Raw genomic sequence first — 122,259 nt, 5'->3', positions numbered from 1 at the left:
CTAACAATGTACGTAAATCTTATTTACACAAATAATGGAAGCATCCAATGCTAAATGACCTAATACTGTTACACTATATTTCAGAATAACCGTTAGCTCAGAATAAAACACAGAAATGTAATTTATATAAAACATATAAATGATACAACAATACGAATATAGTTCAGGAATGTACGTAGGTTAACAATTTATTTATGCATTGGTTGTATACATTACTTCAGGTTTTAATTAATAAACGCAGTAACTAATAATTCTCTTTTGATACCGGTTTTGCGATCATGTATGGACTATGTGACAGTTGCAATTGTTGTCTGTTAGCAACGTTCTAATAGTTCATACACATCCACAAGCCTATCCATATTAATTTGTTATAACTACGAATATTTATTTATATTAGTTAAATGCGTTACATAATTAAGTCCAAGTCCATGCTTGAGACCAATTCCGATCCCAATTCCAATAACTATAACATTTAGTACCTTTTTGCACAACATTAACAACTAGTATAGTGTTGTAATTGCATAAATATATCAATGTTGTATTTGGTACAATTTCAAGAGTAAGATAAAATAAGATTTTTTTAATATTTATTTGTTTGGACATTATTTATATTAGGTTTTATTTTGTATTTAACACTCATTAACAAAAACGTTAACAATACATTAAATTGGTATTTCTCGATTTTAAATGCAAAAGATTTAATTAATTTAGTCGCATTCACACAAAACAATATGCCTAAGTAATTTATACAAGTATATATTTTAATCTAGCACTTAAGGATCTTTCGAAACAATTTTAACAAATTACGTTGAAGTAGGTAATGTAAATGTTAGGTAATTAATATACACTCACATAAATTGGAAATGACAGAGCCAATAACAAAATATATTTGGTGAACTAAATATCTCTGAACATACACTAAACTAGGTACAGTCAGCTTCATATAAAACGTAGTGTTAGCATTGTCACAAATGTGACATGGTAATAAGTTCACAAATTTAATAATATGTAAGCTGTTTGATTAATGGTATTCTAATTCTAATTGTCTTAAATGTTTAAGAGTAGCAACACGTACTTAAATTTTCAAAGCCGGTAATTATGGAAATAGCAGATCTTCAATGAAGTCGAATTTCAATATGGATCGAATTAATTTCCAAGTACCGGGAAATGTCAAAATAGACAAATTGTGGTTTGGAATTATTAAAATCGACAACATGGATATTAGCCATTTATGAAGCTGACAGTACTTCAACAAACCAACAGACGTACCACTCGCGTAAGCTATTTGACTCTATCATTCATTATCACAGAATGTATAATTAATAATAGGTATGAAACCAATGACAGTCTTTTAGAATGAGAAATTTAGAGAACATTAAACGAACGAATTTTTTATCATTAATAAGTTAAATATCATTAAATGAGTGACCAATATATTGACATAATAATGATATAATATCGGGAACTCGATAAAAACAAAATGTGGTAATACCCCGTGATTTTTACTAATTATACGTACCTATATATTGAGTTCATAATATTTGATTTAAAATTAATGATAGATACATTATATCCATTTCAATATTACCGTTATGCACTTATTTTAATAAATAGTTTGAGATTAGATTAGATATTAGACCAGTCTAATATTTATTTACATATTTTATTATATAATTGTTGCGTTATAGACGGCGTTCTAATATGTACTATAGTTAAAATATTATGCTTTATGACGTAAATAAATTTCGTTTCTGAAATATTGTCTATAGTGTAACTTGTTATATCTTATATCTTTATGTTGGCATGTACTTACTTAAAAAAACGATATTGTAATGTATAGTTTAGGCATTTTTATGGGAATAGCAAGACCCTTAACGATGTTATTAAAAATTCAGATTCTAAATAATAATATAATAGGTAAAAAATTATGGGTTTGTGATTTTCTATGAGCTATTTGCAAGCGTTATACGAGAGTGTACGAGATAAGTAGTACGGTTCGCAATTGCAACTATGAGCCATAGATAACTGCAAATTATTAATAAATTTCAAACGTATTTAACAACATTACATAATTAAGGCCATGTAAGTTTGTAATTTTTTGTAATTAAATAATACCTATATTGTGTAGATAGATAACTACGGTACTATTCTATGCTATTATAGTCAACATTAAGTCACGTAAAATGTAACAAAATAAGTAGGCATGTTCACGGCCAAATATTAGTAAATGATTTCATAATACTTAAACTGTAAATCTAAGGCTAGGTCAATGTGATGCAGAAGAGAGAAAAATGTAAGGAAATGGGAGAGAACCTTTTCCCAGCAGTGCGACGACATAAGTTAACTGGAACTGTAAAAAGTTTTGATAAGTTAAGTACTACCGAATGTTTAATCTTTGGAGACATAAGTTAATTACGATAGATACGTACTGAGTAAAGATTGTTGATGTAAAATGGACCTTACGGTATCATTTATGAACTCCAAAATACAATAAGCAATTTTTAAGTAAGTACATTCACACGTATATACCTAAAATAGTGGAGCATCACATACGAATACAATTAAAATAAGTATTATATCACGTCGTTCTCCTATTATTCAGAAATGCGATGTACAATGTTTCTAAATAATAGTTTGTCACAGTGACGTTACTAACAACGAGTATTGACATATAATTGTACATGACTGTACCTTCTAATTTAAAAGATACACAGCCCGCTCTTTTCTATAAATACGAGATACATATTAGTTTTAGTAACATAAATGATCGTAATAGCGTGGAATAAATATAATTATACAAATATTTTTCGCAGAAGAAAAGTTTGAAAAACTCAAATAATAATCTATGAGAATTCCTACAGCACAATACTATACAACCGATAGTAATACTTAAATATAATAATAAATAAATAACCCTAGACAATTAACACAGCGTCATCTAGTCCCACAGTAAGCAGACCTTGTGTTATGGGGTACTAGACAACTGATATAAATACTTAGATTTTTTTAAATACATACTCGTACGTAATATACATAGATAACAAGACCAGACCAATACAAAGAATCATATTCATGAATACAAATGTTTGTATAGTGATAGTAGAGACATCTAATAGATTTCGGAGATATTCAGTTTTATATTTATTTAATTACGTGGGCTGTATATCTTTTCCATTAAACTTCACGCATTGTAAATAGGCTAAAACTATAGTACGATAGATAGACAGATACAATTTGGCACAACTTAAACATTATAATATCAGCTACAATTGATCCATTTTGTGCTCCCAACATCACAATATGTAGGTACTGCAATGAACTTACATAACTATATTTTTTACGTTGTCTCTTTAGAATAAAATTTTGTATTATAATAAATACATCTAATCTCTTTTATACATACATAATTGGAAATTCCATGAAGTAGATTATAGTCTTGGGAACTGATTGTGTCATAGTTTATTTAGTTATTATTTCTTTAGTGATACATCTACAATTGTGTTGGTTCTTTCCAATTTTTTAATTCGGCCGCAACTGGGCTTTACGACTTTGCCGGACAAACACAGCGGCTAGTGCACACTTGCCGTAAATTACAAATATGCAGAGCTCCAAGCCGTCGTAATTTCGATTCCCGTTGAAATGGGACAAGAGTATTATGTAAAAAATATGTTGTAAAGGAAAATATTAACCCAAAAGGAAATGATAGTATTCATGACAGTAGACTCAAATTTCTTCAAGATATATGGTATTTTTTATTACCTATAGATATTACTGATAGGCCAGTGCAGCGCAGTCTTGCGTGGCGTATTTCGTGACTAGCTCAGTTTAGTTTGCGACTCTCTTGCAAACTAGTTTGTTCAGTTAGTTAGCTTCTCTATTATTTACTCAATCTCTAGAGATGTGTTTTAGCCCTCAAGTATGTGGTAGTATCTTGTTACTTATACATATGTACTTTTGTAGCAAGACTTCTATCTTAATATTTTGTTGTAACAACTTTACATTACCTGTAATTCACAATAAAGATATTTGAATTAGAATTATAATTATAATTTAATAGTATTTTAATTAGAGAACTAAAAAGATCGAGAACTTAGTCTTAGAGGGCGTTTTTCCGAACTCGATCGTTCACGAACAACAAGATGAGTGCCGTGGAAGAGAGCATAATAATAGATAAACATTATGAACAGTTACAAATCCACAACAGGAACATTGTACTTACAAGTATTTCATAACAACACCAACGATTTGTAATGCATTCCTAAGCATTAACTTATGCGCAAGGGTACCAACTGTTCGATAAACCTCGTAGAGAACAAATACGAAATTTTTTTTAACCTACGAAAATCGATCAAAGTACTATTATGTACTAGTTTAGGGAGACAAATTGCGCTACTGTATGAAATTTTTAAGATTTTATTTATTTCTTCGTAAGGGGCTAGGTATTTTAAGGTTGGCAACCCTGGGTATGTGTTTCTGGTAGTGTTGATTTTCTTTAATTGTAATAGCTTTCTTTATGGCAATAACCTTTCTAAAAAATGTCTACATCATAATATAAGGTAAAAATTGTACTAATAAAAGTTTAAATATAAATAAATAGACTATATGTATTGTTCTATTTAGATTTCATTCTACAATTTGTAAACGAATTAAATTTCTAATAATGATAATAATAGATAACACATATATTACTCTGTAAACTCCGTTTCCATTTTCTATTTAATAAAATGATAAGTAACAATCTTGAATAAAAACATACATAGTCCTAATACATATATTTGCGCTTCGCTTTAGTTAATATCAGAAAAAAATATAGTTGTCAGAGACTATAACAACAGTTTCATAGAATACACTTAGGGATATTTATTTTATTTATCAAAATAATATGTTTTCGGCTTAAATGACTAAGCTCGTAAGTTGTACATAGTTATTACATAGATATAGATATATTATTTAAATTTTCAGTATTGATGTTATATCCACAAAAATACAATTTTGTACGAATAAACAGAAAAAGAGTGCTGTTGTTTATAACATTCTTTTTTTCCCCACATTCGTCCATCTCCTTTTTAATGATGGAACAGGCAAATATCCTTAGACCGTACAGCTTTTATTGTAACATTCATGAAGCACTAATATCATTTTTTAGTTCTGTTTATCCTTTAAAGGATAGGCAAAGGGAACTGCGCCCATACAGCCATTGAATATGCTTAATATTATTTTAGTTTGAGTGCCGTCACGTAAAAACAAAATGACGACTAAATGAAACATCTATAGGTATTATATATCTATGTATAGTGTTATCTGTGCTTAGGTACATACATTGTGGTCCTGTTATTGTTGGGTCGTTGAATTTCAGGGTTTTTTTCAGTTACAAACACCCAAGAACAAGATAATGTTAAGAATTTATCTAAATACACTCACTTGCTCCAACGTTTATACTTCATTAGCTTATATATTTATTTATTAATCTTTAAACTACCTAATGAACTAGTATCGCATTACCAGCAGTCGATGGCCTTGCCTTTAGGTAATATAATTTTAAAGACCAAATTATTTAACATACTCATTATATTCAATTAAGAAAGCAACTTGAGTACTCTATGATTGAAGATACTCTATGTCTCTGCCAGCCATCTGAACACATTTTCTGTTCAACAGAAGTATTATAACATTTCTAAATATTCTTTCTAAATATACTAACCAGTTCGAATTTTAAATGTTTCGTTATTATTAATGAGAATACCTACTTTCTTAATATATACTCTTCACATCTGTGTTAAATTTTATAGCCGTCACAGATAACGAAGAAAATCGTACATTAAAGTACAGTTAGCAGATCTTAATTTAAATTCGAAGCAAGTTTCAATCGTAACCATATTTTACCTTTTCATCCTTATTGCCAATTTAAATAGCAATTTTGAATTATAAGTATTTGAGCCTCAAGTACGAAACGCGCCAAAATTAATTGGCTTAATTTCCCTCGTATATTTTTCTTTTTCAATTTCTCAATAAAGCACAGAACAAGTAACTATACTATTCGTATAAAGAAACGCACCTAGTACTTACATAACAATTTGAAAATAGAACGATTAGAAATAAATTATATTTTTATAACGTAACACGAAACATCTTTGAATTTTAATCTTTTTTTAGTCTATGCTACATGAATACTAAACGGGGTTACTTATATTCATAATAGTTTCATTGTGGCTGTTGCATCTGTGTCTTTCGACATTGGCAGAGCCATTTTATAATGCGCGCGTTTCTCTCCACCACACTAGGGGGCTCTGTGTTTCTGTAAATTTGTTTCTGTACGGCTGGCCCTTGTACCTGAAAAAAAAAATAGAATCATAAATATACGCCAAAGGTCATGTACAGGTTTAGCACACTGCCTTACTTGCGTTGGTCGCAACTCGATTCTCGCACGGCACAAACATTTGTATTCATGAATAAGATTATTTGCATTGACCTTTTCAGTGTATATTGTATGTATTTAGAAAACAGTATTCAGGTATATTTATGAGCTGTTAAGTAAGTAATATCCTAAGAGTTTAATATTTATTTTCCTGAAGGTCAATAGTACATCGAGCACAGATATAGTTATAGGCTACCCTTTATAAAAAAAAAGCAGACGAATTCGCGTATAAGAGCTGGTATGTTATATTTAGCGCATGGTTTTAAAGTTTGTATATTACTACTACATATATTTTAAATTATAGTTTGTTAGTTATTCTGATATATGAGCTATATTACTGTAATGTTCCATCAAAATGCATTCAGTAGTTTTTGCGTGAAAGATTAAAAAACATCCATCTATCCAGACTCACAAACTTCGCATATAATAGTAATAAGATATGTAATTGTTTTGTTTGTGTATTATTAACCTAACTTGTACTAATCGGCTAGACTGATTTGAATGAAATGTTGTGTGCATATTTCAATGTGTCTCTGAATAATTTGAGAAAAAAATTGTCTCAGACTTAATACTGAAAGTACTTAGGTAAAATAATTTGGTCCATCCATCCATCTATCCAGACTCACAAACTTTCACATTTATAATATTAGTAAAATATTACCGTGTAATATGTTACTAATATTAAGTAAGTAAAGTCCTCGAGTGGCGACCACGGACCGGAAGACGCAGCGTGGGAAAGCCTCCAGCAAGGTGGACCGACGATCAGGTCAAGATCGCTGGATGCGAACAGCACAGGACCGATCGTCGTGGAGATCTTTGGGGGAGGCCTATGTCCAGCAGTGGACGTCTTCCGGGCTGCGATGATGATGATGATGATGATTACCGTGTAATCCGCCGCTGCGGCCAACTGATTAGAGTCCACTGTGGACGCTGACGAGAAGAACACTGGACTCTCCGAGGCTGCGTCCCTCATGAGTGCGTCGTATTGTCTCGCGTCGAGTCCAAGACGTTCGAAGAAATGCTGCAGTCGCGTAGACTCCTCTGACGGACTGTCAGGAGAGTCCTCGCCTTCGCATGGAGCTGAAGCTGGACTACGACCGTCCGTTCTCCTGTATCTATAAGAGTTTGCCAACGTATTTCGCGTTATTTACGGTTTCTAATATCACAAATATTCTAAAACAATTTATTATAAGAAGCTATGGAGAGTCATGTACATATTGAATTTCATAGAGATAAGACGGTAGGGAAACAATTATAAATAAAATATTTGATGTTCATAAGCGGCTAAAATGGCCAACATTAATAAATGATTTTTGAATTTGAAATCTTCCATAGGTACTGAAAAAAAAATTTTGGGGGATAACAAGAACATTTTGATATCACTCTGATTACTCTCTGGGCCTCAGTGGTCTAGTGAATAACACATTGCTTTACTTCCGATGGTCGCGGGTTCGATTCATCGCACGGTACAAACATTTGTATGTTGTTGCATGAGTATATGCAATTATTTTGTATGTATACTAGCCTACTTATAGATATATATATTCTATCAGTAGTCTAGTACGCATAACACAAGCTCTGCTTTGCTTGGGAATAGATGGTGTTGTGTGTATTTTGCAGAGATATTAATATTATTACTACATGGGATGACATGAAACAAACCGTGTAGTTGTTCTATAGAAAAAACTACGAAAACAGGATAAAATTGGTGCAGATACCATATGCTGGACTGGGCAGACCCTTTCAAACTATTAAACTCTATTTTACAAAATTTGCAAGTTATTTTGTATTACCTACCCGCTTCGCACGGGTGTACATGTATTATACATATAAACATTCCTCTTAAATCACTCTCACTCACATCTATTGCTAAAACTGCATTAAAATCCGTTGCGTACTTTAAAAGATCTAAGCGAACCGGGAGCTGAAACGAATTCTTTTTATACTATGTAATAATATCTATAAAAATGTTGGGGCACTTGATACGACGACACGACGAACTAATTAACAATATTATTGAATGAAAAATAGATGGAAAGAGAGGAAGGGGAAGACCGAGACACAGCTACATCAAGCAAGTTAAAGAAAAAGTTGGAGTTGTGTCTTATCAACAGCTAAAAGGACTGATAGAAGATCGTGGAAGGTGGCGGGAGCTCCACCGACAAGAGCACAGCTCTTAAATTATGAATGAATGAATGAATATGAAGATTAAGTGTGATATGTAGCTGTATTATCGTACAAGCATATTGAAAAATGTATCAACAACAAAAATAAATAATAAAAAACATGTTGAAGAAGAAAGTATAATAAAACTCACCTATCAGAGATATCGGATTTAGAACGCAGTATGGGCCTGGGTCGTCGTTGTTTATAACGCAGGCAACGTTGCCTTTTGAACGTTCCCAGTGGTGACGTCACCTCTTCCGGTGGACATATTATCTGTATAAAATAAATATATAAATATTTTAAATATAATCATATTAGCTGACTAGGTTTAAATTATAGCCTATGTTATTCTGATGTATATCACAATACATCTTGGTAGTAAACCTTCGTCTTAAGACAAAGAGGACAAATCGGAAGCAAATGAAAGCTTTTTTTCTAATCATTTTATAAATCACAGAGTAATGAAGTAGCAATTGATAATAATAATAATAATAATAATAATAAAACTCTTTATTGTGCATAAAAGAAACAAATAATTACAAAAAGGAAATAAAAAAAAAGAAGGATATGCAAACAAAAGGCGGCCTTATCGCTTAAAGCAATCTCTTACAGACAACCTGGGAGATTGGGACCTGATTGATTTTGAAAGAAATAAACATGGTTTCCTTTTCATTTAAAACAATAAAATAAATTATAGATAAATTAAGGACCTCCTTTCTTGAAGTCGGCTAAAATGATTTTTGGAGGAAGGCAATGGGGCTGAGGCCTACCTGTGTAGTGTTGACGTATTCCTGGGTATCGTCTCCGCGCGGCCGCATGCGTACTTCCTGGTACTGCGGCTGCTTACTTATCAACTCCGTACTGGGCTCGTGGTATCTGTGATATAAATATATACCGTCTAAATATATCAAATAGAAATTATTTTGGAAATTTTAACCCTAATTTTAAATGATCTAAAGTTCTAAATGGAATGTAGTCAAACTTTTTAAAATCATTTCAGATAGTGGATATCAGATCGGTTGTACATTTGTTAAATTTTCAGTAGAGATGATGACAGCATATATAATAAACATGGTACTTTTTCCATTGGGCACTCTAGTCAAGAACCATGCTATATATATATCTATGTATAAGACATCCAGATTTAGTCCTTTTGATTCTTGCTAATAAAATAGACCTCTGTCTATTATATTATTGGGGCTCCATTATTTTAGTGTATCGAACCTTTTTCGAGAAGTCTTATTCTTAAAATTTAAGTATGTAGGTTCTTCTCTCATTATATCATCATCTGCTTATTTCTTATCCCATTTATTTGGGCTCGGCGTAATGTTTTTCTCTTCAATTCATAATAATAATAACGAGATGACTGCAAACAGGGATTCCAGTCGTCTTGTTATTTACTCCCTTTCTTACCATAGATTGATGGACTGTATGAAATATGATATATCTATCTTTCAACTCATTTTAGGTTTTCCTCTGGCTTTTCATATTACTACCCTTCCTTAAAATATTATGTTCATTCTCATTATATCGTCTCTCATACATATGTAACTTTTGTATATGTACTTTATTTATATATATACATATACTGTAAGGATCTAGTATAAATGACTTTGTTCTAATTTTCAAGATAATTATAATTTAGTTGACTATTTAATTGAACTGTAATTTTAATTGACTTATGTTTCATTACGGGAATCGGATTTTTAACGGGTTATTCAAGATTCGCAAATAAGCATCTCTTGTTTCAAGACTCAGTTGCTATAATCATAAAATATTGTAACTATATACGTCTTCAACATACCTGTTGTAATCTCTAGAGCTGTACTCCTTTCTGCCGACTGTGAGGCATTTCAAAGGTGCCTTGTATGTGCACTCGTAGTCTCCATAGTCGTACATAGGCGGCTCGTCCTGGAACTGAGGCGGCGGTGCGCTCGCCTTTGGAAAAACGCTCATATTTATATGTGTATAAGCCATATATTCGTGATACTCGTGAACGGCTGCTACATGAGGGGACTGGTCTGTTCGGGTTACGGCCACTGATTAGACTATTTCCTTTTGACAAAATTGCAATAGCATATCCTGGTGGTCACTCTATTCACCCTAATTTATAGTTCAAAAAGATTTGCTAAACTAACTCGAGAAGCATTGACTGATTTGAGAAATTCTTTCAGTTTGAAAGGTACATCATTCCATACTGATAGGCTTTACGTTATTAAAAAATTACGAAGTTATGAGCACTCGGGCAAAAGCCGAACCGGAAACGCAAAGCAAGATTGCAAAGCTTTGATGGTAGAAATAGGTGAGATTGTTGAACATGGTTGATATTTCTATTAAGTAAAAGCCTAAAATAATTGATATTCCTAATAGGTGGAAGCCTAAAATTTTTGATATTCCTGTTAGGTAGAACCCTAAAGTGATTGATATTCCTAAAAAATGGAAGCCTAAAATAATTGATATTGACGTTAGACAGTAGCCAAAAATGACTGATATGTCTGTTGGGTAAAAGCCAAAATGATTGATACTCCTGTTAGATAGAAGCCTAAAACGGGTGATATTGCGTGCGTAGCGGTTTCTATGTTGATTGTCGCATGCCTAATCCTTGTTGTTAATTAAATATAAGTAAATCAATATTTATTTAAAAGAGCAATACACAAGTTCTTGCTTATTCTTCTTGTGATGAATCTGCATTCCGTATAAGCGGTAGAATAAAAAAACTTGACTATTCAAAAGTGCTTATATTAAGTTTAATTGAATAAAGATTATTTCTATTTCTATTCCTAAAAGGTCGAAGCCTAAAATAATTGGTATTCACGTTAGGTAGTAGCCGAAAATGTTTAATATTCCTATTAGGTGGAAACCTAAAATGGTTTATTATTCTATTAGGTAAAGACTTCAAATAGTATAACAACGCACCTGGAAGTGTATGCCGACGGCGGGGTGCGCGGGGTAGGGCGGCGCGAGCGGGGGGGGCGGCGCGCCGTCCTGGAACTGCGGCGGCGCCGACACCACGCACTCCAGCTCCGCGCCGCCCGCCGCCCCCGCCGCCCCACCCGCCCCACCCGCCCCCGCACGCGCCCACTCCCCGCAGTACACGCCGTAGCGGCTGCAACCACAACAGTTTATTTTACTATTGACATGTTGTAATTTAAATATTGTAATGGATGAAAACTGTAGTTGTTACTCGACTTAGATGTTATTATTTTATTTAATTCATGGATTTATATTAATTTGTTTAATCCGCTTATGATACAAAGCAAGGGGCAAATGGAATAGATAAATGAATGAAAGGGTCGTCCTAACAGCGAGATAGGGCCCTACACCGACTACAGGATGGATCAACGTCGCCGGAGTCGCGGTAGAATGCTAAGGCGACCTCGCGACTTCGGCAATGACGCTCGTAGGTACACCATGTGTTTTTTTAGTGGGTAACAATCCCACAAACCCCCTCGTTATGCTATACTATAAATAATATAAGTAACGTAGTGGAGTAACTTGTAACAGTAAAACTCGCTATAAAGTTTAAACTTGTAGCAGCGTGGTGGGCCGGGTGAATGTGATTCATCTGATATGGTTGAGTGCAATGATGGCTCGCGCATCCGTCATACTCGTGAACGGATACTGCTTGTTATGTATAACGGTATAACTAGTTCAGTTCCTCACCTGGGCTGGTCGTGCTGCGTGGAGGAGCCCGAGTCGGTGCGCGGGGCTGCGCGTGCGGGCGGCGCGCTCCGCTGCGTGTAGTGTCGCTGGACCCGCCCGACTGGCCCCTGGACTGCTATATAACTAGTTCAGTTCCTCACCTGGGCTGGTCGTGCTGCGTGGAGGAGCCCGAGTCGGTGCGCGGGGCTGCGCGTGCGGGCGGCGCGCTCCGCTGCGTGTAGTGTCGCTGGACCCGCCCGACTGGCCCCTGGACTGCTATATAACTAGTTCAGTTCCTCACCTGGGCTGGTCGTGCTGCGTGGAGGAGCCCGAGTCGGTGCGCGGGGCTGCGCGTGCGGGCGGCGCGCTCCGCTGCGTGTAGTGTCGCTGGACCCGCCCGACTGGCCCCTGGACTGCTATATAACTAGTTCAGTTCCTCACCTGGGCTGGTCGTGCTGCGTGGAGGAGCCCGAGTCGGTGCGCGGGGCTGCGCGTGCGGGCGGCGCGCTCCGCTGCGTGTAGTGTCGCTGGACCCGCCCGACTGGCCCCTGGACTGCTATATAACTAGTTCAGTTCCTCACCTGGGCTGGTCGTGCTGCGTGGAGGAGCCCGAGTCGGTGCGCGGGGCTGCGCGTGCGGGCGGCGCGCTCCGCTGCGTGTAGTGTCGCTGGACCCGCCCGACTGGCCCCTGGACTGCTATATAACTAGTTCAGTTCCTCACCTGGGCTGGTCGTGCTGCGTGGAGGAGCCCGAGTCGGTGCGCGGGGCTGCGCGTGCGGGCGGCGCGCTCCGCTGCGTGTAGTGTCGCTGGACCCGCCCGACTGGCCCCTGGACTGCTATATAACTAGTTCAGTTCCTCACCTGGGCTGGTCGTGCTGCGTGGAGGAGCCCGAGTCGGTGCGCGGGGCTGCGCGTGCGGGCGGCGCGCTCCGCTGCGTGTAGTGTCGCTGGACCCGCCCGACTGGCCCCTGGACTGCTATATAACTAGTTCAGTTCCTCACCTGGGCTGGTCGTGCTGCGTGGAGGAGCCCGAGTCGGTGCGCGGGGCTGCGCGTGCGGGCGGCGCGCTCCGCTGCGTGTAGTGTCGCTGGACCCGCCCGACTGGCCCCTGGACTGCTATATAACTAGTTCAGTTCCTCACCTGGGCTGGTCGTGCTGCGTGGAGGAGCCCGAGTCGGTGCGCGGGGCTGCGCGTGCGGGCGGCGCGCTCCGCTGCGTGTAGTGTCGCTGGACCCGCCCGACTGGCCCCTGGACTGCTATATAACTAGTTCAGTTCCTCACCTGGGCTGGTCGTGCTGCGTGGAGGAGCCCGAGTCGGTGCGCGGGGCTGCGCGTGCGGGCGGCGCGCTCCGCTGCGTGTAGTGTCGCTGGACCCGCCCGACTGGCCCCTGGACTGCTATATAACTAGTTCAGTTCCTCACCTGGGCTGGTCGTGCTGCGTGGAGGAGCCCGAGTCGGTGCGCGGGGCTGCGCGTGCGGGCGGCGCGCTCCGCTGCGTGTAGTGTCGCTGGACCCGCCCGACTGGCCCCTGGACTGCTATATAACTAGTTCAGTTCCTCACCTGGGCTGGTCGTGCTGCGTGGAGGAGCCCGAGTCGGTGCGCGGGGCTGCGCGTGCGGGCGGCGCGCTCCGCTGCGTGTAGTGTCCGCTGGACCCGCCCGAGTCGCGGGCGAACGACGACCCGCACCGGCTATTATACAACATTAAACATATATACACACATATATTATACTAATATAAATACATATACAAATATACTAGCTGTGCCCGCGACTTTTCCGCAGTCTAAAAATATAGTTTCTCGCTTTAAAAATGAGGATATTCCATACAACCTTACATCTCTCCTTTCAATCTTTTTTAAATCATTAAAAAGTACCCTATATCCTTTCTCAGGGTTAAGAACTCTAGACTATCTGTGTACCAAATTTCATTTAAATGGCTTCAGTACTTTTGGCGTGTATAAGCGCGACAGATAGACAGAGTTACTTTCACATTTATAATATTACTACGGATACACATACACAACTTTTAACATTAAATAAGATATATTGTTTCCGGTGTTACCTGTTATACGAGTGATAATTGTCGTCCCCAGGCGACGGGTGTTCAGAGAAGGCCTCGCACGAGGACAATAAAGAGGAGTGGTTGGACCTGGTGCCCTTGGAGGAGCACGAGGCGGTCCGCTGGTGGCCCGAGTGCCGCCGGCGTCTCGGAGAACGACCCATGGAACCTATCATTTGAATCTCGCCCGTGTTCACGCTACAAGAAGAAAATGCCAACGGGAATACTTTGATAAACTTGTAACAATATAAGTTTGTAGATAAATCTATATATATAGATGGATGGAAAATTAACACAGCGCCATCTAGTCTCAAGGTAAGCAGAGCTTGTGTTATGGATACTATACTTAGATGTTTTTTAAAAATGTGTATTTTTTTATAAAAAAATCTACAATATACATGAAAATAACCTGTACATAAAATACAATCAATCATACTATGTTTCATTAACAATTTGCTAGTGATTTCTTCTTAAAACATATCATTTAAGTTTATTAAGTGAACAATTCAATATTTTAATATTAAAAAATAATATTATTATATATTACACATGGAGGTCATTAGAATTTTAAAAAGGCTAAGGTATATGGTTTATTAGGGTTACTTGAAAATACAATATTATGAGAACATACGGCCAGACTTATGTACTCACTGTTCAGGGTAACATCGCGTCTGTGTGTGTAGATCTGGCAATGACTTGTGACTGTTGATATTGCAGCTATCTTCCTCGCGCACGCTCGGTTGGGAGTGGGAGTTTGATCTGAAACAAAAATACAATTAACATTACTAATTGACGTTCATAAGCGACTAAAATGTTCTAAAATATTTGTCAATATTATATCTACATACTACTATATATATATATATATATATATTATTATATGTACGTACTAACATACATATAAAATAAAATAATAATATTGTCTTTGTGGTCAACACACTTACTACGACAATCTACCACGGTACCACCGGTACACCACTCCCTTGGAGCAGTAGTCCTCCCTCATGAAGGTGGATAGCATGTTGGTGGGGACTCGGGCCTCAAACTATAATTATTACTATACTAGCTGACCTGTGTGACTTCGTCTGCATCACACTTATCATTATATATCGCCCAATTTACATTCTTATATTCTGATGTGTAAGCTACGTTACTGTTAAGTTTCATCAAAATCCATTAAGTAGCTTTTGCGTGAAAGAGTAACAAACCTCCATACTACAAACTTTGGTATTTATAATAAAGACTATATAATAATTTACCTGGTATATCTAGGCGCGGAGTGAGCATACTGCGCTGGCGGGCTGATAGCACCAAGTTGCTCAGCAGGGGAGCCACCACCACTCAACACTGGTTCAGGCAACTCCATGTTTTGGGGACTCGAATGGGAACTCGCTGTATACCAAATAAATTTATATGTTATTTTTTTTACTTACTACTAACTGTAGAAGCAGGTTCCCCGTGTGAAATTATTATTCTGATGTATAATATACATTATTGTAACGTTTCATTAACATTGTTAGTTTTTGTGTAAAAAATTAACAAATATACATCCATTAATCCACGCTCATAAACTTCCGCGTTTATAATACTAGTAAGACTGTTATTATTAGATATTTTACAATATGATTGTATAAATTGTAAAAATAAGCACCAGGTTCTTTTCTTATATAAATGAATTTGCCGACAATCTGTCTATCCAACTGATAATAAGCTATAATGGTCGCATGTATACATGTTCTTCATAAACTTAAACGATTTTTCACAAAATCTACCTCGATATCTGTTCATACTTACGTATAGAATAAGCACTCTTGATAACAACTTCGCTTGGCCTCTGTCGAGGTATGATGAAGGACTCAGGAAAGAAGACCCGAGCGTCTCCGAAGCTTAACGGCCTGTTCATTTTATCTCTATGATCAGGGTCCGACTTATGCGCTTTAGAGCCGGACGTTCCCGAGGATGACGTGCCGGAAAACGTTCCCGAGTATGTTCCAGAGTTGTGTTGCGACCGGTGATGTTCCCGTTCCGGGTAAGAATCTTTAAGGCGTCTCGTGTCAGCATAGATTTTATGGGCTGGAAAAAATGAAGGAAATAATTTTGTAAGCATTTTTTTTAGTATATTATCAGTTTTTTTAGAAATTTTGGATATAGCTTAGTGCAGTGTTGGCAACAATGTTTAGGCGATCCCATTAAGCAGAACATCAAAAACCACAATAAAGTTTTAAAACCTATGGTGATGATGTCAAAACCCACTAAAATAATTTTACATAAAATAACTATTATATTGAGAATTTACTCTAGAATAGAGATATTTAAAGATATTTTAAGAAAGAAAAACATTTATTTATTTGACAGCCTGTGTGGTCTAGTGGCTTAGCACACCGCTTTACTACCCGATGGTCGTGGGTTCGATTCCTCGCACGAACACAAACATTTGTATTCATGAGTATGATTGTTTGTATCGGTCTGGGTGTTTTCTATGTATAATATGTATTTATTTACAAAAAAAATGTATCCATGTATTTATATCAGGTGTCTAGTACCCATAACACAAGCTCTGCTTAGCTTGGGACTAGATGGCGCTATGTCACCTATTATTAACAAGCATACATATAAACCATATATATACACACATATGCATGTATACATACACACAAAAATATACGACAATTTATTATCAAAATTGTTATATATGTTCATAATTTGTTTAACTTATATCAATTTTCGGTTGGGGGCCTGGTGATCTGTATTACAGGTTATGCCTATCTCAGACACCAGCTCCTCACAGCAAATCGATTAAAATAATAAATTTAAGTATTTTACTATAAAAAATACTACATGTATTGTTGCCATCATGTTTGTGAGGAGAAATAAATAAATCATATATTAACATATTGATTGACATATATAAATTTGCATTTTCAAAAAAAAAAAAATGTTTAAGAACACCGTTACTAATATATCCGTACTAAAAAATCCACTAACGACTAGAAACAAATTTTGCCCATCAAAGAGAAAAGGGAGTTGTTATGAAGTCGTGGTATTACGAAAAGCAGGGATGTCTACCGTACCTGCCAGACCTGCCTAAAGCCTAAAGCGATTTTTATTTCTTCGTACGAGCCTAAGTATGGTAGGCAACCCTGATGTAAAGTGATTACTTACAGACATAAGCAGGTGAGTAGACGTTCTCTCTACTATCGGCGTGTTCCAGCAGTCGTCGAAGCGTGTTCTGCAATCCTTCACCAGCGCTCACAGCCCGTCGCGTACTACTTATGCTCCTTGTGGTAGCGTCTGCAAATTAGTACATGTACATACACAAACTATATCTTATCATTACATAGTATAAAATAAAGTCGCTGTCTCTGTCTGTCCGTCCCTATGTATGCTTAAATCATTAAAACTACACAACGGATTTTGAAGCGGTTTTTTTAATAGATAGTGATTCAAGAGGAAGGTTTATATATATAATACATGTACACTCGTACGAAGTCGGGGCGAGTATCTAGTTAATATTATGAATGCGAAAGATTGGAGTATAGATGCATAGACGGATGGATGGAAGTTTGTTACTCTTTCACGCAAAGTTTCATCAAAATCCGTTTTGATGATCCGTTTTCCGTTTCCGTTACAGTAATATAATTTATACATCAAAAAATTTTATGTTATATTTTTTTTTCTTCAGTATACAGGTTCCATTGAGAAGAACTGGCAAGAAACTCAACTGAATTTCTTATATTTTAATAGCCAGTTTATTTATATTGTGTACGTATGTAGGTGTTTATGTCTAATATTAAATGAAAATACCGTGCAGGAACAACTATTGCTATGCACATTTGTCATTCAAGTAATCGTTTAATGAGTAATAGGTTTGGCTCAATAAATATAATTTAACCGATGTTTTGAATTTATTTAAAGGTACTTCCAGTAAATCAGTATCTTATTGTAATTTTTTATATCCGATCCCATAAAATTCTTTATTTTAGAACCTTTTTTTTAACAATATTGCCAAACTCACATGGATTACAGCAAGCATCATTGTTGAGAGTCCCCGAGCTGACCAGATGACAGCCGCCCGCGGCTATAGCCTGACCCAGTCCACTGCTCATCTGAAGACAAATCAAATATAATACATTATTGTTTATTATTTTTTATAGATCAAATGTAATATTTGACAGCCTTATTAGTTCAAATTAGTGCCAATTTACCTATAGTTTGTATTCATACACTTCTACAAAGATATAAGTGAATATGTTACAATTTAAAAGAGCAACACGAAAGTCTTTCTCGTTCTTCTTGTGACGGGACAGCTTTCCGAATGAGCGGTAGATAAAAAAAAACTTAACTATGAGTATTTAAAAATGCTTAAATTTAAATTTATTTGAATAAATTATTATTTATTCTACTGTAGCGGTTTGCCACTCGGTTTTACGCCCGATAGTAGCGACTTCGATTCTTGCATTCCAATATTTGTACGTGTGAAATATAGTACTTGTTTTCTATACCTACCCTCAAAGGCAATTCTTGCTTCCGATCCAACACAGTTTCAGACTTAACGTAAAAGGCTTTGGTCTCTGCTAGCAGCTCCACGGCGGACTTTCGTTTCTGCTGATGTTGAGGTGGAAGCGAGCGAGGTGCAGACATGCCGTCCTTCTTGCGAGGTAGCTTGAAGCTTGCGAACAGTGAATCGGCCAGGCGCCGTCTGCAATGATTAACATTTTTAACAGACTTCAAAGAAGGAGGAGGTTCTCGATTGGACTGTATTTCTTTTGTGTTTGATACTTCTGAACTTTCGACTGGGTGAATCCACACACACGCAAACACATAGTTTGGGTGTGTGTGTGCACACACTCGCGCATTAAATACATATTGATATATATTTTTAGCTATTATTATTGCAATTCCCTTTTGTCATATATTCTTCGACCTTTGACCAACCATACGTGTATGTAACAGTTACCTGGGTGGTGATTCAAAAGATCTGGAGAACGAAGCAGACGCGGCCGCCCCTTCAAATTTCTTGCGGACCTCTTCGACCTTCGACCAACCAGACTCGACGTTGAGCCGGCGGTTCAGCGGCAAGGTTTGTGACGCATGCTTGGCGAGTTCCTCCCTCGTCTTCTTCACTGACACTTCAGGGATGACGTCTCGGTGACGCACACCCCGGGCCTCGTGGCATCGTTCGATGAATTGTTGGCGCCGGAGCGATAGGGTTGCAGATGTTTGTCGACAATCGTCCTCGTCCAGGCACCTAGAATTTTAGTAATTGGAATTGCAAATAAGCTAACGTTCCACCTGCTTGTAAGCGGTAACCACGTAGACATCAAATGATCACAATCATGAGTTGCCATTCCGTCGTTGGAGGACTAAGATATCATGCCGTTTATCTTGTAATTTAATTGCCTAATCTCACCCTAAAATCGAAACAAAACCAAAAGCAATCATCTTGGCGGCTGACATATGAGACTAAAGTACATAGGTACAGACGATCTTTCATAAAGTCTACCTTGGCGATTATAGAAGTTGACGTCTATACATACTATCATGTTAAGTCTGTTTGATTGAATCGAAAAATTCGACTTGAATAATTCTTTTTAAGAAGACACCTTAATCCTCAGAATCCTAATCATAATCTTTATATTTTTAAAGCTGACGTGCATGCCTAATATAACCTGCTAATATACAGTAGGTTAATCGTCAGGTTGCTAGAATACAACTAACGTTTCAATGGACTTCGTTTGACGCATTGGATGGATACGTAAACCGGTAAGACTATTTGGAGATGGGTGACATAATCGGGCAACCGACTGTATATCAGCAGCCTAACTTGTGTCTTGTAAACAAATAAACTTACCTAGCGGGCTGCGCGAGGTGCGATCGACACGGTTGATAACAGGAGAGCGCTGCCATATCGGCGGTGCCGGGGGCTGGAGTCGTCGCCGACCCCGCTCATCATTCGATCACCACCAGCGCCGCTACACACTCCGGTTAGGCCATCCGAAACCAATCTGTAATAAGGAATATAATATTAATACAATATTAAAAAACAATTCCCAAATATAGCACTAGTTTAGTTTAGCTAAGTTTATTTTAAGCCCAAAGGCCTTAAATCCAGTGCCCCAGGGGTTGTTGCCTCTGAGTTGATGCTGAGGCAAAGGAGCTAGCTCTGAGGCCCCAACCTGTGCTCTGAGTACCCCAAGTAATGTGGATTAATGAACACATTGCTAGCAATGTACTATATAAGGTTGACCTCCACGTGGTTCCCTTGGAAACCATCATTATAAGTTCACGATGGGCTAAATGCCGTGAGAACCTCATGCTTATCTTATCGTCTTTCACTGGTGCCCCGCCAGCGTAAACCATTAGCGCAGGCGGGAGCACCATTCCATTATCACGAATTAAAAAAACTGCCTTAGGATGTCCAGCAGTAGACTGCAGTAGGTTAATAATCATGATGAATATAATTAAAGGGTATATGATGATGCTTGCTGCATTCATTCTTATTTAAACCACATTGTTCACCTTCCAGCAATTATTTCCGATACGATATTGAAACCTTCAAGAAAAGAGCTAACAACCATGTGGTATTTGAAAATAGTGAGAGTAGAGTTTTTTGAGTTTTTTTGGGCTTTTTTTGAATAGTCATAACAATTTGTTTTTTAACTACCACTCGTTCGGAAAGCTGTCTCAAAAGAATGTGTTGCTCTTTTAAATAATCCTTGTAAGTTTACATTTACAAGTCGATGTAAATATAATCATGCAATAAGATTAAATCAGTCGTAGTGATAAGAGCAGACCAGTCCCTACAAGCAGCACTCGTTCACGAGTATGATGATGTGTGTAATAAGACCTACATTATGAAGATACAAATTTTGACACCGACTTGTTTCTCATCCGGTGCCTGGCAGTTATACAATATCAACATGCTTCCGTACACTTTCGCTCAGTGTTGTAATGTTTACAAAAAAATATTATGAGTCTTGAAGTTTATGGCAAAACAATGAGTAGATCATAGATAATTATGTTTATGGGAACCTACATATACACTATTTACTTTTTCTTACATGAATAGAATGGTAAAGAAGGTTCTGATAAACCAGAACTCAAGTGCAAACACAAAGATTTAAGAAGATAAAAAATAATAATCTAATATTACCCACTGGGGGAAAGGGGATTGTTAGTAATGTGGACTGATGATCTTATTGCTAGCAATATACCATGTCAGGTTGACCTCCACGCAGTTCCCCCTGGAAACCATCGTGATAAATTCTTGTCATAATGTGCTAACTGACCTGACCGAATGTTCATCTTATCATCCTTTGATACATAGAAAACATCCAGACAGTCACAAACAATCATACTTATGAATACAAATGTTTGCACCGTGCGAGGAATCGAACCTGCGACCATTTGAAGTAAAGCGACGTGCTAAACCGTTAAACCACCGAAACCGTCATATAATGTGGTATACTCGCATATCTACACCTTGGTTATGAGGCCGTTTCACTCTGGTATATAGAGAAGTTGGTAGATACGCATAAAATTCACTAATTAAGTACGCACTAATTATATTCATTATTATTTTATGACTGGCAAACAAGCTAACGACCCACATGTGGCAACCATCGTCCATAAATATGAACAGTTCCATTTTTTAATTTGCCGATTTAGTTTAAATGTAATTGGAACCTATGTATTACAATAATAATGTTTAATTAGGGAAAGAGGAGGGGATTGTGGACTAATTGCATATAATGTACCAAGTCATGTTCTAAATCTTCCTGAAAAAAAGATTCAAATGTCTAATAAAACACTTTCTCTGTAAAAATGCTTATTGTAAAATTGAAGGGTTTGTAAATTATAATAATGTTTTTGTAGAAAAATATTTAAATCGACAGCGCTGACAATATTATCTGATTGCACTAAGAATGAATGCGTAGCGATTTCTATGTTGATTATGGCATTCCTCTTACTTGTTATTGTGTAATTACAATTACAATATATTAAAAATTACATTTATACAAAAGACCAACAAACAAGATTCTTGCTCATGCCTCTTGCGATGAATCTGCGTTCCGAATGAGTGGTAGAATAAATAAATAAATATGACTATGCAAAAGTTTATTTGAATAAAAATTATTTCTATTTCTATTGTGGACTGCATTAAAGTCACATAATTGCATACAATCAGATATCAAGTCAGGTTATAAAGAAAAACGCTAGGAGCACTTTCATTTTCCCGCGTCTAGACTTTCTAGACTTCTCTATGCACATACACTAACAGTAACAAGGCTATGATTGCACACATCGTACGTGTATTCGGTTATCTTAAACTAGACAAATCAAAATTAACAAATATGTTGAAATTTCGTCCTTGATCGTTATTATAAATAAATAACCCTGGATAATTAACACAGCGCCATCTAGTCCCACGGTAAGCAGAGCTTGTGTTATGGGTACCTACTTGATAACTGACATAAATACTTAGTTTTTTTTTTATAAATACATACATCATATACAACCTAAAACAATTTTTATTCATGATTGCTTGTGTGCTATGTGTATTATGTATGTATTTACAAAAAAGAAACTTAAATATTGAATCAGTTGCTTAGTACTCAAGCTCTGCTTAACTTGAGACTAGATGGCGCTGTGTGAATTGTCGCGAAATATTATCATTATTTACTCAATTTAATAACCACTTATTACATTACAATTTCAATTACAATTCACACAATAATAGCTCATTCATCATACGTAGAATGTCATAACATAATAGTTAATTATATCTGATACCCAGTGTAAGCATTAACACTGATAATAGAGTATATACTGTATTAAGTTACGATTGCAAGTTAATGGGTATTTGAATTTTGTACAATTGTATTTTTCCAAGCCACGCATTAATGTCAAAAAAGGAATATTAAAATTTTACCAGATATATAGAAAAAAATAATAGCAATCTGCACTCTTTCTCTATTTTTTTTTATTAAAGTGTCACGGCTCTGGATACAAGTCCTTTCTAGCCGAAAATAAAGTTTTACAATATAAACACTAATTTTAACGTTAATTATCAATTCTCTTCAACCTACATGATTAAAGAGAATTGATAGTAATATGGACTGATGACCCCATTGCTAACACTGTACCCTGTCCGGTTGACCTGCCTGCTGTTCCCTCTGGAAACCATCGTGATAAATCGTTGGTGAATTAGTCTGACTTCATGCTCATCCTATCATCCTACCCTGGTGTCCGACCAGCGTAAACCGTTAGCGCAGACGGGTGCACAATTCCATTATCATTACTAAAAAACAAGTGGAAGGGGGTAGGGGGATTATTAGTAACGTGAACAAATAACCATATCATGATCATACATACAAGGCGACGCGACGCCTTGATAAACATTTATTTCATTTTCGGGCACCGCGCCCCGTTCACCTCATGAACGTTATGGATATAAGGGGCCACTTCATTAAAATCGGTTCATTGGTGTGATTTAAATTCAAATAATAAATAAATAACCCTAGACAATTAACAGCGCCATCTAGTCCCACGGTAAGCAGAGCTTGTGTTATGGGCACTAGACAACTGATATAAATACATAGATTTTTTTTGTAAATACATACATAATATGCATATAAAACACCCAGACCGATACAAACAATCATACTCAAGGATACAAATTTTTGTACCTTGCAAGGAATCGAACCTGCGAACGGTGTGCTAACCCGCTAGACAACCGAGGACGTCATAACAATAATCTTTGTATACTATTTACCCCCTTATAACAATAATCTTTGTATCCATTAATCACGTGAGACTTATTTTATGCCAATCAAAAACAATCTGCAACCTTTCTGTTTAGACATTTCTATCATGGTCCTTAATTTCAGAATAAAATAAGATCATGCTTTATACCTTTATTTAAAGACAATATTCTAAAAATTTTAAGATTCTCTGTAGGTACTAAAAATACACGTGATGTGGACGGTCCTTAAATGTCTTCTTTATCTTACTGGACCATTCGTCCGTAGTTTGTACATGACGTGAGTCCATCTTGGTTATCATTTCCATGATTTATTGTACTGAATGATTTATATGCAATTAGTGATAATGTGAATACTACTAATAATTTCCCAACATGCATTATAATATGCATGTTAATTTGTTATCTCTTCGCCAGTAGATAATGTATCGTATTTATAACGTACTAATTCATCATCTGCTTCTTCCTTATTCCATTTATTTGGGGTCGGCGTAATATGTTTTTCGCTTCCATTCCATTATGTTTGCATGTGTTTTAGCACACCGCTTTGCTTCCGATGGTCATGGGTTCGATTCCTCGGTACCGCTAGACCACGGGCGTCCTATCTTAGTGAAAGTGAGTTAGGACCTGACCTGACTGTAGGTTTAAGGGACCCCTTTGCCGACGTATGTCCACACTCCCCTACACCACTCGTGTTTCTCTCCCTGTCCAGATAAATCTGGTAGGAGCCTGCTAGTGCAGCTTTAGATACACGTTCTAGTATGGAACTTACTGCAGTTCTAGACAGGCCGAGATCTTTTAAAAGATTGTAGAGAGATTTTTCTGGTATACCTCTAGCTCCCACTTCGACTGCATTGGAATTTATATTTTTTGCCACAAAATCACATTATGGGATTACCTAGCAATGGTATTTCCGATATGATATTGAAACCTTGAAGGAAAGAGCTTATACCTTATTAAAAGGCCGACAAGGCACTTGCAATTCTCCTGGTGTTGCGTATGCTCATCAGGTAATCACTTACCATCAGGTGAGCAATACAGTTTCCCTGTTCGCAGTCATCGCGTTATTTCCATTCTTACCATTTCATCTTTCACACAGTCCATCCATCTCTTTGTCGGCCTTCCTCTGCCCTTATAACCATCCACATTCATATGTTCTTCCTTTCTTAAAATATTATCCTCATTCCTACGCATTACATGTTCATACCATGATAGTCGTTATAACGTACTAATTAAACATCATTATTTAGGGTGGGAGGGGATTGTTGAATGGTTTAAGAACTCCTTTGCTAGCAATGTACCATGTCAGGTTGACCTCCACGCGGTTCCTCCTGGTAACCATCTAGTATAGAGTATGGTATATATAAGGAATTTAAGTTGATATAAGAACTCTACTTTTCAAAGTCGGTTGGAATACTGCATTATATATATCATTACTGCAGTATACAAATTCAAATTAAAAAATCATTTATCCATGTAGGACATTTTAGTCGCATATGAACGTCAAATTTTTTAGATTATAATTTTTTCCCTACCGTCCAGTTCAGTATACAGATCCAATTGAGAAGAACTGGCAAGAAACTCAATTGAGATTCTTAAATACACATTAAAATTACAGCTTGCTAACATTAACGAGATCTTACGGTAATGCTCGTATATACAAATAAACAAAATTGGAGTGTCTATTTGTAATTTAAAATTAACAGCTTTTCACTAAATGTATAAGTACATACGAAACGTATATAAAAAAAAATATATATTTCTGTCTGTCTCATTGTTCTTGCTAATCTCTAAAACGGCTTGACCGCTTTTGTTGGGGTTATAAGGAGTAACTTAACCTACTTTTTTATTAATTATATTTATTTAAAAATAAAGTTAAATTGTACGCGGACGTAGCCGTAAGTAACAGTTAGTAATAAAATGAAGTAGCCGTGAAATTAATGTAAATAATAATTTGTTTATGAACTTAATAACGTTTCATGTGTAAAATTGTAACATCTTACATTAACAGGAAATAGTTGTTATTTTATAAAATTAACATTAACCACTTATTAAATAGGACGGAAAATATAAACTACTCTGTAAAATTCACTTTTATATCCAATGTCTTGGATTGATTTGTCGGGTTTAAGCATTTTTTCTATATACTAACATACACAAAAATGCATGTTTCTGACATATATTGTTTTTATTAAATTTTGTTTTTTGTCTCAGAACAATTCACACAGCGCCATCTAGACCCAAATTAAGGTAGCTAAAGCTTATGTTATAGATAACTGAAAAAAATATATAGATATTTTTTTTTTGTAAATACCCACATAATATATATAGAAAACACCCAGACCGATACAAACAACCATACTCATGAATAAAAATGTTTGTAACTTGCGAGGAATCGAACCCGCGACCATCAGAAGTAAGGCGTTGTGCTAAACCGCTGGACCACCGAGGCCGTCAATGGAACAGATATTTTAAATTTATTTAAAGGTAATTCCAGTGTATCCTTCGGTATATTGTTGAAAATTTCTATACCTATTATCAAAAACGACCAATTGACTTTTTCTATACGATACTCAGGAACAGCAAGTTATTTTTTAATCTACTATTGATGTTATGAATATGGAGAGTTTCTCTAGAAGACTACGATAGACAAAGATAATCTAAAACAGCAATAGTTCATTAAGATTTTAAACCGCATGTAATGACTAAGAAACAAATCTTCTCCAAATAACAAATTGGACTCGTCAAACTATTTTATAATACAATGAATCCACAGATCAAGACAAGATATTTAGAGGTTTATAAATCTAAAAATAGTGTTTCACTCTCACAAGATCGTAAAAGTCGTGACGGAGTGAGCAATAGAGAGGGAACAACACCAACTAACGGGCAGAGAGCCGATGTTGATAAATGAATGGACATAGATCGATATCAATGGGAAGGCGTGAGTTTGGGTTTGGTGTAAATATTAGGCGGCAGCGGGTTTGAAAGGCTTACGAAAAATCATCAACGAAGTACCGCAACAACAAAGTGAATTTTCGTAAATATTTATAAAAGATTAGGTGTATATTGTAGAACTACTATTTATGTAAATTCACTGCGCAACGTCTGCTCAGTCAATTTTTGTAAACATTTACAAAAGACTAGCTGTGACTAGAGCGGGTACACACCGTCTATTTTAATGAAAATCTGAATAGTAGTGATAAATGTGTATATTTCCCAAAAGGGCTCACAACGAAGAAATAACAACAACATATAAATAAGTCAAAAGTGACATATAAAAAAACAGTTATCAAAAATATAATGTTTATTAAAAGAATGGTAGACAAGATGCCAGCAATACTAGCTATATAATGTGGTATTACTATTTATGAACATTGACTGCTTAACGTCTGCATAGTCATATTTCATAAATATTTATAAAAGATTAGCTGCATATTGTAAAACTATTATTTAAGAAATACTAGCTGTATATTGTGGTACTACTACGCACCTCCTAACTTTTTCCTACCCAATTCGACTATCTAGATCATTTGAGAGGAGCTACGAAGATGCGTCTCTTACCAGTACATTTTTTTTAATTAGTTTCAATATTATAAATAGTAGTTTAACATGCCTAAAATAGCAAATATCCGTTGCTTGAACAACTATTACAGAGTAATAAACTCTATTATTTTTAAACGTATCTGGAAATATAGATCCATTTGTGAACACCGCTATATTCTATGACACAGACCATATAATAATCTAAGTTCCCGTTGTGCCCCACGCGTGGGAGTGGGTCGCGGCTCTACTGATGTACAGACATTGGTTACACATGCCCACAATAATGTGATACTCTGAGTATTATATTTACATTTTGTTAATATATTCCTGTCAGACTCTGTTATTATCTCTTATACAAACTGATAATAAATAAGACAAAGGAAATATTGAAGTAAGTTAAGACAATAAGCAAGTACAAAATATCTTATTAATATTATAAACGCGAAAGTTTGTGAGTATGGATGGATGTTTGTTACTCTTTCAAGCAAAAACTACTGAACGGATTTTGATGAAACTTTACAGTGATATAGCTTATACATCAGAATAAAATATCATTACATAGTATAAAATAAAGTCGCTGTCGCTGTCTGTCCCTACGTATGCTTAAATCTTTTAAACTACGCAACGGATTTTGAAGCAGATTTTTTTACTAGATAGAGTAATCCAAGAGGAAGGTACATGTACACCCGGGCGAAGCAGGGGCGAGTAGCTAGTAGGCTATAAATTTCACGCGTGTGAAACCGCGGGCACAGCTAGTTTGAAATATTTGTAAAGAGTTGATCTCGAACGGTAGCAAATTTTCGGAGAAAATAAAATAGAAAATGAAAATATTTTACCTTCCAAAAATTGTCTCCCTATGTTTACTTGTATAAAAAAACGTGTAAATTTTTGTATGAAGAGATCGAAATTTACTTTCAGAATTTCTCTTCGTTACTTTATTTCTAGGTTAGTAATTTTGTATATTCTCTACTACTCTATATATGTTTTTTATAATACAAAGTATTCAGACTGCATTAAAATATATACCTTAATACCATAACAAAATGGAATCCAAAGCTCAACGGATGTCAGATAAGTATATTATCGCCATTTACTGTATGTGTTAATTAAGTAGCTACCTCATTTCCTCCTAACTATTCTATTTCGAAAGGCATAAAGCTCAGAATCGAATGAAAGTAGCAGATTATACTCAAGAGACCAAGGTATATAATTGATTTTTAAGGGATCCGTTTCAAGGAAGAGAACAATTCTAAATGAAAACTTAACGAGCATCAATAATCATAAATTAAGACTAATTTGGTCACGTTTCGTTCTAAGAGTTCTAACAGTCTTTTTATAGTAGAGTTCATAGTTGTATTCACGTGTTAATGAAGCGTTAGCAAAATATGTCTGAATGCATATACTCAAAAAATTGATAATCATATTAATTTTTCTTTGTACATCATTATCATTACGTAGTATAAAACAAAGGCGCTGTCGCTGTCTGTCCCTATGTGTGCTTAAATCTTTAAAACTACGCAACGGATTTTTAAGCGATTTTTTAATAGATAGAGTGATTCAGGAGGAAGGTTTATATGTATAATACACACAATAATAGTACACCCGTGCAAAGCCGGGGTGGGTAGCTAGTATAATAATAAAATCGTAAAATCGCGATGCAACGAGAACTGTTTGTTTTCCTACTTATGTTTTAAAATGTCAGTAACTGTTTGAAGGATTATGATGTAATTTTTACAAAATATTAGAGATTTTTTTAACCGAAATTAGACTATGTGGTTAATTTATATGCGGTCGACGTGGGAGCTAGAGGTATACCAGTGAAATCTATCTACATATTTCTAAAATATCTTGGCCTGTTTAGCACTATAGTTCACACAATCAGTTGGAGTCCATCGTGACAAATTCACCAATGTCAAATGGTTGAATGGAAGAGACGAAAATATTACGCCGACCCGAAATAAATGGGATAAGGAAGAAGCAGATGATGATGTTTTCCAGGTGGAAAGGCCTGGAGGTCAACATGACAATGTATAATGGGATCAATAGTCCATATTACCACAGATAATATAATATTACATACAGATACCCCATCCCATACAAGAAAATGGTTCCTTCCTAACTCGGGCTATTCTTCGGGCTATTTTATTTCGCCGCCGTAGGCGCTAGATGTCGCTATATCTGAAGCAGTTTGGATTACTAGTGGGTGATTAGTAATAAAGCATGAAAATAGATGGCAGAGAATTCGGTCTACATGACATCTGTTTTGCAAAGATACGTACATAATAGATATATAACTGTATCGAACTCCTGATTGGGTACAATCGAAAATTCAATGTAGGTATAATATTGTTCGCTGACAGTCTATAGACACGGCTAATGTACCTATGTATCTATGTACTATGTTACAGTTACTTTTTTACATGCCTACTTTTTTCTCCCGACGAAGATATGTCGTAACGCGTCTGCACTAAAATCGGGCTATCGGTTAAGGAGCAATAGCTCCTTAACGAATAGCCCGATTTTAATACGGTTTTTTTTATTTAAATTGTTATGTGATAGTGATAGATTTTAGCTATAATCAATTGATGTGCATATGGGTACCTCATATAATTTTCGGTGTATAATTATTTTTCAATATGTAGTTAATTATGGTAAACTGGCAATTTGTAAAACTGAAAACCATCAATCTGTTATATGTAGGTTCTTTCAGGGATACTACATCGGTGCTAATGACATGTAGGTACTTATTTTGATATCTACAAACTACGCCTTTACTGCTAGTTTTTTGGTATTTATGTAAGTTGTTATTCAGTTGAAATTAAGCTGCGAAATTACAGGATATTTGGACATAACATCTATGTTCTCCGGAATGATAACGTATGCGGGATATAGCGGGCACGACATGATGACGTAATGCTGTTTAATAATATATGTGTATGTATGTACGTCGGATAGCGTCGTGGTTGGATGGATCGTCAGCTTATTTACCATTTCAGTTAATAATAGTAGGTAGTAACTTTTGACAATATGGATGAGGGAGGGTAACGGTGATGATGATGAGATCAATAATGACTGTTGACGATAGTGACGATGGTATTTATTTATGACCACCATAAAATTCATCATTGGCAGTATTCTCAACATTATCATCATTGTTCATCATGATGATTGAGATCAAATTAATTAATTGATTAAAAAAGTAGCAAGTATTAGGTAGGTACTAAGTCCTTATATGACTTAAATACAAGGTTCTGGGATGCTGTGATATACTACAGTCTCTAGATTTTGTTTCTTATTAGTATTCCACGACCAAAGTCTATAGACAGAGAAATATAGATTTACACAAAGTTTCTTGATGTAAATGGGAATTATTATACACATTGCATTAAAAAATATATATGATTACCATCTAATACAAAATCATTATGTAGTAAATAATTCCTGATATTTTAAATCGAATGAGGTGAAACTAACATTGCATGAACACAACACTTGAAGATCATAACATTTTTATTTCAGGTAATAAAACACTTTTAAATAATTTATTAATCGCAGAATAAACAATTGTTAATAATTTACAATAATATTTCTTTCACTGCTTGTCTGTTATACCGCTAAAACTTCAAACACTTCTGTTATTTTTATATTATATTCCAAATAAATCAATATCAAGACATAATATTTCATCAAAATCATTTCATAATTAATTCCTGGTACACAAAATATTCCTGGATTTGTTGATGAAGCAATATAATAATAATCATGAGCTTAAATCATAAACTTATTTGCAGTCGGTTACACATAATATAATTACTTGGAATTTTTTCTCATCACTAGTCCGTTGCTTTCTTACTTATTTAATTATATTATTAATTGCATTGTGATTAATAATTTACAGATTTTTCTTCTGCTTTTTTCTCTTATTTTTACTTGCATTATTATTTTATACAGTAAAATGTTCATATATATATATATATATATATATATATATATAAATATCCCCTTGGGCACTTTGTGGCTCAGACGTGCCGTATAGGTAGTTTTTTGTTGATCCTTTTTCACTTGTTGATCCGGAGGCCTTTTGTTGATCTAATGCCAGCTGACGATATATAAATGTTGATCCTTTTTGAGCCACAACTGTCACGACGAGTAATAATAATAATTAAGCGATTTATACACGATTTTATACAAATCCACCTTTTTGGCATTCGACCACTTCTTGATCCAATTCAAACGGGCCAATCAGGGTGCAGCATTTGCCAAGGGCTTCCTCATTGGCACGTTTGGACTACTACATTATGGCTACAGTAACTTAATAATGTCTAGCTAGTATTTCAAGAATAATAGTCTATCTAATCTAAATATTTATAGAAATCAGTCTAGAGGAACGTGACTCCAGATCAAACCTCAATACTTGTTATTTTTTGGACGGGAATTTTTCCTTTAGTAACAACGTTACTGAGCGAATGAAGAGAAGACGTAACGGCGGATCCAGGGGGAGCGTCATGGAGGTCTTGGGAGTCATGGGGGCGTCATGACTCTCCCCCCCCCCCCTTACCCCAGGACTTAGGTAGACCACTAATTGAACTAAAAAATAATGAAACAGCAAATTTTTTTGCACGATCGGAGTGTTGGTGCAGTAGTATTAATTATAATTAAACATTGTTACTTAAAATATAACAGTTAAAGTACTATAACACTAAAAGCAAAATAGGTATTTTCAAAATACTTTTTCAAAATAAATTACCCTTTGAGTTTTTGTCCAAACCTCAGATATTTTATTTATTTTAGGTATATCAATCATTACATAGTATAGTATAGTATAAAACAAAGTCGCTGTCGCATCTAACAAGTACATAAATAAAGAAAGAAGACTTTTTGGCTCTGAATATATTTCAAAAATCAATTACTTGTGTTAATCAATTTATATACTCTTTCTTATTTCATAGTACTTGTTTTGATCCGAGTATATACAGATACCGTAACGGTCTATTAATTATGAATTTATTATACCTAACCTAGATATTCTATTTTGACGAAACTCCGTGTAGTAGTAGTATCCGATAAGGGTATGCGAACCCTAAGTATTATTTCAAAATGACCAGTAACTTAGAATTTTGAATTTTGATTTTAATAAGCCTTTGAATCAACTTACCAAACGGACGCTCAAGGTTCGATTCCCGCCACCGATTTTTTTTGTTATTTTTTTTTTGTCTTTATTCTAATTTTAAATTAACTATTTTAATAATTAAGTGAATTTAATCGAACAAAACGTTGTTAAGTATTCAATTAATTTTAATTTACATTACCTATTGTACTTTCTAAATTGTAAAGCAGCTAACAATTATAGTAAGATCTTATAAATAACTAACACAACAAGTAAAATATTTTAAATGTATTTTCTTTATTATTACAAATATTTTTTATGCATAATATAATAGTTAATATCACTTACAATTAATTTAATACTTAACAACGATTTTATCGATTAAATTCATTTAAATATAACCCATAAATGTATAAATATTATATATAAATAAATACATAATGATCTGATAATCAAATTATAAGTACAGTCTCAAATTGAAAGTAAGAAAAACAGAAAATATAGAGAGAACTATAGGGATATAACAGAAAGATGTGAAAAATGGAGAAGGACAGTAAAAAAGTTACAAATTTAAATAATGTTGCCGCAATTTCTGTTTAAATGAATTTATTACATTATTATATATATTAGGCATACGACTAGCCTTATGACTGTTACTTTTTTTTAATCTATACATCTATACATGTAAATAAAATTGGAGTGTCTGTTTGCAATATTGAAATAACCGTTTTTACTACTTGCATATGAATATAAATACGGTACATACACCAAAATAACATATTTTACAAGTTTTGTCTGTCTGTCTGTCTGTTTGTTCCGGCTAATCTCTGAAATAGCTGGACCGATTTTGACGGGACTTTTTTTGGCAAGTAGCTGATGTAATAAGGATTAACTTACGCTACTGTTATTTTAGAAAAATAAAATAAAATTTCACGCGGACGAAGTCGCTGGGGCCAGCTAGTCTATAGATATACCGAGATTTAATATTTAAGTTGCTATTATGTTGTTGACAAAATTTTACTGTAATGTTACTATTACGTTATCCTACACAATTTGTATTATTTTGGATGAAAAAATAAATAAATAAATAATAATCTATACATATAAATAAAATTGGAGTGTCTGTTTGTAATATTGAAATAACCGTTTTTTACTACATGCATATGAATATATATAAGGTACATATACCAAAATAACAATTTTTATAATTTTTGCCTGTCTGTCTGTCGGTCTGTTTGTTCCGGCTAATCTCTGAAATGGCTGGACCGATTTTGACGGTACTTTTTTTTGGCAGGTAGCTGATTTATAAGGAGTAACTTAGGTTACTTTTATTTTAGAAAAATAAAGTTTAATTCCACGCGGACGAAGTCGCGGGAACAGCTTGTTTTTAATAAAAACGGTTTATTTGATAGAAAAAACATCTTTTTTGTGGTACTTGAGAATGTTGAAGCCTGTTGTTTGTATTATTGAAATAACCGTTTTTTACTACTTGCATATGAATATAAATACGGTACATACACCAAAATAACATATTTTACAATTTTTGTCCGTCTGTCTGTTTGTTCCGGCTAATCTCTGAAATGGCGGGACCGATTGTGACGGGACTTTTTTTGGCAGGTAGCTGATGTAATAAGGAGTAACTTAGGCTACTTTTATTTTAGAAAAATAAAGTTAAAAACCACGTGGACGAAGTCGCGGGAACAGCTACTGTATAATATATTAGAGATACCAACGTGTTTTTTTATTGATGACTAGCTGTACACGGGATTTCGTCCGTGTGGAATTTCACTTTATTTTTATAAAATATAAGAAGTTAAATTCCACGCGGACGAAGTCGCGTGTACAGCTAGTTGTCGGTAGTCTAGCGATTTAGCTAGCACACCGCTTTGATTCCTGCTTGGTGGTCGAGGGTTCGATTCCTCGCACGCTGCAAACATTTGTATTCATGAGTATGATTGTTTGTAACGGTCTGGGTGTTTTCTATGTATAGATAATATATATGTATTTACGACAAAAAATCTTTGTATTTATATCAGTTGTCTAGTACCCATAACATAATCTTCAGCTAGCTTAACTTGGGTCTAGACGAAGCTGTGTGAATTGTCTTGAGATTACTATTATTACTATAATAAATCTTTTCAAATCAGCCGATGTTTATTTTTGCCATAATACGTGCTGTTACCATGTGATAATATTACGTACTTATTACTGTTTTAAATGTGATGCGTTCATTATTTGTATTTCCTTTGAATTAAAGACAAATAATATATATATATACATTTATATAAACTTGCACACTTAGTTGATCCAGCCACGATCCGTAGATATTGCTGATTCCACTGTCTCTCTCTTTCTACCACTATAACGGTAGCGTGGCGGAACGGCAACATGTTGCCGTTCCGCGTTCTACCACTATCTTTGTATTCTAGTATGCGATGTTGCCGTTCCGGCCGAGACCATGCGTTGTTGCCAAATGTATTCGTCGATAGTAGTAGATACTCGATATATATTTTTTCAACAATTTCTTGCAATAGTGAATCCGTATCGGCAAAATTTTTTAAATGCACAAAGATTTTTTGGCTCTGAATATATTTAAAAATCATTTACTTGTGTGTTGATGAATTTATATACTAGTAAATGAAGTACCTAATACTTGTTTTGATTTGAATAGGTAGCGATATTATGAATTTATTATACGTAATCTAAAGATTTTGACGAAATAAAAGTAATTAGTTATCTGTTAACCTTGACTTCATGCTGGCACCAGTATTATCAGATGATGAACATACTCTTCGAAAACTTACAGCAGAAATATCGTGTTTGGACTCATTAGATAGGTCTCGATGAATAGAGTTTAAAAAACTTAAAATAAATGGTAAATTAGAAATAATGTATAAATACCACTTACGTAAAATTCAACCACTTTAAACTTAATAATAATAATAATTAGGAAAAGAGAAAAGCTATACATGCACTGAAAGTAATTGATGCCTTCCACACAATATTTTCAGTATTAAACAACTCTGTTTGTTCAGTAAAAGTGTAAATACACTGGTAACCTTTAATCATATTTTATATGCAAACATTACATATACAAACCCTAAAGTTTTATTTCAGAATAGCCAGCAGTTTTCAAGAAATAAGTCTTTGAAATTGTACGTGTAACTTATATATATACTAGTTTTTTCACCATAACAAACAACACCAATATGGCCTAGTTAGTAGTTTACCTGTGTACCAATTAATAATAATAGTAATCTCAGGACAATTCACACAGCTTCATCTAGACCCAAGTTAAGCTAGCTGAAGATTATGTTATGGGTACCAGACAACTGATATAAATACAAAGATTTTTTTCGTAAATACATATATATTATCTATACATAGAAAACACCCAGACCGTTACAAACAATCCTACTCATGAATACAAATGTTTGCAGCGTGCGAGGAATCGAACCCTCGACCACCAAGCAGGAATCAAAGCAGTGTGCTAGCTAAATCGCTAGACTACCGACAACTAGCTGTACACGCGACTTCGTCCGCGTGGAATTTAAATTCTTATATTTTAGAAAAATAAAGTGAAATTCCACACGGACGAAATCCCGTGTACAGCTAGTCATCAATAAAAAAACACGTTGGTATCTCTAATATATTATACAGTAGCTGTTCCCGCGACTTCGTCCACGTGGTTTTTAACTTTATTTTTCTAAAATAAAAGTAGCCTAAGTTACTCCTTATTACATCAGCTACCTGCCAAAAAAAGTCCCGTCAAAATCGGTCCAGCCATTACAGAGATTAGCTGGAACAAACAGACAGACGGACAAAAATTGTAAAATATGTTATTTTGGTGTATGTACCGTATTTATATTCATATGCAAGTAGTAAAAAACGGTTATTTCAATATTACAAACAACAGGCTTCAACATTCTCAAGTACCACAAAAAAGATGTTTTTTCTATCAAATAAACCGTTTTTATTAAAAACAAGCTGTTCCCGCGACTTCGTCCGCGTGGAATTTAACTTTATTTTTCTAAAATAAAAGTAACCTAAGTTACTCCTTATAAATCAGCTACCTGCCAAAAAAAGTACCGTCAAAATCGGTCCAGCCATTTCAGAGATTAGCCGGAACAAACAGACCGACAGACAGACAGACAAAAATTATAAAAATTGTTATTTTGGTATATGTACCTTATTTATATTCATATGCATGTAGTAAAAAACGGTTATTTCAGTATTACAAACAGACACTCCAATTTTATTTATATGTATAGATGTATAGATTATTATTTATTTATTTATTTATTCATCCAAAATAATACAAATTGTGTAGGATAACGTAATAGTAACATTACAGTAAAATTTTGTCAACAACATAATAGCAACTTAAATATTAAATCTCGGTATATCTATAGACTAGCTGGCCCCAGCGACTTCGTCCGCGTGAAATTTTATTTTATTTTTCTAAAATAACAGTAGCGTAAGTTACTCCTTATTACATCAGCTACTTGCCAAAAAAGTCCCGTCAAAATCGGTCCAGCTATTTCAGAGATTAGCCGGAACAAACAGACGGACAGACAAAACTTGTAAAATATGTTATTTTGGTGTATGTACCGTATTTATATTCATATGCAGGTAGTAAAAAACGGTTATTTCAATATTACAAACAGACACTCCAATTTTATTTACATGTATAGATGTATAGATTAAAAAAAAAGTAACAGCATAAGGCTAGTCGTATGCCTAATATATATAATAATGTAATAAATTCATTTAAACAGAAATTGCGGGAACATTATTTAAATTTGTAACTTTTTTACTGTCCTCCTTTTTTCACATCTTTCTGTTATATCCCTATAGTTCTCTCTATATTTTCTGTTTTTCTTACTTTCAATTTGAGACTGTACTTATAATTTGATTATCGGATCATTATGTATTTATTTATACATTTATGGGTTATATATTTATGTATGTATATTGTTATTTTTTTATAGAAATGTATATTTTGCTTATCTTTATTATCTTTATAAATCTTTTTTGACATTTCTTATTTATATTAGTGCACCGCCAATAATCTTTCGCTGCAGCCATGGTTGGACTCATGGTGGCCTGGTAAATAACGCGGCAAAATATTAAGTCCGCCACATGTACAAATTTTTTTGTGCATTAAAGTTAAAGAAATAAAAAAATACAATACTGTTTAATGAAAATGCGTGTTGTCTAGTGCTTTGAGGTGTATCAAAATAAGGTCAACAAAAAAGTCCGTGGTGGTATATCTCTTAAGGATAACCAACAATAACCATTTTTTATCTTTTACATTTTTACGGGATTTTTTTTTATCGTATGTTTCCCTTAAAATCATGTAAACTATGTTATTATGTCATAATCTAAAGAAATAATAATATTTTATAGTGACATATCCACTATAAAATACCAAAAAGTAGCAATGTAATTCGTTACGCGCGAATCAGGTGTTATAAGGTCAAAGGTCGGTGCACCCCGCGTATTTGATAAATAGTGCTTCTCTGGATGTCTTTAAGAGAAAATGGCAGTATGTACGTGTATATGTCACACAAGTCCTTAAGTGATAAGTTTTTCAAATGTACAATATAGAATAAATATTTTTAAGTACAGTACTTACGTACATTAATATAATACCTACTTTTTACTTGTATCTATTGTTATCAAAATTAAATTATAAGTTCTTAACTTGACCACGACTATGTGACCCTCTCTTGGCGCCAAAACGAGTGAAAAAATGAACAGCATACGACGACGACGCAGTACCTATAGAGTGGAGCAACTGCTTATTCAGTTTTATTCAACTATTTAGTCCCTCCACCGTTACAATGAATGGAGGCGGATATTACAATGTACGTAGCATTGCGAATATAAAATATCTAGATTAGGTATAATAAATTCATAATTCATAGGCCGTTACGGTATCAGAGCCAAAAAGTCTTCTTTCTTTGTTTATGTACTGTTAGATGCGACAGCGACTTTGTTTTTATATTACTATGTAATGATTGATATACCTAAAATAAATAAAATATCTGAGGTTTGGACAAAAATTCAAAAAGTACTTTATTTTGAAAAAGTATTTTGAAAATACCTATTTTGCATTTAGTATTTGAAATACAAAAACAAAACTATTATTGTTTTTAGAGTGACATTTCTATGAATTCACTGTCGATAGCGAGCGGTGGGATGGAAAAAGATAACCGTTTATAAATATATAATAAATAGCCCTGGACAATTAACACAGACTGATACTGAACTGATATAGATATTTTTATTTTGTAAATACATATATAATATACATATAAAACACCCAGACCGATGAAAACAATCGATGACCGATGAGTACAATTGTTTGCACCGTGCGAGAAATCGAACCCGCGACCATCGGATGTAAAGCGGTGTGACCACCGAGGCAGTCGAAATATATAAATAATCTTATGAATTTAATTTATTCTAATTTGTTTGTGAGCGCGGGGTGCGGTGTACGGTGCTCCCCCTTGCCTCCACCGTTGCTGGAGCTTGCATGTATGGAGCATTGCGAATATAAAATATCTAGATTAGTAAATTCATAATTGATAGACCGTTACGGTATCTATATATATTCGGATTAAAATAAGTATCGCAGTAAGGACCAGTATATAAAGTGATCAACATAATTAATTGATTTTTGAAATATATATACAGAGCCAAAAAGTCTTTGTGTATTCAAAAAATATCTAATTTGTTTGTGTGCGCGGGGTGCGGTGTACGGTGCAGGGGGGACCCTGCCTCCACCGTTGCTGGAGCTTGCATGTATGGAGCATTGCGAATATAAAATATCTACATTAGTAAATTAATAAATTCATAATTGATAGACCGTTACGGTATCTATATATATTCGGATGTAAATAAGTATCGCAGTAAGGACGAGTATATAAAGTGATCAACATAATTAATTGATTTTTGGAATATATTCAGAGCCAAAAAGTCTTTGTGTATACCAAAAATTTAGCCGTTCGGAGCCATTCAGTCACGAATTATTAGTAAAAAAAGTGTCGAGTATATCGTACTATCGACGAATATATATGGCCACATCGCAAAATAGAATGCGACGTTGCCATACCGCCTGAGATATACGCGATAGAGGTCAAGTTATTCAGTGCAAAAGGTGGAATCGGCAAGTGTTTAGGTTGTGGCGTGATCAACAAAGTGCCCAAAGAGGTGTTTATATATATATATATATATATATATATATATATATATATATATTTCTTATTCTTTTGAACTCCTGTTCTTTACAGTAAAAATGTTATTTATCTTCATCTGATTTAGAATATCATCTCTTATTTGTTTAAACTTTGTTCAGTATTAAGTTGTTGATGTCAGGAAAATCTGAAAACAATATCATATACCATGTTACATTTTCATGAACTTACATGAATGAATTTACATGAAAGTAACTAAACTGTAACCTTATTAGCACAATAAACATATTATTCATACATCATATTCATTCAGTTCTAATAAAATATAAAAATAATACTACTGTTTAGTTAGTACTTTATTTTGATTAATAATTTTCAGTATTTTCTCAATCAATCAAAAAATATAAAATCAGTGTTAGTTTTTTGAAGTTACATTCATACCAATAATAAAAACATAATAATACCACATTAAAGCGGTCACCAAGTACCTATGTTTATTATATTTTAATATGAAAGATACACACGCATACATATGCAAGTTTTTAACAACTTATAGTTATACCTGGTATGAGATAATCCTCAAAGACACGATAGTTTACTAAATATTTGTAGTAGTCCTTAGACACATTTAAATTATTGAGTTTGACAAAAAAATAAGAAGTTCAATGAACTCTGAACAGGGACAATTCAAAAGTTGAAGTACCTACTTAACTTAAATGATGAAAAAAGAGAAAAAATCCAATGCTAGTGAAAATATGTTTTAAGCATTTGACTTAAAGTCGTTTATCCTATTCTTTTATTCCTATATTTTATATTTTTAACATTTAATTTATGTTGCCAGTACTCGTTGTCATTTCGATATAATAAAAAAATATGGACCAACCTACGATTTTAAATCGATATTTTTATTTGTGATGAAATCTAATAATATAAATTATTAATAACCTACCCTTGAATGGAGATATTAAAAAACTAATTATCATGAATAGTAGGTACTAGGATCAGTAATATATCATAGTATTATGAATGATTATCGTTTCAAAACCTTGTACAATTTAGTAAGGTTGAAAATATCCTTCTACAAAAGCAAAATTCGAGTATTTGTAAAGTTTCTTATGAGTATTTTTAAAAATTCGAGGATCCTCATATTTAGCTATCAATGTCAGTAATTTAGATACCATATAACACTTGTTTATTGAGGTTTCATAAAGGTATAGCTGACCTTATCTGTGTACTCTATACCACATTCAATTCTCATTCATTAAATTACAATAAGTAGGTATTTATTTTTTTTAATAGAAGAACTATGTCACTAATGTCATTAATTGCTATAATTACCAGGGTGACCGCGTGGAGGTTGATATAATAGAGTACACTTGTATCAGATCAATCTAATTAATATTTCCCTCTTCAAGTTTCGAAGTTATGAGCGAACAGATAAATATATAGTACTTGCATACCTGTCAAAATCTCTCTATTTTGCCGTCGTCGAGTAAAAATTATGCATTGCAATTCGTTCCAAATAAGAGTATAATACAAAATGATGAAATTTTACTGTTTGCAAAGACTAATTAAAAGCACCATCGAATAATGCGTTGTAATATCCTGTTATCGATTATTCGAAAAAATCGATAAATCTATGCATTTATTTTTAATATGGCAACACTTTCTAAATAAGTATTACTGGAATAATATGGTTTTCTTGTTTAGCTGTTTTATATTTACTTAAACTTTTTTTATGTTTAATTTATCATAATAATATAGTAAGTACTTATTATTTGAAAATATAAAATAAACATTTAAAATACGGTGATACAAATGAAAACAGCGCCATCTATGAAAGTATTTTGGAAACAATAAGCCCCAATTAGCAATGATTAAATTGTAAACAAATACAGGGCAACAACAAAATGAGTAAATATATGAAAATTACTTTTCAAAACGCATTATTTCATTTTAACATCTATATATGACTTTTTAAAAATAGATTAAACCTTTTTAAAAACATAGTTTTGGGTTTTAAACGATTACAAAACAATGTTGAATTCCATTCGATACCAATGACGCCATCTAAATCCGTTTTTCGAACTAAAAATGGCTACTATGCCATTGATCCCCACTGATATTACTAACAATCTCCTTCCCTTTTGCACTTATATTACTGAGGCCATAATAACGTTTTTTTTAGAATATTAGCCTGTTTAACTGTTATTGATTATATCCCTACAAAGGAAAGAAAGAGACGAAAAAGATTCTACCTGCTCCTTTCGTAGTTGCAGATGGTAAGCATACAATAAAACCTGTTATCTCGTACCAACTACTAACAGATAACAGCTACAAGCAGTTCAATGTAACAGTACAATTACGAAACGCGCGACGATTCGGGCGCATTGCATCTTAGGCCCTTAGGGGTCATTCATAAATTAAGTCACACATTAGTGTGTGACTCAGTGTGACACAGAGTGAGATGGAGAAGGCGAAGTGTGACATGGAGTGGGAGGGAGAAGGCGAAGTATGATATGGAGAGAGATGGACAGTAATTTGAAGATGTTACATTTCAAAAAGTTAATAAATGCTTTAGATGTAAATAAAATTAATTTCAGATCTGTTGATTGTTTGTTAACTTTTTTATATATTTATATATACAAATAATCAAATATAATATATACAAATATAATAATTGTTAATCGAAATGAACAAACAGTGCCGAAACTTAAATTAAAAAAATAATTAAATAATTAATATATAATTAATATTACAAAACTTGTTGACAGGATATAAATGTGTAATCTTAGTCTAAAGTTTGTTGAGTTTGTATTTGTGAGTATGTGTGTGCTATAACTGCTATAGTTGTATGTTCAAATTTAAACTGCAGTTGAAAATGTGAATAACTTTTTTTCTAGATGTTTTGTAAAATGTGTGACAGTAGATGTGGACTGCCACAAATGTGAATTTAATCATTTCTAGATATACTTATTGTAAAATATGTCACGTCACAATAAATAGGGGGACTCATACAAATGAGCCCAGGTGTGACAAAGACGAGCAGGAGAGTAAAAAAATCATGGTAATAGTTTAAAAATATAAACGTGTTGGCAATTAGCTGTAGGTTTATATTGTGTTCATTAAATAAATAAAAAAAATACATTCGTATGCCATAGTTTATGAATGGCCCCTTATAAATCATAGCGTGGTCACGTGATCAACATACATATAAGTATCTTGTGCAGTGATGTTTTTAAACTTCATTGATGTGCTCACAAGTCAATTGGTAGTCGGTTTAGATCAACGAGGTTAAGCAACGTTGAGTGTGGTCATGCCTGTATGGGTAGTATAACTATTTTGGTATGTTACCTTGAGCATTTAACTTGAGCGGTGTGATTAACCTATTGCCGTCATACTTCATGGTCTGGTTTATAAAGTATATTAGCATGAACTGACGAGGTAGAAGACGTAGCTGTCACTGTTACAGCTGTACATTAACAACATTATAGCAAAATAATCTATATCTGTCTCATTTTTCTTCTATTCTGTGCTGGAATAAAAACTCTTTTTTATTTATATAGACAATGCGTTGTCATTTTTGTATATAAATTTAAAGGAAATAATAACCGAGAAATGTATACCCCCTATATAATGAAATAAGTATACAATATCATCAACCAATCCTTTTTCCTTCAAAATTCTGTTCCATTCCTTATTTATATCTCTGTATATATTTCCCTAATCTGATATTGGCAAATGCGAAGGCAAAGCAAATGCAATACTTTAGACAGCAGTTTTAAAATTGCAACCTAAGACACAGAGTTTTCTCTTTTGCAATATTGAAATAACAGTTTTTTACTATATACATATGAATATAAATACGGTACATACACCAAAATAACATTATATTCAATTTTTGTCTGTTTATATCTCTATCTGTTTATTCCGGAAAATCTCTGAAATGACGGGACCGATTTTGATTGGACCTTTATTGGAGGTAGCTATCTAGTATCTACTCTGATATCACAAGTGCATGGCACAATTATGATGTAAAACAATTAAATTAATGACGATATTCAAGTCACAATGGATTTGGCCATTTATGAAAAATAAACAAAATGGCGGGATCCTTGGGCTGCAACTGCAAATCAGTGTTTTGCTCGTTGAGTATTGTTCACTGGGATGCAGTATGATGTATTTCGGTTAGAGGGTGAAATAAGGAAGTGAAATTACAGGGTATGAAGGCGACAAAGAAAATATTACTGCCTGTCTGTTAGTTATTACTAATCTCTGAAACAGCTGGACCGATTTTGATGGTACTTTAACTCGCAGATACCTAATATTATAAGAAGGAACTTTATTTTAAGAAATAATTTTATATTAATAAAAAAGCTAAATACCACACACGAAATCGCAAGCTAGTTGCGAAAAAATTTTAAGGTATTTAAATATTCAACATAGAACAAAAGAAAAGTTTTTATTAACCATCCTCATTGCTGTGTTCAATTCCCAAACGTATAATTCAGATCACAATCTCGTCCTTCCCGTTGGCTATGTCATGCAGCCCTATTTTATCTTGGCACCAGTTGCAAATGGTGATACGATAAGGCACGAACAAATGATACATAAACGTACACACAAATAGCCGGAAATGTTTAACTTTTATAGATACAACCAATCTATACATATAAATAAAATTGGAGTGTCTGTTTGTAATATTGAAATAACCGTTTTTTACTACATGCATATGAATATAAATACATACACCGAAATAACATTTTTTACAATTTTTGTCTGTCTGCCTGTTTGTTCCGGTTAATCTCTGAAATGGCTGGATCTATATTGACGGGAATTTTATTGGCAGGTAGCTGATGTAATAAGGAGTAACTTAGGCTACTTCTAACTTACTAATAAACAACAGATAGAGATGGGGTCCATCTCTCCACTTTATGCTAAGTAGCATATATTACGAAGAAATACTCCAACAGACTATTGCTATTGAGTAAAAACAACATATGCATGACTAGGGCTCTTATTAAATACTGCAAATTGAATAAACATATGGCAAAGTTAGGCCTGTGTACAACAAAAATCTGCAGATTTTGCCAAACTGAAGAAGAAACGCCACTACACATCGTATGTGGTTGTATCTCGCTACTGCATAAACGGAATATCTCTTTTGGAAAATTTATATTCTATCCTGAAGAGATAAAAACCATCGCTCCTAGGAATATCTTTCAATTCTTGTTCTTGACGAGTCTAAGTAGCGAACTCTGAAAAAGGGTGAGCACAATAGATTTATGTAGGTGACAGTGCTACAGGATCAAGCACCTGCCAATAGCCAAAACCTAAATAAAAAACCCTAATAAATGTATATATATATGTATATATTTATATTAAACGTGATAATAAAATGATAAAACTCATGAATAAAATGTTTATACTGTGCGTGGAAATGAACTCACGACAATCGGGTTGTAAGGTGGCGTGTGAAACTGGTAGACCATTGTGGCTGTCAATAAACTAAGACGGTTTCCAGGAGAAGCACGTTTCTTGATACAGGATGGCGTCTTAGTCCAATCGAATGGCAACGCATGAGTGGTATCACGAGTGTCATATGATAATATGATGTACATAGACAACGGTGACCCCTACCATCAGGTACCGAGCTAACTAATAATAATAATAATTATTATTATTTTGAAAACAGGAAAAAAAGTTTATATAATACTAATAAACCTCTCATCCACAGGTATCATACCTAATCACCTACATCATAGTCTTCCCCCCTCCGATCGATCCCCCGTCCAATTCAAACGGGGATCGATATTATGACGACCAGAGCCGAGGTTCGAACTCCTAGCGGTGTCCTCAGACTAAAGTCGTATCCGTCAGGCGGGAGTTAGCCTTCTGCCGCTCCATAAGTCCTTCCGTGGGTTTGGAGTGCCATCTGCACTCGCCTCCTATCGTCTGGTGAAGCTGAATGGCCAGCTGCGGCTAACAGCATTAGAGTAATCCGAAAAAAAAAACATCATACCCTGAAACAATTAAAGCGTAAAAAAACCAGCAAGCTGAGTAAATGAGACAACAGCGAAAATAATCACTGGCCAATTCATTGAACGCAATTTAGGCCCAAATTAACCCAGCTAAAGCTTCTGCTAAGGGTAGTAGATAACTGATACAAACACAGAGATAGATTTTTTCCTAAATATATAAATATTATATATGTATTTACACATTCGACCGACCTAAATTGGTACATCCACTACGCATAAATTTCCTGAAATTCCCACGGAAACTGGAGCTATTTGGAGCGAACTAAGTCGCGGCAGACATGTAGTTTTAGATAACGGCATGCCATAGAGAGTAGGAAATAAATCCTTTAGTTGCATATGTCACTGGCGGGTTAGTTTATTTTGGTCGCGCGCCATCCGACCACTCGGGAATGGTGTCGTGAACAGAAAGCATATTAAACAGAGATTGTATTACGCGATCACAACTGCCATCTGTATATAATTATAGTATTTTACCCGTTTGGAAACATTTTTCATTGCAGATCATCTCCTTTTTGAAGCAGCGTGATGGTATATAGCCCAACCTCCTTCGATATTTAACATACAAAGAATATTCAAAATCGAATCAGTAGTAATTATTCAAAAACCTTCCAAATCACAAACATTTAAACCTCTTCTTAATATAGTATGGATCATTACAAAAAAGACAAGATTATTTATGATCTTTATTCCTAGACATAAATTAACTTTCGTTTGTACATGTACAATATTAACTAACTGACCCGCGCGGCTTTCTTTAAAATATTAGGATATATAAGTATTGTATGTGTTAGTGACAGTTTTGTTTATAACTTTTTACATATCGCATATTATACTACATGAATTAAAAAACTGGAACCATTGAAAAAAATGCTTTAAAGTTATGCTATAAAGTCGAATTTCTAAAATAAGTGCATATTTCGACGTTACCCTCAATAAAAATTGTTAATTCGCAATTTTGTATTTTTGCACTGCCAACAAAATACTCCACGCTCATTTTCGGTTGATTAGTAGATAAAATAATTAGGTATAAAACCGTAGCTATGAAATGTGCTTTATTCATTGTATATTGTCCAAATAAATAAATAATCATTAACTTGCCTCGACCGTTTGTTTATTTGAACATGTCAAATATTTTGACTCTGTTTCAAGAGCTATGACTACAAAGTGACTGATAACATAAATATTTGTAATGTTTTCCATTTCTTGTTATCAATAAATTCAAAATTATTTATTCAAGTTCAAATTAAAAAATCATTTATTTCATGTAGGACATTTTAGCTTAAGAACGTCAAATTTTTATATTATAACTGGCTGTTGGCCGGCCTTGCTGGCCTGGCTGGCCCGGCAAACGCTGTTTCGCCATATAAATTAATAACGCTATAAAAAATAGGCGTTGGTGATAGAAGGGTGAAAATTTAAGATTGTATGTATTTTTTAAAAAATAAAAATAATAATTTGTCGAAAAAATTAAAAAAAATTGTGGTGAGCCCTACTTAGGGGTATAAAAATTAATTATAAACCTATTCTCAGACCTACTGAATATCCATATAGAATTTCATCAAAATCGGTCAAGCCGTTTGGTTTAATACTCCATAAACACGAAACCTGTGACACGAGAATTTTGTATACAGTGGACCCCCGGTAGTCCGAAAATCATTTTGCAGGGCAGTGTCGGACTATCGAATTTGTCGGATTATAGAGTACTGCCTAAGACCCCTTATAGTCCGAATTTTTTTACAAAAGAGTACCTTGTAATCCGACAAATTATAGATCCAATGATGATTCTTTATATTATATACATATACAGTGGGCCCCCGGTTATTCGACAAACGTTTTGCAGGGCAGTGTCGGACCATCGTATCGGATTATAGAGTGCTGCTTAAGGGTCCTCTGCTTATAGTCCGGAATTTTTTACAAAAGAGTACCTTATAATCCGACAAATTACAGATCCAGTGATAAGATTCTATGTTATATATGTATGTATGTATATGCACTCTGAAGTATATTGTCAAAGTAATATTCAATAACAAATAATAGACAATGTCGGATTACAAGGTGGGGCCGGATTACCGCGGGTCCACTGTATTAGATTTTTCCCTACCGTGCAGTTCAGTATACAGATGCATTTCAGAAGAACTGGCAGGAAACTCAATTGAATTTCGTATTTTTTTTTAAACCTTTTATATAGGTGTCTATGTCTAACATTAAATGAAACTCCCGTACATGAACAACTATTGCCATAGTGCATGTCATCTTTTTATCACTATCCCTACCGTCCAGTGGTTCTGGTGAATCAACTGCTTCCGGTTTCTATTCTGTAACGTACCTGTAAAAAAAGAAAATAGTTTAGTCATAAAATACCTTATATCTTTACATTTAAATATTGTAATATACTTATGAAAACCACCGGAGGTTTCCAAAAGTATCGAGTTCTATATCAATCTGATACAATGTGCTAACTGCCCTGACTTCATGCATCATGTCATCCTCCACTGATGCCATGCTAGCATCTTACTAATATTATAAAAGCGAAAGTTTGATAGTATGAAAGGATGTTTGTTACTGTTTCACGCAAAAACTACTTAACGGATTTTGATAAAACTACACTAATATAGCTTAATATATTTTGATAGCTTAAAGATATTTTGTAAATTGGGTAAAATATAATATAAATAAATGTCAAATAAGTGTGATGCAGACGAAGTTGAGCGGGTCAGCAAGTATATAATATATAAATTATGCTTACACATACAGCGACTAAGTAAGCATAATTTCATAATTATCAATTAAAATAAAATAAGCCTGCCTTATGATTGAGCTAAAATAATAGACAAGTTTTAAAAAGCAGGATTATCTTTGTTTAAACGTACAGACAATTTACTAAACAGTTAAGTTAGTAACACATTAAAAAAAAAGAATCGCAGTTAAGTGACAACCACACTGTACTTTTTTATTTAACATGTGGTAAAATATTCCTAAGACCATCACCCCGCCAGAGGGACGGCCAGATGATATGTGGGATTTCAAACTCACTAAAAAATCTGCAAGCGCCTTTGCCAAAATCAGGGGTTCACATAAGCATTTTACTTCGAAACCACAGTGCATTTAGCTTAATTGTAATAATCATAAATATTTTCTTTATCTACTGACAAACTTTCGTTCTACCTGGTGGTAAGCGAACCAACTGAAACAGCTTACAAAGCAAGCTACTTGGCTGCTCAAATAAATGACACAGAGGTATCCACGCAAACGACTGTACAAAGACTTGGTAAAGTTAATAATACACTTTCGTATTCTATCATAATGCAATCATTATCATAAACTAAGACAATAATGTACCACAAACTTCCTTCCTTCCTTATTAATGTTCCATATATCGTCTCAGTTGCTTATTTATGAATTCTTAGGCAGTTGATTTATCCTGCTCGAAGGACCATTTCAGAATAATAATGTCATAAACAACAACAGCAAAGTCTCTAGCACTTGCCATGGTTGAATTTGTATATTCAATAAAATAATGACCCAATAGTGCTTGAAATTTAATTTAATTTAAATAAAGATTTTTCTTTCATATATAGAATATGTGGATTATGACTAAGCTAATCAAATATTCAGTATATTTGATTAGCTTAGTCATAATCCACATATTTTATATTTAACACTTTTGGCATATGTATTTATAAATAACCGATGTGTATTAATATAATTGATACATCATTACAATCTATGAATATCATAGATGAATAACGTTCAAAATATATTTACGATAACTGCTTATAATTAGAAATAGTAAAACTATAATGCGCCCCTTACTAATTTCTCAGTTTGCCTTATGGTTGACTAGTAGAGAACAGTCCTAGGTGTCAAATTCGTCATATGTACCAATTTATGCATATATTGTATTTATGCATTAAATATAAAAAAATTGGCTACCATAGACATTGTGAAAAATGTACATGCCAACAGTACATTTGTCTATGGTACAACAACATTAGAGTAGTGCGAAAAAATGCGACCTAAAAATCTATTTTCTGAAGTCATTTAAAAATTCGTTACGAATAATAATTATAATTTGCTTGAAATTAAAAAAAAAACACTTATCTCTGGTAATGACTCTTTAATAGCTTTTATCATGCCACCATCGTAATTTATTATGATGTTATCACTTTATAGTCCCTTTTTAATGCTTAATGAGTATTAAATTAATTCTTTACAAACTTGATTTGTCGCGTGATTTTTGGATAGAATTGTTTAATCCGGTAATTTATGCCATTCGTGATGTCAGAGGACTAAAGACTAAAAAAGAGAGACTAAAAAAAACGTAAATCTAAACCTACAACATATTACAAGTAGTAGTACATACTAGATATCAGCCCGGCATAAATTCTGAAAATACGTACTTAAACGATTTGTATCAAATTTAAAAACAATGAGCTATATTCGAAATACTGAATCACAACAACGCGGGCTTCTACTGACTTTGTAATACATTTTATACTCATCGATTTTAAATTTGTACCAAACTTAAAAACAATGAGTTACGTTTGAAATACTGAATCACTAGAACGCGGGGCATCCACTGACTTTATAATAGTCATAAGTCCAAATTACATAATATTACAAATGCAATTTTTTTTTATCATCGTCTCATTCTCTCAGCTTTTGCTAGTTTTTTCCAAATTATTATTATTATTATTACACAATTTCGTCATCTTATCAAATCATTTGCGATAATCAGACATACTGTTATATTATTGTCTACAAGCTGTGCCCGTGACTTCGTCCGCATGGAATAGTGCAGTTGACCAAATAAAGAAAAAGTATTTAATATTCTAACCCAATAAAATCCAATGAAATAAGTTTCACACTTCTAGCTTTAAAAATGACAACACTTCTGTACAATGTTTCAGGTCCCCTTTCACGCTTTTTCTTTATTTATATTTAATCACCGGCCCAAAAAATACTTCCATACAACCTGCCATAATACTTCATTTTCATTTACTCAAAGTCATATCCATCAGGCTGGAGTTGCCTTCAGTCAGATCATAAGTCCTTCGCGGGTTTGGTGTGCCATCTGCACTCGCTTCCTATCGTCCCGTGAAGTTGTAAAGGGCAACTGCGTCCAACAGCATTAGAATAGTCCGAAAAGAAAAACGTGGTTAAACACGAGTTTGAGTTCCTGGTGACATTACTATACCTACTCGGACGAAGACACAGGTAGAAGTAAAAAAAAACATAAATAGCGAAGTGCATCGCGCACATAGAAATGTCGTGAGTGTAGTGTGGTTATTTATTCAAGGCACGCTACCGGTTCGTTCACATCGAGACAAACATATGTTCTGGATATGGACCATCGTTTTGTTTAACATCGTGTTTCGATGCTTAAGGCTCAGGATACATTAATACTCGCTTAGCGATGTAGCGTTTTGCATGACACACCTATTATTTTCAAGATTAAAACAGATTAAAATAAGAATTATTTATATTGTTAAGGGAAATAAATAAGTTACCTAGACGAAATGTCGAGAGAGGTAGAAGTCGAGCTTGCTTTATTTATCATAAACACAGGTTACCAATATAAAAAACATGTAAACATGTAAGTTTAAAAATAAAGTAATAATAACATTAATAAAAATGTACCAGTAGAGCTTCGTGGCAGTTCTTCTCAACTGAAAAAATAGTGGAAAGGATAGTGATAAAAAAAATACAACTTGCATTAGAGGAATTGCCTTATATGAATAAAGAGGCTGCTGAACAAATGAACAACAAAATGAATAAACTGATGACAAATGAATATATTTTATTATATAAAGAAAACTTCAATTCATTGTAAAATAATCATCAAAATCAGCTCAGAATGATAAAGATTTAACATATACGAGTTAAATGTTAAGCTATGTTAAAAAAAACGATTCCTTCTAAAGTCAGTTGAAAATTCTCTATAACAAACCAATCCATTAATTGACGGTGTGTAATATAAGCTTTCTTTTTTGTATAACCTTCAACTTTTGTCCTTAACAGCAGCAAACTTTAAAGAAGGACACACAATAGATCTAAGCAGGTCGCAGTGCTACAGGTCTCTTTAACACCGTGTATAGCCCAAACCCCTTAATAAAAAAATGTAATACTAATAAAATAAAAATAATTTTAAATCAATCACGAATAAAATTAATACATAAAGACTACTAAGTAATATTGTGTACTGTAAAATTATCAGTTAAGTCGATACGCATCGCTAATTGTTTTGTAATGTGACCTCAGCCCTAACAGCAGAGAAATGACAACTCCGTGCGTATAATGCTCAATGTTATAATGCTAGCAGACTTGGCCTAATGTAATATTTAATAGGAATGGAATGGGGAGGAAAGAGGATCGTTAGTAATGTGGCCTGATGATCTTATTGCTAGCAATGTACCATGTCAGGTTGACCTCCACTCCTCTGGAAACTCTCGTAATAAATTCTTGGTGAACTTGCCACGATGGGCTAAATGACCTGGCCTCAAGCTCATCTTATCATCCTCCACTGATGCCCCACCAGCGTAAACCGTTAGCGCAGGCGGGTGCACCATTCCATTATCATACATAAAAAAAATTAATGGAATTGTTTGGATAAATTTTGTACTATTTCCCTATTGCACACTACCCGACAGAAACCAAAACACCATCCTAAACATCTGGATGAACGGCGGTCCTCCATCTTGCGTTTTTCTCTAAAATGTTTGCCAGGCACATATCTTATAAAGCAAGTTGCATAAAATCTATTAAACTTATTTTAAAATTTCATTCAAGACGGCCTCTGTGGTGTACAGCTTTAGCACACAGCCTTACTTCTGATGGTCGCTGGTTCGATTCCTCGCACATTAGTATTCCTGAGTTCATACTCAAAATTCAAATTCTATGAATTTATATCAATTGTCGAGTATTAAATTGTTCTGATATATTATTATTATTAATAGAATAGAATAGAAAATCATTTATTCAAATAAACTTACATTGAAGCACTTTTGAATAGTCATTACATTTTTTTAATCTACCGCTCTATTATCTCTATTCTATTCTATTTTAACATATATATTCAATTATTAACTATAGCGTAATGTCGTCTCGTTGTCGTGTATTCGATTTTTATTTTCAATGTCACTGTAATAGAATTTCTTTCAACTTTACTTAGTGTTTTACATATTCCTAACAACAATACAAGTCAAAGTTCGGAATGTCAGTAAGCTAAGCACGTGTTCCACAGTACGGTCGACAATTAAGTTTTTCTATGAATAACGACCAAACTAATATTAAAAATGCGAAAGTGGTTAGTTTAGTAAAATGTTAGTTAAATTGACGACTTCGGTGGTCTAGCGGTCTAGTACACCGCTTTACGACCGATGGTCGCGGGTGCGATTCCTCGAACGGCACAAACAATTGAATTCATGAGTATAATTGTTTGTATCGGTCTGGGTGTTTTCTATGTATAATATGCATTTATAAAAAAAAATATCTATTTATATGTATCAGTTGTCTAGTACCCATAACACAAGCTTTAGCTAGCTTAACTTGGGTCTAGATGGCGCGATAAATAAACTGGCATTTAAACAAAAAGAAATCCAGTTGAAATTGAGTCCAGTTCTTCTCAATTGAATCTGTATACTGAACTGGACGGTATGGAAAAAAATATTAATACACAAAAATTTACTTTCATAAGCGGCTAAAATGTCCTACATGAATAAATGATTTTTGATTGAATGAAATTGCGGCCGTAATATTCTGTCACTACCAGCTGCGTCGTTTAGACCGCCAATATATGCTGCGTAGCCAATGTGCCGTATTGATTGCAGATGCTAATGAGTAGGGTCAACGAACTGAGCCGGTGCTATGTAAATTAGTATGTCTCACTTTATACGGGTAACATAGAGGGTTAATCAGAATTCATGAAACTATCTGATCGTGATCTGATATGACGGCTTCGATAGTGTACCGGTTTGGCACGCCGACTTACTGCCAATGGTCGCGGGTTCGATTCATCGCACTATGCAAACATATGTATTCATGTTTGTATGATTGTTAATAGAAATAATCTGCTCTGGGTGTTTTCTATGCATATTATATATGTATTTATAAAAAATCTATACACCTATATAAAAATTAATTGCTGTTCGTTAGTTTCGCTAAAACTCGAGAACGCCTGAATCGATTTGGCTAATTTTAGTAATTGTAGTTTTGAAATATTCGTGAAAGTCCAGATAAGGTTTATACGGTTATAGAATATGAATAAATTGCATGTAAAATAGTAAAAACAACAAAAAGGGTTGTAAAGGGTTGAAAGGGGAGGAAGATTATATGGAAGCATAGTCATTTTTAAAGCTAGAAACAAATTTTTTAGGCTGTAGGTTGAGTAAAATAAATATGATATTCAAAGCTTATAAAAAACAAATCCTTTAAAAGTGTATAATAAAATAGGGATGAAAGTTTGTGTAGAAATCCATATGTTTTTAAGCTAGAAAGAGACTTTTTCTGTTAGATAAAATATTTTTTATTTATTTGGTCATGGTCACTATTCCATGCGGCCGTAGTCGCGGGCGTAGCTAGTCCTTTATAAGAAGTTCTACAGCGAATGACTCAATGAAGTCATCATTGCCCAATGTTTCGCTCTAAATACTGACGCTCGAACTAAATTATATCATGGTAGTTGTATTAATTAATTGCTTGTTTGTTAATTGCCGTTATGATTTCTGTGGCGAAGTTGAAGGATGTTGCATCATATCTATAAGATGCCCTATCGGACACTGGCCCTATTATAAATAAAGCAATCGGGCCAATATGGAAACAATAAATAAAAGCCGCAGCGTGAGAAGGCCTTAGACAAGGTGGACCGACGATGTGGTCAAGACCGCTGGAAAGCTTTGGTTGCGAGTAGCGCGGGACCTATGGTCGTGGCGATTTTTGAGGAAGGCATTTGTTCAGCAGTGTACGTCTTCCGGGCTGAAATAATGATGATGATGAAATAAAATGTATTCAATGAACATTTATAAATACACTACATGTTTATACATATATGAACCTACCTCTTTAATCATTCTATCTATTTATGCTAGAAGTTGCATTAAAATTCGTTGCGTAGTTTAAAAGATCTAAGCGACCAAACAGCGGAAGCGACTTCATTTTATACTATGTAAAGATGAACGAGAGCAGTAACGACAAACAAAAAACAAGTATAAAAGCAGTAAAATCCAATACATAAAGCTGAAAGAAAGTGACAAGATACTGCAATGGTTAAAATTGGTTGTTGAAGCATCTAGCATTTCATAAATAAGGATTTTTTATGGGTGTTGATGAAATACTGCCCCTCGACGTCTGCGCTAACGAGGGCCTACAAACTGTGGAATATACTAGAATGTAGATAAAGTCAAGTAAGGAAAATCCAACAGGAATTAATCCCGATGTTTCTCAAAGAAATCCCTACAAATTTCAACTTGACCATTGCTGGTATTGTAGCTATTACTTCTCCATTGTTAACTATTCCCTCTTCCTTCTGAAAAAGAGGATTAACCCTCAAAATAAGCACTAATCGAAATCTCTTTGTAAACATTGTGTTTACAAATTTCGTTGTAATGATTTAGCTTCGAATTTATTCTACTTAATATTCAGAGCAGGTCGTCGTGAGTGACTCGAACGCCATTTGCATAAGTACTTTACAATCAATAAATCTGTGTGCAAATAAATTCCATTTATTTTGCATTTAGCAACCTGCTTCGTAATGATACAAGTTACTGAAAAAGAACTTCGTTTTTAGTTATTTTTAAACTTTCGTGTCAAACATGCATTATTTATGTTGCTAACATGAACAATTTAATGGTAAATAAAGGTATTTATATCTGTCGACGTTTCGACTAGGTTGCACTAGTCGTGGTCACGAGCTGACTGGAGTAAAAGCGATGTCAATGTAGATAGGTGTCAGCAGTTTTTTCTACTACCATCACTGGATTGTCCATCGAAATATCGGGACACACAGCACACACAGCATCCGTACACATCTTGACTGTTATTGCTACTGAACTTTGTTTGAATTTATTTATGACTGTATTCCACGCAGATGATAATTTTTAAGCCATCCTTTCTGTTGAAACTTCCGGTTTTTCATATTTAACACTATCTGTATCCATCAGTGCTGCCTGCATGGAATAACAGCCTATGTTGCCGGCTTATAATTTAGTTTTTTTTATTTAATTCGAATTTTAAACAAACTGCTCACCTGCTGGTAAATAGTGTGTGAACTATTGACAACAGCGACGCCTGACCATCTTAATACGTGTGCTCCAAACTACTCTTACTTTTGTCTACCAACAGCACTGCAGAAAGCACAATAGATTTTTAGCCATATTTGAACTGTATTGTCGACAAGGGCATGCAACATCTGGCAATTTAAAAAGAGCGGTAGTATTTGTTTAGTGATTGGACATCACGTTGTCATGTTACGCCCGCAATAGCACTTATGCATAGCTATTCAAAAGAATTAAGATGTCATGCCTATTTTTACAGCATTTACTCTTCAACTGAATAACAGCTTACAAATCTTGGCGGTTGAAATAGATGAGGCAGGGGGAAGGGGATTCTTGGTAATGTGGAATGTGGACTCCATTGTTAGCAATGTACCAGGTTGATCACCACGCGGCTCGCCCTGGAAACCATCCTGCAAAATTGTCATGATTAGACTAACTGATCTGACCTCATGTCCATCTTATCATCCTCCACTGGAGTCCCGCCAGCGTAAACCGTTAGCATGTGGGTGCGCCATTCCATTATCACATATTAAATAATAATAATAAATAATTAAATATGTTTATTACGGCATCAATGGGCCATTTGTTATATTTTAAATTTAATGTTAGTAAAATTCTTGTTTTATTATATTAAAATTAGTAGTAATACATTAACAGTGGTTACAAGTTGTTAGACCTCTGTCTAACAAGTACACTAACAAAATGTTGTGTAATTGGTAGGACAAATTTTTGCATCATTGTTTTCAGAATGCTGTTGCAGCTCCAGCGCTTTTTGATGAATAAAGATGCAGTTATAAAGAATAGGTGAGACAGAGGTACCAAAGCAGACGGCTATTTGCAAAGTCCATCCTGTTAGCTTACTTTAAAATGTATTTATTTATTATTTATTATCTGTATAAACTTTTAAAAACGGTCAAGTATTTAACACTTTATCCACTACAAACATATTAAACCCAAGTTCCGGAGATGAGCTAACGTGATTTATGATAAACCGTATTCTATATGTTTAACTGGGTTACGGTCCATCTGTGTACCAAATGTCATTTAAATGCATTCAGACGGTCAAGCGTGACTGAGTGAAACATTCAAATATCTTTATGAACTTTCTCATTTATATTGTACCATTTATGGATATATTTTATTTAGTATCTACTAGCACGATAGAGGCTTATTTGAACTTTGTCTAGATGTATAGTAGACATATAAGAGTAGGTTACCCCTAGCGATACCATAGACAAAAATATAGATATATGTATATGTAGACTAGCTGACCCGCAAACTTTGTTTTGGCATACAAATTAAAATCGCTATCAATTTGGTTTCGGGTTGGTGACAGAAGGGTGAAAATTTAGGGTATTATGTACTTTTAATGCCACATTATAGTAATATAAAAATAAAAATTTAGTTCAAAAAATAAAAAATAAATGTTAATAAAATTTCATAATAATCGGTCAAGCCGGTCGAGCGTATGGTAACTAACATTGCGATACGAGAATTTTATATATAAGACACAGTAGGAAATAATCATGTCGGTCTTTCCTTAGTAGACAATGATAGCACCATTCAGTGTCGTACCGTCACCATACTCGTATAAGGCGAGTCATTTCCTTTCATAATTTATTTCACCACAATGGCCGTCCACGTCCGTATGGAGTATGGACCATCGGATGTCATTGCCATATATTTTTTTTATTGTCGATATTAGTTTCTTTATTACATTTCTATATAAAAGCGATACGGAGGGGAAGACGATAGCAACGGAGACTCCATTATGAACAATCCCTAAACGATAAAAAAAAATTGTTTAACTTTAAAATAATAAGTACAAAATTTGGAGAGGGTTATTTTTCTTAAATATCAGTATGGATTGATGCACCCACCTGCGCTAACGACATACGCTGCCGGGGCACCACTGGAGGATGATAAGAAGAACATTAGGTTAGGTTAGTGTAATGTAGGGGATGCGCCTTTATAAAGTTGTGAGGGTGGATCGTTTCGCATACGCATGATCGCCCATCTTGTCTGTGAATGAACCCAGTGTAAAACAGTCGTGTTATTACTTATTATATTCCTATAGTACTTAAAGACTTATCACTTAGTTTATCATGACATATTTACTAGGAATTTATCAAGTCAGTTTCCAGGGGAACCGCGTGTCAACCTGACATACACCTGTTACAACCTGTTGTCCTCATTGCTAGCAATGTAGGTAACATTGCTAGCAATGAGGACAACAGTTCACATTACTAAGAATACCCTTCCACCCTGGAGAGGGTAATAGGTAGTAAGGGGGACCATATTAGGTCTCCATGGAAATCATCGTAGTTAATTATGAGTGAATTTGTCAAGATGGCGTAACTTGTTATCATTCTCCACTGGTGCTCCGTCAGCGTATACCATTAGCGCAGGCGGGTGTACCACTCCAATATCATTAATTAATATTAACAAAAACCAAAGTGATTGTAGAGTATATTACATTATGTATTGATTTTTACATTTAACAAAACCGTAAAATCGTTATGAGAAAACTATCAACATCATTAAGATTTCACGCAAAAAATAGAATAACAATTTTACGGAATATTTTAAACTAGGTACACGCCTTTAGAATCACTCTATCTATTAAAAAAACCTCTTCAAAATCCGTAGTTTTAAAGATTTAAGCATACATAGGGACAGACAGCGATCGCGACTTTATTTTATACTATGTAATGATACCGAATACCGTATATGTTAAATGTTAATTATTAAAAGAGTTTCTGAGTTTTGATGTTTGTGGTTATCACACTTCATCCAATAGGAGCGCAGGTGCAATGAATAATGTTGCAAAAACGTAGAAAATATGACGTGACTTATATAGTAGAGATAAATTGACCTTGGAAGGCTACATACGGTGGTATATAGTACATATTAATAAAATTGTCTGTTAGTAATTTAAAATTAACAGCTTTTAACTAAATGTATATGTAAACATATACGGATTTTACATCTAAATTTTTTTTGTCTGTATGTTGTCTATTCTTTCTAATTCCGAAACAGCTTGACCGATTTTGACTAGGCTTTCTTTCGCAGAAACCTAAATTTATAAGGAGTCACTTATATTTATTTTAATAGAAAAAAGTAAATTCCTTGCGGACTAAATCGAGGGTGGTTTACCGTTATTTAATAATAACAGTTCAGGACAATTCACACAGCGCCATCTAGTCCCAAACTAAGCAGAGTTTCCACTATGTGTACTAAATATAGGATATCAGAAATGTAATACATAATAAATATAAGAAACTTCAATACATTTTTAAAATTAAGTACATACTATCATTAGTAAGTACTTATATTATGAACTTATCAGAAAATCCAAGGAAATGAAGTAGGTAGGTGTTTTTTAATGAGATTATTTATTTACGTAGAAATAATCTCATAATTCAACGGAAAGCAAGAAAATCTGAGATCTTAAATGTCACACCGCAGTATGGCTTCCCGTGGTAACACGATAACACGTGGGTCATATCAATTTTCTTAGAATAAAGTTTATCAAAACAGTAATCAAAACTTTTTCCTTGGATGCATAAAAATGCTCGTTGCTTTTACATGTAATTTTAGTTGTTTGCCGCGACTTCACCTGCTTTTTTTTATAAATACAAATAGAAATAAATTTTATTCACATAAACTTAATATTCACTTTTCAATAGTTTTTTTTATTGTACAGTCAATTGAGACAAAGAACGTATGTCGATCTCTCGTGATAAAATTTATGTTCACATCAAATATCATTAGCATCCGTTCGCGGTTAAAGGGTAACAAACAGACAACAAACATTTTTCTTATATATATACATATAGTTTAGATAATAGTCATATATTGTCTACTATATATATCGCTCAAACAAACTCTACAGGTTAACCTTTGAGTAGACAAATTTTTTTTTTTTTACTACATTAATGTAGCTGATCTTTACAGCTTTACCGGATGATAAGAGGCGAGTGCAGATGGCACTCCAAACCCGCGGAAGGATTTATGAAGCGGCTGAACGCCAACTCACGGATATGACTTTAGTCTGAGGGCACCGCTAGGGGTTCGAATCTCGGCTCAGGCTGGGCAATTCGTCATTTGGATCCCCGTTTGAGTTGGATGGGGGAACACGACTTGGTATATGGCGCTTTGTAATAGAATTGTAATATATATGTATTTATATAATATTACCTATTTATATAATATAATAATAATATATAAATAGATAAGATAGGCCTTTGACTCACACAATCGGCGTATTACAAAGTCTACTTAAGTAAAGATTTTTTAAAATCCGTATAGCACCTTATTTTTAGATTAACCATTACTAAAATAAAAATAAATATTTATTAAAATCACTTTAGATAGGCATACTGAATGAATAAGCATATAATACATTTCTACATTTTTTATTTACTACTACTACTCTTACACTTGAGTTTGAATAGTTTTAATCGAAGAATACCGTTTGACCTCTTTTGATAAATAAAAAACAATTTTTTTTTTAAAGAGTAAATTTTTCTAAACCAGAGGCATCAAAAAACTGATTTGTGCGGCCCGCGGAAAGTTTATGATCTACCATAAATACGCAATCTCTTATTATTATTACATTGAACAGTTCTCGTTGAGACTATCAAGCTCTGAACATTATGACCTTGACATGCTAGTAAGCAAAAAGATACCCACGCAATGTAACACCTACGCAAAATATGTGACTAAATTGTCAAATACGCTGTTTTCACTTGCATCGACATATCATATTACCAATAAAGGTATACATACACTCGAACACGCCATCGACTTTTTAACCGTCTCTGAAAAAGTTCAAGATATTCACAGTCTTATGGATGATAACAGTTAACGCTGGCGGGTGCACCATACCCGCCTGCGCTTACAGTTTACGCTGGCGGGGCACCACTGGCAAATCATAAGATGAGCATGAGATCAGGTCAGTTTGCGCATCGTGGTAAATTCATCAGGAATTTTACATGATGGTTTCCATGAGGATGGTTAACACGTGGAAGTCATCCTGACATGATATATTGCTAGCAATGTGGGTATTAGTCCACATTACTAACGATCCCCTTCCCCCAGATATACACAGTCAGATCTTAATTTTATAATTTTAAACTTTCGTGTTTAATATACATTATTTAAATTATTAACCGGGTCTCGACGTTTCGACTAGGTTGCACTAGCCGTGGTCACTAGCTGACTGACCAAGTCAAGAGAGGTAAATACCTTTATTTGCCATAAAATTATTCGTGTTAAGACCCGGTTAATAATTTAAATTAATTTTATAATGTTATATATTAGTCAAATTGCACCGCTGTTGTAATGAATGTAATATATTTGTTGTTATTATTTATATAATATTTGTTGAGTCTGTTGTTGATTATTTAAGAGAAATATACAACTATACTTTCTTTAGTATATCCAGTAAAATACTATTTATATATTAGAGTTAGCTATTTATTTTGGATATCCATCATCCGTATCATCCGATGTCTGTTTGCTTAGATCTTATAAACTACGCAACGGATTTTAATGCAGTTTTTAGATAGCTATCTACTTCCTCTTGAATCACTCTATCTATGGAGATCGATAGATTCAAGAGGAGGGTATATGGTATGTGTATAATATATGTACACCATGCGAAGCCGGAGCGAGTAGCTAGTATAGTATAAAAGTGTTGACACATTATTACTCGTGAGTTCGTGACTCCAAAATAAAACGAAAAACAGTCAACATCATGAACCACATAATTCAATCTCATCAATTAAAAGTACATTTGGAATAGAAAACAACCTGTCTACACCTAGTCGGGTTAGGGTTGCCAACTGTACGAAATTTCCTCGTAATTTACTTATTTTTTGATGATAAGGCCATCATACTAGTAAAATCTTGTACGACGTTTTGACTTATGTAAATTTATGCGATTCCCAAAATTGTAGACTAAAAAAACAAAATTATTTGGACAGACTGTGAAACTAAACGGGACTATTAAGAATAAGCATTGAGAATAATATACTTGTGTTTTTAATGATAATGGATTGTTCACTCGCCTGCTTTAACAGTGTACGATAACCAGCCTGAGGCTGGCAGGAAAAAAGCAAAAGTCAGGGAAGTTATTCCATCGTAGCGAATTCTTAAGGTATTACCTTTCAATGGCATTATCGAGGTTCAGTTCGGTATAGGAAGTGGATGGACTCCACCAGTAGATAAATTCCTTATTAATTCGCCATGATAGAATAACTTACCTGACTTTTGCTTTTTTCCTGCCAGCCTGAGATCGTATATGATATGAAATATGATAGATTCCTAGCAATGGAAACAGTCACGATTACGTACTAACTATCCCTTACTCTTACAGAACAATACATTAATTTAGTACTCTAATAAACATAAACAGATGTGCCAGGTTGAAGTCGATATATTATCTCTTTTGTACGAAACACATTTTTTTAGTTGGCAACCCTCAGTGTTACGTGTTAAAACAAATAGGAATTAAATTATACACTAAAACCGACGGCTATACCAAAACCTAACTAATGGATATCGCGCCATAACGAGGTAGCCCACACACGCCTACAAAAGTACAGTTACCACCAAAAACATGTATAATATGTATGTATCGCTTATTTGGTTAGGTAGATCTGTTACTGAACTCTCTATAGATATAAAATATAAACGATATACTAACTAGCTACTATTTTTTTAATTTTATGCAACTATTAGCACCGATATCCCATTACGGGTCTTCAATGAATCTCACACGAATTTCATGATTCTTGATTCTAAATATTAGTAAAAACGTAAAAATAAATTATATATATATATATTTATATACATTTTATTTGGTGGCTTAGCAGAAGGTGAAGTTACAAAATATCAGCAATAACATTAAGCAAATTTTGTAATACTTACAATATACTAATATTATAATTTCTATAGTCTGTGGTGGTGTTATCTTTACACGACTTACTGAATGGCTGAATTAGACTTAAAAAAAGACCCGAAGTCGCGATTATTTAAAAAAAATAAGACAGAAATTAAAATTTCCATCGAAAACAACTCATATATAAACTGTTTGCGCCACAACTAGTTTAAATGCACATCTCGTGTAATAGACAAGGACAGACATACTCAAAAAAGGAGACGCCCGCGCCATCGCTGGAAGGAAAGATGGCGCTTCTTCTTCGTTTCCCGCTCGTGTCTGAGAAACGCCGCTTACATAATTACGTTTTATAAAATTGAATCACTACGATTTAATAAACTATTGAATTGTCAAGGTGTATATAGATAGTTGCAATATTCAAGGTGTATATACGATCGGTTCAAATCGTCGTCGATCATCGATTCCTGCATATATAACTCCTTACTTTGCCCGTGATCTGTGAATATATCTCTCGGGATTATCCCTAAACCGCTTTAACATAAACTATAATATATATTTAAATTTAGTTATTACGTTTGCATTGTTTGTATCAATCATTGTAACTCATTCATTCCAAATCACTCTTCACTACGCCATCAATCAATTCAATCAACGAAATGATATTTTCAATCTGTGTTACATATTATACGATATATTACAGTTAACTGTACCTGTCTACGGTCTGTTGCAATATTTGATATATAATCCGCAATCAATCCACGCTCGAATTAAATTGCCAATATTCATTCATAAAATTCACGATTGTAATAATATGTACTCAAACTATCCATATGAATATTAAAGATAATAATCCTATTTCAGAACACATCATCATCAGCCCACCGCAGTCCACTGCTGGACATAAGCCTCTCCCAAGGCACGCCACTAATCTTCAAGTTACTTACGTTGTCGTCGCTCCATGGCGTCCTACACTACGTTTGCCAATTCGCGGTACCTAGAACTGGATATAACATCGGTTCTGCGACATTTCAGAACACAGCGTTATGTAAAATATTATGTATATATACAAGTGATATAAAATATTTGTATATATTTCTTAGTAAATACATAGAAAATATCCAGACTGATACAAACAACCATAATCTTGGATACAAATGTTTGCGGAATGCGTAGAATCGAACCGCGACTATCGAAACGATATCTTAAATCGCTAGACCATTGAGACCGTCGCGTCGGCTAAAGTAAGTGAGGCTGAGGTACCCACGCAGACTTTTATTTTTATTACATTTATTTTATTACATTATACTTTGTACAAGGTTTGTAAAAAGTGTAATGTAATAAAAAAAATAGAATTATAAGAACAGAAGTAAGAACATAGTTTTAACAACACTAGTTGAATTAAATTATGAAATAAATGATTATTACAATAAAGTAACACCTCCACACCACCTCAACATTGTTTTGGCGGCGTTTCATAACTTTCTTGTTAACATTAACTAGGTACAGACAATTACCAACCACAATCAATGAACAGTAAAGAACATATTACAATGCCGCATCTAGTCTTAAGCATATCATCATTATTATTACATAGTATAAAACAAAGTAGCTGTCGTTGTCTGTCCGTTCCTATGTATGCTTAAATCTTTAAAACTACGCAACGGATTTTGATGCGGTTTCTTTTAATAGATAGAGTGATTCAAGAGGAAGGGTTATATATATAATACATGTACACCGTGCATGAAGGGCGAGTAGCTAGCTCATATATAAAGTTCTCATGAAGGGATTTTGATGAAATTTTATATGTATATTCGGGTCTGAGAAGCTTTATAACTCATATATAAAGTTCTCATATAAAGACGTCATATATAAAGGTTTCGTGTTTATACTCCTCCGAAACGGCTTGATCGATTTTGTTGAAATTTTATATTCACTACTCGATGGATTTATATTATTTTGTTTAATATAAATCTTATATGTATATTCAGTGGATTCAGAAATTTTATATGTATATTCAGTGGGTCTGAGAATTGGTTTATAACTAATTTTTATACCGACAATAAGAATCTCCGATTTTTACGTGACATGGACGTTTGACACGTCCCAAGAATATTTTTTGAGGTCATGAGCATTTTTTCTTCTATATGTGGACATATCGTCGGCAAATCGAAGATGATTGATGTACTACAATGTTGATGCCCAGCCCGCTCCAGTCCAAAGCTTTTTCCAACGCAGCGGTTTATATGACATCGCCTTGTCTGACACCTCGCTGCAGTTGGATAGGCTTCGAATTCAGGTCGTGGAGGCGAACTGACGTACAAACATTTCAACCCTTCGATATATCGATAGTCAATTTGGCACCGCTGGAGAGACTGTAGCACAGCCCACGTCTCGATCGAATCAAAGGCTTTTTCATAGTCCACAAACGCCAAGCAAAGTGGCAGGTTGTATTCTTCGGTCTTCTGAATTACCTGCCGCAGCGTATGAATGTTGTCTATGGTACTGAAGCCTTTTCGGAACCCGGCTTGTTCGGGAGGCTGGAAGTCGTCAAACCTGCGCGCGAGACGATTCGTGGTGATCTCGAAAACAACTTATAAACATGGCTCAGCAGTGTTACGGGTCTGAAATTCTTCAGAAGGGATTTGTCTCCCTTCTTGAAGAACAGAACCACCACACCCCTTTGCCATGCTTGAGGCGTTTTGCCCTCGATTTCGTAGAACAGGTCTAAACTCCATCATCGCCCGGCGCCTTGTTGTTTTTAAGTTGTTTAAGAGCCATACCAATCTCGTACAGGCTGACGTCCGGGATATCTTCGGTATAGTGTCGGGTTAATTTGGCTCTAGGGTCTTTCGCCGTGTTGTTAACAGGTGCCCGTGTTGTCGTGTATAACTGTCCATAGAACTTCTCAATCAAAAGTTCGGGTTTAGACGAAACGATCTGCCGTCATCCGTCATAGCCAGATAAAGACTTTTGAGCATATACATTTGTGTTAAAGTGGCGTAAGTCACGAGTCAAGGACTTAGAGATCTCTGCTAAGTTGCCGATACTGAGAAGCGTCAGTCGGATCAAACCATTTTGATTTCATCCATCAATTTGAGGTATTATTTTTCGCCTTTCAGAATATCAAGACGGACAGTTACTCGAACCTGTTGATTGAATTCATTGTAAAAAGGAGTTATAATAAAGAATATTTTTTTCATGTTTTTTTTATATGTGGCATTAAAAAATTAATACAACTGTAACTTTTCACTTTTATATCACCAACCCCTAAGTTTTAAAGGCGATTTTAATGTATATGGCAAAACAACATTTTCGGGGTCATCTAGTAGCATATAAATACATATACATTTCGGAATATGATTCTAAAACCTAATCAAATATTTTGATGCATTCAAAAACACTGGTACTTTTCTGCCACTGATTGGGCTACCGTTGTAAATAATTATTAGTCGAAGAAAAATACAGTTAATATACGTACATGGCGAGATGGCAATATGTCATATAATAGCCATTAAATTACCAGATGTATAATGTAAAAATTTATTAAAACGCTTATTCTGTACTAGCGACCTTTCTACAGGTCCACAGCATTACAAATCTTTGAATTTCTTTGCGTGTACTATACTTTAACGCGCATGTATTTTATTCTAAAGTTCCTTTTAAAAATTAGTATAGTTAACAAAAATACTAAAATAGGTCACAGAGTAATGTATCCGAGATACTCCCTCTTCTATCTATAGATTCACCATCCGAATCGCATTTCGTCTTTACGACAAATTGATTCCTCTGTTACATTTTAACTAAATCCGCCATCTTCTCGTTTGCTAGGGTTGGCACGCATTTAATTCAGACAAGATTATTTATTTTGTGTTGTAAGTCAGTCCAGATTAAGATACTAGAGGTATCTTATTGACAATTGGAAAAATCTACAGTAATCCATATCTATACATATTATAAAAATTGTCGTATTTACATCGGCTATTTTATAATATGATTAGTCAACTATGTAACACAATCTAAGACTGCAATAAAAAATATTATATTATAATATATAAAATCATAGTATGTGCAATAAAGCGATGTAAATAATTAAAAAAGTGTTATGCTACACAATTAATTTTTTAATAAATAAATACCATTGTAATCATTGCCATGAGGATGACAACCCTAGCGGTCACTGACCTAACCAACAGAGCACTTAGCTTCTGTAATAACCCGTATGTAATCAATTGTGCTGATTTTGCTCGAAGCATCTCTAAACACACCATCTATATTTGGAATCAGTGCTGATCTGTCTGTTTGTGCATCGCTACATTCTATACAACCAGGCAATGACCTGGGAATTGTAGACTGTTCCTTGGATATATCAGACCAAAGATAATTTGACGATATTAATGAATGAAAAACAACATTTTTTTTAATATCCGTAAAAAAATATCATAAATTACGACTCACTAATAATAATAATAATAAATACGTCTAGTCCCAAACCAAGCAGAGCTTGAATTAGAGATAGTAGGCAACTGATATAAATACATACATACATTTTTAAAATACCCTTTTTTTATTGTTTTTATATACTGGTGGTATATTTATGATGGTGGCAAACAAGCATACGGCCCATCTGATGGTAAATGGTTATCATAGCCTATGGACGCCTGAAACACCAGGGGTGTTACGTGCGCGTTGCCGACTCTTAAGAAACCTTAACCCTTCTTCAAAATCCCCATGCTGTAGTCTCGTGAGAAAACCTCGGCAGGTAGTTCATTCCACAATCTAAGTGTACGCGGGAGGAAGCTCTGAAACCGCACTGTCCGAGACCAATTAGGTTCCAGCGTATAGTCTGCAGTGAAGTGCCACTTAGCTCTATTGAGCACACCCAGATTTTTGGACGCCAACTTTACCTTTTCTTCAAGGTGACTATTTTAGAAGTTTTATTTAGATTAATAATTAAAAAATTTTTTTTTTTATCGATTATCTTAAAAAAAGATAATTTTAATTTACAAACACGACACTTCAGGTCTATTTAATTGTGTAGCTTTAAAGCTTTTTTCTTCTTTCTTCTTCTTTTATAACAATGTTTAACGATTATTTAACGGCTATCATAGGTTTTTGCTGCAAGTCTCAGTCACGTGTCGATGGAACCCGTCCGCTGTGACTGTAGTTTTTTACGCTAAAAACGTTGCATCATGAGATTTTTATTCAAACTGACATCATTCAAGAAGTATCCACTAATATCTATACATATAAATAAAATTGGAGTGTGTGTCTGTAATATTGAAACAACCATTTTTTATTACATACACCAAAATAATATTTACAATTTTTGTCTGTTTGTTCCGGCTAATCTCTGAAATGGCTGGACCGATTTCGACGGAACTTTTATTGACAGGTAGCTGATGTAATAAGGAATAACATAGGATACTTTTAATTTACATTTTTTTTTTTACTTTAGACGAAAACGTTCAATTCCACGCGGACGAAGTCGCAAATACAGCTAGTTATAAATAAAAGCCTGCTAAGTGAGTACGTATATATAATCTGAACACTTAATTTGATTATACTACTAAGTAAATAAAATAAAATGTCGATGTATAATTTATACTTTAATCTATACACATAAATAAAATTGGAGTGTCTGTTTGTAACATTGAAATAACCGTTTTTTACTGCATGCATGTGCATATAAATACGGTATATACATCAAAATAACATTTTTCATCAATATATAAATATCAAAATAAAATATAGCCTATTGGTTATTCTGATGCATAACTATATTATTGTAAAGTTTCATCGAAATCGGTTCAGTAGTTTTTGTGTGAAAGAGTAACAAACATCCATCCATACTCACAAACTTTCGCGTTTATAATATTATTACGATATATATATGATATTCACTATGATATTACGCTTATAACTGGAGTACATTGTACTCTATTGACACATTACCATTACGTTGTACAGACCAATTTAGTATCCTTGAAGTCAATTGATACCGTGACGGTTCAATTGTCTTGTTACAATGACAAACTGTTTGGAATTTTTAAACGGATAGATGCTGGATTTTGGTCAAGGTAATAATAATAATAATAATAATCTCAGGACAATTCACACAGCGCCATCTAGACCCAAGTTAAGCTAGCTAAAGCTTGTGTTATGGGTACTAGATAACTGATACATGTACATAGATATTTTTTTTATAAATACATACATATTATACATAGAAAACACCCAGACCGATACAAACAATCATACTCATGAATACAAATGTTCGTGCCGTGCGAGGAATCGAACCCGCGACCATCGGTCGTAAAGCGGTGTGCTAGACCGCTAGACCACCGAGGTCGTCAAGGTGGACAGACGATTATTATAATTAGAGATGTACTTACCTTACCGCGACCTCATCTGCGTGCAATAGTGACCTTGGATAACATAAAACATTTTATAATCTAACCATGAAAATAACATAAAAAAATTGTTTCATCATTCGAATTTCCATACAAACTTTCAAACCCTTTTATTTTATTTTAAGGGTAAAATTTTTACAAACTTTGAATGTCATATTTAATCAACAGCCTTATAAAACTAGCTTTAAAAATGACGATACTTCCATACAACCTTACATCTCCCCTCTCTACACCTTACAATCCTGTTTCGCATTAAAAAGTCTTTCGTCAGGGTATAGTACAGACTATCTGTGTAGCAAATTGCATTTCAATCTGTTTAGTAGTTTTAGCATCAAAGCGCGACAGATAGTCTTATTATTAATACGTGAAGCAACAACTTTGTACTGCTTTTTATGAAAATCATAAGAACGAAATAATATAAAAATTGGCACAGTTAAAATTTATATAAAAAAAGTGCATCTAGCAGTATCTTATCTGAGATGTTTTTTTTATAATAATAATAACTAGCTGTACTCGCAAACGGGATTTTGCCCTATAAATTAAAATCGCTATTAAAAATTTGGAGTCGATAAAAGGGTAAAAATTTAGGTTTGTATGTATGTATTTTTCAATGCTAAATCATAGAATAATAAAAAAAATACCAAAAAATAATATATATATAATAGAAATAAATATTAGGGGTGGATAACTTTTATCATTTAGAGTTATGAAAAATAGATAGTAGCCGATTTTCAGACCAACTTAATATGCATATTAAACTTCATAAAAGTCGGTCAAGCCGTTTCGAAGGAGTATGGTAACTAACATTGTGACACGAGAATTTTATATTAATCTATCACAGGACACTTTATTTTGCGTCATCTATTCCCCAAGTAAACCATCACCAAGGCACTGGAACAGTTAGCTGTTACACGGCATATGCTGGGTGTCGGCCATGTTGCGAACTAGGTAATTTATATGTATTGTAATTTAATTTTGTGTATAAAATGTTGTTGTAAGTATCATAATAAGTAAATATCATATGTATGTGTGTATATGCATATGCATTTAAGTGTACATAATAATTTAATAAGAATGTTAACAGCGTATAATTTGAGTAATTTATGTCATCGCAAGAACAAAGTGGAAAAAAAATTGTAATGTGTTGAACTTGAAATTTTCTCTTTTTATTATGTTTTCTCTGTTTGTTTTATTTAATTTTTATGTAGTCAATAATTGTGTTTTTATGAAATCAAACTAAAAAATCTTAATAAGTCTGATATGTGAAACTCACTGATCTGTAATAGTTAATAATTATTTGGCAATTCTTTTGTGGACTCCCGCGATACAGGTTTGCCTAGTGCCTAATAAATAAATATAACAAATTATAAATATTTAGCAATTACTTAGATATATTTTATTTTTTTATTATTTATTATTTTAGGCTACTAATGGTCTATATTATAAATACTTTACAGACTTACATACATATGAATAATATTAATAATAGAAACGTAAATAAAAAATTTCTGTGTTACAGTTTCATAACATAAACACCATTACAGTTCCATAAAAAACAGAACTGCAGGTCTTTTTACTTCTCAGACACTATCTGCTTTTAAAAACTCCAATTAAATTTGTGTGAAGCGTCAATTTAGCTGTGATGCAAAAACGAGATGGCTTCCGAGTTTTTTGGCCGGCGCTACGGCCAAATTCCCGCCATAAATAAGAGTTCAATGCACTGTATCGCTTGTAATTGGTACTCTAATCGAATCACGATCTATGTATGTGTATGTAGTAGTAGTAGTATCTAGATGCCGTAACAAGAGTTTTATCAACCGATAAATTGACCAGCTACCTAGGTCTAGCTATTTTACTATTTATATCAGTTGTTTAAGGCCCATAAAAAAAGAAAAAATAGAGAATACCAACCACTACATTTTTGCACACATATATATACCTATACTCGTACATATCGCTGTAATCGAGTCACAACGCGAGTTTCAAGGCGTTTATGGCCCGAGTCGCCACCAACATGCTGTCCACCTTCATGAAGGATGTCTACTGGCCGAAGAGGGTGCTGTATCGGGACTACCGTGGTAAATTGCCGTCATCAGTGCCGTGATTATACAGACAATTTATAACACAACACAATTACTTGACATTTATCTTCATATTTCGACCAATATACATAATCTTCAAAATTATAGCCTGTGTAACCTACTGAAAAGTTACTGAAAATTATCAAAAAATTCATCATCATCCATCCATATTCACAAACTTTCACGTTTATATTAGTAAGCTTATTATTTCATTATGTACAATCGTACAACGGCCCAGATGAGAGGCTGCGGAAAATAGAGACCAATTTACATTACATTATATTTCAAATTCAAAATATCTTTATTCATGTAGGTCTATTACAGACTCTTATGATATAGTGGAACATGTTTATAATAATATACAGTCATTAAAATTCAAATTTGGGAGATTAGAGTGATCACCAGCATATGCTATCGCAAAGAAGGGCCGGGTCGATGTGCTCCCTCAAATATGGTTGAGTACAATGATGGCTGGCTCATACGTCATACTCGTGAACGGGTGCTGCTTGTGGGGACTGGTCTGTTCAGGTTGTGAACACTGATTAAATTTTTTGTTCTTTGCGATAGCATATGCTGGTGGTCACTCTATTCTCCCAAATTTGAATTTTAATAACTGTATTTAACACAAACATGTTCCACTATTATTTGAAAAAAATACGAGCTGAGTTTCTTGTCAGTTCTTCTCATCTCGATATCATTCCGAACTGACGGTAGATTTGACATATCATAAGAGTCTGTAATAGACCTACATGAATAAAGAGATTTTGAATTTGAATTGAATTTGTATTTGAACAAAAAATTTAATCAGTGTTCACAACCTGAACAGACCAGGCCCCACAAGCAGCACCCGTTCACGAGTATGACATTATTTCATATTATATTATTTCATATGTATATTAGTATACAATGTGTATATGAAATCTATAAGGTATAATATGAACCATTAGTAGCCTGCATTAAATAAACAAACAAGTAAACCCTGACGATGCTTCAATCAAGTATTTGCCTATATAAGTGAGCAACCGTTAGTTTCTATGGAGCAATACTATTATACATAACCGACCAGCCTTTATTTATACGCTTTCTCAAACTACTCAAGACGCGAGACGTGGCTAGTGAGTCTATGGCGAGATTAACTCACACGATGAATCACTCACTCAGTCCTTGACTCAGTACAGTATCGAATAGACTTTATATCAATCGTTCTGCTCCGTTAAACAAGCTATATAATCAGAATATCAATATATGACCGTAGATCAAGTGTATATATACTTTAATATGTTTTGCAATTACAGAACTACAGATTAATCTAAGATAAATAATAGTCCATAAAAAAATCAACTAGGTACAGATTTGTTATGGATTAAAATTAAAAAGTGCAGTCGCCTGGGCTAGCTGTTCACGCTGGCGGGGATCCAGTCCCCGCCAGATTATTACTTTAATAGAGTGAGGATAAAGTCAGGTCAGTCAGATCATTGTGGCAAATTCACTCAAAATTTACTACAATAGTGTGGGCTGTTTTCCTCGTGGTTCATTCCTCAAGTCGAAGTTTCAATTGCGAAAGCATTTGAACCAAAAATGCACGGTGCGTTTATTAGCAGCCTCTTCAAAGGCAGCGCTGATATGGCGAGCCGTTTCTGCCGAGTTAATTCCGCGTCGGAATTCGTATTAAAAAAATGACTCGGAATATCAAAAAAACAACTGAAAAACGAAAATTGACAGTTGCACATTTTTTAAAAACAGAATCTCATTACATCCTGTGCAATTTCATACTTGAACCCCTATTACGAACATGAGATCAGGTCAGTTCGCCCATCATGACAAATTCACTAGAAATTTAACATGATGACTTCTAAGGGAGAACCGCGTAGAGGTCGTAGTTACAGAATAATACTGAATATTACACCGACCTAGTAATCAAGCTCTTTGTAAGTTTGGCTACTTGCTCAATATTTTCAGCATCAAATGCAAACATTTGTTAGTCATAAACTAAAGCGGAGGCAGTCACAGGCCGTGACTTGATGCAACCACCTTATTATAAAGTAAGGTGGATATGAGAATTACAAAACTGTGGACTTTCAAGGTCCGCCTTATACCTATAATTATGATTTAAACATAGATAGCTGTTAATTGCTCATTGACGACCGCGGTGGTCTAGCGGTTTAACACAACGCCTTACTTCCGATAGTCGCAGGTACAATTCTTAGCACGGTACAAACATTTGTATTCATGAGTATGATTGTTTGTATCGGTCTGGGTGTTTCTATGTATAACATGTATGTATTTACAAAAAAAATATCTATGTATTTATATCAGTTGTCTAGTACCCATAACACCAGCTCGGCTTAACTTGGGACTTAATGGCGAACCCACGATCATCCGAAGTAAAGCGGCGTGCTAACACCGTTAGACCATCGAGGCCGTCGAGATATAAGTTTTACTTAAGCACTCACAACTACTATATTATTAGAAATTTCTTGGTGTATCTATTTCGTTATGAAGTGAAGTCACCCTCATGTGCGCTATGCTCTGCTGCGTCGCCAGTTAGACGTGTGGTCACACCTGGCAGTTACCACATGCCATAAGCCATCATATAAAACAATACAGCAATTTTGTATGACCATATCAAATTTAAATTGCTTATATGAGCCACTTATTGCCTTCTTTAGTATGTACATAAAAGGCATTCTAGTTTTATTGTGATAAGGTACTTAGTCATATGTAAATATATCGTAGAAACGTAAGCGAGCCGTGTATGAAGATAATTTTTATTTTTAAATAATTTTTGTACGTCAATTATTAATTTTTGTTCACGTAATCAAAAAAAAAATAGATTTTAGAGTGTTAGGTTGTTTGTTTGTGTTTGTACTCAGAATTGATTTAACTAACTGATTTATAAAGCTTCAAGAAATATTTAGAAATTGTTTCATTCCAATAAATTCACAAATAAAAAAATAATGCTTTTTTACATTATTTATTGCATATAATATGCACTAACCTAGAACCTAGAAGAAAGATTTGTTCTTTTACTGTATAATCACAAAAAACCTGATTGATTAAATAGAATCGATTGATAGAAGCGAGCTATTCAGCGAGTAAAATATTTGTATTTTATTTTGTAATATTTATAAGAATGTAGTTAATTTCGCATCCTAATTTGTCGAGAATTGAACCCCTGTTATTTACATGAAGTAAACATAAAAGGCAATCTAGTTTTATTGTGAAAATACGTACATAATTAAGCATAATTTGGCCCATATTGTGTATTGTTCAAAACATGTTTATACCACTTTGGGCTCATCAAAACATAAGTCGTAATGATGTATTCATAAAGATATGTTTTTAGAATAACGGCGGTGTGCGGTTAGAGCATAATTGTGTGTTTTGACCGACCTAAAAAAAATTAAGATTCTCTATTCTTCCGAGTTTTTTTAATATTGTACAAGATTTTATTTAACTTAGTATACTGCTTTAAATTTGATGCGGTCATTATCTATACATAGAATTCAAAATCTCGGAATCTTACCACGTTTTATTTTTATTGAGTTCCTGATATTTTGGCTGTGTTGCAATCGCCATGATCATGGGTAAAGTGAATAATTTTATTAACATTATAAACGCGAAAGTTTGTGAGCGTATGTAGTTGAAAGAGTAACAAACATCCGTATGGATGTTTGTTACTTTCACGCAAAAACTACTGAACGGATTTTAATGAAACTTTACAGTAATATAGCTTTATCTATATAATATATTTTACGCGGGTGAAACCGCGGGCACAGCTATTATAAAATATATAAGTAATTTCCATAACATAAGTTCTAATTAGATCGGGACTAGATGGCGTTGTGTAAATTGTGTTTATTATTATTATTTATATAGTTAAATTCATATCCTAATTTAATCTGGCGAAGTCAAACACGTCTCTTACTTATATGAGCCAAACTATGACCGCTATTGTAATGCTAAGTCAATTCCAAACTCAATCGATCACGTCCGCATATCGATCGCTATAGAAGACATCATGTTTGTTGTAAAACAATTACACTTTCATAGCATAAAAAAACACCAATCAACACGTGGGCAATCATAACCGGGTGTACCGTAACTACTTCAATCTTCGATCTACAATAACACTAGATAACCCGTAAAGGCATGTAAAGGCGCTAGCGGTCGAACGAATAACGCCTCACTTGTTCACTGGGTTCTTATTTTGATGTGGTTCGAGTAATTTCGACATAAATAAAACAGTTGTAGATATATTATATGTGGGGAGCGCCTAGTGTTTAGGCACAATACACTTATTTATTAATTAAATAGAAGGAGGTCAACACATATACATTATAAAAAATGCATGTCTATGCGTATTGTATGCGCTTGCGATAAAACTTTATCAACTTATTTGGCGCACATGCGGAAAGGTTATTGACATATATGTATATATATGTATAATTAATATAAGTCAATAACCTTTACATATATATTTATAATTATTTGCATTACAGATTATATCTATTTCAGACACCAGCTCTCAATAAATGTATGCATTGTATTATAAAAAATACTACATGTATTATTGCCATTCATGTTTGCGAGGAGAAATAAATAAATAAAATTATAATTCATTTGCAATAAGTGGCGCAATAAGAATCGGATAATACCCATATGTTAATAACATTTGTAGGTTAACATATAGTTGTAATTTTCTGTTCATTTGTCTACTTCTTAGTAGGTTTTCAGACAAGTTCTTTGTTCTCTGTTTACAGCTACTAAGATCTTCAGCTAATCAGATCTTCTTGGCTCGAAAACACTCCAAACTGACGATAGATTCTGTAAGTCTGTAATAGATCTACATGAATAAATATATTTTGATTTGATTAAACTGATTCAAGATAACGGATTTTGATTCGACTTTTACTAGTACATAGAAAAATCCTTCCGGAAGTTTTTCATATAAATGTATAATACATACATGTTGTTGTACAACCTCAATCACTTAACTGTATCTAGGTGCTCTACGCCTGTAAGATGTCGAGGTAGGTCTTTACTTATATTAAAGTTACTTCGAAGTTATATCGTAATAAAGTTTCATATCAAATTTTTATTTACTGTGTCGGCTTACACCATGTAAGCCGACTACAAGTTCCTTATGTTTTAGTGGTTGAGACGTTATCTATTTGGCGTTGTTGATCGAAGACTTTGACGCACCATAATTGTCTACGTTACTTTCCACTTTCAGTACATATTGGAGCATAACAATAACTTACACATTGTTCGATACACCGATTACCTATCATTTTAGAGCATGGAAATCTATAATTTAACACATACTCTACTTTGGACATGCAGATTCGAATGAATGAATCTAAATTATACTATTTTCACTCGATATGAAATAAAAGGAGGCTGTTCTCAATTGCATTGTTTTTTTTTTAATAACTCTGTTTGAATTCAATAGCTTTTGTATGTTCGTTCATATTTTTTGTCACAAAAGAATTCATGTTGGAACTTCTACTTTTAAACGTCATAGTTTTATATACATATATGTAAGTAACTATAATATAACGGATTTTTTACAGATTTTATTTATCAATATATGAATACAAAGAAGGAATTTTTTTTTGTATTTCTTACTAAAATTGCGCGGATGGACGAGTATATTGCGCACACTTATAGTTTTTCTAAGAACTGCAATATGCTAATATTTTATTTTAATTATGTATAAATAAACATTACACTCACACTACCTTGTATTTGACACACATTAACAAATATACTTATTCTTTTGTTTATTGTTTTAGTCTGTGGTCAAATTAAGAATAGACTAATATTGTTTCTCTTTAATATTATTTGTTTATAGTCTTACTGAATGTTAAATTATTTCGAAATTCATGTTTTCCATTACCATTTCAATTTACCACTGGGTGACCACTAGTTTCTATAAATTCGTCTTCTTTATACCTTTACATGATACATTAATAAGATCTAAAGCATGTCATTGGACTTTATTTGTTCTTCTTATCAAAATGTCAACTTACGATAAACATATCAAATAAAGAATGTAATGTGCAGTACTTACTGAGCTTTAGTTAAATAATGTTCACATTACCCGTAATGGGGACATTAACAGCACATTAACCACAGATATACATATATATAAATAGATGTACAATCTACAAGTTTTTTTTCGGACTACTCTAATGCTGTTGGCCGCAGCTGGCCTTACAACTTCAGTGGACGATGGCGGGCGAGTGCAGATGGCACTCCAAACCCGCCGAAGGGTTTATGGAGCGGCTGAAGGCCAACTCTAGCGTGCCGGATACGACATTAGTCTGAGGGCACCGCTAGGGGTTCAAACTTCAGCTCAGGCCGTTGTAATTTCGGGGGATTGATCGTAGGAGCCATGCTATATGTATATTGTGTATTTTAATTGTGTATTCTAAATTAGTAATGGTAGTGGATAATCACCTTTCACATGTATGTTGAAAATTAGTTTATAAGGTTGATCGATTTATGGGGTTGGTTGATATGGGGTTGACCGCTACGATTCGAAGGGTGTATACGTGTGTATATTTTTTATTGATTATAATGGTATGGTGGGCCGGCTGCACTAACGGTATACGCTGGCAGGACACCAGTGGAAGATGAATATGAGGTCAGGTCAGTTAGCCCATTATGACAAATTCACTAGGAATTTATTAGAAGGACCTGACTAAAAACCTGACCTGACTGACTGGGGAGTAAAAATCCCCTTTCGTCCCTATTTGTGTGTATTAAAATTTATATTTTTAGTTAAACAGCCGTGCGATTAGGCGGCCCGCTAGTTCTTTATATTTTTCTTAGCTTTTGCCCGCGCTTTCTTAGGGATGGCTACGTCATAGTAGCTTTATGCATGTAAAGTCTCACCCCATCGGTTTGAAAATTACAAATTTTCATCCCCTATTTTATCCCCTTGGGGTTAGAATTAATCAAAATCCTTTCTTAGCGGATGCCTACGTCATAACGTCTACCTGCATGCCAAATTTCAGCCCGATCCGTCCAGTGGTTTGGACTGTGTGTTGACAGATCACTATGTCAGTCACCTTTGAGTTATATATACTTAGATATACGACTTCGCCCTTTCTAAGTTATTAGTTTCATAAACATTGTCGCTGTATTTCCAGCTACGTGTTGTATCCTGCTGTTTATCAATTCGGTTTGTATAATACATTCCCGTATAACCTTATATGGGATTGACTTACTTATAGGTACCTATAGGTCGATTGATCAGGATTTCTGATTTTACATAACCTGTAAGTATTTGGTTATGCAACGGTAAACAGTCGCCTGAACAAGAATCTACCTGGCTGCAGTTATTTACGCAATTCCACTGCTTTTATGCTTTTATTATTGAGATTTACTTAATAATAAAAAAATCTGATTACATCACTTATATTGGACCTCATGTACGAAATATTACAACTATACAATGAATAAATATCAGCTGTTACGGGCTTCATAACTTCTAGTGTAAAAAGTGAGATTTGGCAGGGAAATTTCAGGGTACAGAAGCGTAATATCTTAGTCCTGTGGTAGTTCAACATTCTACATTTATACAATATATTTCTGTTATGACCGTGATCCTCATATATATATATATAAATGCAGAGATAAAATTCTTAGCATTCTATGGATTCACAGTGAGGGTGCCAGGTTCCTCGTGTGGCAGAGAGGGTAACTCCGTGCAGTTGCCGGGACTTGTGACCTGGGTATAGATTTAAGGCGCACTTCTACATGACCGAAGACGACCGACGTACATCAACATTCACAATCATTGTTTGTGTTTCTCTCCCTGTCTAGATAAATCTGATAGGAGCCTACTAGTGCAGCAATACACGTAAGCTGATCAATTGTGTAAAGTAACAGTAAATAATACGAGGGAAATGGGATTGTTAGTAATGTGGACTAATAATCCCACTGGTAATAATGTACCATGTCAGATCGACCTCCACGCTGTTCCCCCTGGAAACCATCGTCATACATTCCCGGTGAATTTGTCACGTTGGGCTAACTGACCTGACCTCATGTTCATCCTATCATCCTCCACTGGTGCCCCGCCAGCGTAAACCGTTAGCGCAGGCGGGTGCACCATTCAATTATCATCCTTTAAAAAAAAATACTCACTCACTCACTGGGCAAAAAACCCTCTCTAATCCCAAGCTAAGCAAAGCTTGTGTTATTGGTACATTATTTTGTAAATACATACATAATATACATAGAAAACACCCAGATCGATACAAACAATCATACTATGAATGCAAATGTTTGTACCGTGCGAGGAACCGAACCCGCGACCATCGGAAGTGCAGTGTGCAAGTGTGGTGTGGTGTCATACTAAGCAAGAAACAAATAATGTTTGATTCACAAGCATTACTGGTTTAAAATATAAATTCAATAGCCAAAAACAGCGCTCCCAACCGCATATTAATTAACATAAATGGATTTAAACTTAAGATACGAAACGACACCGCAGTAACTTTATTAAGTTATTGGTAAAGGAAGAAAATGAATGCTTAGAAATGTTTACAATAGCAACCTAATGGTTCTTACATTAAATGATTAAAAAAACCATGTATTATTCTCTGGCACACACGTGTAATCTATGTATTTCATTGTAATCAATGATACTCATGAAGATAAATGTTTGCATAGTGCAAGGAATCGAACCCACGATCATTGGAAATAAAGCTGTGTGCTAAATCGGTGGTTTAGCCACCGAGCTGTCAATCCAACTACGACCTCAGGCTAAGACAAGCCTCTAAATACTATAGATTAGAGGGCCGCACAAACAAATATTTATATTTCGTATGACAAGTAGGTACTAATTCCCAATAATTCTGCCAAAAAACTTGTTACTATCTATACGAAACAAATAATTAATTCATGCCTTTATAATATAAATACGTGAAGCAAAAACTTTGTACCCCCTTTCACAAAAATTGAGCGCACTGAGGAGTATGAAATTTCTAATATTTTTTAAGTATGCATAAAAATACATTAAATCAATCAAAAGATTAATTACAAAGAAGAAACAAAAGAAGAACAGTCACAGGAACATTTAAAAACATATGGTTATAAAAAAGTCTTAACAAGGAGGTATAATTATCAACAATGGGCGACCATTTTAATAATTACTAGATGGTACGTGGCTCCTCTCGCGTCAATTTCCTTTCTTGTCCAATTTTATCAATATCTAATTCTTCTGTCGATCCTCAATGTTCAGCTGACTACCAGTTAACAACCAGCGTATTAAAAACTATATAATTTAATTGTACAGGTAAATTGCCCATGAGAACACAGCAATCTGTACTCTACAGGAAGTGAAAGTGTATGTACTTAATGTAATTACCAAGGTGCACTTAAACGCAAAATTAATTAAATAAATTATATACAATGACATACAGCTTCATACGTGAAGAAAGAAAAGAAAATATTATAAAGACTTTATTATGTAAACTAACAAATTAGACAAACAATAGGTTTAGTACACCGGTCGATTCCCGCACGATATTAAACATTTGTATTCATGAGTATGATCGTTTGTATCGGTCTGGGTGTTTTCTATGTACCTATATTATGGAGGTTTATGTTTAGAAAAAAAAAATCTGTTGTATAATATCCAGTACGAGCTCTGCCTTATTTGGGACTAGATAACTCTATTACGAAGGGGTAATTATTAGGAAGAATTGTTGTATACTGTACTGGCTGACCGGAAATGTATCTATTATTCTAAATTTGTATTAAAATTCCCCAAATTTACTGGAATTGCCTGGAAACCATCATGATGAATTTTTCACGATAAGCTAACTGGCCTGACCTCATATTCACCTTATCATCTTTCACTGGTGCACCGCCAGCGTAAACCGTTAGTTCAAATTAACGCATTTTCCCCTCTGATCGATCCCCCGTCTAAATCAAACGGGGATCGAAATTATTACGGCCTGAGCCGAGGTTCGAACCCCTACCGGTGCCTTCAGTCTAAAGTCGTATCCGTCAGGCGGGAGATGGCCCTCACCCGCCCCATAAGTCATTCCGCGGGTTTGGAGTGCCATTTGCACTCGCCGCCTATCGTACGGTGAAGCTGTAAAGGCCAGCTGCGGCAAACAGCATTAGAGTCCGAAAAAAAAAAGAAAATAGGTGATGCAATGCAATTTTGTAAAACTCTACCTTGTTTGACACAGTTAGTAGTTAAATTACAGAGGTAAGATATTTTACTTAGACACCACTTACGAAAGATTATCCATTTATTATTAAAATTCATAACATCAAATACACAAGTAAAAACCACTTTACTCAGAGAGATAAAAAATATAATAAGCGACACTTATTGTGGTTAGCTTTCGTTTACATTGGAAAGGGTGAAACAGATGTTTTGAATAGGGGTTCTAAACAATAACGGCGGCGATTCATAGATGCGGCATGGCAGTCCCATTTCTGAATACCTTTATTGTCCATAACAATACAAATGACGGAGAGTCAAGGCAATTGCAGGGTTGCCAATCTTAAAAAATTTCCCTTGTTCAAGAGAGTTCGAAAACTTCGTTAACATGTAGCTTTCAAATGTTTTTGCTAATGGATGAAAATGAATTTGTGTCCCCGCATGCACTTTGATTTATGATGAATGATAAGAGTAACATTATGTCAGTTAGCCCACCTTTATGACTTCATTAGGTTTTAAACACGATGAGTTCCGACGACCTCGGGCGACATGACTTTTACTAGTACTTTTTCATAAATATCCGTAAGTCAAATTCTCAAATTCAAAGATGATATCCTATTATACCTGGTAAATCAGATCAGATAAAAGAGCATCCTCAAACAGGTATCAGTTGTCTTCTAACTGGCAACCCTGGCTGTCTGTCAGACGGATATAGCAGCACTAAAGTCTGACAAAGTTCTACAAGTAGAAGTCTGGTCGAAGTAGAGCGAGGAGAAACTTTAGTAAGACATAAGTACATTAATGTTTGTAGTGGCCAACAATTAGTGTTTTAAAGTGCTTTTCGGTTTTTTTGTAGTTGGTTTCTCCGGCTTAATAGCGGTTAAATGCCCCAGATTGAGGATCAGCATATTGGCATATATATACACAGTATCTAGAACAATCTCTAACGATTTCAATATCAATTTCCACTTTTAAAACCTTTTGCATTTAAAATTTTCATCATTTAGATCTATTTTAGTTAAAAAAATAAAATTTTAAAATCTATGTGACGTGACTGGTGTTGCAAATAATTTGACGGGCCATTTGACTAAAACTGACACCACAGACATCGTAAAATATATTGTAATACCCGTGATATCTCCCATGTCTTATCATTATGAGAACAAAGATGCCATGTCTTCGTACCTTGCATTATTGCATTATCATATTATATATAGTGCTCGCCCGCAATACTAGTATGATCGAAACTTGATCATAATTAATATAAAATACAAGTTTTTAAGATTCTACTATTAAAGACTAAATATACTACTATGTGTGTGCGTGTGTGTATGTCAAATATATGGTAGAGTATGTAATGCTTTTTATCGAAGATTCAAGGTATTTTATAATTGATAATTTAAAAGATATATTAGCATTCTGCATATAAACAATAAGTGTTAGAAATTTCATACTTGTCCATCTGCGCATATTTCGTAAAAAGGAGTTAAAAGTTTTTGCTTCACATAGTAATACATAATATAATGATTATCTTAGCTGATACTCTGTGCTGATACAACATTTTACTTTTGTTTTATTTTAGTTTTCCCTGGACAATTCATACAGCGCCATCTAGTCCCAAGCTAAGCAGAGCTTGTGTTATGGGTACTAGACAACTGATATAAATACTTAGATACATTTTTTTGTAAATACATACATAATATACATAGAAACATACCTAAAAATACAAAACTTTGTACCTTGCGAGGAGTCGAATCCGCGAACATTGGAAGACAGCAGTGTTCTAAAGTTCTAGACCATCGAGACCAACAATATTAATTCTATTTAAAAATAGCACGTATTAAATAGAATTATGGAAGCATTTAAGTTTGTGTGTTAGTTCCCGCAGTTGAAGTAAAAACTCTACAATAACTAGAAATCAGTGTTCCATCGAAGGAAATCTCACGTGAATACAGTTGATATTTTTCTCATAGCCTACTTAGGGTGCAAAATTTACAATACGTCGATCATATTGTTCTTTGAAACGTTTGTAAGTAATGTATGCCATGTCATACATACTTATTAAAGTTCCACTGTATGGCACGCGTCATCTTCAGACTAGTTTTTTTTTATATTTTTTTTTATATCATATATGGATGTAAAGGGAGGGGACGCCCTAAAAAGATGGATGGATTGTGTGAAAGATGATATGAATAAAAGAAGAGTATGTTCAGATATGACGACCGATAGAGAGCAGTGGAAGAGAATGACATACAGCGCCGACCAAATAATGGGATAAAGGCAAGGCAATGATGATATTAATATATTGTCTGTGTAGTCACGGCACTGATGACAACCATCTGCCACGATAGCGCCGCTACACCACCCCCTACGGTCAGTAGTCCTTCTTTATGAAGGTGGGCAGTATATTGGTGCGGACCCGGGCCACAAACGCCTTGAAACTCGCGTTGTAACTCGACTCCAGCTGCGTTACCCTTTATTTTATTACTTATTGTTCTATTACCCACTACGTTGGTCAGATGGTTCGGTGTGGGGTAAATTTACTACATTAGTTACTTTACTATATGTATAGTTGGATAAAGAAAGAAAAAATATATCTCAGGACAATTCACACAGCGCCATCTAGTCTCGAGCTAAACAGAGCTAGTGTTATGGGTATTATAAAACTGATATAAATACATAGATACATTTTTTTTGTAAATACTTATAGATATATAGAAAACACTCAGACCAACACAAACAATCATATTTATGAATACACATATTTGTACCGTGCGAGGAATGGAATCAGTGACTATCGGAAGTAAAGTGGTGTGTTAAACCACTAGACCATCGAGGCCGTCAAATGTATGAAAGTATAATATGATCGACAAATATATTAATTACTTACCTATTTTAAGAAACATAATCCTTCATATATGACGAAATTTGCTCTTTTCAAAGCGTCAATTTATTTGGAATTTAGACTTGAACAGCAATAAAGACAGATAGACCCTCATCTCTCACTAACATGTCGTCCGCCCACGTTATACTAAATACACACATTGTAAATATTTACAGCAACCCATCAACCTCACACATCCATACACTCATACGATTCAAAGTAAAACAAACAAAGTTTTTAAACATCAAGGGTATATTATGAAGCATCTCAAATATTTATGATACGGCAACATAGTTAGCTCAGAGATAAACATAAAATTGTCGTCGTTTGATTTTTTTATATTCACACTAGCGCCCCTCCTACACGGTTGCATTATAAATCATTGAATTTCTCGACTTGTTCTATACTATAACACGCATATATTATATATATAAACCTTCCTCTTGAATCGCTCTATCTACTGCTGTAAACTGCATTAAAATCCGTTGCGTAATTTTAAAGATATAAGCGAACAGACAGCGACTTTGTTTTATACTGTATAAAGATAATTAAGGGCTTTATATTTTTATCTTTCACTTTAAACGTAGATTAGATTCTGAGCTTAGGATACAAAAATCTTAATGTTGCACCTAAGTACTGTTCGTAAAACTTAAATACTGTAATCATTATTTACATATAATTAAACAAACATACGTTATATCACTGTAACATATAATTTCAGACTAAGCTAAGTGACACGTAGATTGTATTTCAATTTATATTACAATATACAACATGCCATTACTCTTGTTATTATAATGCAAATAAATGGAATTCTAACTCTATTTACAATATTGAATAAAGTTTAAATTCCATTAGCATTCAATATCATATGGAGGCCCATATGCTTACAATAAACTGAATCTATCGACATCATTCCCATAGGACGAAGTAGCTCTCTCAAGACTTAGATAACGGGAACAGCCCAACGACGTAGTGTTCTGTGGTTCGAGGTTTTTAATATGAATGTAGCTATCTGTCATATAAATTTGAATATACTATATATACACACACACACAGGTTTCGTCAGCCGTACAGCACAGAAGTATTATAAGACAATTTTGAATTGAATATATGATCATTTGAATACTATATCACTATACTATATGACTGGAAGACAAATTAAAACAATTGAAAAAAGAATAAGACTGGAAGACAAACTGAAAGAAATAAATTGAAACAAAATTAATTTAGGCCTGTTTCAAAGTATATTATCGGAAGCTTAATAAAAAAAATCTGTGTTATAAATTTCTGGATAAAAGTTTGAGTAATATTTGTTTCTTTAGGATAGTTGAGATGTAATAAAAATATAAAATATGTGAGTGTGTAATTACCGAAACCAAAACGGAGCTAACATGCTCATACTGTGATTCTAAATGGCTAAATAAATAGAAAAAATGGGAATTTTATCAGTTCATTTTCTAGTATAATCATCATCTAGTATAATAATTTTTAATAAAGACGTTAACATATATCTAAATATATCGTTCGTTTCCTCAAGAGTAAAGTGAAAAATTGTGCCTAATAACTGGGTCATATGTAAACAGAGGCGCGTGCACGCAAATTCACTACTACACATTAAATTTACGACCGCGATCTGTGCTTCTCCTCCTCCCCCCCCCCACACCTCCAACCTCCTCAACCTTTCTTAGTTGATGGTTAAGAGCGTTCATTACCCAAGTCTCACAACACATGCATTGTGTGTCATTTTACATGAAATCACAGGATAAGAGGTATGGTATTTAGTTCTCTAGAATGGCAACACTTGAGTGGTATCATATGATAAGGAGATGTCGTTAGTAGATATATATATATAGGCGACGTTATCACTAATCAGGGGGAAAGGGATTGTTAGTAATGTGGACTAATAACCCCATTCCTGGCAATGTATCGTGTCAGGTTGACCTTCACGCGGTTCCCTCTGGAAACTATTGTGATAAATTAATGGTGAATTTACCACAATGGGCTACCAGACCAGACCTGATCTTATCACTTACCATCCACTGGTGCCCCGACAACGTAAACCGTTAGAGCAGGCGGGTACACAATTCCATTGTCATCCATAACGCTTACCACTAATCATGAGATGGGACATCAGCTTATCCCAATACAATTACATAAAAAACAACCTGCGGCGTTACTTAGAAAAAGTATCTTTATTTCCCGACTAAGATCATTTTTTTTATACTACGAGTGTGGAGCTTCGACCCTTCTAATTCTGAAGCGTTTATGGCCCGGGTCATCACCAACATGCTGCCTACTTTCATAAAGGCGGACTTTTGGCTGAAGGGGATGATCTATAGACGCTACTGTAACAGATTGTTATTGACAGTTCCGCGACCATACATACAATTTATATTTATACTATTATTTCATATGCATATTAGTCTATAAGGTATTTATAATACGAGTATGAGCCATTAGTAGTCTGAATTAAATAAATAATATCAATTTGTATTCCTACAAATCTAAATTCAAATTTATCTAATCTAGACTCCGGTAAATTTTACTCTGCATCATATAAACGTTACTATACTTAATTTGCGTCTTTTTTAAACGTCGACGTAGCTCCTACATTAACGAACCGATTATGATGTTTTTTTTACGTTAAATAAATAATTAATATTTTTTAATTCGCGGTTATCTAAAATTAGAAATGTTATAATTGTATTATTCAATAGTGGTAAAGACAATAAAGTATCTATATCTAATATATAAGAAAGCAAATTAATATATCGATGTTTCTATAAGCACAATCATCATAAGAAAATAAAAGAGTATCTAACTTATCATTATAGTTTATTTATTCATCAATTTATCCCTTCATTCAAAGCAAAGTCATGACCGTCTCATAAAAAAACATGGATCTCGTATACACGTGCCATAGATATCATCAGAAACATAATTTATAACGACAGTCGTATAAAAAAAGGTGGCGGGTAGCAAGGGGGTGTTGACCAAAACCAGGCCAAGGGCGGTGCCGGTATCTTAAAACTGAGCATCGCATTTCTACGAAGTCATACATTTTTCTCTTACATGTACTTTTTTAGCGTATTATTTATGAAACAATTGAATTTGTATTACAGGATCTTGTCCTAGTACTTCTTAAAACTTGGGATATACATGTTTACAAGGAACATGTATTTCGTTCAAATCAATCAAAATATCTTTATTCATGTAGGTCTATTACAGACTCTTATGATATGTCAAATCTAGCGACAGTTCGGAGTGCTTTCCAGCTAACAATAATAATAATTGACAAGAAGCTCGTATTGTTTTCAAATGAACTTGTACGTGATTACAAAAATACAAATTCATTATTAAATTAAACTAGGGAGAATGTATTGACATTTCAAATAAACTAATGAATTCATACTTAAATAAAATTCAGAAATCTAAACAATAATAAAAAAAATTCTGCGTTCTCTCTACATTAATATTATATGAGTGTAAATGTTTGTGAATTCCATTCGATCGCCATAAATTCACTAAAAATTAACAATAATAATAATATTGGTACAATATATTGTTGATTCTACCCATACTACCCGAGACAATAAGGATAATAGTTATCGTAAGCAGTAGGTTATGACATATTTGTGTTGTAGTTGTATAGATGTTTAATAACGTTTAGGTAATAAATCTTCCAAACCTCTATACACAAATATTCTGTTAATAATATTAAAACATTAAGTAACATTTTATAAAAAAAAAGTCTTGATTTGAAACTGATTTGAAATTTAACAATATTAAAATACTAATCTGATTATTTACTAAGTACAGATATAAAAATCTACGTAAATATGCAAGTGCCTGAAATAACTGTCTACTAGTTGAAACAAAGGCAGGAGCTTTTCCAGGGATCTTTTTGGCAAAATTGGGGCAAGGCCCCGGGACGCCGGGCCAAGGTCACAAATGCGGCATGACGTTGCCTGGAGGGTGGGGATTGCAGAACTCAAAGTTGAATATTACAAAACTTTATTTAACATCTGCTTCCTAGATACTATTTACTTCAATCACGCACGAATACGTAGGAAATATATCATTCCAAAAGTATCCTTAATAACATAATAATAAAGGATATACAGTTTCGGAATTTTCTCTATGTAGCCTAAGTTATGAATAAAGTATCGTTAGCTAGAATATTTGTCGAGTCTGTTAATAGAGACACATTATTATCGTATAATAAAAATATATAAATATAAGTGTAATAATTTACTACAGTATAACGTCCAAATAAAATCCATCTAATAACAAAGAACATCATGTACTGCAAAGCAGTTTGGCGATAATTGTAAAAACAAATTGTATATATGTAATAGTTATAAATAAAGAAAAAAAATGTCAGTTTGCCAAATTTAAAGGGGCAATCAGTTCCATATATTTTTATTTTTAATCTAACAAAAACATCAAGAGTAATTTTGTTTCGTAGACTTACTCGTAGGTGTAGGATAACATTAACGAAACAAAATAATTTCATTAACGACATAAATTGCAATTGTCATTTTGTGTACGTTTATTCATTTCCAAAAAAATGCATAAGTAATTAACAAATCATCAATAACAACCATTAATTCTAGTTTTATAAAGTATAAAAACGAACAAATACATTAAGTAGTTCCAAAATTTCATAATTATGCTATATACTAATATTATTTAGTACACATATTTTTTGTTCTACTTTTGATTAATTAATGATTTAGTTTCAAAACTTCGTACTTTATCGGTCTCTTCTTTGTTTAGAGTGCAGATATAATTAAAGTAATAACCTGTTATAATTAGAATGTACTGGTTACGTTAATAACTGGAACAGTCATCTGTGGTACTAGATTGGGTAACAGTAAAATTCAGCATGCACATTATTATCTCATTACGAAGCCGTTTTTCTACTTAACGTCCGTTCGTTTATTTAGGTGTCATACACGTAATAGTATAAGATACAAAACACTATCAATACTTCGATCTTATTAATATTATAAACGCAAAAGTTTGTTAGTATGGATGGCTGGATGTTTGTTACTCTTTCGCGCATAACTACTGACGAATTTTGATGAAACTTTCCAGTAATATAGTTTATACTCGTACATCAGAATAACACATAAGCTATAAATTGCACGCGGTTGAAACTATGGGCACTGCTAGTTTTATAATAAAGTTGATAAATGATAGAAAATATTAACTGGAGATTAATAAGAATTGTAGTTCTGCAAAAGGTTAAAGATTTTCTCTTTACACACAAACAAATTAGAGACGTTTATTGAAAAAGGACAGAGGAAAATGTTAGGGCACTTGATAGCGCACGTTGAAAGAAAGAAAGAAAGAAAAATATGAACTTGTATAAATGCTGCGACTAAAGAAAAAAATAGAAAAGAAAGACCAAACCGAGGTATAAATACGAAAAAGATTGAGAAAATACTTGGACTTAAGTCATATCAAGTTTTAAAGATAATGACTGAAACGGACAAACTAGACTCCTAAATGATTTTGTATATACTGTAACAATACTTACTGAAACCACAGTTTTAATAAGAAACGTACCGCAGTATTGTAATCAATGTGAAAGCGAGGTTGTCCGTTTGTTTGTTATAATTTCGCATGCACTGTATTTAAGATAGGAGCTGGCGGAAATAAGTAGAAGAATTTACGTAAGTAGGTGAGGTACCTATCTCTACTTACGTAAATATTCTACTTATTATTAAAAACAAATAATTTAGCTACATTTATTATTGCAATTTTTAGTTAGGTACTATGCTAAATGATTTAGGGTTATTATTATTGCGTCACTATTTATATTATTTTATCTAAAGCCCAGGTACCAGGTTCGCAACGGTTTCCACAAAATTTCAAAAATTATTAATTAAGGTACGAACAATTTGGCACAGTTTGCATAACTTAACATGAAAAAAGTAGTTATTGTGACATTAGAGTAATAGTTATACATCGAATTCTAGACTTTTTTATATTATATATTGTCTATAAAACTGTAGTACACCAGTTTGCTCCATTATCAATAATATAGTATGCGATATATATACTCGTAATGTGTATCTGAACGAGGTGCGTGGATGAAATAGTTGAAAAGGCACTAAGATTATGAATAAAATTAATATTTTTATAATAATTAAAATATATAATTATCTAGAGACAAGATATGAAGACAAAAACAAAAGACAATCGTAATATAATAGAGAACAAAAGAGTTCTCTGTTTGAATATTTAATATAAATTACCAAAAAGGTTTTAATAGTTATCTTTGTTGGAGTTTCCAATATATATATATAATATTGTTTTGGATTATAATGGATTTTTTTTTCAAATCGATTCAGTACTTTCGAAGCCTATTCAATGTAATCAAACAATCAAATCTTCCTTCTTTATAATTGTACCTAAGGATAAAGTGACGTTTGGTTTATCAGTATTTAATAAATTCAATGACTAATTAGTGCGTAGAAAATTAAAACATTACGATAACAAAAATAGTGTGTCAATTTACATTTCTGAATGACTCTCAAGTGAGGGAAAACTGATAACAAAGCAAAAATTGCTTCGGGAGACGACGGTGGGTTACCCCCATGCAACGTTGTATTACAAAAAAATAACCAAGCTATGTGGACATGTCATGTATTGCGTTCACCACAACGACCACAGTTGACAATGCCTCTGTTTTTTTGTTAAAAAGTTTATTAACTATATATATTATATATATATTTTTATGTAACTGTAACGGTCATTCATTTTAAACCTAATCAAGAAGTACGAACCGTCGGCTAAACACACGAACTGCACTACAGACCTCACTTTCCTTCCTATCGATCGCCAGTCCAAATCAAACGAGAGTCGAAATTACAACGGTCAGAGCCAAGTTTTTAACACAAAGTGTTGCTCACAGACTAAAGTCCAACCTTCCGCAGGTACGGAGTGTCATCTGCACTCGTCTCCTATCGCAAATATGCTGACGGCCAACCTAATCAAGATGAACAAACCGTCGGCTAAACACGAACTACAACACAGACCTCTCTTTCCTTCCAATCGATACTCAGTTCAAATCAAACGAGCGAACAAGTTTTGAACACATAGTGTTGCTCACAGACTAAAGTCATATCCGTCAGACAGGAGTTAGACTTCAGCTTCTCCATAAGTCTGATTATTATTATCTAACTGCCTTAATTTTTTTTTTCGGGCTACTCTAATGCTGTTGCCCGCAGCTGGCCTTTACAGCTTCACCGGGCGAGTGAGAGATGACACTCCAAACCCGCGGATGGACTTATGGAGCGGCTGAAGGCCAACTCCCGTCTGCCTGTGAAATATAGACGGGACTGTAGTCCTTTCAAAATTGTATGTACTTCCGCGGGTTTGGAGTGTCATCTGCACTCGCTACTTATCGTCCGGTGAAACTATAAAGGTCAGCTGCAGCCAACAGCATTAGAATAGTTAAAAAAAAACTGATTTCACGTCAGCTTGTAACTACCGTGATGACTGTGGTATCATGCTTTGGTTTAGACGAAGGTCTGAAATATTTAGCTACAGTTACCTACTATAATATCGCTATTAGACTACATTATTGTAAGTAATTATTTTTATGTAAATCTACTACGCTTTATATTTACAATATGAAGCATAAGCGTAATTAATTAATGAGAATGGCAAAGAAACTTATATGAATATAAAATAATTTCACCATGACTTGGATCCGGCCGCGCGAAAGTATCGAATGACGGTGTAATGTCGCACTGAACTTGCATAATCTGTTATGATTGTTTGTGTAAGTACTAAGCACAAGTACAAGACCACTTACCATGCGGAGATGACTCGGTGGCAGCCACTTGCATCCACTTCCAGCATCACTAACGGAGCACAATCACTTGCGAAACTATAGATACATCACAATATACATAAACACAAAAAAGCCAACGGTTCACAAACCAGTTTCCCGAGCACCAACACCGGACACTACGGCACTTGTCGCAAAACTATGAAATAGTTGATTTTCTCCACGAAAAATCAAATAAAAAACGCAGTCGTATATTAAATCGATTTTTTTCTTTATTTATTTTCTCAATCAACAGCCGAGTGGGTACTGTCAATAACAATACTTAGAACCACTATTCAATAATAAAAGCCTAAGTTTGTATTAACAAAATGTTCAATTTTATTACTATTTTATAAAATAAAACCTAAATTAAATAATTTTACTGAGTTGTCAATGTTCATTCAGCCACCTCACAGCTGCGGGCTACTACGCGCGCATGCGTGACGGGTGCGTACCGACAACGACACCTGCGCAAGTCAAACTGACATAGTTGGTAGGTTGACGGCACAGAGAGACTGCACTTGACAGACACTTGACAGCAGCAGAATTACCAACAATGAAAATTAAAAACTACTAATGAAAATGTTGCCAGGCTTATATTAAATTTTGTACTTAAAGATACAGGCATAGTTGTATTATTGAAAAAATAGGTATGTTGTTTATTTGTAATATCATCTTTCTTTATATTTTTGGGAGTAGTATGATATTCTACTATTTCACGATTTTAAATTTCCGTAAATGTTAAGTGTTATAATATAACACAAGAATATCAAATAATAATATCGTATTTAAAATAAAACTAACCATCATCATTCATCATTGACGGTCTCAAAGGTCTTGTCACACCGCTTTACTTGCGATTCATTGCATGGTACAAAGATTTTGTATTCATGAATATGATTATTCATGATAGCATAACGCAAGCTCTACTTAACTTGGAACTAGATGGTTTTGTTGAATTAGTGTGAATTATTATTCTTTTTTATTATTATCATGTGTATTTCTTATGTCATTATTGATCCAGGTTTTTCTCATTGCGGACTGTTATTTAAATGAACGATTTTCTTAGTATGTATAAGTAAGCAATTTTCTACTATATCCGAAGTTTCCAGGTTCGAGTAGATATAATTATTATTATAGTAAATCTTATGAAGGCGACATTTTCGTTCGTCTTAAGAGTGAGCATACATTTTGATTCATATTTGTAAGTCTTCCTCTAAAGTTCTATAACTCTATTAATAAAACCTCAAATCTATCGTTTCCTCAGCCAACGCGATGACAATGTCAATCAAGTGTGCAAAATTCGAAAACCGATTTGAATTATAAAAAAAACATCATGGTACCTATCAAAAAAAGAGGAAAATATTTGTAATCGTAGATTTAACCGCCAATGTATTTCAAATTGTCGTCATTTTTATTAAAAGTTTTACCTTTAATTTTTCTCTTGAAATTTAGTGATTTATATATTAGTTCGTATCTTATGATAAAGACAATTGATTATATGGATGCGATGTCACATTGAATGAGCTTCGAAGTGGATCGGTATTCGGCTTCGTGGGCACACATAGCCCTATGTGCGGATATCACATGGGCTACTGAACCCCCCGATGAATTCATTATAGCTAATCAGGTACCAAAAACTATACAATTCATATGAAAAATAGTTTTAATGAATTTTTTGAACTGTCAATTTTGCTTTAAATCAGCTGTAATTCTAATTTGATTACAGATCTTTCTGTTGGTCCCACTTTATTCTATATATCTCACATCTCCCAAAATTCTTAAAGAAGTGGCTTGGTATTTAGCCAGCCAGTTACCACTTACCATTTCTTCTGTCATAGAAGTTAGGTAGATTAATTACGTAAACATTAGGCAATTAATTTAATTAATAATAATTACACGATAAGACTAAAAGGCATGACATCTTAATTTTCAAAATGGCAATACATGAGTTTTATCACATGCGCCATGATAACGTGATGTCCGTAGTACATAAGCCCGTAATGTATAGACACAGATAATATAATATTACATAGTATAAACGACAGTTATGGATGTTCACAATTAGGATGGATGACAATGGAATAGTGCACCCGCCTGCGCTAACGGTTTACGCTGGCGGGGCACCAGTGGAGGATGATAAGATGAGTATGAGGTCAGGTCTGTTAGCCAATCGTGACAAATTCAAGAATTATCACGATAGTTTCCATGGGGAACCGCGTGGAGGTCAACCTGACATGGTACATCGCTAGCAATATGATCATCAATCTATTTATACTCGCCCTAGAGGCTTTAACCCGGAGATTGTTGTCACCGGAGATGATGCCGGGGCAAAGGGGTTCGCCCCGAAGCCCCAACTTTCACCTCCCTAGGGGATGGAGATGACCAGACAGTCAGCGACGGTTATCACTTTAGCATCAAGTGGGCCATCAGCTTGTCTCCCAACACAATTACAAAAAAAAACAAAAGTATATTTTTGCAGCGTCTCTGGACACAACATTGTCGAGTTTCTCAAGTTTTGCAGGAGACATCGCTAGAGTCTCAGAGTGTTCAAGCAAATAATCAAATTGAAATAATAGGTTAGTGTTTCTAGTTTCTGGGTATAATATTTTCACGAATTCCTTAACTAATTTTTATACCCAAGTATTAATACTCCTAATAATAATATTAATTTACCCATTAAAAAGAAAATAAGACATATTATAAATTGGCTATAAGATATACCTACAGATGCCAACATTAACAAATTAACAAGAAATACCAATTAATAAAAAAAACGTATAAAGTTGGCAATAGAATAGAATATTAAAGAGAATTCTTTATTCAATTAAACTTAAATTTAAACACTTTTGGATTATTTCATTTCTCTTTTTTTAATCTACCGCTCATTTGGAATTCTTTCCCATAAGTGCACAAGGGGAAGGATTAAGAATTTGTGTATAGTACTTTTAAATAATTTAGTTGTATCTGTATATTTTTAAGTTTAAATGTGTGAATACAAACTAGCAACTAGCACTAATTTATTTTAGTCAAAATAATAAAAACAACCAGCTGATTGAGTAACTAAATAACAGTAAATCAGTATTTGATTATGTATTGTGGCAATTTTCAGTTAAAATTTTGTATATATTGTACACATAAGTACTAGCGACCTGGCTTTGCACAGATGCGTTACAAATGGTTCGTTCTATACTATAAGACGCGTGTACCTTTTATACATATAAACCTTCCTCTTGAAAACTACATTAAAATCCGTTGCGTCATTTAAAAGATATAGAACAGAAAGGCGGTGTCTTTGTTTTATAGGTACTATGTATAGATAAATAGTATTTGTTTTATTCCAATTGGTTTGCAAACAAAACAGTTACACGGATACGAAATCGCGGCTTCAGGTAATAAATAATTGCAGACAAACGAGCTATTTCAAATCAAAGTCCAGAAAATGGAGGCTGTAGCGGCCGACGGAGCGTGAAGGACGTGATTCCCGAGTCGAGACTAGCGCAGTTTTATGGAAATTTCTATTACGACGAATCCAGGTTATCCATCAAAGATTATTACTAATCCAATAAATCAATATATGATATCAATATATCTTGTAGGAAACGAATATTTTTGGCTTTGGTGGTCGAGCGGTTCAGCACACCGCCGTATGATAGATAGGCACGGGTTTAATTCCTTGCACGATATGAACATTTGTATTCATGAGTCTGATGACACCCAGACCGATACGAACAAAAAGTATTTTCTATAAATATTATAGATGTATTTACAAAAAAAATGTATATACCTAAGCTTACTTACTAGTCGTCTAACAGAAATTATCAGTTGTCTAGTACGTTAGCTTGGGACTAGATGATGCTGTGTCCATTGTTCTGGTTTATTTATACTCTTTAGATTAAAATCATACTAATACAGAATGACTGTCTGTTACCTTCTCGGGACTAATCAACGGTTATTAATCTTAACCAATCTTATTAAAATTAGAAGAAGTCACGGGTAACAGCCAGTTTTAGATAACTTTATTTTTGTTTATATAGGCGATGGTTATGTATTCGTATTTCCCGTTAGATTGGCAGCCATGGTTTGCCATTCCAATGGTATAAAAAAAATGTTTTTTATTTCAGGGAAAAATGTTATATAAACGCGAATGAGAGATCGAGTGGGCGCGGATATAACGGACAAGGCTGCGAAAATTCTGATCTTACAGAATGTTGGATGCTGCCTGAGGTATCCTTCTCCGTTCTTTGTTCTTACATAAACAGGCGTAATGTATATAGTTTTTGTAATGTATGTTGACTGGGATTATTAACTAATTATTATTAAAAATGAAATGAAGTCAGATCAGGTTTGGATACGCGTGTCCACATAACTTATGTTATGTGGACACCCCTGGAAACCTGATCTACCTTCAGTTCATTTTTATCAGTCTATAGCTCCTCGCGTGCTCTGTTTGGAAACTATTGGGAGGAATCCAGGATTAGCTCCTGGTGATTTAGAAATTATTGGGATTAATTCCTGGTAAATAATCCATCTTGATAGGCTAACTGAACCAACATCATGTTCAATCTACCGATCCTGTATCTCCCACTAATACTCCACCAGTGTATACCGTTAATGCAAAAGGGAGCACCATACCATCATCAACCATAAACAAAAATATTTGTAAGTCTCTGTAGTTATATATATATATTTTTCCTACTGTTACACTATGGTCTGTGTAGGTGGAATATTGGTTCCGCAAATTGGTAGACGACTCCTCGGATCGAAGCGTAGTTCCGCGTCGACGAAGACAGTACAGGATGCTGCCAGATGACGATTTGTGCGTATATCTCTATTACATATTGCATTCAGAGATTCATTAGCTGTGCCCGCGCGGACCGAAAAAGACCTTGGATAGAATATTCAATTATTTAGGTTAATTATAAAAAGCCAATTAAAACAGTGACATCATTATAGTTCCATAAATGACGAATTTACATATAAACTATCATCCCCTATTTTAATTTATATCCTAAAGGGTAATTTTTTTACAACCTTTGAATGTCCTATTTATTTATATTTAATCAACAGCCTAAAATATAAGTTTAAAGCTTCTAGCTTTAAAAATTACGATACTTCCTTCAAGTCCGTTTTCGTATTAAAAAGTAGCCTATGTCATAGTTTTACCGTAAGCTCGACAGAAAGACAAAGTTATTTTTCGCATTTATGTATTTATTCTAATAATAATAAATAAAGAAATAAAAATAATCTTTATTCAAATAAACTCATTACAAGCACTTTTGAATAGTCATATTTTGATTCTACCACTCATTCGGAATGCAGATTCATCACAAGAAGAATGAGCAAGAAACTTGTGTGTTGCTCTTTTTAATAGATGTTTTTTTTTTATATAAATAATTACAGTATAACAAGTAAGAGGCATGCTTTATTAATGTAATCAGATAATATTGTCAGTGCTATAGATTTAAAGTTTTTCTATAAAAACATTATTATCGTTAACGAATTCTTTTTTTGCAAAGGAACTGTTTTATTTGACATTTAAATCTTTTTTCTGGCACATTTATAACAGACTCTGGTATTTTATTGTAAAACGTTTAAAACGAATTACTAACTTTAGCCAAACGACATTTAGGTAAAATCAGTTTGTTATTGTTACGTAAGCTTTTATTAGTGCAATCACTAACTCTTTTGAAACTGTCTATATTCCTTCTGGCATAGATGATATTTTCATAAATGTATTGATAAGCAACGGTGAGGATATTTGATTCCTTAAAACACTCTCGCAATGACTCCCTGGAACCCATACCATAAATGGAGCGAATGGCCCTCTTTTGTAAAGTAAATATTGTATTTATATTCTATGTAAGTAACAAAAGGACGCAGACAACTTTGTATAAAGTCTATATCAAATTTGCGTTATATGAGTATAGAATTAAATGGCACCCATTGGCAGCTAGCGAGCGCTTGGGACCGGCCGGGTTGCGAGCTGCGGGCGAAGAGTCGGCTTTAGCTGCCAGAGTGCACAGCGTTCGAGGCCTGTGGGCCCAGCCGGTTCCCGTACGACCCCCACGAGCCCCCAGTCCACCACCTGTGCCCCGAAAGATACGTGCTCGCCGACGTCAACCCAGAAGACTTGCAGCGTTGGCCCCACCCCCACCAGCCTACTGTTTAGAAGTGCCTGCGCAGCTCTTCTGTGATCCCACGTGCAAGGTACTTTTTTATATAATTGAATTTAATATGACGACCGTGGCACTTTTCATGCGTATATATTTCCGAAAACTTCACTGCTGCTTCATTTTTCAAACTGAAGCAAAACTTACAAAGCAAGCTGCTTGGTAGCAAAAGTTGGGACAGATGTATCTAAAGAAGCATTTTTGTACTGTTCTTAAAATTTCATTATAAATTTTAAGCCTTGATGTTTTGTTGGAGGGATAAGTTCAAAAATACATAAATGCTTTAACAATAGACTTCTTCTATAGATAGCAACATTAGGCTACAATAACTGTAGTGGCAATATTCTCTGTAGAATGCGACACTGCCAACAATAATTTTATTCGTGTGTAATCGGTATTCACTGGTATTGAATAATTTGAAAAAGTTCTGCTAATATTGAGAATACCTTTATAGTCTCATTGAACTCCTTATGTAACGATTATTTATATAGTTTCAGTTCGATTCGCCGCGCCCGCCACATTTGAACGTGGTGGAATGTCAGCGTACAATGGGAAGGATATCAGCCAGTGTTCAAGTGGCTATGAGAGCGTCGGCAGCACGATGCCCCCCTTACCGTGGAACTAATGTGAGCAGATACGCGCCCACTGGCCAAAGACCAGCGCGTTGCCCCGACAGGCGATGCGGCATCTGGTGGCCAAAGGACCCATCGCCAAGACTTAATCATACCTTCCAACTCACAAACGAACTATGTAACGAACCCCCAAAAATGACACCAAAAATTGAACAAGAAAGCGTAGAACCTGATGCAGAAGATCAAAGCGTTGAACCTACACCAACAGTTGAAGCTCTAGAAGCAGAGAAGGCAGAACAGAAACCATCAGATGTAACTACTGATGTAAATACTGATAGCCAAGAAGCATCAACAAGTAGTGCAGCTATGGAAACTGGTTTGAGGAAAAAGCGCCTGTACAGCACTGTTCTCAGTATGTGTGCACCAACACCGATTTTAACACCAGTAGGATGCGTCAGGTTAAAACAGAAATTAGTTACGCCAGGCCTAATAAAACTGAACCCTAAGATTGTTCTACCTACAACAAGAATGCGTTCTGTGAATGTAGTTGATAATAAATTTGAAGAGCTAGAAAAAGAGGCTTTAGAGCAATATAAAGCCTCGGACGAGAGTATAGACACCAAATTTCGTGAACTAGAGAAGCAAGCAGTTGAACAATATAGTACCAGCAATAGTAACACCAGTTGTAGTAGTGGCAATTCTGCTGAGAAACGCACGTCGATCTCTCCATCGGTGTCGGACGATCCAAAGATAAAAAGACAAGCGGCAAAATTTCAGAAAGAAAAAGTCGATAGTGTTGTAATTTACTCCCAAAATTTTCCAGATCTCAATACGAAATCACATACCAATGTCAGTTTAAAAAACTTCCACACCCCCCCGAGGGGGGAAAAAAAGGAGCAAACACATAGACCAAAGCGGACATTGAAGAGTGAGCAGAGAGCAGCTTCTGACACTGACTATGAAGCCAAGGAAGTTAAATTGAAAGGCCATAAAGGTCCTTTACGTTGGACCCTTCATGTTGTACCGCCAAAAAAACGGCATTTAACCTCATGTGTGTCGGATTGTTCATCTGATGAAGAAATTGAAGATGGTAGCGGATCCATTAAAGACGCAAGGCCCTGTATAAGACGTCATGTCTCTGGTAAAGTTAAGATGTCTGCTCACGGTGGGGGCGATTTGCATCCAATCATGAGGAAGACATAAACAACAAAAGAACTAATGATATGTTCTGCTTTGCCACTGAAAGTTGTGGATCGAAATTAAGGAATGCGTATAGACAAATCGAACCTGGTGTTGTCAAGTAAATTATTGTAACGTTTATTTTTTGAGCATTTTTTTGCGATCGTCAACTTTTAGTGGTCGAAATTTGTTTTTTTTGATATAATTATTGTGGTGAAAAGACAGTGAGAACGGTGGTGAAGTGAGTGGTGTGACAAGCGGTGTACCGAACTGTGGCTTGTGATAAAGCTGTTTTAGCAATGTGCTCATTTTACTAGTCATAAATGCTTTGTATATAATATATTTGTATTTTTGAACTTATTAATGGAAATATCTATTAAGAAATATTATTTCAGTTAAAAAAAAAGTATATTACAAACATAAATTCTAGCAAAGAAAAAAATAAATTTTATATGATTTTTCTAACTTCAGGCTGTTATTTGTGGCTTCTTTGTAACAGTAGAAATGTTGTTGAAAATTTCTTCATTCCGACAAGATATAACTTTAGCGCATTTACAAAAATTACACTATATTACAATTACAAAAATACAATATATATATATATATATAATACACACAGTAAACAGCTAGGTTAATTAATAGATGATCATGAATGTTTCCATGCTGCGAGAAACAGAATCCGGAACAATATGAAGTAAAGTGTATACAAAGCCACCGAAATCATCAAATACATAAAAAAATTTTTAAATGTAGAATACGCGTTTTGTATATTAATTGAAAAATGTATGCTTTTAGAAAAATTATATCAGCTCGTTTGTTATTCTGAAAATCTATCTAAAAATCGGCATAAATATCTTTATAGTAGTCGAAAAGGTTGAATAAAGGAAAAACCCTTTTAAAATAAAATATGTATCAAGAAAATTACATTTAACATTGAAAACAGTAAATAAAATTCTTATCATTAATATCATTAAATATACAAACTCGGAATGTTCCAAACCCAGCCATATTAATGTGGTAATTTATCTAGAAACTTCTCCAAATCAGAGCCGTCATCATCCAACTCCACTTGTTCCAATGTTATTTTAGGTGATGATGGTGCCCCTGGGAACGAGTGAAATTATTTTATAAGTATTTAAACCCATCGGCTGGCTTATTAATATATTACAACATTGCTAAAAATTCGAAAAAGAAACATAAGCGGTGAAGATGATTGTTGACATATGTCGACAAAGGAGCCCCTTAAACCTACACCCGGGTCACAAGTCCCGGGAAATGCTTGGCACCCTAATGGTGAATCCATGGAATACTAAGAGGTTTGTTACTCTCTCTTCACAATCATACTGGGCTATCTTATCCAAATGTGATTAAAAGTCCAACAATGTTGATGCCCTAGTTTTACAATAATACTAGCTGATCCCGCAAACATTGTTTTACCATATAAAAAATAAGGAATGATCGTAGAAGAAGAAAAATTAAAGAAATATTTTGTCCAGTAAATAAAAAAATATGTTAGAGGTGGACAACTCTTATCAATTAGGGGTATGAAAAATATACAGTAGCTCACACCTACTGAATATGTACATAAAATTTCATAAAAACTTTCAGAGGAGTATAGTAACAAACATGACATGAGAATTTTACATATAAGATTATAATTTAGATGTAATTATAATATTATTGCCTACCTGCTGGTACCACACCACTATTTAAGTATCTGGCCATGTCATTCTGAAATGCCTGGGAACTATTTTCTCTCCGAGTTTGCAATTCGGCCAGTTCTCTACGCTCCTTCTCAAAAGTTTGTTCTGTATTACTTTTAGCTAGTTTACTACGTATATCTTCAAGGGCAGCTGAAAAAGTCATGATTAAATAATATTAATACATTAAATCTGGTAAATATAGAGCTTTGATTCTTGATTATAAGTAGGAAGTTAATAGGTTGCTGCTGTTATTTTAGAATTATAAACATAAAAGTTTGCGAGTATGGATGTATACATGGATGGATAGATGTTTATTACTCTTTCACAGAAAAACTACTCAACATCTATATAATATATAAAGCTTACTTTAATGAAACTACAATAATATAGCTTAATCAGGATTAATAAAGAAAAACAATAATAAATCTTATAATAAAGCAAAACAATAATAACAGTAGTTAATTTTTAATTACAGTGTACTTGCCCATTTTCTTTTCCTGATACAGTGTAAGATGGTAGTGATGGTCTAACTTCCACTTTTCCATAGCTCTCCTTTCAGCAATATCCTCAAATTCCACTAAATCTTCCTCTACAGTTTTCAATAAAGTCTGAACATTCTTCAAACTATCCATACACTGTGCAACAGCGGCTGTTAACGCGGGTATATGCATTAACCCCTGACTCAATGCCTGGGCATTTTGTAACTTAGTTTTTGTACTTTCGTGTAATTCTAGAATTATTCTATCTACTTCATCTGCGGCTTTGGCGTTGTCGTCTGCGTTCTGATGTAGTTCAACCCACTGTTCCTGATATTTTTCAAGCAGCGCACCGCCAGCACCATAGTTCACTTTCGCTTCACTGTTCACTTTTTGTTTATCTCTAAATATATTCTTTACCTTCTGCACCTCCTGTAGAGTTTGTCGTATATTGCTGTTTACACCTAAACCATCTTGTACAACAGATATGAATTCTTTTAGATTTCCTAGCATGATAACAAAAGAAACAAAAAAAGTTGATATAAATATTTTTAATTTAACATAGAACTAAAAACACAGTCCGTAAAAAAATAAAACTAATAAGTACTCTGTGATGTGTAATACAAACTGTCATTAGTTATCAATTCTTACTGATAGATGGCGCCACTTTAATTTACTGAATTATAATTATTTCCTTTAGACGGAGATTATATAGTCCAATATTACCATATAACAACATTATCAACAAAGCTATATGAATTAGTCAATTTAAGTACTTTTAAAATTTTAAATTAATGACATTAAGAAAACAGTGGTACTCAGTAGGAGGCTTTGTTATTTCATCAACTCAATAATGTTACATTATACGATTATAATCATTAAAGCAATATTTGATAATGTAAAAGTTCTTAAAATTGTAAAATAATTTTCTTCATATGAAGTCTTATTGGCAATTAAGTAATCTTTCTGATCTGTGCCAGCCATATCCAATGTCAGTGTAAAATGATGTTCATGTCAATCAAATTTGAATTTGAAATTCTCCGTTTTGTTTGTTTGATTTCGTTTCCTTAGTTTTTGTCTTCTACCTTCTACTGAGTCTTCGTTTCTAATAAAACTATAAAACTAAATGCTAGAATGAATACTGAGATATTAAGCTGTGATGAAGTGCCAATGAAATTTTCAGAATGGTTACTAAATATGGGTTGCCCGCCGAATACTGTGCCATCAGTTGAAAAAGTTGCGGAGTATGTATAAATATCTTACTAATCCTTATAATATTAGATAATATTAAATAATGAATATTACATTATATGTCGTTACATTGTCAGACAGGCATTTGACGGTATTCAATATGTTACCTTAATTTAAATACCCTTAGTAAAGAATTGTTTATTCCATAATTCATATTTGTTTTGTACTGTTCTATATGTAATAATATTATCAATCGTTTTCCCCTTAAGCTGCTTATTTTTGTTTTAATGGATGATATGGTGCTGGAACAGTGCACCCGCCTGCAGTAACAGATTATGCTAGCAAGGAATAATGGAGAATGATGAAATGAATATAAGGTCAGGTCGGCTATCTCGTAGTGACAACTTCACCAGGAATTTATCATGATGGTTTCCAGGGGGTATATTAATCTGACCTAGTGGTTGTTACACAACATTATTATGCCCAATGCCCTTCCACCCCTATTAGTGTACTATTGTAAAGCTTTTGCTAAAACCATTATTACATTTAATTACAGAATGTGCAGGGGCCAGTATTATGTTGTGTGGAGAAGTTTAATGGAGCATGTCCAACCTAAGAATAGCATCAAAGAAAAGAGGTTGCAAGTGTTCTGTAATGATGTAGAGAGGTGGCGCAAGAAGAGTCCTTTTAATGAGGTGATACCTTTTTAAACATAATTATAAAACTTCAACAACAATAAAGAATTTTGAATTTTCGAATTTAGAATAATTAGAATGTTAACTTGCTGTCCCTACTGAATAGTAAACCATTTTGTCTGAGTTAATTTATAATAATTGTTATATTTATTAAGTGGTCCTGTTTTTTTTTTATTGATGATAATGGAATGGTGCACTCACCTTTGCTTTAAGCTAGGTTTAAGCTGCTGGGGCAGTGGAGGATGATAAGATGAGCATGAGTTCAGGTCAGTTAGCCCATTGGGACATCATCAAGAATTTATTATGGTTTCCAGGGGAACTGCGTGGAGGTCAATCTGATGTGGTAGCAATAAGGTCATATGTCCACATTAGTAACAATCCCCTTTTCCCCATAAGAGGTCCTTTCATAGATATCCTAGTCCATCCCTGACCATCATTTATAATAATATGGTCTCTTAAATAATATCATTATGGTAAATATCATATTTATTTAATAGTACATGACTGACATAATTTTAAAACTGTTTATATTACAGTATGACACAAGTGTGGTGATGCCTGAAGAGCTTCTCCTTTGGCATAAACAAGCAGAGCTGAAGGAAAAAGTGCAATCAGCCGAAGTTAAAAATGCAGAGGCAAGAGAAAATCTTAAACTGCATACTGATAAAACAACAATGAAGAGTAAGTATCCAGCTCGGAATTTATTCCTTAATTTAGTAGGCAATAGAAGAAAATATAGTTTACATCCCTTCTGTTTCTGTGTCCCCACACATAAAAGTATTTATCTCAGATTCTTAGTTTATGTAAGAATACAGGTGAGCAACATTGTCTTATGCACAGTAGAAACAATATAAGACTTTTAAATTGATTATTTACTGGCTATTCGTTCGGCTTTCCCCAGGTGTACATGTATTATATACATATAATCCTTCCTCTTGAATTACTCTATCTATAAAAAAACCCACATCAAAATCCATTGCATAATTTTATAGATTTAAGCATACACAGGGATGTACAGACAGCGACAGTGATTTTGATTTATATTATGTAAATATAATTATTATAGCCCTTAATTCAGACATTTTTTTTGTTGTTCATACTATATAGTAGTTCTTGGTCATCTGCTCCATCCAAACAAAGGCCTCCTCTAATCTTTTCCACTCTGTTCTGTCTTGGGTGATTCTGGTCCATAGTTTTACACAAGCACTTTTGAATAGTCACATTTATTTTATTATACCACTCATTCGGAATGCAGGCTCATCACATGAAGAATGAGCACGAAACTTGTATGTTGCTTTTTTTAAATAAATGTTGTTCTAAGTATAGAAACATGAACAAGGATATGGCATGGGATAATCAACATATCTATGCAATCAATCTGTGCAATTAGATAATATTGTCAGTGCTATGAATTTTGAGGTAGAATTTGTCTACAAAAATATTATTATCATTTATACACTCTTCAATCTATGTATAGACTTTAAACCATTAAGGATTAAATTTTGATGTAGTGACAGAACGCAACCTCTGTGTTTGTCGTATTCAAAACCTGCAACGGCGGGTGTGGTTGCTGCAGCAAGTTGCTCAGGAGTTGAAAGCTAAAAAGACCAATCTACAGGAGACGAAAATAATAGCAAACTCATTATGCTCATTTGATGAAGAAGAGATTGTATCGGTACGTAAATATTTAGTTACAGTACTATTATTTCCAGAATACTTCCATCATTGGTCGCTGGTTCGTTTCCTCGCATGGTACAAACATTTGTATTCATGACTATGGTTGTTTTCTATGTATATTATGTATTTACATAAAAAATGTATGTATTTGAATCCATTGTCTAGTACCCATAACATAAGCTCTGCTTAGTTTGGCTGGGATCAGATGACACTGTGAATTATTCTGAGATATTATTTTTATTATTATACTTTTTTATATAAATAGGCAATGATTATTACTATACCATTAGATGGGCCGTTATCTTCTTTACAATTAAAGTTAATTTTATATTCAACCTGCAAATGATTCTGTTCGTCTTACCAGGAGAAACTGGAGAAGTGTATATCACTGATGAGTCAAGGTGCAGTTCATCCGCCAGCGTCGTCATGCTCGCTGCTGTCCACCGCGAACCCGGTTGCATGCTCCTCCATTATGTCTGCCCAGGGTGACCACACTGACGCTGGTAAATACATTTTTTCCATGGAATCCAATATATTTTTTAGGCATAAAAAACCTAACTAAGAATTTCAAACCTATATTCATAAAATTTTTTCAAAACTATAAATACAAAATTATATAATATGTCACTTCACTGTGTACTATTTGTACGTTTTTATAGAATACTAGCTGTCCCGGCAAACGTTGTATTGCTTTAAAATAAAAAAAATTAGGGGAGGACTACCCCTAACATTTAGGGGGATGAAAAATAGATGTTGGCCGATTCTCAGACCTACTCAATACGCTCACAAAATTTTATGAGAATCGGGCAAGCCGTTTCGGAGAAGTATGGGAACGAAAACTGTGACACGAGAATTTTATATATAAGATGTAACTTTTGTAGCGCTGCAATTTTTTTTAGTTTAAACTATTGTAGACTTTTACGAAATAGATAGAATATTGAAATATATAATTTTAATCTTATGTCTATTAGCTAAATGTCTATTTCCAAAAGATACACTAACTAAAACAGTCTTTGTTCTCCTCGTCGCATTTAATGTTTTTTTTATATGTAAATAAATATAAATACTGTTTATATAGTTGTGGAAGAGCAAGTTTCCTCACTAGTGAAATGTCGCGGCGACGCCTTATGGCGTCAATTGTGCGAGAGACGTGCAACACTGGCCTCCGCGCTCGCTACTGCCACACCACATGTACACAGTTCCCGTATTCCCGGGTAAGTGAAACTACAACATTTACACCAATATGTTTGACTAAAGTTAGTAATTCGTTTTATGCATGTGCGGTATTCCGAATGAGCAGTAGATTAAAACAAAAAATGATGACTATTCAAAAGTGCTTAAATTAAGTTTATTTGAATAAAGGATTGAAGAAAACTTATGACATAATTTCCTCGGTAGAACCAATCCACAATCGGTGTTGGCCCACACAGCAGCCCTCCATTGTACACTCGGCATTGAAACGATGAAAAACCGTATACACGTTGAGCAAACGCAAAAACGTTTCGTCGACGCCATTACTGATCTTAACGTAAGTGTATATTTTATACATATAATATTATATATAAAGTGCGAGGTAAAGTGGCAACATTAGTTAATATTAAAGTGGCAAGAGCTCCACCGGCAAGAGCGTAGCTTTTAAATTATTAATAAGTTAATGAAAGTGCTAGTTGGTAGTTTGTATCCCCACATTACAAATTGTAAAGTTATAACAGCTATTTAAAAGTGCAACACGCAAGTTTTCTGCTTGTTCTTCTGTGTATATTATTACATATATATCTACGTATTTGTATCAGTTATCTAGTGCCCATAACACAATCTTTAGCTAGCTTAACTTGGGTCTAAATGATGCTGTGTGAATTGTCCTGAGATTATTATTTGTATGTATTTACAAGAAAATTCCACGTATTTCTGTCAGTTGTCTACCCATACCATAAGGTCTTCTTAGTTTGGAACTAGTGGGCACCGTGTATTGTCCAAGTACCTATATTGTTGTTATTATTATTATATAATGTAAATTCTAGAATTGTCTATTGAGCGCCGAAGAACATGAACTGGCAGTAGTGCGGTGCGAGCGTGTGTACATGGCAGCCCGTGCCGCCGCCCTTACGTCTCTCCTAGGCCGCCTCGTCTCCCGCCACGAGGAGTTCGGAGACGCCGTTCCAGCACCTGGACCTGCCGCCGCTCCTGCGGACCGCCTCATTCCAGCAGTTGATAGAGCTATTGTGAGTATAACTGAAATAATATCTTATATATTTATTTATTAGCCGTTCCCGCGACTTAGTCCGCAACAAACGGACAGACTGAATGTGTGATAGTGTATATGTTTGTGTCGGTGCGTGATTTAGAAAAAAAAATATTATTTTTGGTACAATTTCAGGAAAGCAAGAGAGAAGAATTAAGGAGGGTGCTAACAGCATTGTCCATCACAGAGAAAAAGATATTCAACATTAAAGATTGCCTTCATAACGTTTTTAGTGGATTCCATAAAGATGTGCAGGCTGGTGAAAATGACAGGTACAAAAGTAAGTACCTATATGTTTATTAATTTAAAATATTGTTTAATTAAAGAAAAGCCGACAACCTGCAAAGTTGCTTAAAAATGTTGTCTGTCATACAAACATGTTTGTACTTGCTAATCTTAGTAATGGCTGTAACGATTTGACAGGATTTCACTCGCAGATAACGAATGGGTAACTTAGAGAACTTAGGTTAATAATAAAAAAGTTAAATTCTAGTTAAAGTCGCGGGTAATAATTCGTCTTTAAATTATTAACCGACTAGGTTTCACTAGCCGTGACCACGGCTGGTGAAACGTCGAGAGAGGTAAATAACTTTATCTGCCATAAAATATTCGTGTTAAGACCCGCTTAATAATTTAAATAATGTATATTAAACGAAAGTTTAAAAGTAACTAGTCGTCTATACTAATATTATAAAGTGGTAAAGTTTGAGGGGATTACTAAACTGATCTACTGTACCGATTTTTAAAATTCTTTTAGTTTTGGATAGACCATTTATCGTAGAAGGCGATAGACAATATAACATCACACTACGACTAATAGAAGCCGAGCTGCAGTGTAAAATGTCAGGTATTTCTTTAAAAATCAATTTGGTTACAATAACACAGTGTTGGGATGTCAGGTACATACCGCTCTTCCATATACATTGTCATGTGTTTTTTTAAATATTTAAGACATTAGATACCTAATATTATAACTAATTAATAAAAGAATAGTGTTGTATAGATCATTTATTGTTGTCGATTTCTCTTCAGACTTGCTCGACTTTCCTCAAGACTCCATAGCCACTATCCGACAGTTTTACGAAGCGAAACGCGAGCGGTCTAGAAACAAGTTGGAGCTGAGTCTAAATTTGGACGTGTCGGATAATTGTTCCTTCACACTGAGTACAGGTGAGACAAGACACTATTCATTGTTGATTTGTATTTGTTTTAAATATGTATGTATTTATGTATAAATAATATAAAATATAAATCTAATACATTCATACTTATATATAAAATTTTCGTCTCACAATGTTAGTTACCATACTTCCCTGAACCGATTTCACCGATTTTATATGCAGTAGGTCTGATGATCGGCTACTATCTATTTTTCATAACCCTAAGTGGTTAGGGGTTATCCACCCCCTAATATATATTTTTTATTTTTGGACTTTTTTTAGCATTTTAAAATACTTATAACTTCAAATTTTCATTCTTCTAACATCAACCCCTATTTTTTTAATAACGAATTTAATTTATAAGACTATGTTGCCTTACAAATTTAAATTCGTTTCAGCTAGTAATTTATAAAATGATGGTTACAAAGAGCTTGTTTTCTAACAGATATTATTATTTTTTAAATTACTAGATAATAACCCGACGTTTACGGACGAGCTGAGGATTTATATGAAGAAGTTCAGTTTGGAGAAGAATAGAAAACTTGTGTTAGAAAGGTAAAGCAATTACAACATTATTATTATTTTATACTCACTAGTACACTGTGCTAGCTGATTTTATTTTATTATAATAAAAAGCCATTTTATTTTATTTATATATCTGTAAAATGTGCAAAATATTTTCCATACCAATACGTCCATTTGAATGTTTTTCTAAAAAATTATAGAACTTTTTGATTCCAATTAAAACTATTAAGCTACTATATTGTCATCATATTCGTTATTTCTCACAGCGTGGGCTTCGTCTCAAGTTCTTATCGTCAGCTCTTTTAAAGATGGTTGTGTGTGCGAATGTCTGGACATGTAACAGGAATAACAAAATATAATGTTTTTATTTTTCACAGTGGTGAGAAGATCTGGATCTTTGAGAGCCTCGAAGCCGCTATAAGCCGGTTACGCACAAAGTGGCAAGACAACGAAATCGCCTGTCCCCTTCTCTGTCCGTCTGTCACGCTAGCTTGTAACATACGGCGGCTTATTGACGCCGTACAGACAAGAGGAGTCTTGGAGTTAACTCTTCGTGGTATAAAAGACGAACAGAAATTCGGAAGTGATATAGGTATGCAGTAAAATATAATTATATTATAAATAACCTCATTTCTAAAATCTGGAGCCTACAAATAATAATAACACAGGATCGTTTACACAGCGCCATCTGTTTTCAAATCAATATAAACAATCATACTTATGCATAAAAATGTTGTACTGTGTGAGAAATTGAAACCACGACCATCGGAAGGACGGCGATGTGATATACCGATAGATACCGATAGTCCATCGAAACCGTATGTGGTTGTTAATTTTTGGAGTGATTCCTCTCGTAAATGTTTATTTAAAGGCGCAACACACAAGTTTCTTGCTCGTTCTTCTTGTGAGGAGACAGCTTTCCGAACGAGCGAGATAAAGAAAATGTTATGACAATTCAAAAGTTCTTAAATTAAGTTCATTTGAATAAATGATTTCTATTCTCTTTCTTTCAAATGGAAGAAAACTGCTGGAAAGAAAAGGACGGTTAAATACAACAGTTCAATACTTAAAATAGGTTTTATAAGATGGTTGACGCTAATATAAAAGCTACATTACATTATGTTGTATACGACCAAGTAATTTAAAATTTTGTCTTGTGCCTCTATAAAAAAAGTTGTATTTCTACGACGATCCTGTGGTACTTAAGATAAGTAATATTACCATATCTAAGTAATTAAGTATCTATACTAATAAAAAAAAAACAGTTTAAAACGAACACTGGATATCCCGCCAAAATATACACCAAGTTATACACTTTATTCTTTTTTATTCCTTTTGTATTACTAGTTATACACTTGGAAATATTTTTTATGTATTTTTTTTTCTATAGATATTTCGTCAAGGATTGAAGAGGAAGAACAGATCATGGACAAAATAAAAAAGCGACTCAACGAGAATATACTCAGTTTACAGAAAATCAACAAAACCCTCGAATTGGGACAAGAAAACTTGAAATTTTGGTCCGACAACTGTATGAAAGAATACATTTCGTCAAACAGAAAGTGTAAAGATAGAATTTATAAAGACTATGAATGTTTCTATATTGAAAAATTAGGTTTAAATATTGTATGATTAAAGATTTATTTTAATTTGTCGTTTTATTGAGCCTTTTCGCAAATCTTCATAGAGATGTGCTAACTCGAAATAAACAATGACTCGAGTTAACTCTCGAACTCGAAAAATTAAACAAATCTTCCAGGTAACTCCTGGAAGAAGATTTTGTTTAATTTTTCGAACTATATAGACCATTTTAAACGTCCACTCACAGGCGATTCAAAAATATCCCAAACCAGGAAGTTCCGGTATTTATAAAATATACTAGGTACTTAAAATAACAAACATACGACAACAAATAATCCCAAACCTATATTTAAACATTTGTGACGAGTGAAAATATGTGGTATGACATAATATGATCGAAAAACTTCATGTCATTGTCGGTTACATTCAGTTGATGCAATAGCGGTAGTACCTGCTAAGATAGGAACCCAACGACTGAATTACGCTCTCGCTCTTTCGTTTATTCATTCAATTCGTTAATTTACCAGTTGAATTCTACTCGAGTTAACTCAAATTCATCACAATTCGAGTTTTTACATTTTGTGATACTAGTGATGTATATCTCTAGTATTACAAAAGTAGTAAAGAACATGTATGCAGTGTAGTAAAGTTGTTAGATTTTTTTGTGATGCCCTAAAATGGCATGGAAATATAAACATGGAACTTCACAATACGGTAATTATGTATGTTAAACTTAAATATATTGTATCTATTATATAATATCTTATACCATAAATGACTAGCTGACTCGAAAAACGTCCTGTCTTACCTACGAATGTAAATCTTGTCTCATATTGCTTCTGAGCTTTGTACATAGTAGGCAAACATTAAAGAAAACTACGACCGTAGTTTTTCTGCTTTTTATCCTAAGAATCTTCTCCAGACAGTAACAAATACAACAAAAAAGTATAAGCGAAATCGGCCAGCAGTGCACGCCTGATGCTGTGACCAAGAAATAGGGATTAATTTTTATATCTTTAGATTTCTGGATAGGTCTACCCTTATCACATAGGGACCTATTCTCAGAGTCACAAAATATATTTAAAAAAAATCATAATAATTAAATAGCTAAACTGATTCGGTGTTGTTAGATAACAAAAACTAATGACACGAGATTTTGACATAAGTATTTGGTTTATTGCACATAAACTTTAAAATGAATGAATATAAGATTAATTAGTGTGACGTATGCTTATTCTAAATTCGAAATGTCGTTAAGTAACATGAAAAACAGATAAGTCAAATATTATATATTCAATTGCATTTTTTCTTATAAGTAATAAACACTTAAAACATTATTGTAGTTATATTTGCAACAATTAGGTTTCATAACAATGTTTCCATCACCGAAGTGCCTTCTCAAAATCCTAATATTACTTTAAATTTAAAAAGTATTTCTTTGTTCGTTTCCTCCTACACACTTATATAATGGAATGAACCTGTGAATTTTTCTCTAGAGATTTACAGCGTAGGGTTTTTCAAGAAGGGTATATAAAGGTCGACAACGCACACTTGACACTCCTTTCAGGCGTCTATACGCTACGATAAGGGTTTACCGTCAGATGGGCCGAATGCTGGATTGCTTGTACTGGGGAATAAAAAAGTGAACTTCAATGTCCCTGTCCAAGTCGGGTAAATAAACCACTAGATCATGACGCTCGTCTAAAATATATCATTTGATAGATTACTAGCTGACCCCGCAAACGTAGTTTTGCCATATAAATTAAAATCGCTATTAAAAAATAGGGGTTGATGGAAAAAGGTTGAAAATTAAGGTTGTAGATATTTTTTAATGCCAAATCATAATAAAATAAAATAAAAGTTGTCCAAGAAATAAAAATAAATGTTATAAAACTTCATAAAAATCGGGGTGGACAACCCAAGAATTATATATAAGATAAGAGACACTTTAGGGGTATAAAAATACACACATACTATATAGCTCGCCCCGGCTTCGCACGGGTGTACATGTAGTACCTACATGTATATAAACCTTCCTCTTGAATCACTCTATCTATTACAAAAAAACCGCATCAAAAACGGTTGCCTAGTTTTAACGATTTAAGCATACATAGGGTCGGACAGCTAGGGACATCGACCTTGTTTTATACTATGTACTATAGAAGTATATTATTATATTATTTAGCCGTCAAATTACCTACTCAATTACATATTAAAAAAAAAACAATTATTGCAATAAAGTACTATACTTGCACTTTTCATTTTAAACTACATTACGTTACGAACCTACTTTATAAGTTGCCAGATGTTGAATTCCATTCTTTTGTCTTTAGACAAAACTATTCATAAAGAACAAAAATGTTTTGTGCTTTTACAAAAGGAAAAATAGGTAGTACTATTTGATACTATGTTATCTATGGCACTGGGTCAATTATACCTAACACACTATATACTACAGGAAAAAATGAAGCAACGCCTTATCACATCATATACAACGCTACAGGTGATACCCATCGAGCTATACGTTCTTCACAACATCGACAGTTGACAATGCCTCTTGACTAGCCTATCTAGGATAATAATCGTGACGTCATGTACATCCCAGAACATCATTCTTACATCATCAGTACATTCCATACTAGCTACAAGCAGTCTCCTTTATCGGGGATGATTTGAAGTCGAAAAAACGGCCGCTCACGTAATACTTGAGTGCGTAGTAGTGGTCACACAACAATCACATCCTCAGAGCGTTGAAGTTGCTCCGTGAAGCCAATGGATACAGCAGGAAGCTTCTGTGCTTCTAGGCTTAGTAGTTGGCTTGGCTGGCTAGTTTAGTAGTCTCTGCTCTACACGCACAACAGCCCAGATGAGGCTGTGGAGAACAGTATGGTGTACTGTATATATATTTGTATAACAATCATTTCACATCATTACCTCTTTTCTTGCCGACTAGCCGGTAACAGACAAGACAGATGCGTTCCATAGTTCACCTATAAAATATTCTCACGTCATCCGTCACTCGCCTTATACAGCTCTGTTACATATATACATTTTCTTTAATCTCGTCTATTGATAATATGTAATATTATGTTATCTGTGGTAATACTATATTCTTTTCAATATACTAATTATTAGTTGAGGGTCTATTTTATTTGTATATTTATTGTTACCATCATCATCTGCTTCATCCTTATCCCATTTATTTGGGGTCGACGTAATATGTTTTTCGCTTCCATTCATCCCTGTTCGCAGTCATCGCGTTATTTACTTCCTTTCTTACCATATCATCTTTCACACAGTCCATCCATCTCTTTTTTGGCCTTCCTCTGCCCTTATAACCATCCACATTCATTTGTAACATCTTTCTTAAAATATTATCCTCGTTCCTACGCATTACATGTCCATACATATTTATTGTTACCGACCCCACAATAGAGTTCATATTTCGTTAGGTACATTACATTATATTACATTAGCTGACCCGCCCAACTTCGTCTGTGTTTCATTTGCCCGCTGTTTACAATATTTTTCATTGCAGCTCCGCTCCTATTGGACGTAGCGTAATCTTACATAGCTTAAAACCTTCCTCGACAAATGGCCTATACAACACAAAAATAATTTTCAATTCGAACTAGTAGTTCTCGAGATTAGCGCGTTCAAACAAACAAACAAAAAACTCTTCAGTTTTATAATATTCGTATAGATTACATTAAAATTCATTCATTCATTACATCCCATACTATATACATAGTGTGGAAATGTTTTTTTAAAAACACCACAAGTTTGACGTGATCAATTATCTACTGGGATCTGTCTAAGCTGTCATCATATCCCACAAGCGTGGTTTACGAATATCTCGTACAATTTAGACAATTTATACCGCCGTTATAGGAAGGCTACAATCCCCATTCCCAAGGGGCGGAAAGTGGCCGAGAGGGCTCTCTCTGTCTGTGTGGCAGCGGTTTTGGTATCTATTGCGGGGGATGGTGGGGTCTTTCTCCCTCCCGGCGGGAGCGCAAGTGTAGGTACGTTGGGAAGAAGATTACTCTTGTCTGCTATTGTACTGTGAGGAGAAATATTACGTAGATATTTATTTATTTATTTATTAGAAAACCAACAGCTTACAATCTAATACATTAATCAAAAGTACATATCTAGAGAAAGCCAATAACAGGTTTTCAGTGAATTAGCAAAAGAAAATAAAACAGAACGTGGCAAACAGAATAAGGATTAATTTAAAAGTACAAATCAAATATTATAAATTTCACAATATATGAAACTAATAGAACAATTTTAAGAATAACTTTAAGAATTACAAATATTATAATAGGATCTGAATTAGATACTATTTATTTATATTATTAGTCACTTGTGTGTGTGTGTGTGTATCTGTAAGAAAGAATGTGTGTGCATGTGTATAATTAAAGTGTATGAAGATAACTATAAGTTATGATTAAGAATATGAATGAGTTTCGTTTTATATGTGCTTTTAGAATAATATCTAAAGGGGTCTACGTCTTTAGATAGATATAATGAGTTTATTTCCCCAAATATGTGCAAATTTACTTAAAAGTATAGCTACGATAATCTGCATTTTATACTATTTTATTCTTTTACTAGCTCTACCCGCGGTTTTACAAATTCATAGCCTATTTGTTATTCTGATGTATAAGCTATATAACTGTAAAGTTTCATCAAAATCCATCCAGTAGTTTTTGCGTGAGAGAGTAACAAACATCCACCCGTACAAATATTCGCATTTAGAATATTAGTAAGTTTGCATTTTTAAAATTGTAGAATTTGATGAGCTTAATGTCATATGGCATTCTCTATTGTAAGGTAAGAACAGAAAGGAAACGACAAACCTATATAATTACTATAAGGCATAGTGTTTATGATGTAATAAAGGAATTTCATGTCTTACGTATTCAGATATTGCGGCTAAGACAATTTGTTCACTGGTGAGGTAACGTAGTAATTTGTTTTAGGGTAGAATGGGACTGGCATGTACTTTTATATTGTACAAAAGTCCCTAAAATTTAAATGAAATAAAAAATGTCTAAGTGGCTTTAAAATATTAATAGTATACCTGTTAATATTATGTTACTTAGACATTACATTTGACAGCCTCGGTGGCCTAGCAGTTAAGCACACCGCTGTACTTCCGATGGTCGCGGGTTCGATTCTAATGTCATTTTGGTATATGCACCGTATTTATATTCATATACATGTAGTAAAAAACAGTTATTTCAATATTACAAACAGACACTCCAATTTTATTTATATGTATAGATTAAAATATGTTTTACTTCAATCTCTTCAGCTTTCAAACCACATTATAATTAGTTCATTCGTTTAGGAGGCGCATTGCCTCTGCCTCCAAAATTTTTCTTTATCTGATGATGTCTCGTTCTAAGGCGAAACACGTGTCACAATATGGGTGTAGATCTACTAACGGTCGGAATTTGATAAATAATACCTCCCCGGTTATAACGATTCCAGTAGCGATGGTCAGGTTTCTGCACTGAAAATGCATGCTCTCACACATGCTAATGGTATCAGAATTAATCGAAATAATATAAATGCATTAAGTAATAGGTACTTATAAAGTAACACCTCTTTCTTTGGCGTCGGGAGTAAAAAAAAAGTAAAATTATTTCATAACCAAATCTTTCCGTTGAAATTAAAAAGGTTTTTTTTAATTATGACCTAAATAAAGACCTTTTTTGCTTAACGTAAATTTTAGGTAATGAAGACGAATTGATTTAGGTAAACTGTGAGAATTGTTGAGTACAGGTAAATATTATTTACGTAATGCTTACGTATATACCTAACTAACTACTCGCCCCGGTATCGCACGGGTGTATATGTATTATATATATAAACCTTCCTCTAGAATAACTGTATCTATTGAAAAAAACCGCTTCAAAAGCCGTTGCGTAGTTTTAAAGATTAAAACATACATAGGGACGGACAGACAGCGACAGCGACATTATTTTATACTATGTAAATCAAATTCAAATTCAAAAATCATTTATTCATGTAGGACATTTTAGCCGCTTATGAACGTCAAGTTTTTTACATTACAATTAATTTTTTTTCCGTACCGTCCAGTTCGGTTTATAGATCCAATTGAGAAGAACTGGCAAGAAACTCAATTGAATTACTTTTTTTTTAAAAGCCAGTTTATTTACAATGTTTTTTTATATAGGTGTCTATGTCTAACATTAAATGAAAATCAAGTGCATGAACAACTATTACCATGCACGCTCGTCATTCAAGTAATCGTTTAGTGAGTAATAGGATTTGCTCAGTGAATATGATTTAACAGATGTTTTGAATTTATTTAAGGATAATTCCAATATATTCTTTGGTATCTTATTGTAAATTTTTATACCTATTCCCATAAAAGACCTATTAACTTTTTCTAAACGATACCTGGGGACAGCAAGTTTGTCTTTAAATCTAGTATTAATATTATGAATATTTCTGATTTTGGAATAAATTTTATGTACATATAGGATATTTGAATATATAAATTGAGAAGCAACGGTGAGAATATTTGCCTCTGAATTTCTCTCCTAATGAGTCACGACTCTTCATACAGTAGATTGTAATATTGTAGTACATAATGTCATATTGTACGGTACCTATCTACAGCGCAAATTTGATTTCTTAAACTTTACCTGATATATTAATAATAACCCTGGACAATGCACACAGCGCCATCTAGTCCTAAACTAAGCTAAGCTTTGTTACGGTACTAGACAACTGATAGAAATACATAAATACAATTAAATACATACATAATATACATAGAAAACACACAGATCGATACATATAATCACGCTCATGATTTTAAATCAATGTTTGCATTGTGCGAGGAATCGAACTCACGTCCATAAGAAGTAACACCCCTAGACCGCCGAAGTCGTCGACACTGTCCGAGGTGAATGAGTTATAACATCATCTGTACCTATAGTAAACTACACTAAAGGGGGAAAGGGGATTGTTGGTAATGTGGACTGATGATCTTGTTGCTAGCAATGTACCATGTCAGGTTGACCTCCAAGCGGTTCCCCCTGGAAACCATCGTGATAAATTCTTGTTGAATTTGTTACGATGGACCAACTACATTGACCTCATGCTCATTTTATCATCCGCCACTGGTGCCCCGTCAGCGTAAACTGTTAGAGCAGGTGGGTGTCCATTCCATAACATCAATAAAAAAATAACAAAGAAAACACACAAACCGATACAAATAATCACACCACACGCATATAATAATTAATAAATACACAAATTTCCCAGTATATATTTGTAGGTACACAGTTGTACCCCTTTTTACGAATATTGCGCGGACGAAGGAGTTTGAAATTTCGTACACTTATAGTTTACTAGTTGTCCCGGCAAACGTTGTTTTGCCTTAAAATAAAAATTAGGGGTGGACTACCCCTAACATTTAGGATGAAAAATAGATGTTGGCCGATTTTCAGACCTACTCAATACCCTTACAAAATTTCATGAGAATCGGTCAAGCCGTTTCGGAGGAGTATGGGAACGAAAACTGTGACACGAGAATTTTATATATAAGATATAAAAGAGGAGTACAGACTGCTAATATATTTTTAAATTGCGCATAAAAAATACAATTATTAAAAAAAATACACATACTACCATGTATTTGACACATACACGCATACAATAGTAATAGAAATAGAAATTATCTTTATTTAAATAAACTCATTACAAACACTTTTGAATAGTCATATTTTGATTCTACCACTCATTCGGAATGCAGATTCATCACAAGAAGAATGAGCAAAAAACTTGAGTGTTGCTCTTTTTAATAGATGTTTTTTATATAAATAATTACAGTATAACAAATAAGAGGCATGTGATAATCAATATAGAAATCGCTACGCACTCATTATTAGTGTAATCAGATAATATTGTCAGTGCTATATATTTAAAGTTTTTCTACAAAAACATTATTATCGTTAACGAATTCTTCAATTTTATAGTAAGCTTTTTTGCAAAGGAAATGTTTTACTTGACATTTAAATCTTTTTTCTGGCAGATAAGTCTTTAACAAAAGAACCTTACTAATATTCAACTTCCCGTGTCTAGGCAGCGAACCTTAAAAAAGGGCGAGCACAATAGATCTATGTAGGTCGACATGTATATATGTATGCACCTGACAATAGCCCAAACCCCCAATAAAAAAATGTTCTTGTAATATAAATTGATTATGGTCAAATTTCGGCCATTGGCGACTGTCTTTAGTGAATTACCTCTCTAATTCCACATAGGTAGGTACAACAAAAGCTATAGAATTTAATTACAACATGTTTTTATATATGTTAGAGGAACAAATCTTTTTTATAGCATAGGATAGGCCAGTGTTTTTCAATATGTGGGTCGCGACCCATAAGGGGGTCGAGAAGGTCGTCGGCTGAAAGAAAAAGTCGAGGTTCATATACAACAAATAAATTTAATAATTTATTTTCTTACATTACACACACTACGATGCGTTAGATACACACAAACACAACATCTACATAGTCAATGACTATCCCTTGCAATCGATCTCCTGTTCAATTCAAACGGGAATCGAATTTACGACGGTAACATAGCGGTGCCCTCAGACTAAAGTCGTAACCGTCAGGCGGGAGTTAGCCTTTAGTCGCTCCATAAGTCCTTCAGAGTGTTTGGAGTGCCATCTGCACTCGCGCCCTATCGTCCGGTAAAGCTGTAAAGGCCAGCTGCGGCCAACAGCATTAGAGTAGTCCGAAATAAAATTAAATCTAAAAATATTAAATGAACTGTGGCTATTTATAAACTTTCAGTAGATCATAGTATAAAACAAAGTCGCTCTCGTTGTCTGTCCGTCTCTATGTATGCTTAACTCTTTAAAACTGCACCACGGATTTTGATGCGGTTTTTTTAATAGATAGAGTGATTTAAGAGGAAGGTTTATATATATAATACGTGTACACCCGTGCGAAGCCGAGGCGAGTAGCTAGTAATATTACAAATACTAAAGTAACTCCTTCTGTCTGTCGCGTTTGAACGTCATAACTACTAAACTGATTTACCTAAATGAAATTTGATACAGTTTAGACCCTGAGCGTTCTTTGTCCGTCTAATGTCCTTATCATAGTCTACTTTTTAATGCGAAAATATGGTTGTAAGGGGAGATGAAAGGTGAAAATGTATTGCCATACAGGCAATACATTTCTAAAGCTATAAAACTTATTTATATATACTTATGATGATTACATGAAAATAAATACGACACTCAAAGTTTGTTATAATGTTACCCTTAATCCCTTAATCAAGTTACTAAAGAAAATCTGAATAGTGCTTAACTTGTTATTAATTGCTAAGGCAATTAATAACAAGTTAAGCACTATTCAGATTTATCTTTACATATCCCATGGGCATAATTTGATTTTAATCAGTTATTGTAGAAAATTTTCATAGTAGTGCCCTTTGTATGGAGAGGGATCGGTGGTATGCTTGCTTAATACAATTAATGGAGTTTTAACATGAATAATTTTGTAGAAAATAATCCCACAATTTTTTTACCACTACATTATTCGTGTTAGGATCCGATTAAAGGAATTTGGAGGTACTAGATGGGTCCGCGACTTCGTCTACGTGGAATAGTAACCTTGACCAAATAAAGAAAAACTAACCCAAAAAAGCCAAAGAAAGAAGTTCCATCGTCCTAGTTTCAAAAATGACGAATTTGCATAAAAACTTTCATCCCCTATTTTATTTTACAGGGGTAAAATAAAATAGGGGATTAAGGGTACAATTTTGTACCCTTAATCCTTACAATCCTCTTTCATAATAAAAAGCCTATGTCCTTTCTCTGGGTTTAGACTATCAGTGTTCCAAATATTATTTAAATCAGTTCAGTAATACAGTCTTGGGGTGATACCGCGACAGATAGACAGAGTTACTTTCATATTTATAATATTAATAAGGATTACATTATTCGTGTTAAGATCCGATTAAGGGAATATAGAGGTATTTGGACTGAACCAGAGGCCCGAGGTGGGGTGCCCATTCCGGCCCTCCCCCGGCCACCTTTAGTCCACCACTGTAGCCTACAGTACAAATAACATAGATCATATAGAACCACCCTCCGCCCAGCACTTATTACGTGAGAGACCGGGCTACAAGAGGGTGTAAGTGAGGATAAATGGAAGACCACGTGGGGTGGCAAGCTGCGTAATGGAGAAAAACCTACCTCATTTCTTATCGAGCTTCTCATACCATATGCGCTGTTGTATGGCGCGGGTGACAGTTTCATTGACGTTTCGTTTCACCATTAAAAGTTGCCGCGATTTACAAATTATGACTTAGTATTTCAGCTGTGCCACATCATTACATAGTATAAAATAAAGTCGCTGTCGTTGTCTGTCCCTAAAGTCCCTTAAATCTTTAAAACTATGCAACGGATTTTGAAGCGGTTTTAATAGATAGAGTGATTTTAGAGGAAGATTTATATATATAATACAAGTACACCCGTGC

The 122,259-nt window shown here is 34.2% G+C and overlaps 4 protein-coding genes across 4 annotated transcripts; 2 read left to right on the top strand and 2 right to left on the bottom strand.

Annotated features, from left to right (window-relative positions):
• Nucleotides 1-5,218: 5,218 nt before the first annotated feature.
• On the bottom strand, nt 5,219-93,003 carry LOC131849784 (uncharacterized). The gene is made up of 17 exons (XM_059199903.1): nt 92,526-93,003; nt 20,136-20,289; nt 19,242-19,532; nt 18,791-18,983; nt 18,300-18,390; nt 17,447-17,575; nt 16,079-16,357; nt 15,544-15,676; nt 14,936-15,043; nt 14,288-14,482; nt 13,785-13,913; nt 11,498-11,687; nt 10,386-10,519; nt 9,352-9,457; nt 8,733-8,854; nt 7,299-7,530; nt 5,219-6,330 (listed from the first exon to the last, which is right to left on the bottom strand). Exons 2-17 carry the CDS (start codon nt 20,189-20,191, stop codon nt 6,202-6,204), a joined length of 2,517 nt encoding a protein of 838 aa, XP_059055886.1. The 5' UTR covers nt 20,192-20,289; nt 92,526-93,003; the 3' UTR covers nt 5,219-6,201.
• Nucleotides 93,004-93,871: 868 nt separating this feature from the next.
• On the top strand, nt 93,872-100,890 carry LOC131849749 (uncharacterized). Its single transcript, XM_059199865.1, has 7 exons — nt 93,872-94,170; nt 95,023-95,119; nt 95,950-96,076; nt 96,665-96,767; nt 97,262-97,359; nt 98,498-98,750; nt 99,205-100,890. The coding sequence occupies exons 1-7, from the start codon at nt 94,063-94,065 to the stop codon at nt 100,486-100,488; spliced, it is 2,070 nt and encodes a 689-aa protein (XP_059055848.1). The 5' UTR covers nt 93,872-94,062; the 3' UTR covers nt 100,489-100,890.
• A 573-nt stretch (nt 100,891-101,463) lies between these two features.
• Nucleotides 101,464-103,248, bottom strand: LOC131849804 (dysbindin). The gene is made up of 3 exons (XM_059199923.1): nt 102,652-103,248; nt 102,153-102,317; nt 101,464-101,568 (listed from the first exon to the last, which is right to left on the bottom strand). The coding sequence occupies exons 1-3, from the start codon at nt 103,154-103,156 to the stop codon at nt 101,474-101,476; spliced, it is 765 nt and encodes a 254-aa protein (XP_059055906.1). The 5' UTR covers nt 103,157-103,248; the 3' UTR covers nt 101,464-101,473.
• Nucleotides 103,249-103,680: 432 nt separating this feature from the next.
• On the top strand, nt 103,681-111,765 carry LOC131849753 (uncharacterized). The gene is made up of 13 exons (XM_059199868.1): nt 103,681-103,887; nt 104,391-104,529; nt 105,066-105,210; nt 106,041-106,204; nt 106,571-106,709; nt 107,285-107,420; nt 107,605-107,734; nt 108,228-108,428; nt 108,584-108,728; nt 109,481-109,618; nt 110,079-110,163; nt 110,511-110,725; nt 111,524-111,765. The coding sequence occupies exons 1-13, from the start codon at nt 103,778-103,780 to the stop codon at nt 111,763-111,765; spliced, it is 1,989 nt and encodes a 662-aa protein (XP_059055851.1). The 5' UTR covers nt 103,681-103,777.
• Nucleotides 111,766-122,259: the final 10,494 nt, after the last annotated feature.

Source organism: Achroia grisella, unplaced genomic scaffold, assembly GCF_030625045.1.
Source record: "Achroia grisella isolate CSIRO2021 unplaced genomic scaffold, CSIRO_AGI_Agris_v1 utg660, whole genome shotgun sequence".
In the NCBI taxonomy this organism is placed as follows: Eukaryota; Metazoa; Arthropoda; class Insecta; order Lepidoptera; family Pyralidae; genus Achroia; species Achroia grisella.
Note: the sequence above shows the minus strand (reverse complement) of the source record. Positions and strands in the feature narration are given on the sequence as shown.

Bases quoted from the DNA above. Each gene is read 5' to 3' on its own strand.
- LOC131849784 (XM_059199903.1), bottom strand. From the start codon at position 20,191: ATGGCAGCGCTCTCCTGTTATCAACCGTGTCGATCGCACCTCGCGCAG. The intron at 19,533-20,135 runs GTAAGTTTATTT...CTAAAATTCTAG, and splicing joins CACCTCGCGCAGCCCGCTAG to GTGCCTGGACGAGGACGATT. The intron at 18,391-18,790 runs GTAGGTATAGAA...ATTTGTCTTCAG, and splicing joins AGCAAGAATTGCCTTTGAGG to ATGAGCAGTGGACTGGGTCA.
- LOC131849749 (XM_059199865.1), top strand. From the start codon at position 94,063: ATGAGCTTCGAAGTGGATCGGTATTCGGCTTCGTGGGCACACATAGCC. The intron at 95,120-95,949 runs GTTAGTGTTTCT...AAATAATTGCAG, and splicing joins TAATCAAATTGAAATAATAG to ACAAACGAGCTATTTCAAAT. The intron at 98,751-99,204 runs GTACTTTTTTAT...TTATTTATATAG, and splicing joins TCTGTGATCCCACGTGCAAG to TTTCAGTTCGATTCGCCGCG.
- LOC131849804 (XM_059199923.1), bottom strand. From the start codon at position 103,156: ATGCTAGGAAATCTAAAAGAATTCATATCTGTTGTACAAGATGGTTTA. The intron at 102,318-102,651 runs GCAAGTACACTG...TGACTTTTTCAG, and splicing joins GTATCAGGAAAAGAAAATGG to CTGCCCTTGAAGATATACGT. The intron at 101,569-102,152 runs GTAGGCAATAAT...ACTCGTTCCCAG, and splicing joins TAGTGGTGTGGTACCAGCAG to GGGCACCATCATCACCTAAA.
- LOC131849753 (XM_059199868.1), top strand. From the start codon at position 103,778: ATGAATACTGAGATATTAAGCTGTGATGAAGTGCCAATGAAATTTTCA. The intron at 107,735-108,227 runs GTAAGTGTATAT...TGTAAATTCTAG, and splicing joins ACGCCATTACTGATCTTAAC to AATTGTCTATTGAGCGCCGA. The intron at 108,729-109,480 runs GTAAGTACCTAT...ATTTCTCTTCAG, and splicing joins TGAAAATGACAGGTACAAAA to ACTTGCTCGACTTTCCTCAA.